This window comes from Seriola aureovittata, chromosome 24 (assembly GCF_021018895.1).
Source record: "Seriola aureovittata isolate HTS-2021-v1 ecotype China chromosome 24, ASM2101889v1, whole genome shotgun sequence".
NCBI lineage: Eukaryota > Metazoa > Chordata > Actinopteri > Carangiformes > Carangidae > Seriola > Seriola aureovittata.
This window is the reverse complement of record NC_079387.1, coordinates 7,058,170-7,202,348: the sequence shown is the minus strand read 5'-3', so window position 1 is coordinate 7,202,348 and position 144,179 is coordinate 7,058,170. Positions and strand designations below refer to the sequence as shown.

Here is a 144,179-nt window from a genome sequence, read left to right as displayed (position 1 = left end):
ACACACACACACACACGCACACACGCACACACGCACACACACACACGCACACACAGCCTCTTTACTTTGGTCACTACACCCTGTGGGCCAAATGATGACTCAGTGCTTTAATCGTATTTGCAGGGGATTGATGCCCAGAGAGGAGTTTCCTCACTGCAGACTGGGTGAGCGCAGGAAAGAGATAGAGTGGGTGTGATAGTGACAGAAGGAGAGAAAGAAAGGAAAAAAAGAGGGCCATCTGAATCAAAGGTGCAGCTATTGAACCACGACGACTGTTTCACAGCAAACTCATTATTGTTCTCGGCGGTGAAAAGAGACGGCCTTATTATTCTCCTGTGTATATCAGGAACTCATAACGGGAGATTGCTTGCAGCATTTATGGAGTAGGGATAATGCTTAGGTGTTTCTTGTCCTTACCTTTGGCACAGTCTTTTCTCACATAATCCAATCATTTAAGTATTCTAAAGCTTATTTTCCTTGTTAGTGCTTTTCATTCTCCTGGAGAGAGGTGAGGTAGGTGGGGAGGTGGGGGGTGGTTAACGATTGGGAGGGATTTGACAGTGAGGGGTGGTGGTGCAGGGAGAGAAAGTTTACTAGTGTAAAAAAAAAAATCTAATTGCACTTGGGTTTCTGGATTGGTATATTTTCCTTTTCATTCTCTAGTTCTGTTTCTAATCTGACAATTTGGCATGAATTAATAGCTGTGCTGTCATCGAAAGCACTAAAGCCTGTGCACTTAATGCTTCAGCGCAGTTTAATTTCTGACAACATCCTTTCATAAATGTAACTGTTACACGCTGTAGTTATACTTCTTCTAATCTCTTAGATTACCTGTTTAAGTTTTAAACCAGAAAACGGCCACCAGAGACACTCAATTATTACTTTTCGCACAAAAATGTACTGCACTAAGACAAAATTGGGGGGATTATGTACATACAGAGATAAAGTTCCTGAACTGTGAAGCCCCTCAAAGGCAGCTGTTTATGCTCGGCCATTATTACAGCCTGCAGTTGTGAATATGATCATATCCGGTGGTTTGTGTATCCTTTCCTTTAGCAGTAATTGATTACAATAAAATTGTAATAAATTAATAACACATTTCACAACTTGGACTAATGTTAATAACATGCTCTTCAGTGGTTGCTGTATATATGTAATTAAGTATATAACCAAAAGGATATAATGTCAAAATGCATCAGTAAGTGGAAGTTGCACAATGTTTTTAGATATTCCTAAGAGAAATATCCCTGTATTTGCTCACACCTTGCATTAGACCCATTTGGGACTGTCTCATCCACTGCATGGGAGGCAGTCTTGGAGGGTCCCATTGAAAACTCAAGAAAGTGGCTGTACGCTACACTAATGGAGGTAGGGCAGTTTACCAGACACACTGTACATTTTCCAAACCATCTGTTGTCATCCTTTTCTCTTGCAAAACCAAAAATTACTGGTTGAAAGCACTTTTGATTACCCCTTTGTGTCACTAGTCCAGGTAGGTTTGGTTTCTTTTTCACCTCATTGTGGTGCGAAAAACTTTACTGGGCTCACAATTGCCCCTGAGGCCAGAGGCCCACTAGTACATGTGGGCTGGTAAAAGCTTTCCCCACCAAATGGCCACAAAGGGCAATGAGTCCATATGACACTCAAAAACAAACCTCAGCAAGCAACACAAAGGTGAGATTGCTATTAGCAAAAGAGTTTTCAATCAGTATTTTTCAGCTTTGCAGCAGAAAAGACTTTTAGGATGTAGACTAACTGGTTGGTTTTTCAAATGTACATCTGGTTGATCAACCAGCACAATTACTTCCTGGAGCTTTTCTAGGGGACCTTCCAAAATCGCCTCTCTTGCAGTAGATCAGATAGTCCTGAATAGGCCTAGCGTTGCATACGAAATGTCATGTACTTTGATCAGGAGTAAAGTTTTTCCATGTCGGACAACACTTCGATGTACCCTCTTTTACACAAGGTTCTCTTCTTCTGCAATATTTCTGACAGAGTAGCTGCTGAAGGCGTGTTGTTTTGTCCCCAATGGTCATTTCCAAAGGAACTCTAAAAATTGATGGAAGAGATACTTGTACTTTCTTGTCTGTTTTACTTGTATAAGAACAAGCATATAGCGTGTACCAATGCATTCATAGCCAAAGCTAGTTTGCAATCACCATCCCTCGATGGGCCTTTAAAATACCCAAAACTCTGAATGAAACAAAAATTTACAAAAGGACCTTGTACAGTCTCCCATACATGCACCCCTGTTACCGATACAGAAACCTTAACAGGAACCACTAGGTCACCTTAAAACCTTCAGAGCCTGCTTATTGAGGCATTTATGGAGTTCCATATTTATTATAAAGATTTTCGCATCAATATGTCTGATGGAAGCATGGCTTCCATTATGTACCTGTTACATTTATATGTTAACTAATCAAAGTAAATTCATTGCCGTTGGTGTTGTATTACACAAAGATTACCTTTTAAGTTGCACAAGCTGACCTTAATCTGTCAAGATGTACTTGCACTTATATCTGCCCTTTATATCATGATGTCAGGCCCCACGTGTTCAAAAATGACCTTGTTTTATCCCGTGATTTAAAATTGTTCTTTGGAAAGTTTCTCTCCTCAAAGGAAATGGAGAAAACTGCAGTTACAGGCTTTGTGTGAATGGTTCCTGGCAAGAAGATGCTACTTGGTAATTACAGTAATAATGCTGTGAGAACTCCTTGACACAGTTGCTGTTTAGAGATGCTCAGAATGTTGCCACTTGTATCAGCACTGTAAAGGACATTGTGTACCAAAAGTACACATTAAGACTACATCCACACTACTATGTTTTAATTTTAAAACAAATGACTTTTTGCTACATTCACGCCAGGTGTCCACAGTACTCCGTTTTCGAGCCCCTTATACAAAGACTTTTGTAAACGCTGATGGCCCCGTGGACACTCACTTTAGCTTCCTGTCTTGGTCTTCAACACATCCTCCAACCTCCAGTCATAACATATCCTCTGCTAATTTGTCATGGTCCTTTCACATGATCCTTTTCCAGAAAAAAACAACATCAAACAAAAAAACAAAAACAACATCAGCCTCGACTGCCAGTGGTGAATGCAACATGGATAACAAATTACAAGCGTTGCTGACCTTGTTGTCTTTGCTAGCAGCTGTCGTGCAGATAAATTTTGCAAGTCTGTACATGAATGGTCATGTGATGTGCGTTAGTATGGACTGAGATTATTTCTGATATGGAGCTAAAACGCTCGTCTGGTTGAAGATTGTTTTTATTCTAAAACACCATTTATCAGTGATAGAGGCAGTGAGTGGGAAGTGCAGACACGTGTGCAAGACAAGGTAATTTGCTATTCTGTAATTCCGTATTGAAACCATGACAGGCTACTGATGTGTGACCACCAATAGTGTCGTTTGGTAGAATACAAGTTACAGCTGTCCACAGTTGCTTTAAACAAAAGCCTCTATGCAGAATTTTGCCTTTTTTCCAGGACGCCTCTGTAGCATTTATTAAAGCAATGGCTAGAAGGTTAATTTAACTGCAGCTAACATAACAGCTAACAAAAAAAAAAAAAAAAATTCATACAAACTTACTTCCTTGCTGTTCTTGTATATCTAAGTGGAAAACCGGTTATTTGTTGTACTTCTATAGACATTAGTGAGTTGTTGCTTGCCCCAAAGTATGGATAACTGGTAAATGAACGTGGTTGTCTCAAATGTGGCATGGTTTTAAAAAATGTTTTTACTCTACAAAAGTTTTTAAAAAATCAGCAAATTTTCAGTTTCCTCAGCACCACCTGTCCCCCATTTCTTTTTTTCTTGACATCGAATGAACTGATACCTCTCTACTAGTCAAGACAATTAATTACTTTAATTTTTTTTTAAACTAACCCTAAGCAAAAATTAGTGGACATAACAAATGGGCCTGTGATGTTTCACAGTGCACTGATTCTGTAATACATGGAGATTTTATTTTGTAAATGCATGCAGAGGCTGGGTACAGAAATTTAAGGCTTTGTCTATGAATAATTAGCTGCAAAGTTTGAAAAGCTTGATTTTTTTTTAGTTCATTGCTTTTGCAGTCTAAAACAACTCTAAGAGGGTTGACTTCAAAGACTTATGACTTTGGACTGTCTGTATCTGCATCTCATGATAGGCTGCTAAACCTGAGGTTGTGTGTAATCTCATATTTTTCAAGAAGATAATGGAAAACCAAAGCATACACTGCACCAGCACAAGGTATTGACTAAGTATTTGCCATGCAAAGAAAATGAATGTAGAGAGTTTATCTCTATTTTTCTGCTTCCACACACTGCTGCGGTTGAATTGGTGCGGGCCATTGCCATTAATACTGTGAGCACCACTTGCAGTGTTCACTCAAGTTAGGAAGCAGTCTGAAGGTTCCTATATCAGTGCTAGGACTGCTGTCACAAGTACTTTATGCCAAGTGGCTGTGTGCAAATATGGGAGGGGTTTTATAGAACCCCATTTTTGCTGATTTTAAGGAATGGGGATATTTTTTTAATCATTCATGTATTTATCGTTTTATTTTTCTGGAGTTTGCACACCACAGTGGCAGAACAAGGGAGAACATTAAACCTCCTGAATTCTCTTGAAAAAAATAATCAACCGAGCTGTGCAATAAAAGCAACAAAGGCACGTGTAATGAGCACAACGCTTTCACAGCACTATTATCAGCAAGTGCGGAGAGATGAGGACCCTCACACAATTACAAGTCCTGCACTTATCTTGTCGAAGCAGATTCTGCAGGGAAAGAGAAGCTTGTGTATGTGTGTGTTTGGGTGGGCAGTAGAGTGCCTGGCCAGGCCGATGAAAAAAAGAAAAAGCTCAATAAACTAACAATCTCTGATGGTTGAATATTCAAAAGAATCCCACAAACTCACCCGAGCATTTCTTTTTTGGCTGATTCCTATCATGTGATATGGGTATGTCATTATCTCAGACAGGGCATTATGTACATCGGGCCTTGTTAACCATTATAAAGTGCTGAAATGCCATGTAACTATGATGGATTGGGTCATATGGCATTTATTATGGCTGCAGCATCTGTGTTAAAGGGTAAACCCACACTGAATCACGCAGGACAGAAAACTGCTCCTGGCTGATTGTGCCATTGTGGGACATATCATGTCTGTAGGATATTTTTATAAGCCTATTTTCCCACAAAATACCACTGCTTGTTAAAACAGCTCGAAGGTATTAAAGGTATCCTGTAGGCCTTTTTAATATTATTTTCTTTTGGTTGACAAACAAAGTTAACTTTCATTTTTCCACCAAATAGCTTTGTGTGTCCTTGAGGCCCAATTAATGGGCTGAATGTATTTGAATTTGAAATCAACATTATTTAAATCTTCCTTGCTAGCAGTCGTCTTCTTCCCTTGCCTTTGTTGGTGGATTGCTACATTTCCAATTAACATGTAACCATCAGCATCACTGGTCTCTATGGATTGATATTTTCGAGCATATTTCCCTTCTGGTTACACCCCAATCATTGACTCACTGTGGATTAACTAACAAGATTTCCACACACAGACATATTGGTTCTTGCGCCCAATCCAGTCCCATGTTGCTTTATAAAACCAATGTGTTTCAATTGCCATGGAAGACTGTGAGGGTTTTCTTTACAACCAAACTGTACAGCAGCTGATTTCACTGATTAACACTTTCAACCAGAGGGGAGAGAACGAGTTAGTGGAATCAGCCTTTGCAAAATTTGCTTCGAGGAAAAACCTGCATACTCATACAAACAGGAACAATGGTGGGGTTCATTTGTTGGACTTGAGATGTAGTAGGTTGATCTGTCTCATCACTCTGTATCTTTGCCCTTATTTTCCCATGTTCTCTGTCACTCTCTTGTCGAGCAACGTTAATTATTTAATAGACTTGAGTGTGGTGACTTACGATACAAATGAGCAGCTCATTGTTCTTTATGTCCCCCGTGCGTGTGTGTGTTTGCATGATAATCAAGCCAATCTGAACTTGAGACTTTGTATCAACGTTGATTTATGTAAGAGGTTTCTGTAGAGAAGGGAAAAACGTTCAACGTCATTGAGGCATAAGTTCCAGTCTGAAATCAATGCTTTTATCTTTGGTGCTTCTCTTTTGTATGTATTTGTAGCGTACATACTGGCCTGGCATCAGTCACAAGCCATTAAGGAAGTTCATTATAAGGACATGCAGAGTTGCGGACTCACAATTGACACTTTGCGACTCTTTCCACCATCAAACTATCAGATTGATAGGAAACAGAGACAAAGGACCCCTCTTCCACAAACAGACCATGCTGTTAGCATGGCCGAACGACACAGAACCAGACCAAAGATCAAAGGGTCAGCTCCAGAGGATCAACCAATGGACACCAGATAACTGGAGAAGTGATATTTGATTGTTTCTTGTATAGGACAAGTAACAACAAAAAGGACTGATTAACACTAAGGTGTGAACCCTGGCCTGTCTGTGCCATGCATGAACACACACACACACACGCACACACACACACACACACCAACCTCTCTTCCTCTGTCCCTCTCTAGATCAGTGGTTCTCAACCTTTTTGAGTAGCGACCCCAATTTATCATGCACTGCTGTTCGCGACCCCCCCCCAAAAAAAATAAATAAATAAAAAATAAACCCACACCGTTATATTTACAAAAGAAGCACGTATGATCACATGACATGTAATAGTTTCCTTATTTTATTTTGAAACAATTTTGAATTTGATGAAAAACATCAATCAGCATCGATATCTTTTCAAACGAGATAACAGACAGATTTCGCCACATCCCATCATAGGCTACTGCTTATTATTAATTGTTAGTGTTATAGCCGCTTGAATGCAAACAAGTAACCTTTACTATTCTTTTTCTTAAAGAAAAACTATTAACATCGTAGGAAGTCGAAACAGAACAGCTTGGGGAGAAAAACAGCCCAAAACTCATTTCAAACGTTGTGTTGCTGTAACGTTAAACAGGAAAAAGAAGATAATAATTAATTAATTAATAATAATAATAATTAGGCCTAACAAACTCCAAGTTCCAAAAAAATCAAATTTATAGTTTCACCCTCACTTTTGTGCCAACTAGGCTTCTCTTTTAATGTGATGGCTGGGCTTGCTTCTTTGAACAGAGCAATTGCATACTTAGCTTTATTTTAGACACGGCCACACGCAGATCGCACTCAACTCTGAGGAGTCGTGATCTATATTTGTTTTTCATATATGTCAGCGCAGAAAATGTCTTCTCACACAGATACGTTGATGCAAATGGAAACAGTACATCCATTGCAGCTTTTGACAGTGCTGCGTATTCTGTTGCTACTGACAACCAGAACTCCTCCAGCGTGTATGCCGTGAAAGCGGTCTGTAGTGTCCGGTCAGAGGAGAGCTCCAGCAGGGCGTCCTGCAGCTCTGATGGGAGGTGGTGCGCGGTGGAGGTGACAAAAGGTTGGCGTATCCAGTCGTACTTCTCCGGAGTGTCATCACTTGGGAAGTACTTATTAAAGTTTTCAAGCAGGCTTCTGAAGTGAGAGGCAATTATTCCTTTCATCGCTTGAATGGTTATATCGTAACTGTCCATTTTTTTTTTTTTTTTTTTTTACAAATATATGCTAGCGAAACTGCTACTGTTGCTGCTGCTACCAAAACAATAACGCCGGCTTTGTTTATTTTTCCCGCTCTGTGTCACTGACCACTCTCACGCGCACAGTAGCTACAGATCATGCCGCTGATAGGCTACAATGAATTAGAGACAAACCATGAAGCAGTTATGAACTAAAAATAAATAAAAAAAACTCCCTGTTTGAAATGATGTAATTTAATATTGGTATACTTGAATTTATTAAATGATTAAAATGATTTGGCGACCCCTAGAAATCATCTCGCGACCCCAGTTGGGGTCGGGACCCCAAGGTTGAGAATAGCTGCTCTAGATAAGAGTCATAAACTACAACCCACATTCCAATCCTGGGTAGTGACAAGCAGAACACTCTTCACAGACACAGATCAAAGGATGAATGTAAAATTAAATATCCAACTGTTCTCTAACTCATGAGATGTTCCTATGTAATAGTTTAATCCCGAACTTCTATCCCATAGAATGTTTGAAATGTAACATGTAGATTTTAAGACAAGGTCCTTCCTGTGACCATACTGTCAGCATCCTTCACACAAGGTAACACACTACATGACATCCAGAATGTGCATATTATTATTATTACAGTCAAAGAACTGCTGTGTAATCCATATGTATAGATTATTAGCTTTGGGAAATGTTTATATTGTTGTTTGATCAATTAACCACTTGTATCATAATTAATATGAAATCAACACTCCTATTACTCCTCTCTGCTATTATTAGTGCAAGTAGTTTTATGTTATTTCATTTAATGTTTTCTTTGGTCATGGTGGAAGAAGGATGTGCAAGTTTATAAGTAAACTGTAGATTTAAACTATTCTAAAGTTCAGTGGAAAATTACTCTCTTCTCCAAGTTGAAACACAGGAGAAGATGGGTGACGCCCCTGAAACATGCGCCAGCCCCCAGGGGATAAAACAGTCGTGAACAATTCACACAGGCCCCCTTTTTTCTAAGCCTATTTTCTAAGCCTGTTCAGAAGCCAAAACCAGGCCTAAGCCTAAATCAGGACGACAAGAAGATGCGAGAAGCGAGAAACGATGCAGAAACTAGAAGCTGAGAACTTTGCTCAAAGCTCAGAGTCCCGGCTCAAAGCCCGGCTCTGTAGCCATGTAAACTCTTAGCTCTAAGCTGCTCGCCACAAACTCATGGCTCTTAGTCATTTTGCACTTTTCGCGTCTTTTATTTTTCTTTGCCACAAGCTACAAGTAAAATGATTTTTGTCTACATGCGCGATCTTTTATTTTTATAAGCCAAGTCAAGACCAACTGAACCAAAGCAACAGAAGTGCCTCAGAGTAATTTTGTAACTTTTAATCATCATCAAGTTTTCCTTTTTGAAGATTTTGACAACTTTAGAGTCATCTGGTCAACGCCAGTCTCCTCTAAAGTTATCCAACCAAAGTGAAGAGCATTAGAGTTTATTTCGCATCAACCCGCAAGAGACGCCAGCAGATAACATCTGCACGACCTCCTGCAGAGAAGCCGAGCAGAAATCAAGAGTTCCCGAGACAGAAAGTCTCCTGGCAAACTCTACCAGAGCTAAACCGCTGAGACACCGGCAGAATCCGTCATCGTGATAACGGGACACGGCCTCCAGGAGAATCCACCTAGACCCCGCGTCTCCAGGGTTACCACAGCAACCACAGCCACCTGGGTTCCAGCCGAGGGTCTTCAGCTACAGCGCAACTCACAGTAGGCCGGTCTTAACACTCTGCTCGTGACTGGGTTGATGTCGAAATATAGCAATATTTAATCATCAGACCTAATTCGTAGATGTAGCATCATTAGCTGTATAGTCATAGTGTATAGCCATAACATATTCTCTCCCACCATTGCCAACTCATCACACTGCTCATTCATTATTATTTTCATCTTTATGATTATTACACCTTGCATTTACTCTGTACATAGTAGTTTAGTTAAATAAACTCATTTATTTACACCCAGTTGTTGTCCTGTTGTATTCTTTTGACGTAGAGACTGGAGATCCATTGAATCGAGAAGTCATGGCTTCCGATATGAGATTGATAAATTTAGCAATGAAGTAATTCATTGTTGTCCTCCTAGAGGACTGGTGCCCCATTTCAACGAGAGTAAATCATTAAATATAGCGTTAACGCTACATATTTGTGCAAAATTATTATTACCAAGAAGTCGAAACTGAAGTAGTTTATTTTTTCTACATTTTTCCACAGTGCAGTTAAGAGACCACTTGTTTATGAAACTTGTATCTATGCAAGAGAGTGGATGCTGCCCACTTTATAAATATGGGTGGGCTGTAGTGTGTGTGTTAATGGGGGTAGTGATTTTTCAGTTTGTAGGAAAGTTCACTTTGGTTTGTTTGTGAGACTCTTCTTCAGTGTTCTTACAGCTTCCTCAACAGCAAGGGACTAAACATTTTGTGGTTTGGGTGGGTTAGATTGCCAGTGTTGCTTTAAGCCTTCCTCCCACACTGCTTCTTGTAAATCTTCTGTTCAGGTGGGAATTAGCAACAGTAGTGTAGTAGGCTTTGCACACTATCTAATCACAGGCCATGCAATACACCCTCTAGGCTACAGAAAAACAAAATAAAATGTCCATTCTGGATCTGCTTCATGTGATCTCTTCTCCGGCCTTGGAGGGGGAGGTTTTTGAAGAGCTTGAACTTACCGACTTTACCGTTTATCTTCCCAATGCCAACTTTCAGTTCTATTGTCTTGTCAGAAGAGACAGACTGTTGTTTGAACTCCACACCTTACATCGTCTGCAGGCTGATTCATTACAGTCCGTGAATTGGCTCATCACTTTGTTGTCATCTGCAAACTTTAAGCTGCGCTAGGCACAAGCAGTGCCTGCATTTGGTCGCATTGCTTCACAAAGCAAACATCACACCATTGATGATAGTGACAGTGGATGGAGAATCATAATATGCAGGACAATGAGGAAAAGCCAGTGCTTTAATAGAGCGGTTGAGCCCTCAAGCCAACAAATCACTCCTCTACAGTGACCTCTGACAATGTGTGATTTAGTAATTGACATTCCCCATCTCATGTTGATCCTGGCTTCTGGCTAGTCTTTCACTCAGCAGTATTCACACTATGCAATTCCTAAAAGATGTATTTAATCAGAAAGACTTTGGCACCCTCTGAAAGGCTGTGGCGATCAAATGGGGATGCGGGTAAGCTTGTCAAATTTGTGAACATAATCATTTGTTGATATAGCATTTTTTGAAGCTCACACATATCTTAAAGACGTATACTTTTCTCCACCACATCATGCACCCAGCTGTATTTTTTTCTTTTGTTGTCAATAAAAAAAACTGATTGTGGAAGTTTTGCGCCACGCCAAAGAAAAATAGTTTGAAGCAGTCACAATATTTTCTCGACCATCAACTTTGGAGAGTTTCTCAAATGCAGAGCTCCGTAGCCAATTAATTGGGATGGATGGGAAGATTCTTCCCTGCAACACCACAATCAAAAGATCCTTTAGATGTTCGGCGGTTCAGAAGAAGAAATGCTGCACAGTCAGTCACTGATCATCATGGAACAAATGCAGACTGTTATTGGAGATTACAGAACACTATACTTTTTTTTTTTTAGCTTAGCTTGAAGCCATCTAGCTTGTTTTTACTAGATAATATATTGTTCACTCCCATAAGAAAGAGATAAAAAATTAATTATCTTGTAGACATGGAATTTATATCATCATTGATAAAACTTTGAACTAGATGCAACACATGGCGTGTTTACTGTCGAGCAGAAATGTCGGGGAGGACATTGCCGCTCCTTGCTTGGCGCCCACAGACTGACACTTTTAATACTACTGCCAGAGAGGAAATATGGTAGGTGACCTAACACGGAGGCTTACTACTGATGGTCACAATGAGAAGGCTCAGTGTCAAAGCCATTATACAAGCCTCTGAGAAAACACACACACAAATCAACCTCTGCTGGCATGCCAAGATTCTTGACTCCACAGACAGCCTTCGGGGTGATTTCCCTTTTCATCAGCTTTTCTCTTCTTCTTCTTCTTCCAACCAGAACCAGTTAAAAGATTGGGATTTGATATGCTGTCACTCAATTCCTTGCCTGATTTGGATGACAGGCGGGTTCATGAGCTGCTGTGGAGTTGATGCGCACCAAGCAGGGAGGGAAATTTCGAAGCTTCGGAAGATTCCCCACTGAACAGAAAGGCAATCATTAGGAATTAGAGAGGGGAGGAGGAAGCAGGAAAATAGTTCAGGGGAAAGGGGAATAAATTTAATGGTGAGTCAATGGGTATTGATTTTTATGTAAATTTCTACACAGCAGAGGAGCGCCTGTTCAGTCATGGGCTATCAGGATCCAAAATAAGGTTAAAACAGATGAGGGGATATTATCCACTATTCACTCTGTCTACTATTTTCACTTTTCTGCATCTCTCTCAGCTACCTCTCCGGTCACTGACAGTTTCTGATTCACCAGTGCTCTTCCTTTCTCTGTCTTATTCTCCTTCCTTCTCATTCTCTCCCTCCCTTCTCCATCCCTTTTGTATTACTGCCAAGCAGTCAAATGGATGTTGGCATATTTTAGAGCCCTGTTGTCCAACTCTCTCTCATGCGCAGGCCAAGTCTGTGGCTCAGCAGAGTGCAACTTGGCAGCCGACGAGACAAGCACACTAAAGCAATTAGCGCGGCCACCAACAGTCGCTCGGTGAACTGAGCGTTGGTTCTGTTCACGAGTCAAATGGAGAGTATTATTTATATCCAAAGGTCAGCACCCTCCCTGTCAGAGGATTTCAGATCTGTTAATGTGGGACGTTTACACTGTGGATATGAAAAACAAAAGAAGTCTAAGCGGAGCGATGTTAAAAGGCCAGGGCTGGGACAATGCCACCTCCCCTTCACAAGCACAGCAGAGGTTAAAGCTGGGCAGTGTTAAAAGATCAGGATTTTAACAACCTTTCCTTTCACAAACACACACACACACACACACACACACACACACACACGTAGATATACAGTGCACTGGAACGCGAGCCTGAGCAAAGAGGTCAGTCAAAGCGGCGCACTGTTAAAGGCGGCGGAGTATGACAACCTCAGAGGGGCTGACCGCCCTTTCTGTCAGAAAAGATGACCCTCATCTCACAGTCTTTGTTCCGAACAAGAGAGGAAGCAAAGCAGACAAAAATGACAGCAGAGCCTAAGAATAGTATGTGCTGCTGGGATACCTGAGAGTAGCTGGCCTGATGTGACGTGCTTGGCATGAATGCATTGTAACGATGCCTGTGCAGGTCTGCAGTGCATCAGTTGGTGAATAATGTGGGACTGTGGGAAATTAAGGTGTGAAAAAGCTAAATTTTCTTAATAACCAGCTTTCCCCTTGTGTCCATGATGTAAATTCAGTGCTGTTTCATGACTTTCTGTCCACTTTCATTGGGTTATTTTATGGCCCAAAGCGTAAAAACTTTGAGCATCAACTTGATGATGAGCTCTCTGTGGGGAAGGACCACTACAACCACCAATTAAGAACATTCCCAGGTGGCCCATGACCTCTGCAGAGAATATATCATATCCTCTAATTTTCACTTTTTCAAACATACCCCTGAGCAATTCCTTTATATTCCAGAAATTCACCAACTCATACTTAAGTATCTAAATAGTGAAAAGAAAGCTTCTGCTTTCTTTTGTTACTGTTTGTTGATTTCTAGCCTGTTTTCTGGAAATTTTTTTTTCTTAAATGAATCCTGCTGCATAACTGAAGTAGCATGCAGGCATTGCATGTTGTAACTGGTGACTGATCTGAATTTGACTCCTTAGGCCCACGACGGCAAGGTGTGATCTTGACAGATCCTTTAGTATTACTGAATAAGACATTAAATGTGGTTTATATCTGGTTCCCTTGAGATTATTGCTTTACTAAAGGTGCCCCCTGTGGGATTTTCTACATTTCTAGTAGCAAATTTAAACATGAACAAGCATAACCCAGCCCTTTTATTTGGCTTCACCAATCAGATTTTGGGGTTTTGCGATATTGTTAAAATAATGTTAGGTTAAGATTTTAAGTCCCTGCGTCTCCATCTGGAGCATCAGTTGCTAATACAGGTTGTGATTGATGATGACCACTCTTTTTTTTAGTGAGTAGAGGGCCCGGGGCCGACGATGTCAGTCAATACCTGCAATATTGCCTCATTTACAGCAACTGTCAAAGTGACTTACACTCATGCACACGCACACATACACACACACAAACACACCTCCCCCACTGTCAAAGTAAATTGGGTGCATGTTCTCTAAACCCTATTTATGGGTCTCCCATTGTTTTTCTTGATGCAATGTCTGACACGGGGGAAGAAAGGGCAAAATTCATCCACCCATCATCCGGAAGAGAGGAAAAAGATATATATATATATATATATATATATATATATATATATATACGTATTTGAAACGGGGGGAGAGAGATAGAGATGGGCAGACAGGACAAAGAAGACAGAAAGGTTGAAACAGGCTGGCAGGCAAAAGAAAGATGAATGGATTGAGAGACAGAGCAGGAGAAGGTGAGACAAACACATAGACAGACAGAGGGATAGACTGCATGCCATGAACTCAGCTGTCACACACCCTAGCTCCCCCCACCCCAGCTTCCTGTCACTCACTGCTGATGACAGCCCCCATCCTGTCTGTGCCTCCGTCACCTCAATCACACAAGGGCCTGATACTGTCATCACACTCTGAGCGCCATATCAAACTAGTACACTGCTATGTGTGTGTATATATTTGTGTGTATCTGATAGGGTATATGACCCCTTGCTGGGGAAAGTGTGTGCGTGTGTATGTGTGTGCAAACGCCTGATTGTGTGTCTGCAATTTGACAAGCAAGCCTTCTTGAGAAAAGTCTGTCTGACTGTTAGTCTATCTGACAAGCTCCCATTCTGAGGAAAGCCTATGGATTAGGCCCGGCCAACAAATACACCCGGCGTAAATCTCAGTTGCTTACACCAGGACAGTGAACACTTCGATTTCAGGGCAGCATTGAATACAGATCAAAATCTGTGATCTTTGCAAAAACTGTCAACTCTAAAGCTGATGTTAAATCCAGGAAACATGTTTGGATGATTGATACTGATCCATCAGTCAGGTGTTTTTTGTTTCTTTTCTGAAGCAGAAGCCTTTTTTTCAGAAAGATATCCTATGCACCAAGAGTATATTTCCATGCTTTAACAGAAGGACAGCAATCAATATCCTCCACAAATTGCTTTAATGTAAGGCATATATAAATATAATGTATATTATTAAATAAAATGTGGCTGCTGCCCATCCTCCAGGTCTTCACCAATTAGTGGGACAGCAGGGTAACATGCGGACATGCACACAGACAGCTCCAGACACGTTATTCTACTTTCTAGTCTGTTTTAGGATGCATACGCAGTTAGTGCCCTTGTTGCATAGGTCACAACAAACCGGAGGTCCTCACAGAGCCTCGCATACACCCTCTGATGTACCTCTGATCACTCCGACCCGAGCAGACTCTCTTGGAAAGTATAACACTATATTTATAGAACTAGAGTCGCAGTGTGTAATATTACTTTTTCACAGTCACCTTCTATCGAGGTTTCACTGGCTCAGGGGGATAAACTCGATGGCTGCACCCCTGCAGTGACACTGACATGATGGCACTTCAGTCATTATGTAATATGTCAAGGTTCTGAAAAACATATGCTGGACACAACTTGATATAGAAAACCAATTTGACTGTAGAGGCTCTACATCTCTCACACAACCCCCGTGCTCCTCTATGTCTTGCCTGTCGCAAATGTCCTGACAGTGACTGTTATTCTGCTCAGGATGAACTATACTCCCGAATTTCAGTGTTTGGAGGCTGAATGGACATATACCATACACAAGTTAGTGACTATAATTAGAAGTGACCAAGTGAAACCCAATTAATCAAAGTTGTAAAAAAAACCTTGGTTTGGTCAGGTAGTTGCTTTTAGTGCCTTTTTCACCTGCTGAGCAGCTGTTTTCACTGTTGCTCACTTGCTCTGTGTTTTGCTTGCTCCCCTGAACCTTCCAGAGGCAGCGTTCATGCCCTATTGAAATCTATGCACATATTCAGAGAAATGTCCTCTCCTGCCAGCGCAGGGAGTCCCATTTTTATAATATAACTTATGGATTTATTCATTAACTTTCATTATGTCCACTCAGAGGACACGGGAGGAGACAAGGAGGACAGTGTGTGTCTCTGTGTGTGTGTGTGTGTGTGTGTGTGTGTGTGTGTTGTGTGTGTGTGTGTGTGTGTGTGTGTGTGTGTACACCAGTATGCTTGCATATGGACAATGATGTGGAGGATTATGGCTAACCTTTAGTTTTGGACATTTTAAGATGATTAATTTGCCACTGTGTTTTTAGCTGGAGGGCAGATGCAAGCAGAGAAAACTTATAATTGCCTCAGTACTCCATACCCTTCTCAATGTCAAGCCTATGATACTGAGCCCCTATTCAATAATGCCTAATCTAGAAGGGATTTAATCAGAAAACTGATATAGTTGAAAGTGTGAGGTCGTTAGAATCAAGTTATTCTCCTTCCACTGATATATTTTTTTGGTTTGAAAAGGCTTTGTTGCACCAACATACAATAGCTGTAAGTGAGAAACCTTGTGTAAACAGGCAAAACAGCTCCTAATATACTTGGCTTCAAATGGAAATATTCATTTTGAAATTATACAGGACATCACTCGCCTATAAGATTTTTGTAACGCTCACACAGTTCTGTATTATATAAAAACTGTGAGATCTTATTTTCAGACACTCTGTAAATGGAATTACACTAAATAAGAAAACAAACAGGACCATGTTTAGATAACATCATCTTTTCCGCTAAATTATAATAACAATTTCCTGCTGGATTATTACTTTTGGATACAAACTAGATACTGGTTTAATATGCTTTCCTTTCCTGCATGGTTCATTTTGCAGTATATTTTATTTCTCAAATTCTCTTCAAAAAAGTGTGGGTGTGTGTGTGTGTGTGTGTCCACAGTTGCTGGATCCTACACTTCCCTTAATACAACTTGATAGTTTTTTTTCCCCAGCTGAGTAAATGATTTTGTCTTTCTAACCAGTTTGGTAATGCAGACTTTTTGGTTACAAATTTGTATTCTCCAAGCCCAAGCTGAGATAACCCTGATTACATGACCATGACACCATCACTTGACACTGTTTACAACTGTTTTTACTGTCGGTCTTTGGAATGTAAACATCAGTTCTCCCCTCATAAATACTACATTTGGAATAACCAGGATGTATGTTTGAAACACAACTCATTGTTTTTGACGTAATGGGAAATCTCAAGGAAATTCACAGGTTATTCTGAAGTCTGAGGCCCTGACAGCAAAGGCCTCCCTTGGCCTCCTCCCCCAACTAGATATTGGAATTACAAGCAGCACATTACCAGAGGATCTCAGGCTGCATCCTGGCTCACAGGGGGATAAAAGCTCAGAAATATAGAGAGAGGCCAGTTCAAGTCTGGCCTTAAAAGCAATTAACAAGTTTTAAAGTCAGCCCTAAAATAAACAGGCAGCCACTGCAAAGATGCTAAAACAGGGGTGATATGAGCACATTTTTGGGCTGAGTTCGGAGCCAAGCTGCAGCATTTTGAACTAGCTGTAGGCGGTAGATTGATTTCTGACTGAGACAGGTATACAGGGAGTTGCAGTAGTTGAGGCGGGAGGAAATAAAAGCATGGATGAGTTTCTCCAGATCTAACCCTCTGAAATAAAAGAGTTAACCTTGGCTATATTTCTCAAATGATAAAAACATGACTGAACAAGGTTGAAAAGACAAGATTTTTGGCTGAGGAATAATTAACATAATTTTCTAGTTCACTCATGTTGGCTATGATTTGAGTTCTTTTTGTTGGGGTACAATGGCCTCAGATTTTTATGATTTAATTGGAGGAGGTTGTCTGACATCCAGTATTTTGTTTCAGCAAGTCATTGGTGGAGGGTTGCTGTATTAGACTGGTTACCAGGTCTCATGTGACGTAGAGTTTTGTGTTGAAACTGAACCAGCCATCCACACAGAGATATCCTATATCTATTTATCTATTTATCTATCTATCTATCTATCTATCTATCTATCTATCTATCTATCTATCTATCTATCTATCTATCTATCTATCTATCTATCTATCAGAATCTATGGAATATTGGTTAATATCTGTTAAATATTTTAGTAATTGTTTGAACACAACTTTTTCTAGGACCCTGGATAAAAAAGGTTTGAGACAGCTCTGTAGTTTTCCAGAGTGGTGGAATATAAGTTGGGTTTTTTAAGGAGAGTTTCAACTAGAGCCCTTTTTACAATAAGTGTTTTAAACTGTACTTTTGAATTATGGGCATTCAGAGATATCAAGGTGGAAAAGTAAGTTGCTCACACATCATTAGCTGCTACCTAAATCCTACCTGCAAAGCTGTGAAAACTCAAGCATTATGGAAAGAATTTGATTTGTAATTAATTTTTAGGTTTGCTGTTTTTCGTATTTTAATCCTTTAATGATGTATAATAAAAAATGTTTTCATTGGCTGAGTACACAAGTAAGATGACTTTTAAACTGACCATTTACACTTCTTACTGTTTAAATGTGTTCACACAGCTGGGATGAGTGCATTCAAACTGCACCTTAGTAAAACTGTAATCAGTAGCAGTCACAGTGTACCACCAGTCTTTGCATATCCCTCTGTTTCCTCTGGACTCCTTTGTTACAACAACCACTTTAATTGCCAGTATATTCATATTAAGAGAAATACATTTTAATGCCTGATATCTTAAGTCCTATTAATATAATACATGTTTCGATCTGCTTCAGCTAGTGTGACATCTCCAGAACAGCAGCAATTAAAACAGTAAAAATATAAATAATACTAGTACAGCACACATTGCATCCATCCTTACCCATGCTATTTTATCCTCGTCTTGTTGCATGCCTCTTGTGCAATCCTTGTCCTCATTTGCATTTTAATTCCTGTGCTTGTGCGGCTCGGCGTGGCTAATCCTGTGCTAACCTAAATGAGGCCTGTGTTCTCAGCTAAAGAGTGTGTGTTCCTGTCTCGGGCCTCGCCGCTTCACTCTGAAAACCCTTTTTCGTTCCTGTCAAAGATGCACACGAATTTCCCGTACACGTGAATACGCTCGCACACAGCCAGGCACTGCTAGAAACACACACACACACACACACTGCCAGCCATGTAAGCATGAACACAGATAGACAGGGAGACGCACACATTAATGAAAAACGCTGGAAATCTTTTGTTTTGCTCTCAAACACACCACATTTTTTTCCCTGCAGCAACATATCTTGGTGAGGAAGACAAGATAGCCAATTAAATCAATCCTCACACCTTGTGTACATGCTATGCAAATACTCCTGCAGCTGAGGGAAGGAAAGAGGTGACAAATTCTGGCTCTCAGCTCTCTCTCCCTCCTCTACCTACAGTAAAAAGGTGCTTAGATGGAAAGAGGATTACAGCTTTGCTACCCACCTGAGACGCCTGTTGGGGGCTTTATTGTGTTTGTGCGTGAAAAGCCCTTTTACTAAAGTGCTGACGGGCCATGGCGAAATGCCGAGACAGAGTGAGAGAGATGCAAATTGTGTTGTTGGTGAGTGCATCCTGATTGTGTTAAGATAATGCTAAACACAGCACCTGTTCATTTAGGTGTGACTGTGTGTGCATTTACATGCAATAAAGTGCACATATAGATGCACATAGGTAGGATTGTATGTGTGTGTGTGTGCATGTGCAGCCTGGTTTCAATGCATCGTCTTGTGCAAGGTTTGTATTTGTTCATATATGGGTGGTGCATTTGTCACCTATTCCTGCTTCCTTAGAAGCTCTCAGTTACCACTTTATTTCCCCAGGTCCCAGGCTATGCATTTTTAGCAGTGCACCCATTCATATTTAGTCCTCTTTTAAAAACATCTTAAATATATGTCTCACTTTTCTCTTTTTGTCAGCTGACACTGACTAATGAGGATTTTACTCAGTTGTTTGAGTAATAAATATGGATCCTGGTTCTGCTTGCACCATTGTGGATCCCCAATGGAGACACGTGGACTCAAAGTTTTCCTTTAAAGTAAAGACATGTATGTCAGTTCTGTCAAGTCTGAATGATAAAATGTGCTTTTTGTCAGAAAAGGATCTTTTGCTGTCATTTGCTACTGTTCATCTTTGTTCCTAAAGGCCTACTTGACACAAATGTGTTTGGAAGTCTGTACCGTTTCAAAGTTTTCACCGTACGAGCCACATAAGCCATGGCTGTCTGGTGTTCCTGACAGAAACCTGATGAGCCTGCTGACTCACCGGCCTTAACATCAGGTGTTTTCAAACCATTTTCTCGCCTCTGTTTGCTCTTTGATCAAGGTTGCTGCCTGCTGGGCCAATCATTTGCCTTTAAACGCTTGGACTGATGTGTGTCCAAGTGATGAAAAGAGGATCAGAGTTGTTTTTGAAAAAACATTGTGTGTTGCCACAGCCACTAATATTGCCATGATGCTTAATGTATAGTTTTGAGAAATTTCACTTGGTCCATAAAATAATATAAATAAGTAATAAATCATGATTGTATGTACTTTGACAACCAGTCAGCCTTTAGTTGTTGCTGACTATGACTTGCTATCTTTAACTAAAATGGGCACTGGATTTACAGAACTAGTCACAGGGAGGCTACATATCCTGTAATAAAGAAAAAAGGGGTTGGGTAATGTCTGGAGGATCTTCTGGGAAAGACCTTGGAAGCTGTAACATTTTAACAGAAATCTTGTGCTGCGAGCTGGGGCATGGAGTTTGAAAGATGTCCATCTTTGCCAGGCAATCAGGGTGTTATGAAAGATGCTACTGAGTTGCATTATGTACTGAGCTGGATTTTGAAGATTGACCCACATAAGGCACTAAAATAAGGATCTCAACTTCTGCTGCTACTGATAATCTGTTACTTTCATAAAGTTGGCCCCCAGCTTGTCCCAAGTTAGAAATCAGTATTTCATACTCTGTCTTGTGACTCAATTAGTTGATGGATGGAAAATTAATCTGCAGCTATTTTAAGTTAAACGTTTTAGGTATGTCATAAAACATTTGCTCATTCATACATCCTAACATATCACCATAGGTAGTAGAAAATTATAAGAGGCCTTTTTTCACTGCTTTCTGACATTTTATGGACAAAAACAATTGATTAATCAAGAAAAGAATCCACCGATTTATCAATAATCAAATTAATTGATAGTTGCAGCCCCTACTGTGACATACTTTTTCAGTTTAATAACTATTGCCCAGTAGAATTTTCTTGTGCACAAAGTTTCTGCTTGCATCCAGTGTTAGTCACCATACGCATTGTGTCATAGAGGCCTAACAGACACGTTGAATGTATTTCCTCCCTCATAAAACATTTGCAAAGCTGATTCTAAATTGTGCATGGATTACAGTCATGTTTGCCTGCTTGCAGTCCTTTTCTTTCTTGCCTTTGATGCATGATTTCAGCCGCTGAATGTCGATCAATGAAACAGTGTGAAACCTGCAGCAGAAATGTCTTGTGTTACCAGTGGGATCGCACACATCAATGAATATCCTCATGCACAATGCAAATAAAAGTGAAAAAAAAATTATAAAAACATTACTCCATAGCGCCACCATTGGTCAAAAACTCCACAGTGTGCCTTTAAGGCCCTGTACACACTTTAAAATCAGCTGTTCATCATCATAAAACACTTGTCTGTTCATCACAAAAACAGACAAGACTATGTTACATTTCATGAATTTCGACAGATATGTTGTTCTCCATTGAATCTCTTTATTGGATGGTTTCAATTTGGTGGTTTAGCCGATCAGACATGGAGCTGAGGTTGAAAGAAAATGTACTTAATTTTCATTCCACACAGAAAAATAAATTAAAGGAAACAGAAACTCTCTTCTCTGTAAATGAAATTTTAATTTCATTAAAGCTAATCTTTGCTATCACACACCTGTTTTTGTTTTGTTTTTGTTTTTTTGCCTGACAAAGTGGCAGCATGTCGGTGCACAGAGAGCAAAAAGATGATGGCAAATGCACTCATAATGAAATGGGCATTCTGCTAATATTCTGACTGACACACACATCAGTGAGGTGTGCAGTCACGACCCAGTGCCAGTCATAAAATGAAAGCTTGTCTGTTGAGTAAATGTGGACTAACTCTATTTTTACCCAAGTCATTCTGTTTTGCAGTATGAGTTAAATTCATAAATTTTTAATTTGGACATCCAGCTACAGATAAGGATTTACAGCAACAGGAAGTGAGGATAAAAACACCTTTTCTTTTTTTTTTTTTTTGCACTGTTTCTCTTTTTAGATACAGCTCAGTTGGACTCCTAGCACTCCTCACTCATCTTCATTAACATGGCTCACAGGAGAGACCAGGGCAATGCCTCATTTGCCAGCCCCTTTGTAACCCCATTTAGCTCCCCACCCACTGCCACACATGCCCCCATCCACTCTCACCCTCACTCTCTCAGTCTCTCTCTTGGACCCCCCACCCTCCCCACCCCTCCTTTTCACATCCGTTATTTTACTTCCACACACACCCGGCACGGGCACAGGTTGTGCATCAAACCATTTAGCATTCAGCTCAGCCTCTGCTCTCAGGACAGGGGGCTCTGCAGGGACATCACAGCGTTAGAGGCTTTTAAAATTCTATAGATGACTCTGCAGGGAGAGAGAGAGATAGAGAGAGAGAGAGAGAGAGAGAGAGAGAGAGAGAGAGAAAGGGAGAGCAAGGGTAAGAAATACAGAAATGGAGAACAATAGTAAAAGCAGATAGAAGGGTAAGAGGAAGGGTGGATGATTCTGAGGACAAGGGAAAGTGGAGGGGGGGGCAAAGAGACAGAGATGGCAGACAGTTTTTTGTTTGTGTTAAACACTGCGAAGCAAAGTGCTGTGTTCCTGTGCCCATCCTTGAGTCCTTTCCTGTGCAATTACAGTACATAGTAGATATTATAGTGTGAGAAAATAGTAGTGGAGTGTGTTGTGAATGCATGAGTAAACATGAAGAATGTGTTTTTCATCTTTATCCTGCCAGTGACATGTCTTGTTTTGAACCTGGTTAAGTGTCTGGAAAGACAGATTGCATCGTAGGGCGCGGATATATGAGACCATATTCAAATACATCTCCAACCAAGTCTGACACTCAAATATTCTGTGCACTCAAGATGAGTGCGGGGGCTGTGGAACTGCTGCAGGTGAACCCTGTGCCTGTGGTTGGAAGTCTAAACTTTGCAATTTTAGATCATTACTGAGCTATATCTAATCAATCAACAGTTTTTAGTCAAAATAGGCATCTAGAGAGTTGGGTATGGTGAACAGGCTGTGCTCTGGAAGTCGTCCTTGAATAGCCCATGTACACAACCCTATTTTACCTCTTAAGTAACATATAATGGTGAGAGCAAGACACTATCCTCTGCAAGGCTATGTTGAAGAGCAATCGTAAAGAATAAAAATTGAAACTCAGAAGTGTTTTTGTGCATATTTTACCATCTGTCTAGAATCCAGAGAGGGTGGTAAATCTGTCATGATTAAGGTTGCAAGATCCACAGGGAACCTTTTATTGTAAAAATACATACTGCTTTACCTGAAGTTCAAAACAAATGAAACTATCCATGACTTTGGGATATGTGACCAAATAATTCTTACTAGCATTTTTAGACATTTAGGCATTTTTAAAAAGTAAGAAAAAAAATGGAAGGGGAGAATTTGGACTCAGTATTTTCTGAAATCCTGGCAACTGCAGCAAAATGTTGACCTTGAATAGCATCAGAATGCAATTTGAAATAATAAAAAGTAGAATTGGATGGGCATATTCTAACATTAAGCTTTTTTCTCAAATGAATGACTTGACTAAATTAAACTAAATTAAATGTTGACAGTAGTCACCATCAAACCCAATAGTAGTCAAGTTTAGTAATACAATGATCTGCTGCCATGGCTAATCTTGTAAAGTGAAGAAAGAAAATCTGGTATTTGTGTAGCGCACTTCTCATTCCTGTCACTCAAACAATGTGGGTGGTACTGTGATACCTTGAACCTTCAATTATTTTTTTTCTTTTATTTCTTTTGTTGATGAAACTGGATACATTCTGTGTTTCTTCTACAAACTGCGTTCACCTCAGTTAACAATAAAAAATATTGCATCAAGGTGAATTTTCCGACCACATTTAGATCCACAAACATTCATTAGATACACATATGCAGGATCTTCACCATACTGTGACTTTACATTATACAGTCCAGCACACATACACAGTAGATAAATCCACTTCCAGACATCAGTTTCTATCAGCAGCAGTCACCTTTGTGTCCTACAGACTACATCCTGTTGGTATATTTCCATGAGTTGCTGGCCGAGGGAGCAGCAGCAGGCACTGAGAGCACTATATCAGTGTTTTGAATCATATTAAACGTCTAAATGTAGACTTATCTGCTAGCTAGAGGCTACAATAGCTCAGGCAAAGCTACTGTATACCGGCCTTTTACCAGTCCCAACTGGCTGATTAGCATTTCCCCAGGGCCATAGAGTTCAGCACTGGGGCCGGTGCCATATTCTAAGAGCTGGCTGTATATTTTCAAAGGTCAGAAATGCACTGGGTGAAGAAATCTACATTACAGGAGCCACTGTGCAACTTATTATACTTTGTATAAAATATAGAGAAATGAAGAAGTTCATGAGGTATGTCCTGGAAACTTAAGAGGCTTTTCAGCATGAATGAGAAACATGCATTTTTTTCTAAAATTACTTCTAACATTGTAGAAGACTCCTTTGTGTTTTTAAACTCTTAATTCCTAATGAGAAACTTTTTTATTTGGTTATTCAACCATGAGTGCTGTATTTGCAATCCTGCAGTTTAGTGAAGGAGAAACAGCTCATGATAACTAAAATCCTAGACATCAGTCTTACTCATCCCTCCTTGTCTGTCTATTCTGTCGCATTCCCGATGGTGAGGCAACACTGTTTTCTAACTACAAATAAGATCTCCCCCTCTTCCTCTTCCTTCCTGTTTATCTCCCAGCTGTCTCCTCCTATCAGCGAGTCTCTGATTTCCTCTTCTCGTTTCACCTTTCTCCCTGTGTCTCCCCTCTTCTTCTAAACAAAGTCAGCGTGGGTGTGATTGGGCCTAAATTTGCATTAACAAATCGCAGCTCGACGGCAGCGGCACTTTTCGCATGATTCAGCTTCGGATTGGGGTGTGTGTGTGTCTGTCTCTGTCACATCGACGCCAGTGTTGAGTGTTTGTGTGTCGACTTCCCTCTGCTGGCGTCCTACTTCCCAGCCACCAGTAAGACCCACGCACACACATTCTCACACATACCCAAATGCACTTGACGTATTAATGCGTTTGGAAATATTAGTGCGCTTGCTACCGTGCCTGCCAAGGATTACTCCATCTGCAACAGCCCCTTCCAACCCTAATGAGAATTCATGTTACATTTTAAACAGCCGAGAAGACGTCAGCTGCTTCACTATCATCTTTTCACTCCTTTCAGCCCTGTATTCCTATTTGACTCTGAGGTGCCAAATTCAAATTCATTTCAGCGAGAAGAAAGTACATTGTAAAATACCTGTGAAGCAAGAGAATGCACTTAATCCAGCAACTATGCGCACTGCGTTAGTTTTGCAGTTTAATGGAGCAACTGTATTATTCAGATACGCTGGTCTCAAGGTTTGTACAAATGAGAAATGGCAAATGAGCGTGAAGCTCAGGCAGAGTTACAACTCGCATGACGACTTAAAAGTACACCCGGCTTTCCAAAAGAGATCCAAGTGAGGCTCTGTTTATGAATATTAGTGTGGGAATATTGTCGAGTGTGTGAGCTGCATGCGTATGTGTCTGTTATAATGAACAATAAATACTCTTGAAATCCCTGAGAAGTTCTATGTATTAATAAGCCAGTGAGACAGGCCTCAATATGTGTTTGTGTGCATCAACATAGGTGTGTGTCAGCCGAGCGCCTTTGAGAAAATAAAAGACACATGGAGGCAAATCTTCACTATGTGTTGCTCTGCACTCGCTCTGTTAGTTTGATTCTCTTTTTTCAAAGCATGAACAATCAGCAGGACACCGGCGTATCATGATAACAGGCAGGAGAGGAAATGAAAATGAGAGCTGATGTGAAAGTAAACGTATGATTCCATCCTGCGCCTTTTGATTTTAGTTTTTTCCTTTTTCCATCAAAATCAATTCGAGTAAATGATTTTCCTACATTTTTGACATTTAGCCCGTGTCATACGAACTTATTTCTTTTCTTCTCTATGTAGCATACTTTGGCTTTGGCTACCAAGGGACTGAGGTAAAATGAATGTCATTTTCAGAAAAAATTGCTCACCAACATGCCTGAAATGACACCTTGTTTACCTGTCATAGCATTGTTTATTTTCTTTTTCAGCTGACAGATGTTTTGCCCTGTAAAGTCACCAAAGCACTACTATCTACTACATCACACCTTTCCATCTTCAGGCTAGTCCAGCAGCTGGGTGAAATTTGTAGAAGTGCCATACAAAATCAACACGATCTTGAACAACCACAGAATGCCTTTTTGGTTGCATTGGAAGGGAACATGATGGGAAATGGTTGCCTGTAGGCTGTGTCTCCCCATCTTCTCCTACAGCTTCAGACCTTTTTTCATCTTGGACCTTCTCAGTCCCTGCCGTTCCAACTCTCTCAACCAGCTTCTGAAAGAACATGGCAAAACCTTTTTACCATATGCTGTTAGGACCCATTTACACCTGGCATTGACCTTTGATCTGTACCCTCACTCTAACCCATGTCAATGAACTCTGACCTTCAAATTTGCACCGTTGGCCAGTATCAAGTCATCTCAGCCCTAAACAGTGCTGACCTTTGAGGGCACTGAGAACCAAAAGTAAAAAATAAAGGAAGCAACCAAAGCTTATTGGCTGCCTTGCACCACTCACTGTTATTCAACCTCCTGTCTAAGGAGTGTAAACTTCACTGCAGAAGTCAATGGTACAGATTCATCTTTTGAATAAAGTGTGCTAAGTGATTGTCCCATTGTCCCAAGCTAAGCTAATGACTGTCAGCTTGTTAGCTTGGAGAGCATTATTTTCCCCTTTTCAGTAACATTTTCAAAGTGAATGAAATGGTGAATAAAATAACAAGGGGAAGAGAATAGAACAAATTTATAGTATAAAAAAATTTCTGACAGTTACTTAGTTACTCAGTTAGTGACTGACTAGCTCTAGCCTGATCAGGCCAGCTTACAAAATAAATTAGCTTGCCAGCTACAGCAGTTCACTAACTAGTTCTGCGAGCAGTCACTATCACCAAGCTTCCAGCCCCATCACAACAATTACCTTGGGCATGCTGCTAAGACGAGGACAACAACTCCCCTTAATGTCCTTGAGTGCCTGAGCCGAAGTCTGAACTTGAACTCCACTGAAAATACTTGGAAAGACCTGGAAATTGCAGTGATGTTTAACCAGTGGACCCAGTTTTAAAGTCCCAAACACTGACCAAAGCACGTGTTTTGATTCTGTTTTTAAGAGCACCATAGGAGCCGAAACTCATTATACAGAATAAATGATATTCAATGATAATTTAACCATTTTCTTTTAAAGATCAGACAAACAAATATATCTGTCCTTGAAATCTCCCACAGTAATTTCCATATGAATCAACTCCTTGTGTGGCCCTGGCTCCAAGGTTGGCAAACTTTTTTTTTTTTTTTTGAGCTGAAATCCAACTTTGCTCCGCAGAAATAAATTAATGACAAAATCCCAGAGGGAGCTTCCTAAAATAAAAAAAATCAGGCGGAGGAGGGGAAAAAAAGAGACAAGGTTTTCAGCTTCACAAAGCAGGAGCTTTTGACAGCTAGAGATGAGACTGGTCTCCTCTTTCCTTTCACCTCTGCTATTCATTCCCCTTATTGGGCTCTTCTTTCTGATCTGTCTCTTTTCGCCATTTCTTTTCTTCTTGCTGCAGCGTAAATGACCCTGGAGGGTTGGCAGGCTGTGAGCAGAAGCTAGTCAATCAAGATCTGAGAAGAGAGGGAGAAGATCCAAGACATCATGCTGGATTTCAGACTGCATGCGGCTCCTGTGTGCGTGTGCACGCATGTGTGTGTATGCGTGCGCACTCCAGCAGGGGGTTGTCAGCACAGGTTGGCCTGACACAGGAGTCGGTTTCAGAGGTTGCCTAGGAAATGAGGCGGAAACGATTCCGCTAACTCTGTTCTTAAGACAGACAGGGAAAGTGACTTTGGGGAGTTAACAACCACTCACATAGGACAGGCTGAGCTGAAGTTAAAAAAAGGACACCTTATATATTTATTTATTTTATTTTTTCTGTTCTGAGAGTTTGGAGAAATGACCTAGACTTGGGTAGCGAATTTGTAATTACCTCTGGAGCGTGACGTTTATCTCATTTCGACACCTTGCCTGCGTTATACATCCTGGAGACAAAGCAAATTAAAAATGCATGGTGGTCTGGCACCTACCTACAGTTCAGGAAGATGTTACACAAAGCAGACGGTTGGCAGCAAGAGGAGAAATGCAGCCCGTGGAGGCAGTCTGGTTTATAGTTTGCAAGTGTTTTCATTCTGATGACTTGATTTCTCACCTGATGAATTAAGCTTACAGTCTGGTTTGTCAGGGTTTTTCGTGATCCTCTCGTCATTCCCCTTAGTGATCTAAATGAAAGGTTAGATTTACCTGAGGTCTGAAGGAAGTCATCGGAAATGATGGGGCATTCGTCTTTGAGCTAATGAACTCAGGGAGAAATCCAGGTTTACTTCGCAGACGTGAAAGATGCTGAATCAAAATATGATTAAAAGCTAATTAAACACACCATTAAATCGGCAATGAATGTGGTTGCCTGTAGTGTACAATGAGGTTCATGCATCACGGCAAGCTGTCCAGCTAAGCGTGGGCTGCTTCATTTGTCACCGCTGTGTGGCTTCAGTGTGGCGTCAGGATTCACAGAAATAGTTTCCCCTTGTTGATCCACTTTCTGCACATGTGCAGAACTCTGATATCTCATTGTCTGATGTACCACAAAGAACCAACAAAGCAGTTTAACTTATTCTGTAACTTCTCTGTGTGCGCTGAAGTATGTTCATATTGTGTTTGCCAGAGATTTCCTTTTAATCGGCTGCTTTTATAAAAGTATAACTCCATTCCTTTTGGAAAGGATCAAATAAAATGTGGTTTTATCATTTTAAAGCAAAATACATAACTAAACACTTTCTATTGGCAAAAGAACCTCTCTGTGTTCAAAGAAATGCCATATGGAGTAGAATTCCAATAGCCTCTAGCTATACACTTCAGATCTACACAGGGTGTTTTGGTAACTATCTTTGTAATATGTAGCACATAGCATGCTGTACTTTTTTAAAAAATTAATAAGATACAGCGGAAGCTATTGTACAACCCTCCCTTCATGCATGTAATCAGCATCTTTCCTGCACAAATCCCACAAGGGCTACAATAGACAGCTCCTTTGATGATGTAATAATCTGGCAAAGATGTATCTTTCATGTTGTCATACAGTACATTTATATTTAGGAATTAATGGAATCAAACTAGAGCAAAATAAAAGAGGTAATTCACGGATAACTACACATCTTACACCGCATTGCTGCATCATTGTCCTGAGAAAAACATATATCTCCGCCATAAATTTTCAGGATCCTAAGAAAAACCGCCTTATTTTCAGATTTGCAACAAGGCATTTTTCAAGTTATTCAATGGGTGTCAAATGGTGTAATTGCCTTAAAACCAAAATTTTCTCGATCCATAAAGAAGTAGTAGTTTATCTGAAAAGTGTTACATCACCAAATGTGTTTTTTTTTATGCTGGATAAACACAAACTAATCCTATTCACTGACCTTATATCAGGTCAAACGGAGAACATCAAGTTTGGATATCCCAGAACCTTGCCAGATAAAACTAAATCTATCTGTAAATAGAATAAATAAAATAATAAATTTTTTATGATTTAGGTGAACTAAGCTGTTTAATATTTTCCCTCTTGAAGTGCCTACACATTTTCTGTTGGTGCAGTCTACAGAGCTGTTTATTCCAGAAAATATATATACTGTACCTGTAAATGTTCTTTTAATGAGATGTCACTCAAACATGTGTGGGTGGTCAAACCCAGCAGTTAGTACTGACCATCTTCTAATCTTCACATCACCATGAAGTTTCCATCTATGTATACACAAAGCCATCCGTCACATTGCACCACTCAACGTGTTGAAAGGCAAGACTTGTCTTTTATGCCGCTAGACAATTCAGTGGAGTGAAGCAGACAAAGTAGTAAAAGGTAGACAGAGAAATTTTCCCTGATTATTGTCTGCCTCAAAAGTCATGTCCCGCAGACCCATTTCCCCCTAAAAATGACATATTTGTGTGCTAAATTGCTCATTGCTGTGCTCAGTAATCTAATTTTTTTCCTCACTTTGCTCAGTGCTTGCAAAGTAATGTCCTTGTTCCTGCGACATGCTATGAGTCGCTTAAAATTTTGTTTGTTTTGAAAATTAAAAATTTAAGAAAATAAAGGGAATAACCTGACTTTGGCTAAATCTATGCAGCACTCACATTCCTTTCATTCAACATAATCTACAGCTTAGCCCAGGTCTGTGCCAGCTCACCCTACCAACCTCAGAACCATGTCACTACAATAAGCCAATATTTGAAATTATATATCATGAGCTCTGTCCCAGTATGGCTGTTAAAATTCACTTCTCAGCACATTACTTGCAGTGATATGATGTTTACATCAAATTCAGAGCTGGCCATCCGTGACTGCAAACACATTTCTACATATCAGTCACCACTGATCTTATCGGTGGTGATGGAGGACCTGTGTAACATGACTACATGGCATGAAGGGAGATAAGATATTGCTCCATCCATCTCCTGCTCTATGTGAGCATTAGAGGAAGGCACCATTACAAGTATGCCAACATTGTTACCACAGCAACACATGCTAATTGGTTAATAAAGCCAAAATATGTTCATCCAACCTGATGAGATCTGGAAAATGCAAGACAAACTCTTTAATAGACGCTGCAGCCTTCATACAATATGTTTATCCAGACACCCACTGTATATTAACTAGATGCAATTAGAACAATGTTCTACAGTCATGCACTTGATCTTTCTTTGACTCTTTCCTTTGTGTGAAAGAGTTACAGCGATCCCTCAACTCATTAGTGTGCTGGAACATCCTTTGGTATGCATGATGTGCTTTGTCCAGTTGCTGTGCCCTGTCGTTTTGGTTGTCCCTGTGGGGGTAAAAAAAGTTCACACATATCATAATTTCAAAAGAAGAGCATACATACACACACACACGTTTCTAGTTACCCCTGTTAAGCATTTGGAGGAATATTTTTGAAACACCATCCACTCTTTTCTTCTGTTTTGGAAAAGATACATAATGTATAAGGCCAACTAAAGCTAATTAACTGTTATGATGGCCTTTTACAGAATGTATGAATAAAATCAATAGTAATGCTAAATCTTTACTTACATATTCTACTCATACACATTATGAATGTTATTAGCTGGTATTTTCTGTGTGTGGCTCAGAGGGATCTTTTAATTCACAGCAAAGCACTGAATAACAAGTAGTCCTGCTCTCTCTGATTGTATTGTAAGATCTTTTCTCTGCAGTTTTACCTTTGTGAAAGGAAATGGAGGAGGTGGAGGTAGAGAAAGGGAGGACATATTGCAAAACTACAAAGAACTATTTAGCTCCTCAAGCAAATAATGTTGGTGTCAGCATAATGCCAGAAACACGTCTTAAATCCATCTCAAAAGATAATGACCTGGACACACCCTCTGTCAAGCAAAATAAAAGTACTGCTTCATCAGCCTGTTCTTTTATTATCTGTTTTTGGCATCGAGGTGTGTTTACAAGACAGCTCCTTATTGTGTTTCCTGATCTTATCCTTTGCCCCTTTTCATTTCCGTCTGGCGCCTTTCATTTAGACGCCACGACACAGCACCTCTATTTGCCAAGCCTCGTCAAAGCCCAGTGCTAAATATGCAGTGGTATCAAAGGTGCTCTTTCCCTCCCTCACCATCTCTCTATCGCTACCTCCCTCTTTCTCACTCACTCGTTTCTCCCTATCTTTCCTTTCCCATCGCCTTTTCACTCAAAGCTCAAGAGCAACCGGTGCTCTCAGAGGAAATACAGACCCTGCCAAAGAATTCATTGAATTTGTTGTACAATTGATCCCTTGGAGGCAAGCTGGGGTTGAGAGTGGGGTGAGGGGGATGGAGGGCTGGAGGTATGGAAGGGGTCAGGAGAACAGGGAGGGAGGGTTAATGTGAAGGGCTGGCAACTGCATCAGGGGAGTCTGGTTGAAAATAACACGGCAAAGTCTCAATTGGAATGGATCCTGTTCAAATTTACTCCACCCTTACCTATCTCCCAATGCTGTGAAGTAGGCAAAATGGGAGACTGGAACAACAGAGACAGCTGGGGGTTTTTTCTTATTATTTATTTATTCCACTGGAGACCAAAAATTAAATCCTCCCCAATGACTGAAGACACAGTCGAGTAATTGATCTCAAAAATCAGATGATCAAGTATGCCTTCACCCTCTTTCTGTAATGTTGATTATTCCCTCAAAATAACTCAAATATGAAAAATACATGTGTTTTTGGTAATCTGAATGGTAATAATTCATAGGCTGAAATACATGTGGGCATTGGAAGCTGATGAATCATGATTGATGATCCTCCTGATCAACCAGGAAACCCCCCCAGAGTGGCAGTAATGATGGTCACATCAGGAGCAATAAGACTTGGATTTGTTTGGACACTTCAGGTGGAAAGGACAGAAACGAGCAGGAGACATGGGAAAGTAGTTTAGTGTAAATTGTTCAATTGTTATGTGTGTAGGATTACCTGGAAAGCAAGTACCTCCTATCACTGTGATGGATATACTCCATGACCCCCCTTGACATTTATCCACAGGCCTATCAAGGTTGTCAGAGAAAAATTGTGCCAAATATAAAGTCAAATGTAACAAGTTTTGGCATTTATAGCTGTCTTTTTTTAACTGTTTTTTCTTGAGACATATCTCAAGAAAGAAGTTTCACAATCTCTCTTGATTTTTCACAAAAACAGATGAGGTGTGTCTTCGTTATGCTCCCTCAGACACTTACACATTCACTTCCTTAGGTCCAGGTCCTCATTTTGAAGCTTTAGTCATTTTGCTTAGATGTTGTGCATTTCTTTGTGTGGTCATTATGAGTCTTTAAGTATTTTGTGCTAGTTTTGTACCTCTTTTTTCATTGTTTTGAGTGTCTTTGTGGTTGTTTTGCATCTCTTTGTGGTCATTGTGCGTGTTTCTGTAGTCATTTATTTGACTCCATTGCAGGGGCCCATTGACGATAGAAATTAAAAATTCTTGCCATGCTAAAGCGCTAAACTAAGATTGTGAGCACTCAAGAATACAGACTCACAGAGCCACTAGCATGGCTGTAGATTCCTAGTTATTTTTTTGCCCCCTGGTAGCTGGCTCCAGTATAGGTCATAAACCCTGCTCCCTTCATGTTAACAGATGGGACATCGGTCAAACTAAAAAAAAGTACACGTCTAATACATTTTTCCCGAAGATAGCGTCTGTCATTTTAGGTAGTTCATATCATACTGATGTGGTACCTCAACACTGCAGCTCCACTGGCCGATCATTACTGCGCAGACTCTGACTCCAAATGAAGTCACCAGCACAAGATGGCAGTGCTTGTATCTGGGATATTTTGGCTTAAGTTTTGTACAGCAGGAGAAGTGGAGATGTGTTGTCCATCAGTTCCTATTTTGCTTGTAAGAAAGAGAAAAAATAAGGTCTAATCACCCTTTAGTAAAATTAATATACACAGGTATGGTGGCATGCACTGTTTACTGACTCTTAGAAATGCCAGAAGAACATGGGAGTGTTATGTAGGAGTTTCCTTCTACTTTTCAAACCATACAGACTCTAAATTGTCCTCAGAGACTCTAAAAGTATTATTACTATTAGCATAGATACCTTAAAGATGATCACAAGCAATAAGGTAACTTTATAACTTTGTTATATTGGAAGACTTGGCGTGGCAACAACCTTCATGTATCTTATCTCTATCCGTTAGTTAAATACTGCACAGTTTTGTGATCGTAAGACCTTAAAAGTAGAATGTACATCCCGCCCATCATCCACCCACGCAGACGCACACACACAGATTCAGCATTATTACAATATTCAACACATCTAACCACAGTAATTGAAATCATAATATTCGGGTGGCACTGACAGGATTTTTGATGGAGTTTCAGTAGAATAGCAGGCTAATGGCTTCCACATAGATTTGATCATTAGAGAGAATGAAAGCTAGCTTTTGTAGGGTGGTGGTGATTATCCACCTGCTCCATTCTGAGCTGAAGAGAAATTGGACCTCCAATTTGAATCTGCATGGCTCGTATTCATTTTAAGGTCCACGATGGCATCAAAGGGGGTGGAGTGGTGCTTGTTCTCTTGTGATGAGACACAAAAAAGCCAATCATATTACTACACAAAGCATAATGATGGTAACTGATGGGAATTTATATAAACACAGGTTTTTCAATACACTGCCCATCTTTAGCATCAAAGTTCCAATTTTTAATGTTTTATCTGATTTCTTTAATGTTACTATCATACGGAGTGATGATTAACTATCATTATTATGAACATAATTCATATGTTGCAGAGCTTTTGGAAGGGTATTACTAAAGAAAAGCCTTGAAATAACACTCAGCCAGAATTTTCGCTACTTTTTACCTCCTCATTCCAAAGTACTTTCTGGGGAAAAAAGCTAATTTTTTTTTCTTCAGTTTTTCAATATCTTTCTAAGTCAGGTTTTAGGGTAAAAAAAAACCCTACATATTGGGAGATAGAAAAAGCAGGATAAATGATCTATCCCAACAAGAAGTGGATTCCAAAACTTAAGTTCTAAGGTTTCCAAACTCGCAGTGGTCTGTGTTTGGAGAATAACCAAGAGCAGCAGCTAACTGCCTGTCTTCAAAGGCACTGAGACAGGACAGGAGGTGTTGAATAAACCCAAATTTAGGCCACGTTCTTTTGCATATCAATTTTATTTTTTCCCCTTAATTGTCATATTCTCTGCTTATTGTGCTTCATGAGTAGTCTACAGGTAGCATACTCTGGCAGGTTTTACAAGCTGAAAGGTGTCCGTGAGGGGCTGAAATCCCTCTGTTTTTTTGGCTCTGTAGAGTGGAATATAGCAGGGATCATGAGCTGCGCCTTCCCATCCGCCGGGCTGATTGGAGTATTGGAGCTGATTCCCCCTGTTTCACTCTCAGCCTAACTAGTTCTCATAGCTCTTTGAAGTGCCTCACCCGGAGCTCTGGCAATCTGCAGGAGACAAATCTCCAGACATGCTGAAAGAGGAGGAGCCGAAGAGCTGAGACGCACGTTCGGCACGCTCTCACACATTTGGCATGCAAGCTGTCCGCACATGCTAACATATGTCGCCATGCATTTTTGTATGATTTCATACACTGGAACTCGGATCATAATGATGTTAATCATAATAGTGACAATTTCTTTGATAATATATTTTCAACTTGTTTAAGAAAGAAAGAAACTGGCCTGGTATTTTAAAGAAAAGTTCCTGAAATGTTGAAAGTGCTGCTGCACTGATTCTCTGGCTTGAGTTTCACTTCCAGTTGGCCCCACTGCAATTTAGCCTCATTTCCCCAGTAATAATATTACCATCATTACACAGATGACTATTCCTTCTACTTCTCAGCCTCAAATGCTCCTAAAATCCCTAAATCTCCACCTTGAAATGCACTTCCACAGTGCTGTGAGCTATACGCCCCGAGCTACAATCCATCCAGGCAATAATTCCATTACCATACAGAACATAGCATATAAGGACATCGCTTCTGCCTCAAAACACACTGACACTCACCAGACTCACATGTGCCGTACCACCACAGCACTGTCCAATAGGCTGGGCAGACACACATACATAGCTGTACACACCTAGAGGAAACTCTCATTTATTTATTATTTCTGCTCTAAAAAAAAAAAAAAAAAAACTCACATAGCCAAAGTGTACCACAGGAAATTAGATGAACTTCAGTTTGACACTTATGGCAGATTGATGTGCATGTGAGATGTGTCTTTTATTTACCATGACCTTGCTTATAAAGGCAGGTGTCTACCACTGTGATTCATCAGATCTTACAAGACAGGATCATTTGGTGTTAATTGCACTTTAGCGCTGTCAACAGGCATTGCTGTTGTCACAGTTGTTAGAAAAAGCAGCTGCATCTCAACTACGAATTTCTTTTTGTGAGCTATCTGATTCCCCAACTCGATCATAACAAAAGCCACTCACTTTGACCTCTGACTGGTAATTGCATTTTCCACACTCACAGAAACATAAGTGTGGTAAACAGAGTAGAGAATCAACTGATTGTGTCATTTTAAGGCACAACAAAATAATGAATTGTTAGTTTCATTAACACAATCTACTCATGACATATAGATCGAGAAATTGGTGCTGTAGATCTGTTAAGATTGTAAGTGCTTTCCAATGAGGGAAAACAATCATCTTGAAGCTGATTGAGAACAAAATATATATGTATTGCTGTGAATCTGGCATAAAATGAAAAGGCATCAAAGTAAACATGTTAGTGTGTGACCGACGTGAAACGGACCATTATGGCAGGAATGTTGTTATATCTGTTGACCAAGGTTATTTAAAAAAGTGTAAGTGCAGTGTAGGAGTTATTTTGCAGAACGAACATATTTAAGTAAGTGTAAGTGTTAGAGATTACATTCAGATGTTGTGGGTGTATTGGGCAGCAGAAGTGCCTTTTAAATCAAATTTTTGTATACCATTGGTGATCATGTTGCTAAAAAAATTTGTAAAATAAGGCCCTGCTCAGAATTCTGCTGTGTCATGCACAGAGATATAGCAAATCTAATCGCAGTTGGAAGCAATTATTCAAACTCACCAGTCAACTGTTCTGTGAAAATGAACTGGAAGACTTCTAACCTTGAGTATAGCACAGTCCATCTCGCCATGAGCTGCAATTCCACCTCGAAATTATACCATCACTACTGAGCTCTTTTACCTCCAAATACAATGTGACTCACCCAGCTGGAACTCCAGTGCACTTTTTTTTTTCCTGCACAGGTTTAATCCTGCATGGCATTATTTCAAAAGGTGCTGGACGGATAGTTTGTGTTAGAAAATACACTAACACATAAACACACACATGCCCATGCATACATACGTGAACCCAAAATGTTAGAGGATGCCCATGCAGCATTACTATTTAAGGTGTTCCCAGAGTATTTACGCCCCTTCCTCTGGTGTGCAGTTTTAAAATTACTAAGCCAAATGGATGTTTGACTCAAACAACACCCTTAGGATGTTTATTCTGCACTGCAAAACACATTCAGTTTCAAATCAACCCAGAGTAATTGCAGGGTTTTTGAAAAAAAAAAGTGATTTGCACTTACAAGCTTTAGCGTTAACATGCCTGATTTGGGGATGAGATATAAAGGTGCTTTGATTGTGGGATGATTTGGTTAAAGGATGGCTGGAAAGGGATCTGCGTGGTTACATAAATCCACACCTTGGGCGATGTCTTATGTTGGAGCTAGAAAGGGGTGGGTGGAGGAAGCAAGAGCTTTGCAAGCTGTTGCACACAGGGACAGGGAAAAGATCCCAGGCATCTTGTTTGCATTGTCTTGCGTGGCCATTGTTTGTGAATGTCAGGCAGCAGCTTCCAGCTCTCAGTGTGCTGGAGAGGGTTGAAGCTTAGTACTGTGACAGATACACACACATATGGGTGTGCACACATACACACTCACATACACACGCAGTTGCTCAAACACACTCGCACACAGTTTCAGCTTCTCTGAAGTGTTGCAGAGGGTAGGAGGATAGCTTACAGCTTTTCCCTAAAGCCGCAGTCTGGACAAGCTCCATTATAGTGTGTGTATCGCTCTCTGCTGGCCAACTGTATGAACTGCATTCACACAGCTGACCCATATTGCCCTCTTTTAATTTTTACTGTTTTTTTTCTCCTTCTCACAACAGACAATTGATGCCATTTCCAACAGTTCTTTTTGAACCATTAAATGTGTGACACAGATGAGACTATAAACAAAAAACAATTACGTATAAACTTTCATCAATAATCATCCTTGTGTCGACAGTAATTTATAGTATCAATCACACACTGAGGAAAAACAGGAAAACCCAACATCTACTCTCAACCACTTCCTGCAACATACAATGCTTTTACATGCCTTGCGTTACAGAACTGACGTAATGCAATTAGGGTGTCAGGGTCTCATATCATAATAACTATTAAGGGTTAATAGTTAATCAAATGTGTCAAAAGGATGAGTTAACAGAAAATCTAATTAAAAAGAAGTTGAGGATATAAAGTTCCTGCAAGAGGTGAAAGAAGAGTGTTGCTTGAAAATCAGTAATTCAGAACAGGTATCTGTGTAGTGCTAATCCTGGATCAGCTGTCCTGCTGTGCACTGGAATCACTGATTCTCTATGGGTCAATCAAGTAGTTCCAGGGGTCCTCTGCCAAATGAGGTATTTAAGGAATCAATAAGAAGGATAGGATAAGGAATTTCAGGGTCAGTTATCCTTGTAAAAAGATGTAGGCATTTCTAAACATTACCCATGTTTGTAAGAAGTAGTTCTCAAAATTCAAGCAGGTTCCAGCAAGTTTCATTTAACATAATAAAAGCCCATACTGTGGCACAGACCACACAATCACAGTGTAACTCTGTGCTAGTAAAACTACAAGGACCACTGAGTTTTGAGCTTATCCCTGTCACCCTTCATCTACTTCAGGCCCACCATGGTTCAATACATACGATGTGAAGAGAGGTATGTAATTGAATGTTACCTATACCTTTCACTGCGCACAGGTTCAGAGTGAGATTGAAACTCTATCAAACACCTTACTCGAAAACAGCCTCCTCGGGTCTAAATGCATCAATCAGTATGAAGTGAGCACTGTCTGCTTCATTCATATCAGCTGTGATTTCCTGGTTTTAGCTTTACCAACAGCATAAAATATGAAGAGATAATAGATATGAAAGATATAAAGATATTTCCCCTTCTGTAACGACATGAGAGCAGAATTACTTATTATCTAATTTAGATTTTTTGTCATGAAATACATTCAACTTAAAAACGTGGCCTTTTTTACCTGATTGCTTTGAGGTTGCTTACATTGTGTTTGACTGATGTGTCGATTCTGGAAAGATGTTTTTAGGACCATATCCTGAGGGGATTTCTACCAGAGTGCTTTGGCATTCATGCAACCATAAATACATTTGTTTATCACCCTCCATTTGTTGCAGAATTTACCCTCTCGTTCTGATTTTTAATGGTTACAGTGAGCCATGAAAGCCCTGGATTTCTCCTCAAAGTATATTCAAGAAAATGAGGGGTGGTGTTTAATACAATATGTGACCTCAGGGACAACCTCACTGAGGAATTACACATTGTCATTCACTTCCCTCGCTCACCTTGCTGCTAAGGTACATTTATTTAAGTCCAGTCAATTATAAGGAAGGTACTTGCAAGAGGACATATTTCACTATCAAATCAATAAATGTTCCAGCAAAAAGACCTCCACTTTCCACTTTCATACCAATTTGGATTATATATATATTTATATATTTAGTCATTATTGCAAAAATGTTTGAATCAGTGGAATGACCTCTACACTCTATGTATGGGGATATTGAAAGCACTCCCGGGGAGTAATCGTTGATAGCGGTTGCTGTCACTTTTTGAAATCTTAATTTGCTATCAATCCACAAACAAGTTTAGCGCCGACTACGAAAATAGCAAAAACCTTTTCTTTTATGTTTTGGACATCTTTTTTTTCCTATACCATAAACGACAGCTGTGATTGTGTGAGTGCAGAGAAGCTAAAAGTATGAGCTGGATTTGAGCCCTTGCTGTGATATTCAAATATCCATACATTGAGTGGTATTTCCTATGTAATGTGTGCGTGTTAAAGTTTTCTCCAGGCTTAGAGGGACTGCATCATTAAGAATTAATTCATTGCCCAAAGCAAACATCCATTTGTGGAGGAAAAGGAAGCCTAAAGCGAAAAAAGTAGGCTTATGAATGAGTTTGACTATTTTTCTTTTAACTAATAGAGTATACAGCTTAGCAATTCTCTGAGGAGTATTTCAGTCAGACAAAAACATTAGCAGCATGGACAAATATCATGGATTATATTGCATTATATCTCTCAGAACACTAGCATTTTATGCTATTCAGTATTTCACCAACTGTCTCAACACAAACAACGGCCATTGTTTTTTTTTTTTTATTGGTACATATAATAGCTCTATTGTGTATATTCATTAGCCAGGCAGACACACTTATTATTAGTAGGTGGACGTGACAAGAGTTTACTCTGACAGCCATGTAAACACTAACATCCTCACACTGTATTTTGTATTGCTTGAGCTAGAAATTCAGGGGCCTCTGACAACAACACAACAGTTCAGCCATCTTCGTAAGTCCCTGTACAGCATCATTCAGGGGTCGCCCCTCAAGATGCCCAAAAATTTGACGGTTTAGAGTTAAAAACTGCATTATGCAAACTGGTACATGTAGACTCTGAGCAAGAAAACGTCTGTGTCAGTGGAGTGGCAGAGAAGTGGTTCTAGTCTTAATGGAGTACACAAACACCTGGATATCCTGGATGTCAACACACTTAGCACCAAAATGTTCCAGTAATAAGTTTGTCAACTGTTGCCAAGTGGAATTGAGCTGAGTCACTGATGATGGATTTGGAAGAAGTATGTTTTTGTTGTGTGTTTGTTCGTGCACATGTGCGTGTGTGTGTGTGTGTGTGTGTGTGTGTGTGTGTGTGTGTGTGTGTGTGTGTGTGTGTGTGTGTGTGTGTGCACATGTGTGTGTGTGTGTGTATGTGTGTGTGTAATAAATAGCTGTGACGTCTTTTGAATTACTTATGTGCGAGTCAGTAAGATGAAAGAGACAACGTATCCCCTTGGATCTGCAAACACTCACACACAAGCACGTCCACCCACACACACACCCACACACATACATACAGGGACACTTACAAGGATACGCACACATCAAGCAAAGCAAAATCAAACTCTTGCTCAGACCGGATATGAACATGATTCAAGGAGTCACCTGGGAGTGTCATTTCTAAGTATTTCCAGTGGGACTCGCCTCAGGTAATCCATAAGCAATTATTCTGGGGAGACAACAGACAGGCCTGTCATATCCGTTCTCCTCCGTTCAAATGCACTCAGGCAAGAACAAATGCTTCTATGAGCATGCATGCACACACACACACATATACACATATACACACTTGCACACATTTGCACATCTGTATACAAATGTGCATCTTCGTCTCACCTGTTCTCCCTCCTCCTCTTTCTCCTTCACACACAAATACAGTTAATATCACACATACTCTCTTCTTGCTCACGCAAGCTCACCAAATTCACGTCTTCCCTTTTCTCACATTCTCATCCTCACCTTCTCACCGTCATGCACACTCACACAGGAATCGCATTGCAGTCCTAATGAGGTCTGTCCACTGGCCACTTTGATTCCTTCTTCATGAACTTAAAGGGGGATTTTAGACACAAGGTTGAGTTTACTTTTCACAAGGATTACTGCTCAAACTGCGGAAACAGCTGTAGCTTAGAAAGAAACTCTAAAAATATGACATTGTAGCCCCAGTGAGACAAGATGCTATCAAGTTGCATTATGGGAAATCTAGGATTCAGTGTTTATGATATTTCTGTGTTGTGAGTCCCCCATCTTATTGGAAGTAATTCAAGCCCTTACTCTAACTTTAATTTATCTAATTCCAACATGTGTTTGAAACAACTGGTATTAATCAGCATTATCTTGATTCTGTCCACAGTGGGCTGGGATTTCAATATGCAAATTATATTATATTATAATATATAGGGCTGTCACTCTTTCAAAAACATGATGTTCAAATGAAATTGAACTGGCATGTAACATATACAACACGGAATAGGTTAAGCAGACCCTGGGTTTTAAGAGGACCATCTGCCCTCACAATTTTAACAACTTCAAATGTTCTGATGTGATTATAGAGAGTGCATTGCACATTTTGAATATTTAATTTACTCCCGCAGTCAAACAGAAAAGTAATAACTCTAGTAGGTACATAGCACTAGTAGACTTGTCAAAAAATATAATGCGCCCCAGATCAAGGGAAACAATACTGATGGATGGGCTCCACTTTTCTTTTGTTTAAGACAGAGTTGTCTGTAAAGACGGAAGTCAGGTGGGCTGTCAACATTTTAAGCAGATTTATTTCTTTAAGAATGTACAGACTGTACAGATTGCATTTACACCTGGCTTAGGTCTTCATATTAAAGTTGTAATTTGTCTGTAACTCTGCTCCACACATTTATTGTGTTGGTTTTTCTGCTAATCTTACTTTTAATAGTGGGGACTTATATGTTGAAAATTGTAGTACTACTGTTGCAAAGTTGAAGGACTTGTTTGAGGGTTGCTATGCCATCAGTTGGAATTATCCACTTTTCCTCGGCTAGGGAAGTCACAGGTGGCTCGCTGTTTTTGGTTCCTAAGTGCAGACTTTATATAAATCAATGACTTATTTTTATTTAGTATATCTTTATTCGATCTGTTTGCTTCCTGCTTACCTTAACCTTTAAGCTCTGAGAACAACCTGTTGCATGGTTTTGCTGAAATGCTGATGTCAGCTCATTGAATGAAGTGTGTGCTGCATGCTATCAATGTGAACTTGCCCTGCTTTCTTTTTTTCTGCTTTCCTATTTGACACCTAAGTTTATCAAAGATGTCTTGAACATGCATACCTCTGCTGCATGTTGCATGTGAGCAACACAACAGACCAGCAGAGCCACCTCTCTGGATGATCAGATATTCTGATTTGTGCTCTGCATCTATTTACACAATGCCTGCATCTTTCTGTGTACAGATAAGATTTCCAGATACAGATGGCAGGTGTTAAGTAGGGTAATATTTTGAATTTCAACCCAACCTGAAGTTCTAATTGTTAAGGAAGGATTTGTTATATATGGGTGATGCTACAATAATGAAAAAGTGACAAATGGTGGAGTTTTCATTTTATCCTAAAGAAAACCAACTGCCCTAAACCAAATCTTAATTCTACTTAACTGTGGTATGAAATTTTAAACCCACACTGAGGATGAAACAAAATCTACAACGTTTAAAACACAATTTGTTTGTGACAAGTACAAAAGTACAACAACACACAAACACATGCACACAATGAAGTACACATTTGTTTGTTCTTCCACCTTCCCGGGTCAGAGACCCTCACTTGTACTTTCCTTACAAAAATGAAAGGCGATGTGTTGCTGATACAAGCGACACTCCCTTGAATTTTAAAAACAGAGATGAAACACACCCGAGTCCTTAGACGACCTGAGTTTAACACAACCCCACTGGCACTACTTTAGAAAAATGTCCGACTCTTAGTTTGGACTTAGTCAAGGGAGAAATGAGCAGAAGTGGCTCAAACACCTAGCTAACAATCTGCCCGTGTCTGCTACCCTTTAATTCATGCCTTTATCGTTTCTAGTCGCTTGGTTGCTCTCCTCTCTTGTCTCCCTTATATATTTTTTTCCAATTACTTGAGTGCACAAAGGCCCTCGCCCTTTTGGAGTGCAATAAATTATCGTCTCTTAATTAGGCAGCGAGGCGGTAAAAGCATGTCTGTCCAAGTTTGTTTCAACCTGAGTGAAGATTTTATGATTGAGAGGTGCAAACTAATTGGATTCTTGACTGGCTGTCTGGATAAAATTGTACGACTATCAAGGAGGGATTGAGTGAGTGATTGAGAAGGTGGGAAAAAATGCAAGGTGTGAGTCAGTTTTAACAAGAGAAACCCAGAAAAGGGAGAAGTGCTGAGCAAGATGGGTTGTCACAAAAGAAAGAGGATGAAGGGGAGTGGGAAGCAAGAAAGACAGTCAGAAATTCAGTCCACACAGATTGGGTTTCTATTGTGTTTAGTGATACATTTTGTAGTTCGAGGACTGGGAGTTCAACTTTCCACTTCCTAGCAAAAGTTTCCAAAAACCCTATCATTAGTAAAATCATCGTTCCTTCCTTTGGCCTTAACTGTGCCCCAGGCTTTGTCTGATCAATAGACTAAATTGTTCATCACAAAAGCCTTTGGTGCCTTGTGTGGTGCCACAGATTAGAATTCAGGGCTGGATACCATACATAACAAGTCTCTGATCAAGATCAAATGTAATAAAGAAGAAATTCAAAGTGGGTTTTGGCAAACTGGTACATTTGACCATTATTTGGGTGTCAGCAAGACGAAAGTGCAGTCCTGACAAGATGCTTTCAGGGGATGCTGAGCTTGACAATGAGACCTAAGCTATAGTGAGTGGGGAGTAAGCATAAGAGTTGGTACTCTTGCTATTAAGTCATTAGCTTCATGCTTGAAATTGAAAGACTTTTTGTTGTTGTAAGAATTTCATTAATTGGTAACAAGGCCTGGTGTTGCTGAATGCCAGGATGAACAGGCAACAGTGATTCCATTGTTGTACTACCAGATCCCCCAACAGCTGTCCTGCAATTAGTACAGACTGTAGAAAGGCTAATTGCAGGCTAAAGGAGTGGACTACCCTCTTTTTAGCTTTCTAACCTCAACATCTTGCCATGCAGTGAGCACTGGGCCTTCTTGGATGATTTTCTAGAGGTCAGCAATAGGTATGCCTGGCCAGACAGTTCTGCGGCTACTCCACTTCCTCACAGGTGGGGCCCAGCTAGCAGCCAGAAAGCTCACAGCATCCTCCCAGACGTACTTAAGCCAAGTGAGGAGGCCCACTCTAGACCCTGACCAAACCCTAAGGCACCAGTGCGAGCGCCAAACAACCTGGCCTTCACGGACATCAGCCAAGTTCCTGCTGGCAGCGAACTCCACAGCTCTGGTGGTTTTCAAGATGCTTGACCAGAAGGTGGAACAGTTTGGCAGCAGTGCATCAAAGGAGATGGTTGACTTCCCTAAGTATTATATCTCCGCTGAACGGCAGACACAAGACCATATCACCTTCATTCACTGTCAGAGAGACAATCAGAGCCCCATGGAGAGGCCTGCAGCGGCCTACACCCTTCTCCACCTCATTGCCAATGATTGACCTGAAAACTGTTAGCCACAATAGCTAATAACTTTCCCATAATAATGGTAATTTTACCATCACAGTAACAATTATTTTATCAGAGTGGGTGTTAGTTTTCTTAAGTAGTGGCTATTTAGTATGTAGTGTTTAATAATACTATGATAGTAAAATGATCCTCCTAGGATCAATGGCACAAACCACAGAGCAGCATTTCTGAAGGTGGCGTGGATTCAATGTAGCAGTTTTCTTGTTGAAAACGGGCATGAGTCTGAGTTTGCTTTTTTTCTGATCGAAGGACAGTCTTAGAAATGTTTCTTCAGATACTGGGTTTCATGTTGCTGGCAAATAATAATGAAATGAAAGAGTGAGTTAGACCTTAGTGTGATGAAGTTCTTCACTTCTCTGAGACAGTTATTGTGTTAGCTATGACTCAAGCACATGTTTGCAGTTTGCACTGGCACATTCTGTGTTCTGATAATTTAACATACAATAAGGAGCCAAAGATATCCAAGTTTCTCATATTTTCATGGACAAACAACACTGTAGATCTGTCATATATTGTACTGTCTTCCTCCACTTTGAGGCAGGTATTTTGTTTTCAGCCTCATAGTGTCCTTGACCTGTACAAGCAAAGCCACAGGCAGTTATTTAGACTGAAAAACTCATTTTTATTTTTGGCGGGGGAAAAAAAATTGACCCCAAAGAAACACTGCTCTGTTTCTGTATCACCAAGAGTTTTTCTGACACTTTCGCAATAAACCTATAGAGGTTTCTTTCTGGCAAGACCTTATTTTTATATATAGTCAGTGTTGAGGTTAATACAGACACACTAACACTCTCAGTCTAATAACTGAATCCCCTTTACGAATAAGGAAAATGACCAAGAAGCTCCTGATGGCATATTGATCTCTCCACAGCACTCATGGAACATTATGACTGCAGCCAAGCCATATGACTTATTCTAGCACATTTTTTCTGCCTGTGCCTTAAAATAGACACAACTATAGTCTCTAAAAGTGCAGTCACTTGTGAGTAACAGTCTCCCTAAAACCGACCAAATTGAGGATTTGATAGATAGTGACTTAGGGGAATCAGAGAATGCTTGATGGAGATGTGAGTGAGTTACTGACACTTGCGTTACTGACTACCCACATGTTATTTATGGATTTTCTCATGTAATTCTAATAAGGTTATATGAGGAGATGATAAAGCCAGAACAAAAGCCTTAATAGTCAATTACTGCATCCAATCCAATGATATTTCTGTATGGGGTTTGTTTGGTTATTTTCTTGAATCCTAACAGTGACATCTGCTGGACATTTAAAGAACTGATTTCTCTTTGCCATAAGACAGTATAGAGACCAAGGCTTTTTCATAGAAAGCCACAAATATTCTGGCAACGCTAGTAAGAAATAAACAAGTAAAACATTACTTATGCATATTATATTAACGCTAAAATACTAAAGTCATCTCATGCCACATCATTATACTTGCCATTTGTTTCCTACCCTATGGAGGCTTGGATGTGCTGTATAATGGCTGATCAGAATTTCACATTCACAGTTCTGATGTTTTGAGAGCACATATGCAGTATTCTCCATAAAACAGATGATTTAGTCCCAGTAACACAAGGGTCACACTCAGCTTCATTTTGTCTTTGTTGTTACTTTTCTGTACCAAATTCTGTCCCATTTTCCTGGGGGAGTTGGTATTATTGCTTCTCTGCTATTGTCTCAAAATACCACCTTTGCCTGTTTGCTAGATGTGGCCAATTGTCACCAGAAAGTAGTCACTACTACATGCCTGAGTTCACTTGCCACACACAAACACATGCATCAGAATGGCTCAATCCTATAGAGTACATCCACAGTTCCCCCAGGACAGCAGAGGAAGTGTCTCTTGGAGTCTTGTAAAAATCCTCTGGGGACTGCAGAGCCTCAAGACTGTCCATACAAGTACAGTTTCAGTGGTGGGAGCGCAAAGAGCACCACACTGAACCAACTCTGGCTTGATGATCTGTATAAAAGTGGGACAGTGTTTGCCTGAAGCAGAGTGAAGTGGTCTTGTGAAGGGAGGTCAGTGGTTCAAATCCCAAAGCCCATGGGGAAAAATTGAATGACTAACAGTTTCTGCTTCTTGCTAAAATATATCCAAGGTGCCCTTGAGGCAACAAAAAAGAAAATGGCCTGAGCTGTTTAAGCTGCAGGACTTTCACACCACTACTCAAGTGTGAATATGGTGGTATGTCACCATATGTGTAGAAAAACAACACACAAGCTCAGCAAATCCTTTCCTTGATAAAGGTTAATAAAATAGTTGGTCCTCTACCTTTGCGCTACATTTCAGCCGAGCAGCAAAACCCTGAGACACATTAAGTTACTGTATCGATCCTCTGAAATGTCACACAAAGTCTTGTATGAGAACACAAGAGGGTCAGTACACACATTTAACTGCTGAACTTAGCTGAAATTGTATTAGGCTGGAGGAAAAGGTCAAAATTTAAGGCCAGTAAATTTTATTTTACAAAAATGAAATGCAGACTTCTGAAAATCTCAAAGCGTAGCTCCAGTGCAATAAACTAAAACAGAATCACTTATTTCATATATTGTAGGGACCAAGTATCACCAAGGAATATATAATATGCAGAATACTCTCAGTGGCAGGATTTAAGCAGATAATTGCTCTCTATGGACAAAAACATTATAAGAACTGACACATTTTATGCACAGAAGCACAGATGGTCTCATATTGTGACTTGTGTTTTTAGACATTTAATATGCAATTGTGTCATTGATGTAACACTCTAAAACTGGTTGTCATGACACAATCTACTAATTATATCCAGTCAGTCACCCAGATTATTTAGCTGTGTTTGGATTCCTACACACAATCCAAAATCATTTAAGCAGAAATGCAGTGAAGGTCTGATTAAAGTCAAAATGTGTGATTTTTTTAAAGAAAATAACTGAACTTTACATTTCTTCAAGTGTTCAGCATCCATGTTTTATGTATGTGTAGTGTAAGAGTCTGTACTTTAAGGGACTGTAAAGTTGCAATATCTGACACTGGTGAGTCCTTACAAATTTCTCAAGAGCTGCTGATTAGGAGAAGGTTTATATTTCACACAAGCATATGCATCAATCTTACATGCATATTGTGTATTTCATAGACCAGCAATTCTAGAAAGTAGCACTAAATACTGGTATTAATGCATTTGACAACAACAGAGGGAAGTCTACCATAATCATGCTATCCTCAGCATATCCTCTGTATTACAGGTTGAATAACAGACAAGCACCTCCGTTATTTGTGGATGACGACCTTTAATTTGACTTTTTGCCCTTTTTATTGTCTGCTCAGTGGAGCGCTGGGTATGCTCATTTTTGCCTGCTCACACCAGTGAACCGTGTGAACGACACACAGAAAGATTCAGCTGATGCTACAGTAGCTGTTCAGCATCAAAAACCCCCCACTGAACCCTGGCGTCAGTAACAATTGCTCCTGGAAAACCAGGAAGAGCCCCTGATGTCCGCGGGAAGTTCACATCATAAACTCAACAACTTCCTCTTCCACAAGAAACTCAAGTGAACTTGAGTTTGCGTCTAAATTTAGAGTTTGACATTAGCATCTGCCTGGATGATTCATCATGGGGAAAGAAAAGTACAGATGCTGTGAAGAGCTTTGATGCCTTGTGCAACATCTTTTCCTGTGGTAGTTGAAGTTCCTAGTAATGTGGTTATAAAAAAGATAATTGCATTATTCTCTTATAGTGTAGTCAAGATGATTAGTGTCCACTTTGTTAAATAAATCTAGCTGAATCTAGCAACTGCTGATCCAAGGATAAACATCTAGGCAAAGTGGTTTTGTAACCAATCTGGACATGCATCTCTAAATATCAGGTAAGAGTGTAGCTTAGAGCAGTGGTTTCCAATCTAGGGTTCAGGAGCTCTCACAGGATTCCAAGATAAATCTCAGATACACAAAATTACAAAAAATTGTTTTTTGTAAATTACTGGTTAATTTTACCTTCTTGAGCTTATAAATACAAATTAAGAAAAAGTGCTCTTAGAGCACAGTGAAATAATCACTGTTTGATTAAACTTCTCTCAGTTGTATACACAGTGCAGCTGTAGTGAAGAGTTGAAAGTGTACATAGTCCCATTTTGCCAAAAACCGTAGGGTCGACAGAGGGCCATCGATATTCAGAGGTCTAAAGTTCATGTCTGGAATAAACATGGTCAATTTAGGCTAAAATTTGGATGAGGAAAAAATAAACAAAAAGATTCAGATATCTGACTCTTCAGCTGCTAAATGCTAAATTGTTCACTTTGTCTGTCTGCCGCTTGGTGCTGAGCAGGCAGTATACAGTGTGTTTTTAGAGCTGACAACAGATGCAGAGCAGTGAGAGTGAACCAAAACAGTAAAGGCGCGGGGCCAGAAAACCAAAACAGTCGGCTGAAAGATGCTACCAAAGCTCCATAGAGCTCAGAGGAACTGTAGAGTCGGATGATAATTATCTGTGGGTTTAACACAAAGCTAAAGCTTTTATGTACAGGTTGTCATGTTTTCTACTTGCTAATGTAAAAATGTTGGTTATAGCAGTTTTAAATGCTTGACAACTGACGGTCTGACCTGAATTTGGCTCTTTAACTGGGGAAGCTTGAGCAGAAGAACATATCCATGCTTATAGCAGTAAGTGCATTACCTTCCTGGAGGGCACCAGTAACTTTACACAGACCAAAATGCCATGGTCTATACTTATTGAATTTGGGGCTGCTTCAGTTTCCTCCTTTGTTTGTACGTCACCCAGAAAGAGCGAAATGGCTCCTGGCATTTCACCCAGTCCTGTTTTATGAGAACAGCTCTTGACATTCTCACACTGCAAGATTACTTGACTGGAGGAAAGAAAAAAAAAATCATACTTTAATGCGAAAAGGAACGTTTATTTTTTACCTTTTCATAGACATATCTCAGACGACAGTGAAGCAAGCACTCATATCCTGTTTTCCATAAAAATGTCCACAGAGACAAAACGTATAACACCATGGTAAAGTTCAAATGGAGACATTAAATTAAGCACTATATATTTGTATCCAATACAATGAAACATACAGTTCAATTTATTGCCAAGGAAACACAGAATTAAAGAATAGATTGTTATTTGTTCTCCATATTTTAAGTGTGGTGGATATTGAAAAGAAGCAACATTGAGAAATACAACCAATCATTGTATTTACACTGAGGAGATCCATTTTGTCACTTACATATAGAACAAAACATGATGTAGAATTGAAAATATGCTTCGGGGGTTATGCTGTAATGGTTTTGACCTATGAGTATCAGTGGCTGTAGATCATTTAGGCCTTTTTGTCCATTTTAAATAATTCAGTTCAGCCAATAAGATTCAGCCAGTGACTGAAGACTAAAGATGACTAAGTGACATGATGAAAGAGTGAGGGAACCTTACTGATATAACCATTATGCAGTAAGTCCAATGACATCCCCATGTCTATTGCTGTGTTATCTTAATAAAAAAAAAAGAAAGAGTAACTGAACTTTTATTTTTTCAAACAAACAGCTGCATCTGGATTTAATGAAATAAGACCTCAGTGTGAAAATGACATACAAAATTGAATATTTTTATGAGATAAAATGGGAAGACACTTTTTATGAAAAGCTAATTCATGGAGTATTGGCACACCAGAACAAATATCTCTCACTAAATAGCTTGTTTCAGAGAAAAGTGACAAAAATTACACCCAATTGTGCATTTTACAGCCTAGCTCAAATAATAACCTGCGGCTACAACTGTAGCACAACTCATATATTGTGTAACGCATGAAATCATAATGGCAGGACTTGTCTGGCTGCCAAATCAAGAAAAATTAACACAATAAGTCAAACAAAACACAACACTGCCAATATGAATGCATGTTAATTGCACCAAAATGAATGAGACTTTGAAGCTACAAAACCGTGAATAAAGTATGAACAATGTGCAAAAACAAGGTCTAGATTTAAAGGAATCCTTTGCTTTTAATATTAGCATAATGCTATTTCCTCTCTATGTCACTTTTTAAAAATAATTCAGCATTTATTAAGAGTAAAATTTTATGCAAAGACAAGTGAACAGACAGCAATGGCTACTTTGGTTCCTTTTTAATGAAGGAGGGAAAGATAAGGGGGGATGACTATGAATTTACAAAATATACACCTGCTCTTTCAGCAACTGTGATCGATTAAAGTAGGGGTTGCCTGTGTGTATGCACTCATGTTTGTGTGTGTGTGTGTGTGTGTGTGTTGTGTGTGTGTGTGTGTGTGTGTGTGTGTGTGTGTATGCAGTGTGTGTATGCAGTGTGTGTATTTGTGTGTAAGGGATTTTCAAAGTGCTATATCTGATAAAATGGTGTTAAACAAATGAAACAAAAAAACTGATTTGTGGCTTGTTTCCTAGTTGCCGTGGTACAAATATGCCCATCGTAGCCCAAAGTGCCTTAGAGAAGGAATTTCTGGTCCAACAAGGTCCATTTGTCCTGGTTTCCTCTGAGCTGACTCCAGCTTATTGCCCTCCATCTAGAATAGGTTTTCACTAAGTCTTTTTGAGTCAAATACAACATGAACCAGCATCATATTTGCTTTTATAAATCATAATAACCAATTGGAAATCACTAATGAGAAGACCTCAGGAAGTTCTCCTTTTTGTCTTAATTAAAACTGCACTAGGCAACTTTGCACTAATAGTAGCAAGTGTGAACTATTTTGATTGAGAAAGTTATGTCATTGGCTTACTCACATGCTCATTTTTACCAAAAATAGCTGGTCTATAGTGGTATGTACCAAAGAAAACCAAATGGGAAATGAAGAAATAATCAAGCAATTATGAATTCAGCTTTTTGGACAAAGTGCTTGTTAGCTTCTGGTTAGGAGGCAGTTTATATTTCACTCACTGTTTTGTAACTGCATCTGTGTGTGTAAATGTTCACATAAGCAGAATTTAATCACTATAATCTTAGTGAATTTAAGAGGATGGAACACTTTTCTGTTCTCTATGCAAGCATGAGTATTATCACAAATATGCCCAGTGCAGCTTTAAGATAATGAGGCCAGTTTATGCTGATTTATTCATGTCTGTCTGTAGCTTTCAGGTTACGGGTTCCAGTCCCTCTAGATGGTCTGGGATGGGTAGACCAGTGAGAACCGTCAAACACTTATTCCACACGTTAAACACAGGACACACGGGCTGGATAAAGGAGACGTGAAATGTATGCAGGTGCTGGGAGCCCACAGCATCATAGAAGGTCAGGTATCCGGCGTCGTAGTCCAACAGGATCCCAACGCGTCGCAGGTGGGGTGATGGCTCAATAGCCAGCTCCTTGCTGTTGTGGCGAACTACCCAAGAGTTGTTGCAGCGGCAAAGCACCCAGGAGGCCGAGTTCTTGCCAATCCACTCATGCTTGGGGGCTGATTTGTAGGCTATACCCACAGCGTACCTGAGGAGGATTGGAAGTTTCTGTTATCCACAAGTGAAAACCTCAAACTTTGAACTTTAAATAGATTCCCTAAATTATGATACTCACCATGTGCTACCTCCAATCAGAGCCTCCCAATAGTGACGCCCACTGTCAATATAGACATTTCCCACCACGCCATAGCTGCTCTGGCTGGAGAACCGATCCTGGCTATGGCCTTTCTTGGATGTGGTTTCATCCCGCTCCACTGTTAGGTTATCGTGAGACACTTTCAGCTTCTTGTGAGCTGATTTTGGGTCCAGCTTGAATGGCTGGCCTGAGAGAGGAGAGGGAAGAAAATGAAAAATTGATTTTGAAGTGGCAGTACAAAGAGACTCATACTCTGCAACATTCCTTACAGAACAGCTAATTTATTTTCAGTTAATTAAATTTCATATGTCCCGACAGAAGTTTTTCAAGCTCAGCAAGTGGAGCAAGTGACATAAGAAACCCAATAAGCTACCTCTGCGTGAATGTTTACTCATGAATTTTCCTGTAAAGGTCAATTCTATGTGTAGTGCTCAGTTTCAGTCATCAGTCGCTTACTGTTGGTCTTCAAAGTTCCTGGTTCACTGCTCCTACTTCCCGCTTGGTTAATGGCCTTGACAACAAAGATATACTTGGTGCCGCTCTGCAGGCCGTGCACCGTGTAGTGGTTCTGCTTGATGTTGGGAACAATCATCCAGCTCTCCAATGAGTTACAGAGACCTGGGAGGAGAGGGAGAGGAGGATGAGATAAGGAGAAAGAAGCACAGCAGAGAGAGAAGGGAGATACAGTGTGAAGTCAAATAATTCAAGGAGATGACATTTAAATTTTAGTTGTTTAAGGGTCCTAAAAAGGATGCATTTTAGCAATTTATAAAGTAAATACTGTGCTGTTTTAAAGGGAGAAGAAAAATTTAATTTTGACATCAGACAATTTCACCAAGCAAGAGAAAAACTATTTACTTAAAAGTCTCAGAGAGAGGAGTGATGTACAGCTGTGTGAAAGGATAGTGTACTAAATGGCTGGTTGTGTTCAAGCCTGTGGCAGTGGGAACAGGTGAGAGGGTGTGAAAAGGCACATGAGGAAAGCATTCACACCTAGTTGGCTTCATAGCTGCACCGTGCTCTCTCTGCTGTGTGTGCGTGTGTCTTTGGTGTGTGTTTTATTCAGTGGCACTTAAGCACTGCTGCACCACCTCCTAAGTTGGGTATGTGTGGGTACATTTTCCTCCCATGTCATGTCTTTGTTCGCCTGAGGAATTTACGCAGGAAGTTACTGCTATAGTGCTGCTCTTGTTGGCCACCCAGAAGTGAAAACCAGTAAAACAATCTTCTATAATGAGCATCTTAAATTCTCAGCAAAATATTATAATGTCACATAACAATATTGTGTTAACACCATATAACCTTCTCCTGAAGTCCTGCCTTTTGACCAAAAAATATGCATGTGAATAAACTGAAATACCTGATTCAACATTTTAATGTTAAAGTTAATAAGGTAAATACGAAACAGAACTAAAAGTATTTTTTTGCATCGGATAAACATCAAACTGCGCAGCTAAAACAAGAGTGCTATATCAAGTGAAAGCTAGCTAGTGAGTTAGCTAACATTAGCTAAAGCTAAAACTAAATATACCTATTGATTTTTCCTTAGCTGTTATCTGTAATTGAAAACAAACAATCAATTGATGAACTGACATCTTGGTAATTAGTTTAGTTTGTTATTACACATAAGCTAAATCCACTCATTATGGGGGAAAGAAAAAACAGATAAACTCCTGCTAAAGGTAGCTAGCTTTACAGAGCAGCAGTAGGCTATCAACATTTAACTCTGGTGGAATTGATGCCATAATAATTTCCATTCAGAGATCTTTAAATAATATTTTTAAATGGATTCTAACTTAATTTATTATATAAATGAATATCAAGAGTAGACACCTAGCAAAACAGAGATACATTTAATGTATCTTATTTGAACTGTAAATAATTTTCAACAAGTTACATTCAACAAGATAAGCTAAAACAATGAATTTTGTTGATAGATGCAGCTTTTTTTTCAACTTAACTGCAATTACCACTCTCTGCCTGTCTGTCAAGGACACATTCAAATACATTAGATATCTAGCCTATTTTTGGTCCACCCAACCCCAACAATGACCAAATTTAGGATTGACACAAATCCCATTGAGGACATTATGATTAGAACAATGTTAATTGTTAAAACGTAGCCTTCGAAGTGCTACTATTCCTGTCAGTACACTCTCAGACTTAAAGTAAATACATTCGTTAAAATTAAACACATTGCAACTTTATTTGATCAAGCTTGTAGTTCCAGACATATCAAACTGAAATGGCAGATAAGAATGTGAGTCACTATCATCTTGACACACATTTCCCCCAGGAAATCCAATCCAGAAGGCTGCACAGAACAATTACGCACAGGAGTTAAGTATGTTATTTTTGTGCTGTTATTACATTAACATTATGGGACTGTTTCCCTTCTTGCAGTGATTCGTCTGAATTGGGCCTGGGGGAATTTTCTGGCAAGTGATTTGGACGCCAACAGCAACACCTCTGACATTATTGGATGTGAAAACAGGAGGAGAGAAAAATCACACCATCTTTAGTGCACAGAGGGAGGCAGGGATGTGAAAACAAGAGGGGGACATAAAGAGGGAAATAAACTGTCAAATTAGTTTAATAGGCCAAGCTGTCAATTCTAAACATGCTTTAAACTGTAAAGTAATGAAGAGGCAAAGACAAATGTATAACCATGGGAAGTAGGAAATAGAAGAAGGAAGGAATCCCTTCCCAGATTGAGTTGAAAAAGGAGGAAGAACATGAAGTAGAAAAGGAAGGAGAAAAGAAAAAAAAGGAAGGCAGAGGACTTTTGTTGTGAGGTAGATCTATTTGAATCTATAAAAAAGAATAATTGAAAGACAGAGAACATGCAGTTTGATTGAAAGGAAGCAGGGGAGTTCGTCTTTAGATGCCCTGACCCCATTTTCTTCCTTGTAGTTTTTGCTCACTTGAGTGCGCTCATGATTTTCTGGGTCTTGTGTGTATGCGATTTAAGTGTGTGTGGATGTCAGCCTATACAGTATGTCTGTTGCTGTTAAACAAGACATTGTGTCACTAAGTGTGTGTCTGGGATGCTGATTCATCCTCAGCTGTCATCTCTCCTGATAGAACATCTCCCTCCTTCAGTGCCACTTAAACCTAAATGTCTTGCTTGTGCAGACACTGAAATATCTCTGCACATCCACTGAAGTCTCATCTGCTGAGTGCTCTGCACACAGTGTGGATTCTTTGCTGAACTATTGTTAAATCTTACTCACATCTTTCATTCTTCACAAGCTACAGTCATTTGATGTGCGACAACATCTGATAGTGATAGTAGCATAAAGGCTAGAGGGTTCTCTTCAGGAGATTCCACTTCTACTTCACCACCATATAAGCTTTTAGAAAAGCACTTCAACTCCCTGCTGCCTTAGGCGGGCTAGAGGCCACCAGTGAAGCAGCGTGATTGTATAGAGCAGCTCTGAGGTCTGTAAATAGTCTGTAAAGATTAAACAAAATGTGCATCTGCACAACAAATGCATTGGCAATGTTTACATGCGGGATGTGGGACAAAAGCCCAAGTCCACAACAGTGGTTATAGGCTCCCCCTAAATTCACAAATATTATACTGTATATGTATAGTGTTATATTAACAGATCTGACTACTTGATGTACTCATTAGATTACTGTGAATTCAGTGTGTCATGCTGTGGGCTGCAACTTGTGTCCAATTCTTTTAGCCTATGTTTACACTTTTTACAAATAGGCACAATTCAAAGTATGCTGAATAGCTACTGGGAGTTCCTCCTTGCAGTACACCCTTGGATGACTGATTACTTTGACTCTAAAGAAAACGGAAAAAGGTGATGATTCTCTGGTACGTTCTGGATTCTTAAGGAGCGTTTGTTTTTTTTTTCTACGACTTTTAAGGAGGTTTATTCATGTTTATTCACAATGAACGTCAGAGATAATGCTGTCCTCTAAAATTAAAAGTCCACTGAATGTAAAAATATGTGCATCATGTCTTTGTGTTCAGATTTGACATATTCAGTCAACTCGACTACACCCTCCATCATAGGGAGGTGCACTTCATTGTCTGGAAAACCCCTGGCTTATAAAATACGCACTGTTTGGAAGTATACTGTAATTGTAAATTACCCCCAGGATGATAAAACCCATGAGTCCCATGAGTAGATTGGACTTGTGATGGACTATGTTCTGTAGTTTGTATTTTACTGTCAGTCACATATACTGTACTTACTGGCAATGTTGGACTGTCCAGTGAAGATGGCATACTGGAGCTCATAGGACACCACTGTGAATTCATCATCAGATGTCCAGTGGACTGTGATAGTGTCGTAGGAAGCAGTGCACAACTCTTCCCTTATGGACGGAGCACTTGGAGCTGTGTGTGAGAAAAAAAAGTAACATCATCCAACAACATCTTAGGCTCCAATGTTTTCTTCTGTTTGAGTATTATTGCAAATTACATTAGTAATATTCTTAACTGATAACACTCTCAAAGGTTGTCAGTTTTTATAACAAACAGTTACCCAAAGTAATATTGTATGCATTCATTGGGTTGAATTTATGTGAAAAGGCTTCATTACACAGAGGAGTGAAGATGTTCTTTCCACTAGAGTGGTAGGTTGAGCATTTAAAGTAATGCAGTAGAGAAATGATAAAATAATCAGATAAAAAGCAGCTCAGATTAAAACAGTGAATATCCTTTAGTAGTAACAAATGTGACTTGTTACATAACCAGAGATCCTGAATTGGCTCTCTTACACGCATGTACTGATTCATGGGTAAACTTTATTATGTTTTATTATGTTAATACCTGCTTTTGTTCTTTGGAAAAGTAAATTAAATAAAACCCCTTTGTAATCAAGCCATGAAGCCTCTAGTAGAAATATGGACTGAGGTAAAGAAACAAAGATACAAAGCCACAGCTTGAATTGATTTTAAGGCCACTTCCTCTCTCTTTCTGTGTCACTCTCTCCTTCTCCCAAGCCTTCTGTCATGAGTGGATGCACATAGTGGAGTGATTCAGACTGATTCACTTAGTGAAAAGGCCCTCAAGCGAAGCCCTCATGCATCGCAGAGAATAAATTTGAGCCAGCCATTTTCACAGACCTTCAAATCCACTACACATGATGCCTTGTTTTTTGTCCCCAGTGTACTCATAATTCATAGGGTGACATTTTGATGGGTCCTCACAAATCAGAAATTAATGTTGAAAACTAATTTTGGAGTTAAAACGCCTGTTCCTTAAAATGCAGTGCCTGAAGACAGAGACTTCAAAAGAAGTAAAAAAAAATGGCAAAATTACAATTTGAAAGTGGAGTAAAATTGTAATTACAGGAGATTTTAGGGGTTGTATGGTCAGCGAGGAAGTGAATTAAAGGGCTAGATTCTAGATCCACCAAAAAGAGACATTTGATTTGCAATTGCAACCTTGAAGAAAGTAAACATCAAGTGATTATGGTGCACATGAATTGAAATTCCTGTTGATTTTAATTATATACTTGTCCTCAAGATTTAAAAAAATGAGCCTGGGACACTTCAATGAATGAATAGCTTTTAGTTGAATCAATAAAGTCCTTCAGAATGCAAAGACCTTGATGAAAACGCAAATGTTTACCAGTGAGGTAATCCAGAGTCTCCAGCAGCTTCTTCTCTCTGGTGAAGTCCAGGGCGAAGGTGTCGAAGGTGTCTGTTAGGTGTATCTCAGGGATCAGCACTTGGGTTGATGCGGTTGCCATGGACACCCTAGATGATTACCAATAAAAATTGAGCAGGTTTTTCATCCTCCATTTCTGCACTACAAGCGATTTTGATTAAAAGAACAACTAATAAAAATGGATTTGCCAGTTCAAAGGGATAAACAATTCCATGTGTGGGTTGTATTGTACTTTTTGAGGGATGAATTACGTCAAATAGGCTGCAAATGTACTTTAAAAGTACAAGTATGAGTTATGTGCATATCAGCAGCATAAGGCTTTGTTATTATCTCTAAAGAATTGAGGAGCATAAATGAGTGTTTAGAAGTTTCACTTCAAGATGTAGAAACATCAGCATTTTCATCAGATGAGATTAGCTGAAGGGGTACCACAGATATAAATTATTAAAAAACTTGCTCAACAACTGCTAAATTAAAAAATACTGAGTTTCAAATCTGAATAGAATCAGCCCCCTAATTAGAGAAGCTCTAAAGATTAGATTCTGATTGAAACACTTGTTTTGTTTGAAGGACTAAAGGATAATGGTTTTCTTTTATATCACTCTTTGTTTCTCCTGAGGATGCACATATTGGACATCGGGTTTTGTTCTTAATTGCCATATCAATTAGTCAGACAGCTTAAGCAGGGAGTAGAATAAGACTGGGCTGAATAAAAGTTCCCTTTCTACTTTTTTTCATCTTTGCTGTTGGGGTAGTCAAGGACATAAAGTTATCACATTGTTTCTCAACATCTATGTGTGCAGTCTTTAACCTCTCCCTTGACTTAGACATTATATGGCCAAGCATGTGTGGTCAGTGTGTGGGCTGTCTGACCTCTCGTTGATGCTCTTGGCGGTCTGCAGGAAGCGAGCATGATCGGTTTCTTTCAGCGTCTGATCGGCCTGTGTGATGAGGGCCGAGGACCTCTCGATGCACTGCTTGCAGTTGGAGATTTGTTGGGCGAGCTTCCGAAGCCTTTGTGTCTGAGAAAAACAGCAAATGCAGAGGTCTGAGAACAGTATTGTTAAGATGGATAAACTAATCAAATCAAGAGTGTTTTAAATGTCCTCATCCAGGTTAAGGTGTTGCAGATCATTAGAGATAAGAACATAATCAGAGCTGACGACAGGAAATGACCAAAAAACACAGTTTTGTGTGTACAAGGAGATAGATGTTAACTTTTCGAAGTCACTCACACACGAAAAGGTCAAATCCAAAGTTGATTAATGTAGGCAGTCATCAATTTGTTCATGTTTTCTTAATTGGTATGAACATCACAGAAGATAAATTGTAACAAAGGGCATGAACACATCCATCATGCTCAGCTAAAGTTACAGGGACTGAAAGCTGATTTGTTTTGGCCTCCTTACTTGTTTTTTGTTCTATGAGGTTTTGTTTGAAAGTAAATGAACTGGAAACTTCAAGGTTAACTTTTTCTCCATGTTGTAGACCAAATAAAACAGTATTGGGTGTGTATGGAAGGGATTTTTCAACTAAGCCTCAAAAGAAAGTGATTTCTAAATAACAGGAGAGAGTTACCAAGAAACATACAAAGATGTTCTGACTACATGAGTTAAGCTTCGCGCATATCCCTACTAACACTAGATTTGTTCCAGGCCAGTGTCAATGATTCTATTGCACACAAATCTGGGATTTCATTTCCCCTTGTTTGCCCCTCAGTTTCATTCCCTCTCCCTATGAGCAGAGATTTTAAGAGACAGATTGAGGTCAGTAGCTGGATTGAGGTCAAAGGACATTTCATCAGCAGTTTGCCTTATAAAGAACCCAAAACAGTGTAATCTCAGCCTAAATATACTGGCATATGCAAAATCATCATCATGTTAAAAAATAAAGACATAAGGTAGACTAAGAGGAGAAACTTTTTAGTGGTACTGATCATGAATTAGCACTCCACTAAAAGGCAATTTGTAGAAATGTGTTGGCCTAAAGATAAATATCTGCGCATGCATCTCTGTATCTTCTCTGATGCAATCCTAAAAGCTAAAAGCCTACATTACATGGTGAGAAAAAATCCCTCATGTGTTCAAAGTCTCATTAGACACAGCTTTAAAAAAAATCATCTGGGTTTAGTAAACAAGTAAATACGCCCTCCCATATGCTCTGGGATCTACTTTTGGCCAGTCGGACTGTTTTCACCGTCTGTTTAAAATGTGTTGAAGGGTTTGTGTTTCAGGCAGCTGAACAGTTTGCTGTCTGTTCTCAATGTTAGGATCAGGTGAAGTGGCTGTGATCTCGTATTGCATTTGACACAAAATGAGGTCTGGTGGTAGCTTAAAGTGTTTTCAGTGTGTTTAAATAGTGATGAATATAGGTGATGGCGTTAGCAGTCGATCAACTGTAGCAACCCAGCCCTTTGGATTGTGAATGCCTGTCAACCAGATATTAATATGTACCACATTTGCAAATTTCATTTCATACACTGAAGGAATAGTGTAGTTAACCCGCTTTTATTTTTATGCATATAACTGTGGAATATTAGATCTGCAGGCCATATTTGCCCCTTGATGATCATTATACCCGCTGGAATGGCTCACTGATGGAAGAAATCATCATTCTCAATGATTAAGAATTGTTGTAAATCAGTAGCTACAAAAGCATTAGTAAATTGTCAAATTAGGAATCAATAAGAATAAAAAAGCACATTATGCTGTTAGCAGTGGAATAACAAAATGACAAGTGGCTCCATGGATAGCTTTAAAATGAGCAACAAATTAGAAGTTATTCACTGTTTACCACGCTATAAATCAGCTAAGAAAAGTGAGCGGATATGAAGTGAAAGATGGATATAAAAAAGAATAAATCCTATCTGCTATCACACTCCATGGCCCTCTGAGTGTTCACCTCACCTTCCCCTCCTTGATCTTGCTGCCAATGATCTGCCTCCTCTGCTGAATAATGTCAATCAGGAGATCGCACTCCTCCATGAGCTTGCCCTCCTGGCGGGACGCGTTCACCTGTGAACCAATTCAAACACAGTATTAGATAAACAAAGAGAGTGATGGAGGTGGGGGCGGGCTGGTGATATAGAGGGATACATGGTGAGTGACTCCTCATCATGTCGACCAAGGGACAGGATGTCATTTTCATCCATCAGCCGGTGCTCTTGTGTGGAAGCAAACACTTCAGGGAGATGAGGCCTATTCGGCCATTTTGCCTTCTGCTGGCATGAGAGCTGAGTGACAAGTAAAATAAGCAGGAAGCCATGTGGTTATTAGAGGTAGACATGACACTCCAGACCAAAGGACTGTGTCCATAATCAGTCCCTATTTACTATATAGTGTACAATATTTTCCTCTGCCATTATATTCTCCAGATTCTGAGAGTGTCGTCCGTGCAGAATATTACATAGAGAATGGCGAACGAGTTAACAAGGGAGTGATTTCAAGGAGTAGCTCTCATTCCCTGAATGACAGACATTTTGAAGTTGGGGAATTGTTGGACAAGATGAGAATCAGACATTTGATATTGTTTTACATTTTAAGGTGATATATCACACATTAGCAGATAGAAACAATCTTATGAGCAGATACCAGGTTATGTGTACAGTAAGTAAGTAAGTAACTTCATTTGAGTGACAGTAGGACACTAGGAATGTCAGTGACTTTTTTTTTTTGTTTTTTTATCAGGGCCTCATGAGGTTTCCTGTAGAGGCCGAACAGGCCATGTTACACCAACACTACATGGAATAAAATGACAAGCTGTTGTGTCCAACACTCATTTTGTTTTCTGACACCTCGCGTAAGTCAAATCGGGCCGGATGTCATGTAGCCGGATCCCTGCTTGAGATGCTCTAAACGTCAAAGTTAAAACCAGGCAAGATTTGCTTTGAAAAGTTTGGATTTAGACATCCAGTTATACATATAAAACATATAACTGTTGCTTCGTCAGTGTTTCAATGACTATGTTTCAAGTTGAAGCAGGTTCAGACACTGACATGCATTTTGACATCTGAATCTACATGTCTTAATGTCATTTGACTTGCAAATGAAAACCGATTCTTCATAGTGTTTGTAGATGAACAAAAGAACATTGAAGCAAGGTCCGTGTCATTTTATGTGGGTACCTGCTGTCAGCATCATTATTATGTGTTATATTGTAGAGTTGAACTCTTGAGAGTATATTGTCCATATTGTGGAGTTACGGACTCCGAGAACATAAAGGCAAGTGTCGTCCTGGCTTTATATAAAATTATATTTATGTGGCTGTGGGTTCAAGGATCTGCTTCGCTCAAAACCCACTGATGGCAATTAAACTGAAGAAAAATGATTTAATTTAGTTGGAAGGTGTTTGGGAAACTGCAGTTGATGCTGTTGATTACATTAAGGTTGTTCTGCCATTAGGGTCTTTAGAAGAAAAATGGCATCCAGCTACATTCTCTGAGGTATGTGATTCACTTTGCTTTTGGAACTGTTGCAGTCTCAGCAGGCTGTAAAAGTTGTCCAATTCTAAGACTGTAGGTTTAACATTATGTGTAATTTCTCATTGTGGTGATTTCCTCACGGTCCTTTCAGCACCTTGTAAAGTGTTTTGTTGCTGCAGCAAAGCGATAGCATGGGGAGCAATGAACGGGAAGCCTGTGTTGCCAAGCCAACAAGAGATTGCAGAGTTATTCATACACACATACACTCCCTCTAACACACACACCCACACATGCTGACAGGTGTTTTAGTAATGACATCATGGGGAGTCATTTGCCTTTCCTCCACAGAGCCAAACAAAGCTGGACAGGACTTCCTCAATATCCTCAATGTCCCTTCCTAAAAAGCATTTATGTGATTTCTGGGATCACGTTGCCAAAAGAAACAATTTGCCACCTGGATTACATGTCGGAGCTTATGTGAGACACGCTGAGCTGAACACCTTAGCTGTGCTGTATAGGGTAGCTGCAGCAATGCTGGCATACCTGTCTTTTAAACACTGCTAATTGGTTTCTTTGACATCGCTGTGACAGCTGTGGGGAAGCTTAAGGTCTAAAACTGTTTACTCAGTGAAAAGCATGTATACTGTATGTTATCTCTTTGTGGCATTCTGTATACCAATTAGTATAGTTATGCACATCTAAAACAATGGGCTTTTTGGGTAGAGGCCTCTTTGAATCTACCCCAAAAAAGAGACACACAAGTTTATCTGCTCTTTAGGTCTCCTGCAGATTTTGCTTACTTTGCTGTTTAATGTGCCAGTGGGTCAGGAATGGTTTCCAACTACTGATAAACAACAATTAAACTTAAATGGATCTGTTATGAAGGTTTGGGTTTTGTCTTGGCAGAGATTTATGTTAAATTTCCACTGAAGCTCTGATTCACTTTCTCTAACATATCAGGACTCTTTATCTCAAGAATTCATTGTGAATAAAGATGACATGCTCATCTGTCTGGAACAGCCGCCCACAATCCTGCACATGTTGTCATATGTACACACACTGTGGTCAATCACTCTCCAAAGTCCAAAGCATTGCAGTAAGAAAAATGCATTGAAAATTAGGGAAGGAAGACTTTTATAATAGTAACGTGTCTAAGTAGTGTGTATGTAGTAAATGGCCGACATGATAAAATTGTAATAGACCAGACAGTGTACTGGCCACACTATCGCACACACACACACACACACACACACACAAACACATACAGAGAGAGAGAGAGAGAGGTCCAGAGGATGTGGAGCATCTAATGACTGTGGGCAGAGCCCTATGGAGCATGTGATCAGTATGACAGACTGAACCCTTACTCACATTAAGTGAGTCACTTAACCACAAACACACACACACACACACACACTCACTCACTCACTCACTCACTCACTCACTCACACACACACACACACACACACACACACACACACACACACACACACACACACACACACACACACACACACACACACAGAGACAAAAACGAATCAAACCCAGAGGATGTCCAAACTTTTAGAAGCCACATCAACCAAACATTCTGCAGGGGAGGTGTATTTAAACTTTACAGGCCGAATATATTCACTGACCCTCCAACACTACATTTGTGCAGCATGATGCCAAAGACATCAGAGATATTTATTCCACTGTGGCTTTTGCTAATAAGACTGAAATTAGATTTTCCAGGCAAAAGCTGTTAGCCTAGTACTTTGTTTTTTCGAGTGGTTTGGAATCCAAAGTTGTCGTTTTTTTAAAATTTAATGACACTTGGATTTAGACAAAAACATTTGAGTTCCCTATTATTCAAGTCCAAATATTGTGTGGCATATGACATATTGTGGTGCAGGATCGTTAAATTACACAGAGAATGATTCATTGGAACTGGGGGTGACAGATCAGTGAAGGAAGGTTGCCATGCATAATATTTTAAATTTGTTAAAAAAAAACAAAACCTAATAACTTATTGAACTTCCCTCTGCAGAAATACATTTAAGTTTTATCATCTAAGTATGCATGTACACGTACATGCAGTTTCTATACAACATCTAGATGTCAGGGAATCTCAGCAGAACATCTCCACAGAAGCTTTGGAATAGACGAATCTGATGTGAAATATTCAGAAAGCTGCCTTCACAGTGCTTTTCCTGTGTGACCCTCTTTTTTTTTTTAACCCTGTCAAACCCATCCCTCTCATGTGCAGCTTCATTTAGTCAGTTTCTATGAGTTTTTATGTATTTATTTCTGGCTCATGATCTCCAGTTAATTTAAATTTTTATTTCAATGTGTATTTCCATCTTCCTCTTGTGCAATATGACAATAAGACAACATGCAATCACTGTACACTACACAAGCTATTTTAGGGCTTTACAGTGTGTTTTGAAACACTGCTATATGTGTAGTTGTCACCCTAACATACTGGGGGGAAAAAATAGGTCAAGCATTTTTTTTGCCCTCCATATGTGCATCATTTATTCATTTCTGATTTTTAAAGTGAAGTGTTTGCTTTTTTTGGTCTTTTGTGATGATCGAAAGGATCAAACAGGGGCATTTTTAAAATTCCTACATCAGCAAAATTTGCCCTCCCGCTTAGCTCACCGACAACATCTTGCGCGATGGTGACATAAAAACATACTCACAAAATACACACTCAGCACTTCAAAAAAAAATCTTAAATCTCCTTAATAAATCACAATCCTCTTTCCTTGCAGTTTGTATAGGTCTTGCCAGGCAGAGATGGTGCTCTCCATTATTGCTAAACTAAGATGTTACTGCCTTTTAACCCTGTGGCATTGCTCTATTTAAAGCTTCATGTGCCAGCATAACATGAGCAGGCAGGCTAAGCACAGATTTGCCTTCTGTGGAGCTAAACACAGAGACATTCACATGCTTTGTTTTTATAATATAATAAGAATATTAGACAACCAGATGTTGAGTAATTTGCAAAAATACCACAATGGCTGCGCTGCTCATGTCATTTTCCTACTATTAAAACTGCTAGTGAAAATGTGAAAACAGGAGTTAAATGTTATGCCTGCACATTGTTTTAAAGATAGAATATACAGCATGATGCTAAATCTGGATCAACTGCTGCTTAAATCTGTTTCTGTACTGCAGATATAATTAAAACACATCACAGTGACTTGCATCTAGTCTTTTCTTTCCTCATAACAATTTTTAACATCTGAAGTTTGACAAAAAAAACAAACAATAGGGTGGAAAGTAACTATTCTCATTACCAACAGTCCAAACCCCAAAGACATTCAATTTACAATGAAATAAAACAAACAAAAAAATAAATGAATAATCAAATTCCAAATCCTCACATTTGAGAGGCCCGAATCAGGGATTGTTTTGCAACTTTTGCTTGACAAATCACTTAAATGATTATTCAGTTGTCAAAATTGTCACTTATTCCGACTGATTAATCAACAAATCCTTTTAGGTCTAAAATGCAATTTGTTTTTAAAAAGTACACTCATGTTATTCGGCCCTTTACAGTGAGCTACTAACCTTTGCTACATGCTAAGCTACAGAACACCGGTCTTTATCCTGAGTCATGATCTGGGTATGTAGAACAGTGACTGGAGAGTGTAAAACTACTGTGTTTTTGTAAATAAATGCATGAATCAAACTAAATTCATAAAATATTAGAATGGGTTTTTACAGACAATAAAATTACCAGTGCATAATTGTGCAAATGAAACAAATAAACATGTTAAAAAAGTGCTAATCCAGTAACATTACACACTTTCCAAAGCAGATCAATTGTGTAAAATCCACAATAAAATCTAAATGTATTAAACAATATAATAACCAGTCAAACAATGTGGGCCAGTTGTGACCTGAGAGGACCACAGGAACTCACCTCTACATGTTGACAAGTCTGGATCAGTTTCCCCATAAGTGACTCCAGCTCATTGTTCCTCTTGATCAAATTACTCAGGTTGGAGTCCAGGGCTTGCTGTAGCAAACACAACAAAGACAAAACAGAATGAACAAATGAAAAGAATAAATGTCTGGGACATAAAGGCAAAGAAACAGAAATGCAGGGCAGAGCAAAAAAAAAATACAACAAAAAGTCCCCCTTAGGTTTGTCTATTTACAGGAGCCAAAGACTTTGTAAGACAACCTCAGGTGCTGCATCAGAAAACAAAAAAGTTGCAAAGCAAGTGGAAAACAATTGCATTTTAGAAAATGCAAGACAAAGTGAGCAAAAATTCCTTGGTGCCGATTCACCAAAGAACAACAAAGAGTAGCAAATTTTCCCTTCATCTGCACAAATATCCCCAAGAATTACACGGTCTTCTCTCTTTTTTATTGTCCACGTACCTCTGAGCGCGGGTGATACCCCTCATCCCTGTACTGCCTCCTCATCCTGCCCTGTCTGAGCCTCCGATAGAGGAGCCTACACTAGGAGAGGATGTTACTGAAACAGCCACTCCACTGAGCACCAAGCCATGCGCAAACCCGGCCAAGCGGCAAATTAGGCATCAAAAGCTTTCCCTATGAGAGGACGCAGCAGCGCTCTTGGCTAACGAACCGGCAAACAGGTGACAGCACGTCAGCGCTGTCCCTTAACGCTCCTCCCTGTTTTTTTATCTTATTCCCTCCCCCTTTTCCATTTTTTCCCGTTTGCTGTTTTTTATCCGCTCGGGCACAAGCTGTCTCTTTTCCCACTAAGACCGTCATGTTATTGCCAAACCGAGCGTGCTTAAGCCGCTCTGATGCCACGTCTCCACTGTCCCGTTCAAAACTGTTTTCCAAATGACTTTAGGCTGAGACGTGGTGAATTTTGCGATTACCTGCAGGTCTCAAAAATGGTTGCATAGGTGCATTGGAGCAGCAAGGCCGGGACAGCAAAATGTCAAAAGATAGCTTCACTGGGACACAAGTATCTGAATACATTTTGCATTTGGATAAATCCTTTTTTGCTTCTTTTTAAAATGCAAATTCAAACTGTTGGGCTTTAAATTAAGAAATCCAACTAGCTAGATATGCTACATTATTATCTAAATGCGCTTAACCTTTAACCACTTTTGAGCGGCAGTGTAAACAAAGCCAGGTTCTGATGCTGTGTTGAGGATTAAAAAGGAGCTACCCCAGAGGGAATATTGAATAAGCAACAACAGTAAACACAGATAGAGATGGTGGGATTTGTGTGTTTCTGTGTGCACTGTAGTGACACTACAGTGCACACACTGTAGGGTGGGGTGAGGGCTAAATGGATGGCCTTAATACGCCGATGACACACAAAAGCAAAAGCAGTATAAAGGTCTACTCAGTGAGAGGAATGTGATGCTGTCGGCGTATTATCGTTCATAGAGATAAAAATAAACTAAACCTCTTAAGGAGGTCAAGAATCCCAACAGCATCTGCATCACGTGCAGGTCATGTATGCTGCAAAATGCATACATATATGCGTAATTATGTCTCCATACCAACTTACATCTCTGCATGCAAAGGTACAATCTTCAGTTCATGAAATACACTGTGACATATACACAAGGGAACAACATACAGCATGAAACAACATTTAAAAAATGAAACCTGTTGTCAATATCCATGCCTCTGTGTGTGGTTGTGAATCTATCCTTTGTGTGTGTGTGTGTGTGTGTGTGTGTGTGTGTGTGTGTGTGTGTGTGTGTGTGTGTGTTTTAGGGTAAGATTTGGACATGAAGGGGTTAACCCACATCTACTGCCCTGCTGTCAGGTTGATCACCTGTCAATCCTGCTTGTTTATCCACCCTATCTCTCTCTCCCTCTCTCTGTCTGCCTCGCTTTTCTGTTGTCAGTCTGGGCCGGATTTTCCCCCAAAAAAACTGCCTGTGGAAAGTTAATCTCTGCTTTGAACCCACTGAGCTAAGCCATGTTGATTTGATGAGTTTTTAGATATACAGTAAGCCAATGGGTTCAGATTATGATGGTTTTGAGCTGCATGGATGCAAAATCAATTTAACAGGAAACTATGTAACCTAAAATATGTTTTCACTTGCAAGTTGAAGCTCCTTGTTCAGTGTTGGTTGTATAATTGTAATTTACCCTTGAGATGGTGGCGTTTCTTGTTGGTGTTTATAAACTTGTTTTATCTTGGTCCAGAGAGAACTCTGGTTTCCCTGAGGAAATAATTTCTCCAATAAATAACAGGGTAATAGGATGAAATTTGGTCTCCACAGTAAGTGTGTACAGTTTCGAATATGTTCCACCTGAACCCAACTTTACTGTCATTACATTTTGCCATTCCAAAATAGTGCAACCTCATGCAAGTAAGTAACAAGTAATAATAAGTAAGTTATGTTCAACGTGAACACTGTTGTATACAGTGTAAACATAATGTACAAGCAGACATGGTCATAGTTGTTTTGACCCTTGATGTTCAGACTCGTTGATGTCTGTACTGAAAGCCTCCATTAAGGCAGAGTGGTGAACTGTTTGTATCCTGGTTGGGAGGGTCTCTGCTAATGTTGGCAGGTGTCATGAATGGAAGATAAGTGGGCACTGATGCCATGCTGTGCTACATGATATCCACAGTGCAGAGCTAATAGCAAGTCTGTTTTAAACTAAGAGCAGCTTCTGCATATGTTTCTAATATATGATGGACTGTTATATCTATCTATCTATCTAGGTAAAATTATTCTCCGTTTCGCGCTTATCAAACCAATATTACAACATGTATTATACAGAACACGCAATAAATATCAACGATACAGGAACAAAAACAACAAAGCAGAACCAATAAAAACAGTCGTAAAATAAGTTAATAAGTTGTACAGCGTATAAAAAATGAAGTCGTAACCTAAACACAGGAACAGCCAGCATGCTCTTATCTGAAAAACTGTTAAGGGGACAGCCATTTTAAAGTGGAATCTGGAGCCAGACTATAAACAGCCTTTAGAAGTAATCGATAAAACCTTAAAATCTGTTGTAAATTCAATGGATGGAGACTTGTAGTGGAGCTGAAAGTGGAATAATATAATCTCTTTTCCTGGGTTTAGTTTGAAGTCTGACAGCTGCCTTCTGCAAAAGTGTCAAAAATTAAAAAAGCCTATTTTTTTCATAGATGGGGTATCCCACATGCCCCACCTTTTCAAAAAATCTAAATAATGACAAGGTATTCAGTCTGTAATCCGCAGTGACTTACATGGCTGCTTGGCAATTGAGATGAGCAGTGTAGTCATATCACTTGAAATGTAAATACACTTCTAAAAATAAGTGGTCAGCTGAGGTTTTTTTTCTCAAAGGAAAACTGGTTCCTTACACAGCATCTGCTCTTAATCAGTGGGAAGCTGCAGCACACTCAGATCCTCCACAGCTTCTTCTTATATCACCCAACAAGAATCCGCTCTTTGAAAGCGCACTTTGCATACGTTTCTTAAACTAACGTCGTCCTCTCGGCTTAAAAGTAAAAGTTGTATGGCTCCATATTCCACACTGTATCACTATGATTTATTTTTTTTCCTTCTTGATATTTTCCAGCATTGGACTAAATCACACCCAAGAAGTGATGATAAGAAGGTATGCAAAGGGATCACACACAGACTCACACACTTAACCATAGATGGAGACAGGTAGGCAGCTGAACTTCAGAGGAGCTACATCTTTTTAAGATTTGCTGTGACACTGAGCAGGATTGTGCTCTGAGGAATCCTCACTGCACTGACAGAATTTCACTCCATTCTTTTCCTTGTTGCTCATATGTATATGAGTCTGTGAGTCAGAGATCAGAGAAACCTTAGTCACACAGATGAAGATGAAGAAGAAATTTGAGGCAAGTACAGAGGACAAAGGTGGGCATTTAAACAGCAAGATAGACATTAAAGCAGCAGTTGTGAGACAGGGACTGAGAGGATTCATCATTGCTGTGACTTATAGTGTCTTTACACACATCTACACCGTACTGTATTTACTGTATGTCTTAGTGCTAAATCATCGTATTGGGTGTTCTGTATTTGATGGAGGGCACTGGTGTCATTGCTCGACACCCACTTTACTACTAGTAAGCCCCTCTGTAAATTGAAAACCGTGTTTGTATGTGTGTGTTAGTATCAGTCCGAGAGACAATCAGATGATTTCTGCAGAAAAAAAGCAGCACTGACTCAAAAGCAAAACACAGCAGAGAAGAAAAGAAAAGACAGCAAGGGAAGGAACATTGTACTGGGGGAAATTGGGAAAGGATGGAGTGTGTGTGATCGTCTTTGACTGAGAGACAAGAAGGCCCCAAGCAAAGGGAACATTCAGTACAAAATGTAAAAAAAATTTGATGGCACAATGCACTGTAAATCTTCAGATAATGGCTTTCATTTACTTCAACTGAACAGAAAACCAGGCCTTTTTTGAGAAAGGCTTCTGTTACAGACAGGAGGGTGAAACTGGCAGGTCTTTTAGGAGGCCTACAGGAGGTGGTTTAGCCTCAGAGAAACTCTAACTGATGGTGTGATGTAGTAGTAGAAGTAGTGGTGCAGCTCCACCTCAATGTGTGCAGGAGACTTAATGGTATATATAACAACACATCTTGTAATGCTAACTCTCTCTCTAAGCTTTATTTAAAAGCAAACTTCCACGTCTTTGTATTGTTACTTAAGTTAGCATGCTAAACAGCCAGCACCAGCCCACCCGGTCTCGTAATACCACTCTGTACCTCCAGAGGCACTGAGTCACTCTAGTGTCCAGTCTGCCCTCAGTCCAACATGAGAGGATGAAGACGTAGTAACTGAAAGGAGTGATGCACTCTCTCGACCACATTCCTCTTGTCTTTCCTTGAGCTCAGCTTATTGATGCTGCTGCTGTAGCTGCTCTCGCTCTCCCTCACGCTCCCTGACTTCTCGTGGCTCGTCTTCTCCTCCTGCCACCCACTACATCTTCCCTCTCTATCTCTGACCGGGCAGACTGGTTGTGAAATTATCATCAGTGTAACAATAACCGAAGAAAACAGTGTACCAATCAGATTGCAAGGTAAAGCTATGAGGAAAACATTATTCCCAGATCCATAAATGTTTTGGAAACATATTAACAACTGCCCTATGATGAGGTTAGATTTATTCAGGCTAATGATAGCTCAACGTGAGGGTGAGGGTAGAAACTTGGTTGTGATTGACCATCTGCCGGCCCCACTGAACGGCTAGTCATCAGGGGGAAGGGGACAGGGTGCAAATCCTTGTTTCTTACATGGGTAGTCACCCCAACTTTCTGGTAATATGCTGCCGCCTATTTGTCTGGAAAAATCTTACACATTAATGTCATGTCTGGGTGAAAGTCTCAAGTGAGAACTGATGGATATGATGTCACAGTGCACTGACACACCCTAAAATACACTTTTACATCAATTCTGGAGGTCATAAAAGCTGATATTGCACTTTAATGATTCACTTTAAGAGTACTTTGATGAAGCCAAGGTTGAAATGTTTAATAACAATATTAAGGGAGGAAGTCAGGGAATAAGTGTATTCACAATATAAAAGATGAATGAGACAGCTGGAGGACATAAAGGTAAATATTGTGTTTATCAGAGAGGCTGTGAATTAAATGTAATGTTTTGTGTCTGCTCATGTTTTATTGTGCATGTTGGCACTTGAAAACCTAAAGTATGTTGTCTCAACACTGAAGGACAGCTGATTAAAGCAAATGGATTACTGCAGAAACACAACAAACCTGTGATTTGAAACCAGAGCTGGCACAGAAAGAACCACACACACACACACACAGAACAGCAGCACCCATCTTTTATCCTCAAGGTTCTTTCTCCTCAGACCCAGAGCCAAGGACTTTAAAAGCTATTTCCAGCTGCCTTCTTCGTCAATTTCCTGTGACAGGGGTAATTTTATCTCTGAAAAAGGATGGGTGTTCCCACAATAACCTCCACGGCTCTTATCATACACACCACCACTGAAAAAAGGAAAGTATTCCAATCATCTGATATTCTTATTTTTTTTCCTGTGCTGAGTGGAGATATCTCAAAATCCAGCAGATCAGAGCAAAAAGTGATATGCATGAAATGGTATGGAAAATATGATAGTTTCAACTTGTCAGACTCCAAAGTGAAAGAAAAACATCATCTCTGAGTGAAAGCGGGAAAAGGGACTGCCTGTAACATCTTAAGTATTTCAAGTTTAACCACTGGGCTACCTGCCACTGAGGCATCAGTGCCTTTGCTGTGCTTCCTCTTTTAAGTTTGTTTTCTGTCCTTATGAATTAGAAATCGAATGTGTTGTTCTACATAAATATTACATGACTGTTGGGCTGTTTCCTGTGGTATTAGCTGAGATCAAGACCCCAATTCATCTCCTTGGTCACAATGTTTTGCCTCTCAAAAGCTTCAACTCAATACAAAATCACTCGCAAAAAAAATCATATACAATTAATCAAGCTGAAGAATTACTTGAATTAAAACTGACCCATTTGTCTTGGTCTAAAGGTTATAAAAGTTTACATTAATTTATTAACATTACTTGTGTTATATAATTATAATTGAAGATGACTGTTGTCAAGATTTGTTTGCATACGCAGTGTGTGGGTTCACTGCATGCCTCTGCTTAATGCCTGCCACAAAATGCTGCCACACACATATTTAAAGAAAATTTGTTTACTGGAATAAATTAAAGTTAAGTGAACTGACATGTACAGAACTCGGCTTTCTACTTGGAAACAGAATTTAGCCCAAGGCTGAGATACATTTGAGGCTTTGCTGTAATTGAAGATGCAGCAAAACAAGTCAGTCTTTTGAAAAAAAGTAGTAATGTTGTTAGGTATAATGTGCCTTTAACGAAATTGTTGATGTATAATGTATCTTTCAAAATAAACCTTTAGTCCTGAACTTGAGATCATTTTTGTAAAATCCACAGCTTATTTGTGGCTTTAACCAGATAAATACAATCATTTATTTTGATAATTGATTAACTATTTTTAAGGAAAGAATGCCATATAATCAAAGTTCCAGTATCTGACTTGTGAGGATTTGCTGCTTTTCTTAGTCTTATGAGAAAATAAATATAATATCTTTAGTCTTGAAGTGTTGGTCAGATAAAAAAAAGCTATCTGATAGAATCATCTTGAGCATTTGTCACTATTTTCTTACATTTTATGGACCAATTGATTATTCAATTAATCCACAAGAAAAGTGATTCTTACAAATTTTATGTGTCATTTATGTTTTATTCACAACTCAGACTCAGAATCATTTGCAGTCTTGGTTTGCAAATATCAGAGAAAATGTAAGTGTGCTGTGCCTTGAGTCTGTGGAGGTCATCAGGGCTAACGGGGTGTAAACTCGTGGTTTGTATCAAACTCACGTCATGTGCCAGCTGGCTGGTTAGAGGGTTTTGAGGGCTAAACAGGTGGTCAAGTCCCCTCCAACTTTTGGCAGAAAAGCCACATTTGTTTTCTGTGTGGGAGACAGGAGGTCCTGCCTGTGTTTTTTCAGATTAGTGCGAGGCTACAGGGCAGATGGGGGGGTCTCTTGTGTATGTGTGTGCAGACATGCAAGCCTCATGCGCGTGGCTGTGTCTCTGTGAGTGTGTGTGTGTGAGGGGAACAGAGCACAAAAGTCAATGAAGCAGTCATACATCCTTTGTTTACCCATCTGTTCTAAATGTCCTCACAAAATATTGTGACTTGTGTCAAATGGCAGCACATGATTTATTTATTTTGCGGATTACATATAAAGCAGAGTGGTGTACCAATAATTTCACACTGATAAATCCATCAAGGCCTGTGATACAATACATTGTTTGTCACTGTCTCTCTGAAAAACTCATGTCTTCTGACTTTGACATTGTTAGTCAGAGCCTTAGAGCATGCATATTTATAACCATTACAAAAATCATTCCTTTTGCTGTTATAGTCAGTCAAGGTTAAAAGAAACCAAAGTTGACTGTTGGAAGGAAAGGAAATATAATATTTAGCTGTCTCTGAGGCTTGTAAGTGCAACAGTAAATCATCTTTTTCAATATTGCTGAATGATAAACATATTTTTTTGGACATTCTCCGAAAAACTGTTAACTACCGGCTTCTTTATGTCTAAGTCCTGCTCTATGTTCAGCAGCTCAGCCTGTAAGGCAGGAAGCACCAGGGATGAGCAGTGCTCGCATAAAGTCCTCAGGCAATTCATTTAAATTCAAACGTATAGAGCTACACAAAATGTAAATGACATGCTACTTGCACCTGTACTTCACATATGAATCCTTTCATGCAAACGTTAAGTATTTCTTCTGGGGTGGGAATACACATGTATTTCATGTGGGATACCGTGTGACATGTCACGCTTGTTATAATGCAGTTGGACTTGATGACTTACGGTTGTTCATTTTCTTTGCAACCCAGGTAACCCAGGTAACACAGGTAACATTTGGCAGTCTGTGAGTATGTTAGACTGAGGAGAAGTCTGCCATTGCTTTGTTTCTTTTTGTTTTTTGTGTTACATCACATAATTAGCCTATATGATATCTGCTGGGTGCACTGACCTGTGCTATGCTACGCTATCTCTCTGGATGAATGGAGGGAGAGAGCGGGGGGCATAATAATTAGAAACAGAGGCATGATAATTCGATGATGCACTGACCTGTAGCTTTACTGCTAATTATTCTCCTCTGCTCAGATTTGCTGAAACACGCAAGATGAAACGGTGTAAACACACGCAGCAAATCTGATGGCAAAGGACGTCAAGCACATTATCTGAGGCAGAATGGCTTGAACAATAAATAGTGCCAACCAGCAGAGGGCCCATAATATTAGATGAGATGGTGCATTAGCGGCTACATGCAGATTTAAGATGACCCCAGGGAAATAAGCGGGATGTGGTTTTTTTTTTGTTTGTTTTTTGTTTTTTGTTTTTTATTTCTTGAGAAAGAAAGAGAACAGTGAAAATTCATGGTTATAGTCACTCATTTTGGTTTGGTTAAATGTTAAAAAGGCATTTTACTACTCAGTATTACACTATTGCAGTAACAACAGTACCAGCACCTTTTCTTCTCTTGAAATCTGTTTGTGTGATTCAGTTTCTTCCATTATATCACTGAAGTCATGCCCCACTCTGCGGACAAATTACAAACTACTTCACACTTGAACATGTGTTTCAAACCTCTGGTAAAGGGAAAAACCTGTTTCTCATAGGAGTCACACGATGACATTTCATTTAGCAAGGCAAAACCACTCTCTGAGTGAGCATGCAGTAGGGTTATTGCTGGAAATGTTCCCAGGGTAAATGACGCTTTGGAAAAGTTAGATGTAATTCTTCACTCATTGTTCTGTGAGAAAATCTGTGTAACTAATGTGTGAGATAATCAGTTTGGTTAAAAAATGTTTTTGTTGGATGGATTAATCAACAGGCAAGAATTTGTTCTGACTCAAAAGGTCAAGTCGTACCTATTTTGTGTAACCAACTGAACTCCAAAACCTGAATTCAATTTACAGGGATACAGTGTGAAACAGAGAAAATCCACACATTTACTGAAATTACTCCTTTTGTTTTGCGTTGTTGCTTAAAAATGATTGAAACAATTAAATGCCAATCAAAAGTGCTGCACACCATTTTTCTGTCTGCAAATCATTCAAACTTTGGAAACTCCACCACTTTTATACATTAAGGTCAATTTACTTGTCACGGGCAGCTTTGAAAACAGTCGTATGTCAGGTTTGGGAAAATAACCCTGATGATGTCATCGAGGTCATTTCAGCTTGGACATGGAGATCATAATAAGTCTGCGTAACAAACTGGAGGTATCCGTCTCACAAGTTCATCCAACTTTATCAAAGGACAAAGCTAAATCAGTGGAGTAGCGCTTTAAGAAGAGTTTTATATTATTAGAGGACAGATTAGGAGATTATTAGCAGCATCTGGTGGACATTTTCCTCCTTGTGTGTGCTCTGGTGTAACACACACATATATACTGCCTCTATGGCCATTACCAGCGTACTCTAATAGCCATGCTCAATTAAGCACACCTACACCCAGCAGGCAATTGTCGCTTGTTAACCTGCAACCTCATTGAAGACACCATGCCTCGTCACTAATGACACTCCCCATATTCAGTGTGTGTGCATGAATCTGAATACCCTCCTGGCACACTGGCATGGTGCAGTGATTATGCTAATTGCTTAATTATTCAGGAGAGATAATAAGTCAGTGTGAGGTGATAACATCTCATTTGATAATCGAGTTAGATACCTGGGTAAGGATATTAGGAAATTTCATACTGCAGAGCGGAATAAAATTAAAGTTTAAAATTCATTATGAGTTAGATAAGGAATGGGACTAATCTACAACCTTATCTGTCATTAAAATTAATCTGTTAAAAATGGCATCGGGTTTTAATGAGAGCACCATGAAAAGAAACTGGGCATATTTGCAAAATTTATGTGAAATCACCCAATCACCCAACCAAAAACAACTTGTGTGCTTACCCTGAGTTTTTCATAGCGGTCACTCAGTGCTGCCACCTGGTGGTCCCTGTGCCTTCCAACCAGTTTGCACAGCGAGCAGATCAGCTGATCATCAGTGACACAGTACATGTTTACCTTCTCCTCGTCGTGCTCCAGACACTGGAGCCCTCTAAGGTGGGAGTCAGGCATGGGCTCAATGAGCCGGTGGCCGGTAAACGGCTTCTTGTTAGGGTGTGTCGCTCTAAGGCATTCCTCGCAGTAAGACACCTCGCATGTCACGCATGTCTTGACAGCATCCTGTGGGGGGTCCTGCTCACAGAACTGGCACTGGACCGGTTCAGGAGGTGTGCCTGGGCTAGACATGGCGGCGCTAACAGGGACCAGCGCCAACCGGTTGCTCCCTTCCTCGCTGGGAGAGTTGGGCCCACTGTGGGGCGCAGGCAGCGGCAGTGGTAGAGGGAGCCCAGCTGAAGATGAGGCCCGCTGAACTCTATCGATAATGTTCTGCAAGGTCACGTTTCTCTTAAGTCCTTCTAATCCACGCTCTGGACTCAGAGAAATGACATATCTACAGGTGGGGCACTGAAAGGCGCTGATGCTCTGAATAGATTCGTTGGTGGTGCAGTGGGAGACAAGGATGCGGTGGGCGCAGCCGAAGCAAAGGCTGTGGGCACAGGGGAGCAGAAGTGGGTCTTCAAAGAGCTCCAGGCAGATTGGGCAGGTCAGCTCTGACTCCAGAGTGTCCATCCTGCTCAGAAAAGGCCAGGCGGGACCAGGCGCAGTGTCAGCGAAATCCAGAAGAGCCGCTCAGCTGTCTGTAGGCCAGAGACAGAGAGAGAGATGGAGGAAAGCAGAGAAAGGGAGAGAGAAAAGGGGAAAAGAAAGCACAGGGATTTGTGATTAAATGGTGTGAAACGGCTTACTCCTCACTGCTTTCTTGGGAGGGCTTATATCTCAGTGGAGCAGACCACTGAGTGGACTTAAAGAATGCCAGTGTTAAGTGCTGGATTTTTTTGGTGTGTGTCGAAACAGAGAATGGAGGAAAACGGATATCTTTATAGAGTACACAAACAGAAGCAGTTCAGTATGCTTCATCAGCAGACATTTAGATCTGACAATAGTCTGGCTGTGAAACTTCCACTTGTGTCCACAGATGCATGTGGCATTTATATTCTCCTCAGACAAAGCTGCTGATAGAAGAGAATATTAAATAATAAAGGGAGGGTGTGACTGTGCTGCAGCAGACAGGAGATGCAGACCCTCTTCTTATTGGCCTTGTCAGAATAACAGTCGAACCAGGATGACAATCCGATAACTGGTGACATGATGGAATAATTATGTGTAGAACAGAAAGAAACACACCACAAAAGAACCATCAACAACTCACTCACAATGAACAGTGCCAAACTTGATATGAAGATTCAAGAGAGTCATAGTGTGTTTGGTTTATTGTCTATAGAAAAACCAAACACACACCCAGTTACACACACACACACACACACACACACCATCACTACTCTCTGTGTCTATTCGTTCGGCAATTAGTGCATCACCAGAGGAAGGTAATACATTTCATTTTCCAACTGACGCTGACTCATGATGTATAAAATCACTAGAGGTCCATGCCTACAGTTGTATAACAAATTCCATTTAAGTAACTCTGCACTAACACTCTCTGTAATGGATTTGCAGTGTCACTGAAAATGAATGAAAATAAAACCAGTGGTAGTGAGGAACTTATTTTGGGGGTTGGAGTAGAATCGTTTTAATGACAGTTTTTAACACTCAGCATAATGTGGCAGTGTGGGTGTGGTTTTGATGGCGGGTGCAGCAGTGGCAGCTGCAGCCACAGCTGTAGTCAGGTGGTAATTAGTGCACACGTCCCCCTGCACAGTAACTGATTTCCATCCAACCCTGAATGCTGTCTGTGTCTCTAGGTTAAAAGAGGACAGTTACCTGTGTCTATTATCATGTTTGAATACTTTGTGTGTGCAGTAGAAACACATCTAAACGCTTTTGAGAAAAGTGTCTCTCCACTTTGACACAGGTGACTTCAGTCTCCCTGTAACCTGTAAGATGAAACAGTTTCCAGGTGAAAACAGCCGTGGATGTTAACTGGAAGCTGAAGGGGAGTTTTTTGTTAATATTTCTGGATAATATTAATTTTAAGATTTCGACTGATAAGCATATTAGTAAGGTATTAGTAATGGTGGTCAAAACCTGACTGATAAAACACATTGGAAATAAAGTAATCAAAAGTTAAAATTGAGCCTCTAACTTAAAGTTAAAAATTGAATGCTGCGTGCAAGTTGTGTTTTATTTTACTCCTTCTTTATTTATGAATTTAGCCAACGGGCTGTAAATAAAGCAACTGTCAGTTTGTGGCAGCTAATGAGGATTTTGTAACTGCGGAAAAAACCTTGAAGATTAGATAAAACCTAAACAAACCCCATAGAGAAATGGAATCATTGCATAAGCAAATGTATTTAAGACTGGCACAAATGGAATCTACTGAAGATAATACAACACAGAATAAGAATGAAATATCACAGTTTTTTTCAGTGAATGTATTGAAGGGAAAGCAACAAAGAAAATGAAGACTATCTGATGCAGGAGAGACGTCCACTCTTCTTCCCACAGTGTGGTATTTTCAGCAGATGTCACTGTTTACTGAGCTTGAGGCTTGTGTGCGTCTGAGTGGACTAGAATATCCCTCCTATTCATTCTCTAACCATCTTAACGCATGGTTTCCTTTCTTCCTCTGAAAGAAAAAAAACAAAAAACAAGTGCTGCAGATAAACTATCCTCACTTGAGCTCTCTGCAGTCTAAGCACTTTAGTTGTCCGTAATTTTTGAGGCCTGCTAACATTCATTAGCACTGCAGTGGATGGGAGAAAAAATACTGCGTACAAAGAACATTGTTTGTTATATGAGTCTATTTTGATCTGTTATTTCCAAATAAGAGAAGGACAGCCTACCATTGAAACTGTGGGAAGACCTACTGTAGAGGACAGATACTGAGTGGGGAAGATGGAGGTGATTCAGCAATCCCACACTTCAAATGAAATTAAATGTGTTTGGAGGGGCTGTAAACACAACAAATCCTTAGAGAGAGACACACACACTCACATTTACACTTCCAAGTCCCTACATGTCCATACACATCGATACACACTCACATTCCCACAGACACTGCAGCACCAGAGAGCCTCCCTCAGGTGTTTATATTTCCAGAGATATTTTGTCGGTGAAGACTGAAGCTTGTTGACAGTCCAGTAAAACTTGGAGAGGTGTTAGGAATGCAGTACATCGTGTTATTTTTGGCCTGTTGGTCAGTTTGCCTTGTATCCCCAGACTAGCATGTCTAGCATGAAGTGGAAGTGGAGAAAAACTAGCAGCTCTGCAGCTAAATAATCAGTTGTGTTGTGAAATGAGGAACTAAAGTTTGTGTAGGAGGGTGAACACTGAAAGTTGGAGAATTTTCATGTGTGTTATCATTTAACCTCATTTAATCCACAAGCATTTGACAGTATTGCACTAATGGGACTTTTCCACTGGTCAACATTTTGCTAAAGCTGTTTTTAGCAAAACTAAACATTTTTGTTACACAGCCTGCTCAGCCCCAAACAGCACAGCAACACAGTTATCACTTAGCTGGGGAACACAGTGGAGAAATTAGCAGCATTTTTGTTAAAGAAGCTGGTAAATATGCTAATGATACTTTGTGTGTAAAAAGGGATTTGATTGCAAACAGAATCACCAGACGTTAAAGAAGCTGTGGTTCTAAGTTTGATGCTGCGTAATACAGATTTTAGTTGTAAAATCAACAATGAAGTTATTATTAATATGTTGGAGGCAATAGCACTTTATGTCACTTCATTAGCAGCCTTGTTTTTGCATTCCTGCACACAGCTGTCCCACAAAGTAACATAAACAGCAGACAGCATTTTAAAGATGCACAGAAAGTAGAGCAAAAAAAGTCCCTGACAAAGCTGGAAAAGTTGGACATTGATGGAGCTCTGACAGGTAACCGCTTTACAGGAGGGAAACCTGGAGGCGCTAAAGGATAAAGAAAATAAATCCACTACAATCTGTCAAAGACAAACACACACTAACTGAAATCTGTGCCTGACATACATAGTCGCACAAACCCAGACAGGCAGGTGAGACAGGGTGAAATGCCTCTCAGCATACCATAGGTGACACTGTTGAACCATGCACGGAGGTGACAGAGCACAGAGCAGAACACAGTGTGTGTCATCTGAGGTAGAGGAGGAGAGAGGAGCATAGAAATGGGGGAAAGGTAGAGGGGAAGAATGGAAGAGGAAATAGGAACGGTGTGGGGTGGGGGGGGGGTTGAGATTGGTGGAGGAGGAAATTGATAAAATCCAGGCAAAGTTGTTTATTTTTCCACCATCACTCTGTGATCCTCATGACTGTCAGAGCTGCCACTGTGTGTGAAAGACTTATCTCCCGTGCTGACACCACTGAAACGTCAGTACCAATACTTTTCAGTGGGGGGCAATACAAAGCTGAATGAGTAGTGGAAAAGTCCTGCACTGTGCAGCCTCTGCATGTGAGCAATAAATGATGTTTCTTACCAATAGTCATATACTGCCACATATGGTTTATATACAGCCTTTATAATATGAAATCTGTATGAAATGTTCAAGTATTTCTTCTTCCCTCCTCATTTCCTTTTAAATAGTTGACACTTTGCTCTTTGCAAAGAAGAAAAAATAGATAGAAAAATATGAGAACCTTTCATGGCCACAGTTTCTTTTATTCCACTTTCACTCTCTGCTCAAAATCAAAAACACAAGAGCAAAACTGTGAGGAATGTATTAAACGGTGCATCTGTCTGCTCTAACATAAGCTGCTTGTAACATTAAAAATGAAAAGAAGAAAGAAGAAAATCCCAGCAATGCAAATAAAGTAAACAGTCTGGTCTCACATTTTTCGTACTTACAATATTCACACTAAATAGCAGCACACACAGTCATAAAGTGGTGAGGATGCCTCACCCATCTCTACTTGTCAACAGACAACAATATAGGCTAATATAAGAGAGATACTGTATATTTAAGTGTGTGTTGGTGCTCATCCCTTCAAAATAAGAATCAGATTGACATTCCTATATCTTCCTGTGTTTCTATTGCTGACAGTTTCCATTTCTCTACCTCAGATGCTACTGTCAAATGCTACATTTCTTATTACCAGGGTTACAAATGCCATTGCCCCAATGCCCTCAAATTTCTGGTGATTTTATATTGAAAGAAAACTTCTATAAGGTCTCTGATCCATAAATGTCAGCGAATAACCTTTTGCGACTGAACATTATTTAGTGTTACGTCAGCATAAAATCCAACCTCACTTTAATATTTTAAAGGATGCTCACTGGCTCCTTGGAAAACAAATAAGCATGTCGATGAGAAACACTAATAAAGCCCATTAAATCGTTCAACTTTTGATCTCTCTTTCTGTTTATATTTGGGCAGACTCCCCCATTTGTCTGTGCTCTACATCTAAATCTTTCATTAACTTTGGGTCCAGGGAGGTTGCTGCTTTCTATTCCACTCATAGTTTAAGCTGTTAAAATTTTCATAGGAGCTCTTTCTATCCATTTTCTAAAAACCGATTCGACAAGACCACAATGCGGACAAAAAAACAACAACAAAAAGATATAAGAGTCTTAGATAGTTTTTGAAATGGGAAAAGAATGTGAATGTTTCCTGGCGTTCAACATAATACATAGAGCTGAACATTATACTGATGTTCTGTTCATAATTGCTAATAATTGTGGTTCTACTCAGTCTTTTGTCCCAATGTTTTAACACAAAAACTTTTGACTTTCTTCTCTTTAAACCCTGCTTCAGGGGAATTTTATTTCACTTCTGTTTTAGCAAAATTAATATTTCAATTACAGCATCGCTCAACAAATTGAACCGAAAAAGTCTTATTTTCTCTATGGCAATTCTAGCACACTCCCAGAAAATGACACAAAATCACTCAGAAATAATCACAGTGAGCAGCCGAAAGCTTTTTAACCACCCCCCGAAACAACATTTGGCTGGGTGTAGGGGCGAATTTGGTGAGTTGACGTGAGCGGCTGTGGCAGTCCGCGGAGTAGAAGCGAGAAGTAGGTCATCCCCATTGACCTGGCTCACATAATCACCATACACTGTGTGTGTGTACGTGTGTGTGTGTGTGTGTGTGTGTGTGTGTGTGTGTGTGTGTGTGTTACTGTATGATTGTGCTGTTTCAGTTCTTTAACTCACAGGCAGAAAATAGCAAACTGTGAAATGCTGGAAACAGGCAAAAGAAGGCAAAGCATCTGAAGCTGAGCATAAACATGATGACGTCTGACTATCAGCTGTGGCAATGGCACATTTTTGGAACAACAATCAGTGTCTGGTCGAATTGAAATATGAGCCACAACAGATTTAACAAGGGTGATCGTGAGTTCTGTCTTTAGTCATGTTTTGCTAAATAATATTTGTACATTTACCAGTAAAATGTACAGCTAATTGCGAGTACAACAACATGTTTAGTGTCAAATTTTCAGACCTGTATCATCTACATCACCTACTTTCACAGTAGGTAGAAAGAACCAGTGCTCCATTTTTCTAATTTTTATTAAAACTAAATAAATTATGGACATTTTTGTTAATTATGCAACAAGATTTCTAATTTGCTCATGTGTAGTTAAACTCCCCTTTCTGTTTCTCCAACATCTAAACCTTTTGACACTGTGTTTACCCCGAGTCTGTCGCAGAATTTTTTAAAGAACCCTCAACTGCTTATGAGATTTGCAATTCACAAAAACTGTAATCTGCTTACACAGCAGCAGCGGATAGCGCACTATGACAGATTAACCCTCGACCTCGCAGAATCGTTGAGAACAAGTTGTCTTTTCAGGGTCATGCTTTCCATGCCAAGGTCGTAGTAAATTTCCTCTGCAAATTGTTTTTTTTTTTTCCTTTCGTTCTTGCTTTCTCAAAAAGGGATTTTATTTATCTTTCATACAGTATATAGAAGCAGCCATGCGGAAACAGTGCTGATATGCTCCCCTGCCATGTGAAGCAGAGGAAAAATATTATGCTACAGCATAACAGCATTTCCTAGTAAAATATTTGTCTTGGCCACTGCTTGTAGGAAGTAAGTGATAAATCTTGTAATGCTTGTTCTGGAAGAAATTCATTCATTTCATCTCGTCCACACCACACTGGCTAGCAGGTGTAGGGTCCAATTAGGACAGAAAAAGAAAAAGTATACTTGATCGTGCCCAGAGCTCAAGCTAAAGAAGTCCAAATTCCACTTTTATGGTAGTGATAAAAGGCTGGGAGCTTTAGATGTCAAATTCAAAAGAGAATAAGATTTCCAAATCTCTCTCATCTCTTCACATCCCTCCTTTTCCTCTTGTCTCCTCTCCTCCACCACCTCCTCAGCTTCCCTACCTCTCCCTGTACAGTATGAATCTGCATTCTCTGGATCGTCAACACACGCGCATAATGTCATTATCTGATTCCAGACGCCATGTCATGTTGATCTCTAATCCGCTTCCTACCACACCAGCCGTGACCAATCGCAGCCTTTCATGTTCTAAAGCGGTCAGTCACACCTAACAGGATTGGCTGGTTGTAGTCTGGGATGCCGAGGCTATTAGTGATTATGATAAAGGGTGACATTTGTGATTGTGGGTTGTTTGTTTGTGTGTGTGTGGGTGTCTGTGTGTGTGTGTGTGTGTGTGTGTGTGTGTGTGTGTGTGTGTGTGTGTGTGGCGGGGGTCCGTCTGGGACCTTGCTTGTGTGACCCAGATTGGGAACAGTGCTGCATGTGAAATTAGATGTGATGTTTTGGGGGCTGGAGATTATAGGGGACAAAAACAAGTCTGGTGTTGTCAAGGACATATTTCATCAGGGTGAATGATCTTCACACCCATAACAGACATGCCCACACACAAATGCACACAGTGGCGAGGATGTTAGGTGAAAAAATTTTCTAGGGACTGAACTAAAATTATTGTGGTGATGATGGAGGAGGAGGATGCCAAAACTAAAGAAGGGAAAAAACAAACCTAGTGAAACTGAATACAGTGACAGAACTGTCATCTGCATTTTTAAGAATCATGGAGCAATATAACTATATTGCAAATGAAGGCTGAAATTAAAACTTTTGCTTTCCTTTCTTTCCCAAAAGACTCAGACTACCCTAACTTTATCAACAAGGAATATCACAATACCCCCCCCCCCCTTTCCAACCTCCTCTTCCTCCCTAATAATTTGTGTGTAGTCCCTTAATGCTCACTGTAGCTTTAATAATGCATCACACTGTTTGAATTCAGTTGTTGTCAGTTTTTGTATCAGAAAGGGAAAGCTGATGCATGATGCACTTTTAGACTTCACTTCTACCTCACTTCTCTGCCTTCTCCTTCGTGGAATCCCACTCATGGCATCCAATTTAGCACTTAATCTTGTGTGTTCCTTTAATCTTATTGGTGTGGTAAGAAAATAGAAACCTTGGAAATGTCATGGGATGATGGAACATTCACAGTTGAACCCATGTGTGCTCTATTTCCTTCAAGGGCTCGACACATTTAGTTAATGCTTCCTTCCATTATCAGTTACTCCATAATGCATTGATGTTGCCTCAAAATATGTGCTTAGGATCCCCTAGTGGAGATGAAAGTGATTAAATAGTGGTTATTCCCCAAAGTGTTGAATTATCATTGCAACTTTGATTGGATAATGAAATGTTTTCAATATGAAGGCAGCCTCAGAGAGCTGATGTTAGCTTGTGTATGCATGTATGAACATAGCACTAGAGCGATAAAGCCAAAGCATGCAGCATCTGCATGGCTTATGCAGGGCAGCTGCAGGGGAGTCATGTGACAGAGCCAGATTGTCTCTTTTGAAGCGAACTTTCCTGGGCATTCATGTGTAACTGGAAACATATCCTCCTCATCAAGTGATTTTCTCACTGATATTTGAATCTTTAAAACAAGTGAAATATGCTGCTGCAACAAGAATATTTAAACGTGTGTCCAGAATTCATGACTTCATGTTACATTTGTAACAAATTATTGAGACAGTATTATTTTTATTTGAAACAGGTTGGGCAGGTGGCAGGTGGAGATTTTTTTTTTTTACACAGTTAGCTTGGAGTTATGTGTCTGCACCTTCTCAAGAAACCTGCTTCTTTGCACATGTGACCACAGTTTAACCTGAGCATGCCTTAGATGACCCTGCTGACCTACATCACAGAGGACATAGTATATCATAATACGTAACATATGGACATCTTGGGAATGTGTTTACAATTACACATGATTTTGAGCCCTCTGCATATTTTGAGAATGAACGATGACATTACAAGGCAAAGTGAGGCTTTAGGTGATGTGTTTACATTGAATGAGGGGGGGGGGGCGGTAAAAAAACATGATATTGGATTTTCAAGAGCTGTCTCTCATGGCAAGTACTCCAAAATGAGGTGACCTGACTTTTAACATCTGTCGGTCTGCAGCAGATTATCCAAAATCCCTCGATACATATCAAATGGCCAGGACATATCTTCAGACTCGCAATTTGAGGAGGAAAAATAACTGACACCAAGCAGTGGCTGAGCTGACACCTGTGAAGGTTGTTTATCAGGCAGCACTCGAACTGCTTATTTTGCTTTTGTATGGAAACACTGTAAAAGATTTCAAAGGGAGTGAGGTTTACTTTAGAGAGGAGCAAAATCTGGTGTTTCACTGTGTTTATGTCTGAAATTCCATTATAAGAAGTGTAGCAAGCTATGATGATATATTTATAGTTCAAATGCTAAAACTTTTGGGTAATACCACACTTAGGATTTGTAAAATATCCCACTGCAGAGGCTCCTGACAACTGTAAAAAAAAAAAAAAAAAGTTTGAGGAACCACTTATCCTCTCCACAGGACTGCACAAGCTGCCAAGTCTCACTGAACCGATTCTGCTCATTGTCACAATTTCTGAAGTTTCCATGGCAACGTTGCACTCTCATCTTATTCGGTTGGTGATTAAAGAACGCACTGGGGTGAATAAAATGAACTGAACTGGAGTGGAAATAAGGGGAGGATGTAAGCAGGAAAAGTATTCCAGTCTGTCTTTGTCCTTTATTGAAGGATGTTTAGATAGCAATTAGTAGTTTGGCCCTCAAGCGTCTGAAGTGGGCGACTGCTGACGCTTTGAAGATCAAATTAACCAATTATGGAAAGATAAGACTCTCACGAGTTATACCTCCCCATTTATTATCTAAGTCACACACTGCTGAGATAACAGGATGTTTTGGGGGCAATGTAGGTGGCTAATGCTATCAGCAACAGGCAACAAAGTTTTCCTGAAAAGATTTTGTGATTAAATACAACAACACTGAAAGTAACTGCTTAAATTTTTAACAAGATCAAGAGAACACCTTTACCTCCTACCAAGTTTTAACTAACTGACAGACGTGTCCCAGGAAGAGACATAGCAACACTGCCATTGCTATATTTGTCAGCACAGTTCCCACAGTCAATCTTCAGGTTGTGGCTGGGAGGAGTGCAGAAGGATCTGAGAGCTAACATGCTTTTCTCAAACTCGCCTCTGCTGACAATACCACTGAAATGTGTCAAGGGAAACAGGAAAAGAAACAGCAACAATACTATTGTTGCTATATTGGTCGGCATCGTGACAGCTACAAACCAACCTTCAGACAAAGCGTTTTTGTACTTCCTAGTCTCCATTTGTCAAAGCAAATGGGGGATATGGCAAGCTACAAGCTTATATGCATCAAAAGTATTAAAATGTTAACGCTTTTTTTAGAACAGATCTCTATGTATGATTTTCACCATCACTGTAAGTCAAATCTGACACTTTTTTACAAACATTTAAAGTCTTTTAAAAAATGTTCACTTCCTAAATGTAGAATTTCAGCATTAAAATCTAGGGAAGCTGCCACAAAAGTCACACATGTTTCTATTTAATTCAAAGTTACAGTCATTCCTTTAACTAGCACTATAATCTGCAGTTACAGTAGCCTCCCTTCCTTGAGCTCCCATTGTCTTGTAGATCAAACACTGACCCTGGATTTTCTTGATCCCTGTGACCCATGGCAGGTGAGAAGGATCAGTAGTAGCACTGAGCCTGTGGCAGCCAGCTGTCACCCACATGCTCCAGCACACAGGCGACACATGCACACTTGCGCACACATGTACAGATACATGCCTCAGCACACAGGAGATTCTGTGAAATTGAATAACCTGACCTCTGGGAGGCTCTGAAAACAGACGATGACAGAGTTGTACCGGCGTGAACAGAAGAAAAACATGTAGAGCGTACACTGCCTTGACCTGCATGTGGCTGTATCGTAGCTGAATGTGTTACATTTACAAATACACACCAAAATTTGGGAAAAAATGTCATCTAGCTAGACATGTCCTCTCCCCTGTAGCGCTTAAATTAACACTGTCAAACTTGCTCCCTCCTAAGTGCAAAAAGGACCAAACATTCTGGACCTTTTAAAGCGACTCACCCTCACTCACATACTCAAACGCACTTCCAGCACTCAAGTACACATACATTTTAAGCATCCCTCAAGGCACTGTCTCCTGTCTTTATGTGTCTTGGGCTTCAAGCAACCACCAAAACACACAGTGGCTCTTTGAAATTGGGTCACACAAAACAGACTCTCACACGCAGCATAACCCCACCCACGCACACACATGCGCACGTACACACACACACACGATTTAATGTTTAATGTTTTTCTGGTCAATACTCAAAAATGTCAGCGTCAATACCTGTGAACCTGTTAAATATAAGACCCAAAAAAAAGAAGAAAAAAAAAGACATGCCATCAAATTCACCACAGACTCTACTCTTGAAGCAATTCTGCATTTGTCAAAGTTGACCGCATATTTTATGAGACTAGAACATATAATTAAACTTTTTGTAAAGCAGAATTTGCTCAGAGCTCAAAGACTGACACATTTAAACCAATCAGGAATAAACAACTCATTCATAATTATATAGACCATATAATAAAAACAGACTCCTTGTTGTAAACATAAAGTTTCTCCTTGACCGTCATACAGATGGCTCCACAACTCTCATTGGCTGAGTCCCGAAGCCACTGCTCTATCATTATCATTCCAGTAATGCTGGCACTCAACTCTTCCACTCCTCATTTCCACTGAGAATAGTGTCTGAGCTGAGATAGAGGGTGAAAGCATGCGGGAATCCCCTAGAGACTCTCATAGATGTAAGTAAACTAAGAGGAACACAAAGTGAGACAGACCCATTTTACAATATGCATAAGAAAACAAAACAAGCTCCCTTCTCCTCCTCCTCTTTTCCTCTTACCTTCCACATGATTAAAATCCCATCATCCACAAACAAAGTGAAAAAGAGAGGAAGAGAGAGAGGTGGGGAGAGAGAATGGAGGCTATCTTTGGCTCCCTCTCTCCTCTGTGGGATGCAGCAACAGCAGCAGCAGCGGTAGAAGCAGCAGCGGGCAGCGAAGTTGGGAGTCAGTGAGGATGTGGATACGTCTCTGTGGCTGTGTCATCACCTCTCATGACATGTTTCCTCCCCTGCCTGTGTAAGCCTTTCCATCCTGACCCGGCACACAGAGAGAGAGAGACAGAGACAGAGAGAGAGAGAGAGAGAGAGAGAGAGAGAGAGAGAGCAGGGAAAACTAGTGCACCGCCCCCCTCTCTATCTCCCCGCCCCTCCTCCTCCTCCTCTTTGTCCATCCCTCCCCCTCTGTTTCCCTGTATTCAAATCTGCCAGTGGGCTGCCCCGCCTCTAAGTAGGCCAATCACTGAACCAGTGGGGGTGGAGTCTGGGCTGTCTGTGTGCAAGTGTGAGTTTGCAGTCAAATCTGTCATACATACGTATGTGTGTGTGTGTGTGTGTGTGTGTGTGTGTGTGTGTGTGTCTATTTGTCTTTGCTCATATGCTTGCTTACATGCAAACTTGAATGTGGATGTGTGTCCAAAGCCAGGTTCCATTTTGCTTTGAGTAAGAAGACCTTAATGTGATCTGGTTGCCTTTTCACTATCCATTAAGTGTAATAATATAATTATTAATTTTATTCACTCTTGTACAGTCATGGCTACAGACTCTCTCGCCACCTCCTGCTCGCATTTGAGTCTAATTAATTTTTCAAAAATGTTTTATAGATACCGCAATAATATCATTTCTGTGAATTCTTTTGGCCACAATAATCGTGTTGTGAAAATCAGACAAATAAGGGCTAGCGCTCAAATATATGCTAAGATTACACTCCTGTCTTATGAATATTTACTCATCCTCCCAGCTGAAGCAGAGTAACTAACAAATTCAAGCATACATTTCTTGTTTCAGTGCTAAATCTCAACCATCATGGCTGGCCTCACAGTTCACTTTCAGTAATGGGCTAAGTCAGGAAATGGAAGTCCGTATTCCAGGTACAGAATGTGCCAACACTTTGTTTTTACACACCGTCCAACTCAAAACCTGTGGAGTTTTTGAACCTTCAGTACTTAGTATTATTGGGATCAGCAACAGTAAATGCCGAGTTTCAGCATCACTGCACACTGTTTACAGTTTGTCATCGCTTTGCTCCCTATCTATTCATTAGTTTAGCTGAGTGGAACACTAATGTTGAAGACTAAAAACAAATGGGTGAAAGCCATTCAAGCCAGTGACATTACCCTTACTGTAATGACTCACATCAAGAGAACAACAAAGACATGTTTTACTCACCTCTGTGTTCCTCTCAGTTTCTCTTTTTAAAGTTTCATCCACTAATTAATCCAAATCGTTTCTACTTTGTTGTTCTTTTGATCTCAATGTAGACGTTTGACATTAAAAGCCTTTAAAGACAGGGAGGGATTATGCCCTTTTAGCTGCTGGAAGGCTTTTAATTTGAAACATCTGTGCTAGAAATGTTCAGATCATTGACAGTAGCTGAAGCCACATTGATGTCATATTGTAGTGAGAATAATTACAATTTTCCGACTTGTAAGTAGATGTCAACACCAACAGGAGGAAGAGTTGGGTTTGTGTGAACAGCACACACAATCAAGAGCAATTAAAAATGTGAAAACATCAGGAAGTATGATAAAAATATATACTTCTAATAAAGCAGAAAAGTCTCTGTCATAAGGCTCTTTGTGAATTTACTGTATATTAACATTTTATCTGTCTCCACATTTGCATCCATGACACATCCTCAGCAGCAACTCACCCCTTGTAGTTTTTTTTAATTTGTATGTCTCCCTGCTGTCTCCCTGTCTCTTTCTCCACCTTGAAACTTCAGCTGTTTTGGCCGCTACTCATAAAAACAACCCCCTTTTTTTATGTGGCCCACAAGGAAAGCAGCTTAAATTAATCTCCAAGATGCAAGTCAGTCATTTACCCTCCCACACAAGGCACGCCGTCCTGCCATAACTGCAATCTTTGATCAACAATCCTCAGCATTCATCAGCTGTCTCATTGGAAACTGTACCTCCTGTCATGTCTGATACGCTGTCAACAGTGCTCTCCGTCTTGGCTATTGAAAATAACAAAAGGCAGAATAAAACCAAAAAATGGAAAGCTATCAGCCCAAACCATTAGTTAGATCTTCTCGGTCTATGCAATGTGAAAGCTTTGAGAGCTTGCTGCTCATTGGTAGCTATACACACCAAATAATCCCTAACATTTTGCCTTAGGGCAATGAATCCTTTAGTGTAGAACATGGTTCTTACTCTGAAAAGGGTTGTGGGTTTAATTCCATCCTGTTTGAGATGCCAGAAATAGTATTTTGGCCAAAAAATTAGGTTTTATGCATCAAATGAAACTGTTTGTTTGGGTCTGATAGGTTCCAGAAAGCGAGTCCAAAACTGAATGCACGACTGAAACGCCAAGCACTGACAGAGATTACAATTAGATAAAGTGTTTTGGAATTTCTCTTAGGTCCCTTAAAATGTGCTTTTTACAGCTTTGGCTCAACGATCTCAAATGGAGGTTATTTGGTGGATTCAGTGAAGAGTTTCCACACCAAAACTTTTCTTGAAATTTAACACATTTACAAATTCCAGTGATCATGGAGATAAAGTAGCGAGTAGCTAAAGTATACGAGAAAATTATAGAATGTGTTGCATGGCTATTAGCATAGGTGTTATGGGTGATGGCCTTTTCCATTAAACAGCTTTTTCATATGATAGGCCTTCAGTATAATAATGTAAAATGGTTGGATTTGGATATCTGTCGGTGTGTGTGTGTGTGTACTCTGGTGGGGATTTTGGCTGTGTGTTTCGAGTGGTTGGAGTGGGATCAGTCGAGGTGAGGCGGCTGCTAAAGAATGTTCTTCTGGAAAAGGACGAGGAAAGAGTTTCCATCTTGGGTCAGTTCTCAGCCACAGCAGGACCACAAACTTTTCGAATACTCTACTGTGTTCCCAAAGCACAGCAAGAGGGAAAACATAGGCACATACACAGTTAGAATTATGATTCAAAAAAGAGGAAAATATATACCTCTACAGTGAGGTTGTATACTTTCCAGCTCCCTTATTTTATAGAATCACACATCACAGAAAATAGTTGCTACACAGTGACTCAGCTTCTAAGTCATGAGCTTAACGATTAAGTTCTAGGCAGCTTCAAACCTTGCTTACTGATCTCTACATAGATTTCATCAATCTATGTGTGAGTGTCGGATTGTTGCCCTATTTTAATGTGTTACAAACCTGCCTGTCCGCCATATAATTGAAAGCATGACAACCATAAATAGAGTTACAAACTCACTTGAGTACTGTGTGCCAAAGTTAACCAGTTTTAACCAGTGCAAGTAGTGACTACCTGAAACATGTTTTGAGACCATTTGGCACTATTAACCAGTACAAACCTGTATACTTGACTCAGCCCGACTCGGCTGCTGCTGATACGAGCTCACGTACACGCTCACTTCCATCGACACATCCTGTACATACTTAACTGCAGCCCATACACTGAATCATGTCGAAGGGGCTCTCCAGATTTGTTCATGTACCACAATCAGGCTGTATACTCAGTGCTTGTTAGCCTGTTAGCCTGTGGATATTACTCCTGATTCCTGCTGCCTGCTGAGTTTGAAGAGACTCACTGCTGCGGTTTGCTTAAGTTACACAATTTTTAGTACCAGTTAATAATTTTTTTGCATTTTTATCTTAAATACTTGCTAATACTCTGCTGTTGTCATAAGACAGCATATATATAAGTTGGTAAAGTTTTGTTTGTGTACTTATCATAAATCAATTTTCAGCACTGCAGTGAACATTAGTGCATTTCTGTATTTGGTTGTGTTGTTTGTTTACAAGACATTTTGTGCAGCATTGTATCCCTAAGTGCTGCACATATTGGAGATGGTTTTTTCATTTGAATGATTTTTACCTAATTACATGTTTTCTCAAGTTGCAGTGTGTCGATCTCTCAGGACCACCTTAAAAAAATTCCAGTTTGGTTCGTTTTTAATTACCTGCAGGAACACTGAATTTCTATTATTGCACTGATGCAAAGTGTTGACAGAGATGCTGTACAGTCATTGCATCACATACAGTGATTTAGCCATGGGGGGTTATGCAACAGCATTTTTAATAAAATTTAAATAAAGCACACCCACAAGGACTCTTCTTACATTCAAGTCTCCCAGCAGACACAGTAACTAAGGCTTTGTGAAGTGTCCTCTGCCACAATGCTGCAAAGTCGAGTGGTAGTTTTTCACCTTGAACTATATGTTCCCATCTTGCCCCTGGTGGTATTCCACAGCTTCTAATGATAATGTGCAAATAGAAATGGAGAGTATTGAGTTCAGAATCATAATGACTTGATTTGCCAGGCGCAATGGACATGTAAGATCTGCAAGAGACAGTGACTCACATTCTGTACCAGGGACAAAATAGAAGGAAACACAGAGCATACAAAACTGTTGGGAAACTTGAACAAAGCAAACTCAAAAGAAATCTCAATTATAAAGAATAGAAAGAAACCCCTCAGTTCTTCATGTACTGCTGTTAAGCCAAAAAGTCAGTGAGAAATTGTTGAGCTGTTTTGTGTCAGTTTTTTAGTATTCTACAAGGACTTGGTTTTGTGCTCTTAAAAAACTATCCTGGAGCATTTTGTGTATCTAATGTAGTCATTTGGCATGATTTGTCAGGATATTATTCCTGTCACTTGTTAGAAATCAAGCAAACAAGAAATGAAAGAGGTTGTGACAATTAAAGCTCTGCTATGGAAAACAAAATCAATATATTTAAACTAGTGTTTTTATTGTTTGCTTTATGTTAGCTGCTGCCGTTTCTGTGAAATGTAAAGGGAAAAAACAAACCTTTGACTCTATTGTTGCCCTCCATTTCCAGCCCTCTCATGACAACTCTCCTACTTTAGGAAAGCTGGCCTCTACTTTGCGTTTAGAGAGGTTTTATTTTTAACAACCAAGAATGAGTGGAATGCGGCGGAGTCCGTCTCTGCTCTCAGGGTGAGACCATTATGGGGGATAAAGTCTGACAGGGTTATGACCAAGACCTTTTGTAGAGGGCACCGTCGCTGTGGGTAGCCTGGGGTTTGTAGGATTTACACCACACATATGTGCACATAGACACGTGACCACAACACTTTGATATTTTAAATGGCTCTTAGTCAACCTCCCAGGTAAAATGAATGCAAAAAGACACTTTTTGTAGGCTATCCGACAATGCAAGTCAGCATCCTTTCATGCAAGCACACACATATACATTAAAATATCCATACACACATGAGCTTCATCAGCATATTATCTTCCAGATGCATCAACTCAGATATACAGTGTCTTAAAACCTCCCCAGTCAGTGATCATACGTTAGATATGCATTCATATTGCATGACTCATGGGAGGGTCTTTTGTAGAGCTGTTCATACATACGTTTACTTATTTAAGTGCAACCATGTCTTGCATGTGCCCCCCAAAAAAATGTGTTTGTGACCTTTTGAGCACCTTCATAGTCACAGCTAAGGCACTTCGGGAAAATGTCAAACACATTTCTCCTCAAACTGACCTCTGGCTTTCAAAAGCAAGTTCACATGCGGGTAGTAAAGGACTGGTTTCAATTAGTGAGGGGAAGATGTACAGCTGGTATCAGCCGAGCAGAGACACAGCAGCTGCTTTGAAGCTCAGTTTGGGATTAGAAGAGAAAGGAAGTAGGAACTCTGTGGCTGTATTCAGTATTTCAGAGTGTTTTGTTATGGAGATTCTGCTGTAGTGTCTACGAGCTATCTGTCTCTGTCAAGTGACCTCAGTTGATAAAATGATTGAATCAGGGAGAAACTAATACACAGAAAAATGCTCTGAAAACAGATTTTAAGAGAGAAGGGGGGGGGGCAAAACAGACAGATTAAGAGATGTGGAGGGAGGGGGGTGGGGAGTGGAAGAGATAAAGAAGTCGAGGTGATAAACGTTAAAATGTAGCTGCAGTATTTTTGGTATGCAGAGTAGTCGGAAAATCAAGAGGGGAAAGGGAGATGAAAAATGAAGCAGTCTGGATGGATACAGATGCAGCTAGGGGTAAGGGTAGCTTTTTTCACTTTAGTCTGGGTGAAGTGACCCTTTCAATGTGCCCACTAAGAATAGTTGCAACTATTGTGAGTCATTATCACTGGAAATCACACATTTACCACATGAATCAGCAAGTTAAAACACAGATGATGGATGGTGTGTGTGTGTGTGTGTGTGTGTGTGTGTGTGTGTGTGTGTGTGTGTGCAGTCAGGTCTGTCTGTGTGATCTGACATAAACATTCCCTGAGGTGCTTCAGGGGAGTACAGGCCATGAGATTCTCTAAGAAAACAGGACAGGGAACACGGCTCACGATGCTTTCAGTCGTTGTGAGTCAGAGAATCAAAGACAGGTCAGTTGATAAACAGAAATATTTTGATTCACTGCTGTTTGGGAATATCTAATAGGAAGCACAAGGCAACTGAGGTCAGAGTGAGTAATAATAAACTCTGAATCAACAGTAGTTGTGAACATCTTTACCCTGCTGGCTCCTGTCAAGCATGACATCAGATTGGATGCAATAAAAACAACATCATCCAGGACAATGGAGAAAGAATATGTATTCCTTGTCAGATTTCAGGATTTAGATGAAGATAAGAGCATCCAGTAGTGGCTTTGTACATTATGCATGCACACCACACACACGCAGATCTAGATCTATTGCTGGAATCTGACACATTCACCAGCAGCTACAGCTCAAGGTCATTCTCTGTCACAGTAAAGGAATTCACTGCAACATCATCCAGGCTAATGCAAATGTGCCCATACACACACAAACACATACATGCCCAAAAGCATGCACACAAGTCCACGAGGATGGACACACACACAGATGCTGATAAACCTAAACACATACACACAGATGTACTCACATACACACAGATGTACTCGCACACACGCATTAACACACGTACATATACGGGTGTCAGGCGGCATCATCATTAGCTGTCAGCGGGCCCAGTGTGTCCTCAAACTGTCACAAAGGGAGTCGCATCCCCGGCTGGTCGCCCTCAACCCAAACCAACACCAGCTGGTTCACTGCGACAACAACACATTATCCCACTGAAAACTGACTCAATCAGTCAGAGAAGAAACATTAGCATTAGCATAAAAGTCAGAGTTTATGATGAAATTATATATTTTTTTCTTATTCAGTTTCAAGTCTGTTAATTTCTAAGATAAATAATCTTTTTAGAGTTAACAAATGCCTATAAATCAGTTTTAATTGGCAGCCCTTTAACATTTTTGCAAAGCAAAGTCTTTGAGAAAAGCCATAGAAAAAACTCTAAGTCACTAATCCAGGAATCTCAGTGCTGAATCTTCAAAGTTCTTTAGTGTCTGCTTCTTGCCAGACAGCTTGTAAATATCCTTTTAACATAGCCTCTCATCTGTGCTGTTTCTAGGCACAGCAGGAAACTGTTGTTAGTGAAAAAGCCCTGGTGTGTGACAGTGAAAGACAGACAATACTATCAACTAGTGGCCAAGAAATGGATAAATACAGTTTCAAGTGAATGGAAGTGGCTCCGATGTTATGTAAGGTTTTGTATCGTTAATCATTTTGGTTAACGTGCCAAAAGTAAAATATTGTGTTTATTTCAAATAAGAGTTAAGTTTACGGTTTATAGAGACTCAAACCAATGTCAAAGCTCACTATCAAGGCCAACAAAGCCAGAAGATTTTCTGCCAGATCATCCTATTGTCAAGAGAGAAATGCACATTGATTATAGGTCAATGAATATCATGGACACTTGGTGAGCATCAGCTGCCTCTCAGGCGTTCACTGTCTCACACAGATATGTGTTTCTTTAGGCTAATGTGCTATTTCAGGCGTCACTACATTATATATTAAAGTTCTCCTACAGAGGAGATTACAGTATATCTGCCATTTAGTGTTGAGTGAAATAAGGGTGTTATGAGGCATAAAAACATTCTCTTCACTTCTCTTCCTTTGAGCCTAGAGTAAAAGCACATCTAATTCAAACTATAAATTTGGAGTCCATGGTAGGAAGGAAGATCATTATGTTGTCCTCTTTATTCTCCTGTGAACTACAGTCCTATATCACACAGCTTTTCAAAGTGTTCCATACTAATCATCTCAAATATATGACCCTGCAGTTAGTGCATCAACGTGTGGTACCGCTCCACAATGCCTAACCTGTATTTGTATTCGCACTCCTAATAAATTCAATCTGAAGTGCTCTAATCTCAACTGCAATAAAAACTAGTCATATGTGCAGGGAGATGAAATACCTTAATAGACAGCCCGACCTGAACCCTAACCCTTGTGACCTTTTAGGATGAATTTCACCAACCCTGCCCAAAATGGCTCCAGCAGGGACACTGATTCATACTGTGGGCCCAGAAATGCAGTGACAATACCATACAGCAGCTTGGCTACAGAATAAAGTCCAACTCTGTCATTTGAAAACTTGAAGAAGGAGGTAATAGGAAATTCTATGTGAAGACATTTGAGGAGCAAGTTGTTATTTTAAAGTCATATACCGCTGCTTTATATGAGCCTCCCCACTGTGAGAGAAATCGACTTTTTCCCAGGTGTGCCAAATGACGGCGTGAAGCATGAATAAGTTATAAGTGAAAGTCAGGCTCTCCGACCTCCCCTGCTCTTGTCCCTGCAGCGTAGTTCACCCCGGTGTGTGTATATGTATAGTGCAGGTTAATGTAATGCAATGGTTTATGCAGTGAGAAAAATATTCTGTTTTATGGGCCTGCCATCACCTGAGACAGTGAGTGCACACACATGCTGTACACATACACACTAAGCAGGAAGTGGGAACATCTCACTTTGTTCCTGGTGAATATAGAAACTTATGTATCTCCTATGGCCATAAAAAGATGCTAGCTGGGGATGCAGATGACGACTGAGAGGAGTGCAGTCAGTGAAAGCTGGAGCATTAATCAAAGAACATGCATTTTGTATGAAGGTGGGGAGGGGTCTTCACACAGTGTGATGGCAGTGTGACTACAGTATAGGACAGCGATGAATTATAAATGGAATAAATGGTGGTCTCAGTTGGATCATTAATGTTTTGAATTATTAATAAACTCTATTGGGCTGAGGTTTGATTTTTAATAATCGTAAATTATGATGTTTAGGGCTTCTTCAAGGCACAACTTGTTATTCATAGGAACATACAAAATATTTCCCTCTGTGTCTTTAACTCCTCAGTTATGTATGTTTGTTCAAGTTGTTCAAAGGGAGTACATATTGTGTATAGTCAAGCATTTTTAAGATGAGTTTAATGACCTTTATTTTTATCATATCCTGTCATATGAACTTCTGAATGACAGAAATCGGGAGAGTAGCAATAATTGCACCTTTTGATGATGATGATTGATGCAATTGAAAGACAGTGAAAGCTGCGGCTGGATCTAAATCAAAATGACCATAGGAATATGTGCATATGCAATTGAATTATGTCTTCTGGTAACACTTTTTTTGCAGAGACATCCTAAGCACAGCAGGTGGTTAGGTTTAGGCAACAAAAACACTGAAGTTAAAGTTGGCAAAAGATCACGTTTCAATTAAATTTTATTAAAGTAAACATGTTCCTTCTTGTGCATCCTGTTACTTTAGACAGTTTCAGTATTAAACCAACCACTAAGCTCAGTCAACATGTTTCTAATATGTTCAGTATTGATGTTATGTGACTTTGTGGATACATTTATTTAAAGTTCCTTCATTATGTTTATAGAAGATTCAATCAAACATTTGCTGTTGCAAAGTAGTAGTATATAAATGTAATTTCTAGGAGACGGGGTTGGCGTATGTCCAGACTACAACCACTCGTGTTCTAAATGGCAAAAAACATGTTTTTATTTAGACATGTGTCTTTCTTTTTTATATTAACATGTACTACTTTTCATCCATCGATCCATGATCTATTCCTGCTTACCCTGTGCAGGTCATTGGAGACTGGTCCCTATACCAGCTCACATGTGAGGCATAGCACACCCAGTCTCCCACACCCAATCTCAAAGCTAACACATAGACATAGGCAGCTGTTCACAGTCAACACTTATGTACAAATCTGAGTCTTTGAACAGTGGGAAGAAACCAGAGCTCTCAAAATAAATGATGGAGATACAAGTAGAATATAGATTTGAACCCAGGACCTTCTTGTTTTGAGCTGACAGTGCTAACTACTCAACCACACTGGATTTTCAGTTGTTCAGAATTTATCTGTATAATAATTCAGTTCAGCTCACACTCCATGGCAAGTCTGGGTACTTGAGAAAGTTGCTCACTAATAAAAAATGAAGGAGGTTCTCAAAGCAGAACAAACATCTGAGTCACTTCTAATGCAGTATTTAGACAGACAGGCAGGCGGGCAGACAGACAGGTAGTTTTGCTGGCGCACAGAGGTGCATCCCAGGGGACAAAGCTTCTTAAAGTGAATGGCATTTGCTTCCAACATGGCTACTTGCCCTCTCTGCGTGTCCTGTTTCTCTATCAAGCTGGAGTTATGCCCTCAGGCCGAGCCAACACCTCGTCTCTATTCTTCAAACATCAGCACAGATAAATACTGCCAGCTTCAGACACACAGGGCCACTCTGCAACACACACACACACACACACACACACACACACACACACACACACACACACACACACGTAAACACTCTGACCTCAGAGGTTCAATCAATAAACCACCCACGGCCCTTTTCCAAAGCTTAGAGAGAGACATTGTGGGACTGTCTGTCTTTGTGTGTGTGTGTGTGTCTGTGTGTCTGTGTGTCTGTGAGTGTCTGTGTGTGTGTCTGTTTTGGTACCGCTCTCCAAAACAAACAAAAAAATCTATAAGACCATTAGTGATATTGCATTACTCTGCCTCGGAATGCACAGCTTTATACATCTCAGCACACGTTATCTATTTGCTCAAAGGGATCCATTCTCAGAGAAAACTCTGGTCCTTCCTTGGGGAATGTATCACCTCCTATTTAACAAACATCCAGTTGCAGATGCAGAACCGTGTGCAGATACCAATAGTGGATGCATAAATCAAACAGAGCAGGTGGTGGGAGATAAGCATTGTTTGAACCACGAGTTGACTAGTTCATTACACCATTGGAGATTTTATAGAGAAGATCATCTTTTGGGAAGGTTAAAGTTTCCTGGAATAAAAGATAAATAAAGAAAAGGTTGTATTCTCCTTCCCTTCTCTGGCCTCAAGTTTCACTGCAGTAAACCAGCAGAAATGGGGAAACACACTGCATTCATTCCAGTCTTAATATAAGAAATATCCCATTTGATGCATCCTGACCCCTGACACTGATCAATATGGTATGTGTGAGCGACCTATACTTTATGTTAACTTTAGAATAATATAGACATAGAAAATATGCATAGAATGATACTGAACATCTCTCCTTGGAATAGTTCTGTCTATCTTCACAGTAACTCAAAAGTCAAAATAATTATCTACACCCTTAAGGAAATACATATTGATCAAGTTGCACCCAGATTTGGGCGATGCAACATGATCTGTGATGCTCTTACAGGTCAAGTTCAAGTTAGAGATATGAACTTTCCCCTCAGCACTGCACTGAGAGTGGTTTTCCAGGACAGTCTGGTGACTGTGATCTAGTTTACTAGACACATTCCTTTTGTGGTTTTTCCGTCAAGGATAATGTGAACCCAAAGTGATCAGATCCCCAGTAAGAATCTAGCAGACTGTCATGCTTTGTTTGGACATCACGCAAATCGAATTGTTTTTTAAGTGATATTAAAGGCCGACTTGTCCACTCTGTCATTCACAAGCTTGCACAATGGATTTGTGTTTAGACAATCTTTTATTGTCATTAGTCGTCGTAGTAACAGTGCATGTGAACATGATGACTAGGATTATGTTTTCTGACAGGAAAGGCTGAATGTGCCACAATGTTTGGATGTTTTTGGATTTATTTGGGGCAGCACTGTGAGACGTGGCATGAAACATCTTAACTCTGTCTCCATTGTCTGCTGGCCAGCCTAGTTTGTTGTCCTGTGGTTGTTTTAGTTAAATCAGAGTCTTCTTTATTTTCTTTCTGAGCTGAACGTGTTGGAGCATAGCTTGAATTTTTGTTGTCATCCTACAATGTATATTTTTAATGAATGAGAGTGCACTGGAATGCTTTGAGGTTTTGCTTAGAAATCACAACGCTGCACATAGGAAACCTGCTCCCATAATTAGTTGGCATCGTTTCCTGGAATCACATGGGGTGGGGTGTGGGGGGGGCATGATGTAATATCATGATACAGTGATAAAACTGAAGTAGATTCTACCAGCTTTGGGACCGGCTCTCCCTACACTGCTTTCCCATTTTATGAAGTCTCCACGAGGACACATCGATCCACTTCTGCTTGTAGGCCAGACACTGACTCTGAGCTGCAGCTAATCAAAGAGCCAATTAATGCAGGCAGCAGTATGCAGACCGAGCTGTAGTGTTAATCAATGGCATACTAAGCTGCACAGACACAAAGACTTTGTAAACGAGATGAGACAGTGTCAGCTATTATGATTGGAGAAAGATCTTGTTTGAATTAGCTTCTGTCTGTATTCAGGAGGTTTTTTTCTGTTGCATCTTATTCTGACAGTCACACATCAGCTTCTGTTGATTCTAACTGTGAAAAATATCAGGAGTCTGATCAATCTTTGTCCTTCTATGGCAATACTCCACACATCACTGACCATTCATTCATGATGACCTGGGGCTGCAACCTTGCATGACTAAGCAATGAGCAACTGTAAATTGGTAGTGTTTTTTTTTAACACTGGTTCGCAGAGTAATTATTTTTTGTCTAGTGTACTTAGTGAGTGTCCATAAGACACATTTTGCATCTTTTTAGCTGATAGGTCTACTTTGTTATCATGTCATTAGGTTAAGTTTACACCATCCATCCATTAGCTTAACCTGCTTATGCTTGAGCATTGCTATGTAGTATATTTCAAACCTTGAAAACATTTCTTTGTTATTGGGAACATTTTTTAACCTAGATGCTGACCATTGCTGTTGTTACACCACTCATTACTATCAGCTGATCTTGGTAATACCCAATTGACCTGGCAATTTAATTAGTAATTGCATTAATCTGGTTTCAAAAAGTAAATATACCTGTAGCTTAATTTCAGTGCAACTCAGTTGTATGAAACTTTTCAATCACAAGGTAACATCATGTCCAGTCTTTACACATTAGCATTTGTAAGTTGCTCTATTGTGTTCCATTGAAGATTATTTTCACCCTGAGTGTGAGTTCTCATATAGGTAGTGCTGTCTGTACAAGGTTCCCATCACATTTAACCATAGTAAGACCTCACTATTGTCCTGTAGAGGCTGGCACAAATACACAATGTATTGAAAGAAGTTGGATCTCCAACATGGCTAAATCTGCTGTCGAGCCAAAGCTGTGTGTGTTCAGCGGAGACTGAACAGAACAGGGCACTTGACTAGTTCACGGTCCATCTCATCACCAAGTGTCTTTGGCTCTCTCAAGCTTTGTCATTGTGCAGATAAACATTCAAGTGCCATGTTTGGTCACCCGTGGAACAAACCAGCCCATTCATACAGTCCAATACCCACAGGGTGGATGAAAGGGGGCCATTGCAAATAAAATGCCTCAACTTTCATTTAAACCTCCTACCACCCACCTTCTTCTCTCCAACCCCCCCCCCCCCCCCCCCTTTTTTTTTTTTTTTTTTTTTCTTGAGCTTTGGTACAAGACAAGGAGGCGGCAAAGAGCCAGATTTTGTCTGTTTGGGAGCTGAGACTTGAATGCCAAGCTCTTGAGTCCTCAGCAGAGAGATGGGATTTTATAGCTGGAAAGTAGTGGGGTTTTGGCTAGGCATTAGAAAGATTGGACACACTGGCAGTCGATGATGCCAAGGCCTCCAAGCTTGAGACCCTGCTGGGCTCCAAATATGGCAAAGAGGGTGTTAAAAGTGAAAATAATTTGAGCATAGTGCAAATAGTTGGGACATCAAAAGGAGAGGACATGTTTCGATGTGTATTACCACATTATAATCTTATAGTTAAATCAACAAATCTTCTTTTTTCATAGCAAAAATGTTTTATGTTTCTGGCAGAAGGAATGGCTGCTTGTGCGGAATAAAGAAGAGTGATACCTCCCACTCAAATTTCTCTACTTTTAATTCACTCTCTAGCCATTTTTTTGCTTTCTCCAACACCTTTACCCTGCACTCTGACTAGCCAGGAATTCACATGTATGCTCCAGGTAAGCATCAAGTATCTAAGCCTTCCTCCACATACCATTTTCACTTCATTTTAACTCAGCGCCAGTAGCTCCAGCTATGCAACTGTCACACTAATGCATTCACTAGTACCTCCCTCTCCACATGTCAGCACTGATAAGGGAATCGAGTGTGTGGCATCCATAATGGGGAAGGGGATGGATTGGGAATGTTATGAATTGCATGACCACTGTAGTAATGGCAACCTCACCACGTTTGTTGGCTCGGGTAGAAGTGAATAATGAAACATTTCATCCATGTTGAAAAAAAAAAAGGTCAACACATGACCAGCAATCCTAAAAACCTCATCTAGAAAAGATAAGCATAATTTAAAGTGCATCGGGCCTCATGAATAAAGTAAAAGAATGTCTTAAAAAGTCAGTATTGCTGCTGTTGTGGGGAAATCTCCTTAGAAAGTCAAACATTGTCACATTTTCAGAGATTTCCAACTCATAAACCATGTCAGAGTTGCACAAACTGAAACATGAATTGCCATCAGTCGACAAAACAAGGTTGTTTTTCTGAGTCTTTTGAAAAAAATGTTTCATATATAGTTTTTAGTCGAAAGCAAAGATAAGTTTCATTTATCTTGCACTTAGTAAGTTGTAGATTCCAGCTACTCAGTCAGCCATGGAGAGGTCCCTCTGACTGCACCAGCAGCTAAATGCATTTACATTGATATTCAATATTTAGAGCTATGTGTGTTTGTATGTGAGCCTTCAACAAACCAAACACTCTGCAGAAAGCATCCTCATTGTGTCAGCAGTTGAAAAACAAGTCCACACTGACATTTAACGAGGACAATCACAAATATAACCATGAAAGAGTAGTGTAGGTAAACGCACCTGTTCGTACATCTCTATATTCAGCATTCAGCTTAGCAAAATTGTCTATAATTGATAACAACATATATACACCATTTGTATTATTCATTGGCCATGTCAGCTGCAATTCTTTTCAGACACATTGCTTTGCAGTGAACCATGGGAGGGAGTTTGATGCTGGAACCTCACAGAATTTCATATAGAACAGAAGGAATAAGCAAACTACTTATCATATGAAATTGAAGTGCATTGTTTAATCTGTGCAGAAGAGTGAGTGCACATTTGCATTAAAACCAAGTAGAGGTAGAATTGTAATGAAGAATGCTCGGTTTGGAGGCGAGAGCACAAACAAAGTTAAATCTGAATAATTCTGCAGAAATCATCATTATAGTAAAATATAATGAGAAAATACCTCTCTGTCAGTCAAAGTTGTTTTTTCTAGAAGTTAGGAATTTGCTTGTTCATTCAAATCATTGCACACATTATTTAGCATCAGCAAGTTTTTGACAGCTCGTGGGAGAAGCTAGTAGACTCATTGGGCTTGTATTTAAAGTATCCTAATTAATTTTTCCAGATTTGAAGACTTAAATTAAAGTGTATGTACCATTTTCTTTTTTATCTTGCATGATGTGTTCTCATAATTGAAATATTCTGAAGTCTCCATAGCGACTAACAGACCCAACAAACAAGGCCTATTATACTGACTAGCAGAAGATTGGGCTTTATGATATATTCAGTTTAAATGTGGAACATTGCCTTCCTTAATATGGACATGAGTCCAAACAAGCAATTTGTCCATTGGATCATGTACGTAGAGAACAAAGAATAAATTGGATGATATTTTAAATAAACAAAGGTCTTCTGGGTACTTGCAGTGTACCGCTAACAAGCCAGTGGTAAAACACAAACATAACATTCAGAACAGATAGTTGTAGTCCTCTGTTTCTTTGGTTAAACTATATTTTAGACAAGTGTAAAATACACAAACATACACCTTGAATTAATCAGCTATGACCATCATCACTGAAATTGGTACAAATGTATTGCAGATTGTAGAGTTGATATACATTCATTGGATGAATTGCCTTTATATATAAAGGAATAAATGGTTGGAAATAATTTTCAATTTTGAAAATTGAACTTAATTTAAGATGTGTATAACCACCATTAAGTAATAGCAATAAGCCACTCAAGTCCTTAATATGTAGCTTTTTTGATATATTTAAATAACAGACTGTTGTGTTTCTATTGTTCATGTATGAAAAATAGTTGTTTTTGTGTTCTGCTTCTGTTGCTCATTTCAGAAATCCAGTACACTGTCTACTTACAGTCAAACTAAGGATTGTGTAGATCTATAATCAAGCATTTTGAGTTCACCAAATACAAACAATACAGAGCCAAACAAAAGTCAATGAGCAACACATGCAGAAAATCAAGTTAAAAACTAAAGACAAAGCAGCACAAAAGCTACCCTGAGACAATGACAGTAGCATACACGTGCATTTAGCTCCCACGCTTGGACCACATGGAGTAGGCAAGCCCCCTAAACACCCCCACCTCATCCCGACCCACTCCACCCCTCTGATGTATGACATCCCATTGTGCATGTGCTACGAGGAAAAAAAAAAGACAACCCTAAACCTATTGCCTCTAAAGGACTGGTCCCAATGAAAGTGAATTAAGCAACAAAGGAGCCACTTACATTCAAGAGCTTCACATGGTCCTCCGACAGAAAAGAAGAGAAGCGTGCAATGATTCCAGTCTGGAAAAACAATAGTGAGTAACCTTGAAGAGTGAGAGAGAGACAGACAGAGAGAAAGTGAGGGAAAGAGAGAGAGAGAGAGAGAGAGAGAGAGTGAGTTAGAGAGATGGAAAAGAAAGGTGAGAGAGAGAGATCACAGATTCACGCATCCATACACCCTGCGTACAAGCAAATCAAAACACTTAGGATCTTTTCTTGCATCTCCCCTCCTCCCCCTCCTGTTCAGCCACCCCCCACCCCAGTGCCTTCGGGTTTTACTTGTCATGTGTTCAGGCTCAGGCGAGCGTGAAGTGGGCTGAGGAAACCAGCACTCCAAGTGCTTTGTCCAGCGGTTGGGAAACTCATGCTTCCATTACGTGGAACATTGAGCTTCTTGGCTCCTTCTGTGTGTTTGATCCAGAGCAGATGGATCGAGAGGCAGGAGATGATATCCAGCACCTTGGCTCCTCTATCACACCTCACTGGGATCTCAACCTAAAAATAAAATAATAATAAATAATTTGTCTTGTGGAAAATGTAGAAAATGGAAAAGCCACTTATTCTGATTGTGGACACACACTCAATTTAATTAAATGGATGCCTTCTGCTGTGCAACTAATTGCTGATTACACAAGATATTATGGTGCTTATATATTTTTTTTTTTCTCACTGAAAGAGCTGATGCAAACTGTCTCAATTTTTTGTAATGATTGCAATTATTCCCAGCTTTGAGTTGCTTTTAACTTTTGGTGGTTGTCACCCAAGGGAACAGAAGCACAGTGCAGCATATATATTTAGATTCAAACTCCAACACCACAGTTTCAATTTGAATGCTCTATGCTGAAACTAGCTTTTTTGACTTATAGACTAAGTATTTGTTTTGCCAATAGCTGATACTTATCTGCATTCTCATGCTGGGAAAATACTAAACTATTATTTTATTACAATAAATTTGGTCTTGGTTGGAATAAAAAGTATTGGAATAAGTATGTAGGACACATATGGGAACATAGGTCTGTGCAAAATTTCATTTCGATCTATCCAACAGTTGTATACACATTTCATTCCAAACCATAAATATCGTCCACATGGTTGAGATATTTCAGTCAGAACCAGTACTGCTGGACCAACAGACTTATGAACGTACCTTCCATTGAGTCATGTCTCTAGCATGAAAATGAAAGATGGGAAAAGAATTGCCTATTTTAGAAGAGGTTTGTGTATCTTAATTGTTGTATTTAAAGTACATTGCAAATTTTTACATCCTTGATACTGTGAGCATGGAACTCATTACTCTTGGGATCAGAATAGGTAACAAAATAATTTCAACTAAAAAGAGTTTTTATGGGAGGGGGTTTGTGACGCCTGTCTCTCTTCTAAGATAGTCTGCTTTGGCATTGGATGTGAATTGCACCCATGATCTTTCTCTGGCGTCCATGGACTCCTGGTCAAGGACTTCAACCTCATCCCAGTCAATAATGATGCTGTGGTTTTGGTCTGGTGTTCACAGGTGTTGTCTGTTTGCGATGTTAATCACTGCTCCTGTCCATGGTCCATACCGTTTTACCAAAGTAATGTCCTCTGCAGTTGTTGCACATGATATCATACACCAGCTCAGTCCAGTGTACCAGCGGGGGATTGATCTTAAGGTGGCAACCACCATGGCTGAATGTTGAAGCCACTGCAAATCACAATTCTAACCATAATGAAGTCACGACTTATATCTGAAAATATGACGTCTAATTATAAACAGATTAGTATTCAGTAACTAATGTCACTTCTTGTCACATAGCTAATAGAACAGTAATTTCTAAGAAGTGATGTGGGGGCATGTTTGCATGATTGACAGGTGTCTCAGACTATCACACTCAGCTGAGTTGTTTACCCCCAACCGCAGCTTCAGCCAGTATTTGGATTATTTTGGTAGCCCCAGCATCTGACAATGATAGTGAGAACAGACGAACCCAAATCCAACCTTCAAAACATTTAAACCTCAAAAATGTCAAAACTTCAAAACATTTCTCTACTGTCTGTGGCCGAAACCTTTTTTTTTTTTTTTTTTTTGGCACTCTCTGCCCTCCGTCTGATGTCTCTGATGACAAGAGACCTAAGGCTGGAGATCAGGCGGCAGGTCAGTATACAGATTTATCCACACAAACCAAGCCCATGGCATGAAATGAAACTCAACACAAATGCTTGAATGAGAATACTTTCCTTCTGGTCAGCATCATTTTACGGTCATTATACAGCCAGTACAACCGTGTCTGGAGAGGAATTCACTCGACTAAATCATACAGATTAACCCATTTGGCCATATTCTGCTTAAGGAAAGCAATTTGCACCCCCCCTTGCTGACAGTGGGTAGGAATTGAATGACCTAAGCTGTTCCATCAGCAGTAACAACATGATCAGCAGCTAAGTTGAGCTCCACCAGGGAGCATAAAACCTGCTGATGAGGCCATAGGGCCTAATCATCTGTTTCAGTGCAGGAGAAAACTGATTACAGTGAATATTGAATGTGCCATGCTTTTGAATGAGGACTATTTCATAGTATATAAAGATTACAGAGGATGTAGAGTTGATTTTCATGTCTGTATCTTCTCTCCCTCATGCCCATGGACACGTAGGGAGATAATCTTGAGATGTGTTGGCTTGCCAGCAAAGTGGTAGGATAATCTTACAAGCCACCCAGGAGAAGGCCTTAGGTTTTTCATGTGTATTATCCGAGTCAGATTACGCAAGCGCATCTATTTTTGTGTTTCTGCTGAAAGGGTAACTAACTGAAATGGTTCTTCTGCTGCACATTGCTTTAAAAGGGGCATGTGTTATGTGCTCTAAACAATGCTACAGGAGCGTGAGTGATCATTGGGTAGACAATGTACAGTGTATCTCCCATGAGACATTTCAAAGCTGTATTGCTTTTGTGTTTGTGCAGGTTGCAGCTGTCTCAATACCTTCCCAGAGCTCAAACATCAGTCCTAATGTGTTCCACACAAACCTCTGGTACTTTTTTATTGCTTTCATCCTTTCTTAGCTGCAGTGGAACGTATTGTGAAAGACCTGTTGTGTTTTACATTACTTAAACACAGAGGCGAGTGGGACATTTTATTACCAGTGTACCAACTGTGGCAAGCTTGTCATATGTCAAGTTCTGGATAAAGATGGAAATGGATAACATTTAATTGCAATGTCATAGTGAGATTAAGGTAAGGTTATTAGTGTGAAGTCCTCTCTGATTCCAGAGAACAGAGAAGATGATAAAACCAGAGGATGTTAAATACAAGGTGTAGAAATTGACTAAAAGCGCAGTGCATCTGCTTTGTCAGACATGAATGGGATGGATGACTGTTTACTGGTCTAGACGAGGCTTTATTGTGTTGGAAGGCAGCCAAACTCACAATTTAATTTGGAGGGTTACATATATTTGGATCAAATTTGTTTCAAATCACGTGGGAAGGAGCATAAATGTCTCCACCAAATTCATGGCAGTCCTTCCAAAAGTCATTCAGCTACTTCAATACAAAACCTCATGCTGGAGCTGGAGGAAAAGTCATTAGAGTTCATCATTAGAATAATGAAAGCGAAATTTATCATTTTTCAAATAAAAATGATTGGCTCCACTCAGAGATGAACCTTTACCACATTAACTGCCACCAGCAACTAATTAGAAATGTGGAAGGAGAATAAAAGGAAACTGCAGTTCAATTACTCGATAAGTTCAGTGACTTCTGGGTACTGAAGTTTCACAGTTCACTACCTTGCTCCCTAAAGGTACAAACCTGCCCTTAAATAGAGGGAGTTTGGTTTATAACCTCCAAAGTACATCAAAGAGGGTAATTAATGGGATCAATATGTGCCAAAGTGAGATGTTAGTTTATTTCAGTACTGTGCACACAGATCCCAGCTGTGTACTGCATACAGTTTGAAAGTGAAACAAACAGGTCAGGGCTGCTTTCAGAGGAGCCTCAGCAGCTTTTTCTCTGCTGAATCTCCACAGGCAGGAGGTCAGCTCTGCACCAGGAGGGAATCACTGACATATATCCACCGTCTGTTGACCCATTTAGCCCATCTGTACAGCACAAAAAGGCAAAAAAAAGTACGTCATACTACTGGTATTTGGAGGTGATATAACAGGTCAACAGGTCACAGTTATCAATATAACAGTATGTCCTAGTTACTGTTTCTACTCCCGAGTGGAATTTACTATTTGGACATCATTAAAAAAAGTTGTTCACATATCATCACACTTCAGATCACGCTTGAGCTAAATTTTGGGTCAAATGCCAATGACACCAAAGAGAGATCATGGACGTTTTGGATGGCAACACACCGTTTCGATAGTTTTTAATATATTTTTGCAGCCTGATAATGTTACTGTTATATGAATCTGGTTTTAAAGAGAAGATTTATGAAACCAATAAATATTTACATTATTTATATGATATTTATATGAGACCATTTCTTACAACAAAAACAAAAAACATTCTGTGAATATTACACAAACATCAAATACTGCATTAAATACAAATGAGCAGGAAATATGTCGCTCTTTCTCTTTTCATGGAATGAAGACAATAGATACCAAATTGTTATCACATACATTTACAGTAAAATATGGCTTTCCCACTGAGTCATCACATAGATATTTCACATAGAGTATCAGCTGAACCAATAACAACAAATATTCTTTAATATTTGAAGAGCCAAGACATGAAGCTGACTGGACAGCCATTGAAGCATCATGGCCAGAGGGATGCTCATTTTAACAACAAAGGGAGTATAAGTGGAAATTACATAGTTGCTAATACATAAGAATTGTGGGGAAAAAGTGTTACATAATATGTTCTAACAAGCTAGATGGACCATGGTCAACAAGCAATCCCCCTGTATCCTCACGCTTCCCCACATGAGCTCTCCTCATATATGTCAAAGAAATCAGCATTAGTTAAAAGAGTATGGTAGCTCAGGGATGACGCAAAGCACAGATGTCCCTATGTCCTCCGGGACTAATCTTAGTAAGTATATTGTCATAGATAAATGAGTGGAATTTGAAGATATTTAAGTGACTGTATTGCCTTTAGCCCAGATAACAGCGCATGGGTGACCTACTTGCTCTTGGTAGTGCAATAAGTCTAAGTTTATTCGCTTTCACTGAAGGTTCTTTCATTCAAAGGAATTTTATTTTTACACTTTTGACCTATAAATACCCAATCTGACTCCACTACTAAAACAAAAGGGCAGTATTTCTAAAAAGAGGTCAAATCATGCAAAAATGAATGAGCCAGTCAGAAGGTCAAAAAGGTTTTAAACAAATTTGACAAAATTTGCACTAAGTTGAACCTTGTCATCTTCTCCAGGTCGCACTGTTGGGAAACTTTTCAGTTTGACTTGTCTAGCACAGGGCTGCAGCGGGCAACAGCCACTTGCAGCATGTCTGTGTGAATGGGTAAAAGTTACATTGATATGACGGCCAAAACTACAAAAGGTGAACCAAGTTGTCATGAACCAAAGCTATCCCTTACCCTGGTAACACACAGTTTTGGCTCCATTTTTGAACATGACTGAACATTTCCCATTTCACCAAATGTAAATATCCTAGACATGATTGCATCATTATATACTGATGTCCCAAAAATTCACACTACTCTTGTAGTAGACCACACTTGATCTATGTTTCTCATCAGCACTGGGTGATTGAGGTCTTTTCTTTATTTTTTCATCTTTTTGCAGTTGTTGTTCATGGATGATTAAATCGAACATTGAAATCCAGCTTGATATATTTGGTGTATTTGGAAATCTCATCAATTTAAGATCTGTTGGTTTTAACAATGTTGGCTGCACAGAATGAGATTATAATGGCTGGCCCTCTGGCAGATCAGTGAGATTTAAGTTAATACAGAGTTTCAGGATTTCAGGCTTCATAAATGCCGTCATAGAGCACGTTGTGTGCACTGCTTATTCAAACAGAGGTTGTGCTGTGTTGTGTGCTGACCTCTCCAAGTCCTAGATGTATTGGCAGTGTTGCTTTCTTCTCATATTCCTGTTTTTCCTGTTTTATTTTTCTTCCCTTCCACTGCATTGCAACACCACAACAGGAACTGGCATTTACACTTTGACTGTTCGTGCCCAGTCGTCTTGGCTTTTCTACTTGCCATATTAGTCAGTATGCATCTGCCCCTTCACTAAGCCTTCATAACCTCAGGCAATGCCTCTGGGCTTTGGAACATGTGTAGGGGGAAGGGCAAGCATGTCATGACCGCTTACTCTTCATGCCAACTTCTCCTGCTCAACTCCCTCAACCGTTGGTCCGCCTTTAATTATCCTATATGTTCTGTGGTAACAGTAGGCAGTGAGACTCAGCTGTGAGAAGTAAACACATGAGCTGACCTGGAAAAAGAATGCCTTTACTCCAAGGGGCCTGGAGGGTTTTATGGGCACTATATAGGAGAGTGGCTGGCAGGGCTGAAAGCATTGGCAATATCGCACCCATCAGCCCCAGATGTGTTGTTCACCATGAACTGCTGTTTTGAAACTGTGTGCAGAAAATGGGATGCTAGCATTCACATATGAGACAGTAGCTGTGCTGTAGTTTTGCTGTTTGCCAAAGACTTTGCTTTTCTTTTTACTAAATCCAGATATTACAGTACTAAGTGAAGGACTCAGAGGACGCTTAAAGACCTTTGAGCATCCCCATGGTTCTCATTCTCATTAGAGAAGGGATTGAACATTCGCAAGGCTCTGCTTTACAGGGTTATTTCCTACTGCTTCCTCCTCCGAGCGTGCATGGTAATTTAATTAAGTCCACTGACTTTTCTAAAGGGCAACTGCTAGAACCAACACAATTAATAAAATGGGTGACTCCTCTGCTCTTTGTTGCTCTTTGTTCCCCTTTCCTCATTTGAGTGGCTCAGCACAATCCCCTCACAGTCCCTGACTTGATTTGCATTTAGAAAAGTCAAATCTGGCCTCTCTTGTAATTATTCATAAACATTTAATACAAAGTAAATAGCACATGAAGAATTCAGCAAATGGGGTTTTGACAAAAAATCTTTTTTAGGAATTTATACATGTGCAAGTCTAATTTCCATTCACGAGGCAGAACATGGAAGATACACAATTTACGCTTCATAGTTGTTATATTTTTGACAATATATGCAATAAAAATCAGTTTTATGTGCTATTTCCTGTGATTGCTCAGCTCTACAGCACAACCTACATTTTTTGGCTCAATCACAAGTGATGGTGTAAATGATAGTGTGTCAGATTGTGGCTTCAGCACATCCGCAGTCCTCAGGGAGTCTACGTATCCTTCTCAAATGTCAGTGTTCAACTGATGATGTTGCTTCCAAAATGGTTGCTTCTCTTTGGGATTTCTCTCTGAACCAGAGTGTTATTAGCAGACTGGCTGTGGCTCATAGATGGCTCAGGGGTCCCATAGGACAGTTCAAAGTGTAACGAGGTTAATTAGCAAGAATCACGACCTAGACTAAAGAAAAAATTTATACTTTATATCATGAGCAGTTGTGGGTAATTTATAACTTGTTAATTGAAGACTTTAGACAAAGAACTATATAAGTCAAGCAATATACTTTTACCAGTCTAAAGTGGGGTTGACTGAAATTGGTTTTTCAAAGCCAGTGTTGCTGTATCTTCCAATTTTACCATGTGAAATTTTCCAATCAAGCCCAGATCTGAACCAAATTACAAGCCATTCTTACTGACAAATGTGTATTTGCATTCATCATTTATACAATGAATATGCAATTCATCTGTATGATATCCATCATATCCAACATCAGTTATTGCAGGCATTTTCTTTAAACTGGAACAATATGTGAAGGCACATTTGGGATCAACCCATGGCACACAAGGAGAAACTCAAACTGTGATGTACGAGGCCACACTTCAAACTGGACACATGTATGACACTAAAGGCATGGTATAGCTCTTATATGACTCTCTGCCAACACTGAACAGGGGTCCAACTTGCCTGTTATACCAAAAGACATCATTAATACCGTGTAAAGTTAAATTGAGAGCACGACCTGCAAAGGGAAAAAAAAAGATGAAAATCATGGAAATTCCATGAAAATGGATTCAGTTTTTGGCCCAAGATCATTCTGAACGCCAATGTGTATGTGAATCTGTGGTAATAACGAAAAAAGATTTAAATAAGTCCTGCAGACAGTCAGACAGATAAATCAACAACCGCAAAAAATCTGGCCTGCTCATTTATTCAGCATAATCCAGCCAGAAATCCCTGCCCACATGCCACACACACATGCACAAACACACATTTGGTTGAGTCCATAAGGGTGGTTTGAGGATACATTGGTCATGCGGCCACAAGCAGAAGGTCAGCGTGTAGAGGACAGTTCCCCACGGCGGTAAAGAGAAAGGTTTAAAGGTCAAACACAGAAACAAGCTCCCACACAGAGAGAGAGAAAGAAAATAATTGGTGTGTGTGTGGGTGGCTGGATGCTTGTGATCAGTTATTAACACAAATTCAAATGATTTCATCTGTGGTCTTGTGGCTTTGTCAGCATACTTATCCCCCTACTTTTTCTGCCTGCCTGAGTTTATGCACTGCACATGTGTGGCACTGTTGACACATGCGAGACATGTTGAGAGGATTATTGGTCTCTCAGCCTCACAGTATACCAACATCTGTTTTCCATTGCATGTCTTGAATTATGTATCTCCTTACCTGCTTTTAGCATACAGTCAAATGCCCCGCCTCACAGACTTACAGTACATATGGTGCTTTCATGTATTTCTGTACATCATTGTTTTTTTAATGTCGTAGTGCATGGGGAGGTCACTTGAATTTTGAATTTCAATTCATTATTTAAAATTACAGCAGTCATCAGCCGGCTTGTATGAGGTTAATTTTAAATCTACAGGGTTAGTTGAAAAAATTCCTGTTAATAAATGAGAATATTCAACCTAATGATTATTTTTATAATTATGTAATTGTGATTTATTGTACAACAGCCCTTCTTCATTTTCAAATGCACTGAGCAGTCGACCATTTGTTTCTGTAGTAAGTCAAAGAACCCAAGGTGCTCTGTTATACCATGGCATAAAATAGCATTTCTATATTTGTTTTATCACTCTCCTCTAAATTCCCAATTGAGATCATGTTGAGAGCTTTTCAAATAAAAAGGAAACCACAGCATCCACTTCCCTACATGTATATTTCATGCTCTCTGATTCTTGTACTGTATTTCTACATCTGTATAAGTCTATATTTTTACTTTTACCAAGCAGGTCCTCAGAACAATGCAGCCTTTGGCTCTTAGGAAGCATTAAGGTCTGTCAGATGAATCGGAAAAATCACGCTTCGAGAGGGAATGAAAGGCTCTCAAAAGCCACATGAAATCTTAAACACTTCAGCACTTTTTTTCTCTCTCTCTTTTTATTTGGCGAGCGGTGCTAGCACTGTACAAACTTAAAGGTTTCTCTCAGTGGGTGCTTGACTTGTTTTCTGATCAGGCAAGAAGTGTTGACTGTCAACAAGGAGTAACCCAGATGTGTGAACAGAATTTATAAAGTGAGGGTTTGTCTTCTTTTTGTTGAGCTTGAAAGGGGTTTGGTCTTGCTTTTATCACTGAGAAAGTGTGAACCCAGTAAGTCCTTGGTTTCATGAATAAAACAGATATCAAAGCACATTCAGTCACATTGATTCCTTAAAGAAATATAATTTGAAGTTTTTTTTTCTTTTAAAAGGTACTTTAAGTAGATTCAGGGATAAGTCTACTCATGTGCAAACCTTGCACTTACAGAGATAAAAATCTAATTTCAGTGTCATACTATTCTCTAACCCAAATTTCTGCCAAACCTCACTCCTGTGCTTGAAAATATGAAGTTGGGTTGGTCAATGTCTTTATTTCATACTTTATTTCAAGATGGTTAATTTTCTTTGATTCTGACCTCATTGTTTAAGCTTAGTGCATTGCAATTTGGTTCATAAGAACATGTTGCTGAAAAGAGTTGCCCCAAGTGGATTTTGTAAAAAAGATTAGCAAAAGCAGAATTTGGTGTTGACACCTTTCAAATTACACAGTCATCTGATCCATCGTTAATATAAGAATACTGATTAGTGCACCTTTTAAAGCTAGTTTGATGTTTTCTTTTCCAACACGGTTAACTGCTTTCACCTGCTTTGTTCTCAGCAAAATAAACTTACACCTTAAGAGTTGCACAGTGACACTGTTGCAAACATGCTTTTCTTAAACTCTGGATTTACAACATCAGCTTTAAACAGCTGAATTCTAAATCCTTCGAAATACCTAAAATATCTTTAAAATACGACCGACAGGTCGTTCAAAGGGCAATTTATGCAAACCTGTCCTAAAATGAGTTCCACTGCAAAGTTTTCTGAAAATTGTTTTGCAAGTGTTGATTTAATGAGCTTATATCTTGTACCGTTGCCCTCAATATGGAAAGTCCTGTCAGATTGTGCACCGTGAACATGTTACATTTTCTCCAGGGATGAAAGGTGTGTGCAGTAGTACGATAGTCTGCCACACAAATACAAGGGCATGTTTGGATGTGTACATGCCACAGGACAGAGGCGGGCAGATGTGGCCTGTTTGAAGTAAAATGCACAACTGAAGTAAATGTGGATTTGATGTTGAGATCTGTTTGTAAAGAGGCAAAACATCTGTTTGCTACACTAACCAGCAAAATAGCATGAGCCTCTGCTTCTCTGAAGCATGTGGACCCACAGCACAAAGAATGTCTTGCAATTTTTTTTCTGAAACACTGGAAACCAGTATTTGAACAACTGAAAGGTCAAATCTTTCAGTGAAGTCTTCTCTCACATCAGATTTTTATCCTTGTGAGGTCTTAATCCTCTCTTTGGGAGTGATCCTAATATAGGATTGAGATTTTTGGTTCTTTGGGCTAGACCTGAACACACACACACACACCACCTTTAGTCACTTTTTCCACTGTATTTCCAGGAGCCTGTGGCTATCTTAGGCAATGTCGAAAGCCAAAAAATCTTCATGTGCTCCAACTTTCCAGTAGTCGTCTTCTTCTTCTTCATATGGAGAGTCTTAAACCTTCAGATGTCAGTTTTTGACATCAGATGTCTTTTATTACAGTATCTCTTACTCATAAAGCTCATGAATCCAGAGGACACATTGACTGGTACATTTTGAAGAGGTGGCATGAAAATTGACATTGTGGCATGGCCAGTGTATGAAGGAAATGGCTTTAAATTTGAAGACATGACGGTCTTTCCATGTAGCATCATCATCAGGTCAGAAATGTTATTTGTCTAGTGCTTTGTTTTATGGCCAACTATCAAAAAAAGCTAATGACATTTGGACTTTGTCTTTAGTGTTAATTACTAAGTGTTAGCATGCTAACACACTAAACCTACACGGTTAAATAGGTGAACATAATTCCTGTTTAACATCAGCACATTAACTTGTTTGCTCTGTTGGCATGCAGATATGCCACCTTCTATTACAAGAAGAAAGGGACGGGCGCCCCCCTAACATGCTAGCATGGCTGTAGATGCTTTGTCTTGTTTCTTCAAGCCTGACAAAATGTTGATACTGCAAAATTGTTGTCATGCATACAGTACTGTCACTTAACTGTGTTCTGATATGTTGTATCAGAGCTCAGCATAAGCAGCAAAATATGTTGTGTAGTCAGCTTCATGAAGCATGATTTAGAAAAGAGGAAAACTTTCACTGTAATTCTATCTGAGGTGTTTTTTTTCAGCATGTATAATTTTGTTAAGTAAAAGCTTGAACTATCACAGAAATGTGCACAAAATTGTAGACTCTGTGGGAGTCCACAAATACAGTTTCTCATTTTTTGTTACTACTTTAATGTGATGCAGAATGACACAGCAAACTGAGGTCTTGGGAAAAAAGCACATTGGACTGAAATTGATGGCAGATGTGATTTGAATTCGGTGGGTTTACCCTCTAGGACTCCAACCATAATGATCACTTCAGATTTCCATCAGCAATTGACAAACTGAATGTTTGACATATTCAAAGCTACAGCATCATATCATCGTGGTCACGGTGAAAACAATAAGACGGTTGCTCTCTGTCAGGGATATGGAAAGGACAGGATGCTGATGCAGTCGTTTCTGACTTGGTGAAAGACCACAGATGTGGACCGACACACCCTGCTCAAACCACACACTGGATATTTCCACTCACTGCAGACATGAAGAATTTTAACTGGACTACTTCTGGCAAAATAGAGAAACTAGGGGAGTATGATTTTTATTTAACATTGATCTTACAAATTTTGCTTTGATGTATATGGGGAATAAATAATGCAGCAGTGTTCGAGTATTGCTCTTCAAGTATTACAAGCTGGCTTTTTCTGAAAGCAACTTGCTGTAGCAAACGTCTGTGCTAGAGCAAGACAACATATTTCAATCAGCTCTGCTTTCCTGCCATCCATTCAAGGATGAAATGTTGTGTTAGGGAATGGCAAAGAACTGTTTAAAACTCCCGTGTGACTATAAACACGTCGTTCTCCATCAGCCTTGAACACACCTTTTAACTCCTTTTTGGCTGCTTAATTCAGGTACAATTACAGTCAACAACCTTTTAGATCTTCTATCATAAGCCACACAGTTTTCTTCTTTTAAGCTGTGAAAAAGAAAATGAGGTGTAACATTAGGTTTTTCTTGAAAATGAAGGTTAGATCAAGCCACATGTTGTATTGGATCATGACTTTAAAGCCCTTTGACCTGAATTTATAGGATATACTGTATATTCTGCCTCTGTGCTGCTGAAATGCACAAGTCCTCTGGCCCCTCTGCTCACTCCGACTACAGTCTTGTCTTGATTAAGAGAAAGCTGTCCACATAAATTGTAATTTTAATGGGGCTCTGCAAAGCATTTTAATGTCAAGACATTAATTCTAAGACATTTATAAAATTGCTGTAAAAAATAACAACCTCGTTTAGGAGATCAGCAGTGATTAGTCTTCTAGCTGAAACTGTCTGGGTTCAATTATTGCCTAAAAGAAGATTGTTATTTTACAACAGAGATGAAAGACAACTTGATTTCAGTTGCACTGCTCTAACAGTAAGCAGTAAAGTTTGACCAGAAGGTGGCACCAGAGAAAACTGCATGTTTTACCCTAAATCCCATAGGTTTATTCTCTGTACAGTGGCCAATTTAGGACATCTCTGATCAAATCTGCCTTCTCAGACCTCAGACTTCACTCACCTTTGTCAAAGTTTTAATTGTCAGATTGTGACAGGATACTAAGGAACCCTGACCTGCATAGAAGCACAACTTTCACTTTTGCTACATGTTGGGCACACCTCCCGCATTGGCACCAAAGGCTGTCATTGGATGGAAACTAGACCTAATAATTGTGACCTGTTGTTGGCGCTAGTTTCAAAGTCAACGGATCATCGAAGTGTTTAGGGTTCATCCTCTGAGGAAAATGTGGCAAACTGCATGGCACGGCATCCATTATATGTAGTATATTAAATTTCAGCGTGGACCAAAGGGTTGGCCTGACCGACTGACTGACTTTGCTGTCTCTATAGCCACACCACTGTCATGACTAAAAATAACACAGCAAAGGATCATGTAAGGAGTCACATCCCAGAGGAGGAAACCCAATATAAAGTTAGACTTGCCATAACCAAGAAGCTCTACAGTAGAATACAAGCTTCTGTGGCTTCCATTTACTAATTCATGAGGGATCCTTTTCTTTTTTCCAGTGAAAAAGTAAAGAGAAAGAGAAAGGGAAAAGGAGAAGGAAAAGTGAGGTTGGAAAAGATGGAGAAAAGAAGATGGAAAAAGTAGAGAACAGGCGACACATAGCTTAGAACTGAAACATTGATATGTCCGCTGTTTATGGCACAGACATCTCTGCACTTTTCTGTCGGACTCATTTCCTGTTGTAAAAAATGAAACTATGCTTATACTACACTGTATGTATGAATAAGTTCAATACACTCTCACAAAAAACCCAAGGTTTTATAGCAGGCATGTACATTTTTGTAAGATTTCCTCAGGCTTCATAAACACAAGGCCGGTTGGCTGTGGGACAATGAAAATGTCAGTAAGTTTCCCCTCCAAAGAAAAGCAAAAGCAGACACTTCCCCCCTGGAAACCAGCAGTGAATTCAGCAGCCATTGCTGGAATGTGAAATGTTTTGTGGCGCTTGATTTTTCTGATATGCTGGGCACAGAGAGTGGGAGGAATTGGCAGAAGTGGATGAGGATGCTATGGAGGAGGATGGTACTGAGCAGAAATAGAAGGCATACAGCGAAGATAAGCACAAGGCATATTATTTGATGGGTACAGCTAACTTGGCTTTGATATCAGTGGCTCTTTATGCTTGTTAGCAGCATTAAAGAAACTATTTCTGAACATTTTAAGGTCTGATAACAGCAGAATATATTAACGTTTTGGTCATTGTAGACTCAGAGAATTAAGGGGAAGGAGCAGGAGAAGAGAAACAGAAGAAAGAGAAGTATAGGCATCATTTTCCTGAAAAAACTGCAAATTAAGAAAACAAATGTCTTTTGATGCTGTAGAGAGCCAGTCCAGGGTATTTAAAATCATCCAAAAAGAGGAGAACAAGCTGTGGAGGAGGAGTGAGGAGGTGTAGCAGAGTAGAGTAGCTCCATGCTGAAAGAGGAGCAGAAAAGACAGCCAGGTTCTCAAATCCTATAATTACTGCTCTGCCATCACTGCTGCTCTTCACCTCCTGCCCTGTCATTCCTCCATTTTAACCCCCAACCTCTCACTTCCTCTTGGCAGTCGCCTCCTCCCCCTCCCCTCACACGTATTCTACCCCCATCCCTCCTCTCTTGCCCATGTCATCTGTCATTTCCATACCACTCTTCCGTTTGCCTTGCCATGCTCCTCCTGGAAAGATCTGGGCCACTTGACGTTTGTGCTCACGCATGGGAAAGACTCGCGTGTTAGCTCACCCAGCAGGGCAAGTCCGTCTTCAGACTGCAAGATGACCGTTGTTTTGTCACAGACAACTGCTCTAGCAAGGCAAATATCGAAATAAATTCAGGATGAGAGGGTGGGTAACTCAGGGCTTGCTTTGACATTTAGTTTTGTAGTTTAAAGGTGCTGTGTGTCATTTTAATACAAATATGTTACCAACCATTATTATAACAGCATAGTCAGGGCAATTTAAATAAAAACAAAAAGATATTGCAGTGTAATAAAAATACTATGAAATACGCTCTGCATCCCAAAAAAGTAATATACTTTTACCAAAATGTTTACCTTTTTAACCTTTTACCTTTTTTTACCTGTTCTTTGCATTCTCAAGTAATTCTTCTAAGTAGTCACATACCCACACATACTGTATATACATATACTGGTGTACTTTCTGTTGCCAGTTTATTAGTTACACTGAGCTAAAACTAATGCAGTTTAATAAAACTGATGTTTCAAAGGTCAACAAAAAATACATTTATTATGTACTTATTAGTACATGTTATGTACAATCATCTATTTCCCACTAACCTCAAATATTTCCCCCATGTGCTGCAGAAGAGTTTTCTTGTATCCTGCCCCTCATTCAGTGCCTACTAATATTCTGCCAAGTTCTGGAAACCACTCTTGAAATAAAGACCCCCCTTGTGACTCTGCTGTTTCTCCATGATAATATCCAATCTAATGCAGCAGTCTGGGCCGCCTCCTTAGAGTCCTCAAGTATGTGCAACTTGAGACAGAAAACAAACTGATAAAACTTGGATAAAGTCATGAATCCACTGCCAGCAATTCTGAAGCACTGGGTACCTCCACTTTATATGTGTGAAAGTATTTAAAGAATGTTTAGCAGAAACTCAATATATTTAACACTTTTTTGTAAAATGATAAGGTATTAGATCTGTTCAGTAGCTGTTCTTGAGCTTTCCATCATATTACATTATCTTCATCAGCAGATAGAATTTTCCCAATTGTCAATTTGGGTGTTGTTAGCTGAATTTTTTTCAACTATTTCCATTACTTTAAGGCTTTTGTGCCATTACACACTTCCACAAAATCTGGCCAAGTTTAAATTCAGGACAGACTGAGGGAGGCTGAACGTCAGCTAGCAGTTTCGTTTCATCTGTAACATTTAACGTTTCCAATGTCTCAGTCCATTTGGATTATGTTTTGTTTTGAAGTCTTGATAAACCTTTGGTGAAACACGTGGCTGAAATCAGATCTGAAGCTTGCTCAAATAACCTGAAGACTATCTTTTATGTTTTTGTGGATCATCGGTAAAACCAAGGAAACCAAGGGAAAACCAGGGAAAATCTCCATTCACATCCTCGGAGCCAGGCAGCATCCACACAACAACTTTTAAGTGGTGAATCAATATTTCACAAAGTCTCCTGTGCTGCACCCTGGGCTGCAGAGGGCCTTCACCAAACAATAGGCTCCTGACCTGCATTATTCATCCCTCACTCATTCACTCCTCTGACTCAGACACAGAACACACAGGGGATTCAACTTTCCCAAACTAAACTTCAGATAAGAAAACCTTTCAAATCTGCCTCTCCATCCCTGACTCTCTGTGGTATTTTGAGTCACTTCGTACCATCCCTAATAATGTTAACCACGTTGAATAATGCATCGCTGATTTATATCTCACCGTTGGGCCACGCCAGAAGCCCTTCAGTTTGACCGAATGTCAATGAGGAAAGCAAACAAAAATTTATTGGGAATTTTTACAATGTAGAGTTATTTTATTTCCAGATGGTGAAAAAACCAAACACCTCATGAACCCTGGTGCATCACAAGCATTTAATTGTGTCAGAAATGTGTAAAAATCAACCATCTAATATCAGTGGTAGATACAGATCTATGTTTGGAAGTACTCCAATCACCATCAAATCTAACTTTGGGTATCTAATAAGCGTTACTCAGTTATTACAAAATGACTCAAATATTGGCTGCGTTTTAATGAACTTGACATTTAGTGCTTCATGGCTTTTAGTAGGTTTCCCCTAATGTCTTTTCATAACTTGTAATTAGACACAGACTTTAAATGATGTGTGCGTGCAAAGGTTTCTAACAGAGGAGATGAGGATCACTCAGCCTCAATCAGTGTATTATCTCTGCACCAGACCGTTACTGAAGCTGGCTACTTAATAGTCCCTGAATTAGATGTGGATCTGATTGCACATTGACTATAAGTGAATGAGGGAAGTGGATGTCAATCGTAACATTCAATGTGACTTTAAAGAGCACAGAGGGAGACACAGAGAGGATTTTGTAAATATACAGATGTGTCAGGATTAATTTTACCCCTCACGCCAGTCACTAAACTTGGTTCAGTCAAAGATCACATCACACCTTGTGAGTGCTGAAATCTTTCCACTGATCACCTTTTTCTAAAATAGCACCCTAAATATGTCAAGTTAATTAACAATGTTATGAATGAGACAGAACAACTAGATGCACTGAATATGAAAGTTGGCATTTTAGACATTTTAGTATCAAGTGCACTGAGGCTGTCCTCAATAGAAAACAATGCTCAATGCAAGAAGAATGCTAATTAGCAAAAGTCATTAGGTCCGTCCATCCATCCATCCATCCATCTGTCCGTCCAAGAAAGTAGGAAAGGAAGAAAGGTGGAGGAACCATTTCACTGCTATGCCTGCTGTGTCTAGCTCACACACATTCAAACACATTCTTGTTACATTAGAACTTACTCAGAGATTACTACACATTACCATGCAGATAACATTACATAATTTCATAAATGTATTTATTTAATTACATCTAGAGCAACACTAGAAATATAACTTGATGGCTGGTGAATATTGCCTGGGGCTATGAAGAGGTACCATTCGTGAGAGAACAAACTCCTCCAGTCCCAAGGAATCAAAGGGAAACCATGATACAGCTCCACCAACATGGCACTGGTCTCTGCAGCCTCTCTGTATCACTGTATCCAGCTTCACAAGCCAGCCGACGAAAGAGAGGTGAAGTGACTTCAGCAGAGCTTTTTCTGGACCGCGGTATCGCATAGAAGCCAAATGGTCAGCTATGATGATGTGCCAGACACTGACTACACACAGGATCTTCTCACTATCACAGCTCTGCACACACCACAGCACTGAGGAAGATGCTGCACAAATCTGCACTTAGAAACTCATCCATTTAAAGAACACTTGGATGTTTAGTTCAACAAGATTTTCTGAAGTTCTTTTTGGAGATTGTGTACGCAAAAGAGATGCCTGACAAGGAAACATTTTCGCACCAGACCAAAAGAGGCTAAAAGAAATGTAGGAGAAGATGTGATCACATGCACACACCTCTTATCATCTATTTGGTCACACTATAAATAGCATCACTGTGAGGAGAGTCAGTTTTGCTAACATCAACATACAGCAGCATAATGTTGTAATGCTGTATGCTGTGGGACTGAGCTTACCCTTAAATTGTGTTTGGTGGCGTTTTGAGCTGGTGTTTGTAGAAATGCACCTCCTTAAAAACATGCACACAGTGTCTGGAGCTGGAATCCTTTAAAAGTAAAAATTTAAGCCTCATAAATGATGATGATCCTTTCATTTACACTACTACGCATGTAAAGTGTGCTGACTTAGCTGACTAATTTAACAGCCCCAAAAGTGAACTCTTCATCTGCAATTTATGATTCAAATGTTTTATTCAGCTACAATAATTTATTCAAGTAAATTTACGAATGACTAACAAAGATCCCTCATTTCTCTCTCCCACACACATACCTACAGTATGAATCACCAGGCACGCAGATTTACGGGATATGGAGTGAAATTACAGTTTTCAAGGACTGAAGAGTTTCAGTATGATGTCCTGGCTTAAAGTGGTCCCTGCATATGTGCTGTATAGAGGTAGTGCAAATTCTGTATCTACAGTTTCAGATGATAATTTCGGCAATATAGTTACATAATCTGATTTAAATCATATTAGATTTGCCATAAGCACAAAACCTAACTGCATTGTACATACAGATAGCATATACTGAAGGAAGAGAGGACTTTTAAAACAATAACTTTGAATGTAGGGTTTTGAAGAAACATGAAATGTACAGTCTGACACAGAATGCAGTGTGCACAGGCTGTAATCTGAGTTTTTAGATAGAATTATTTTTGATTTAATCTAATAATTATCTGACCCATCTTTGTCACCTTTTTCAGTTCTTAAGTCTTCTTTGCTCATGGAACATATGAAACAGTTTTCGACTTGTTTTATCCACTCAGTTCTATTCACATGCAGCGTTTTCTGATGCGATCACTCTCTGTACAAGCGAGACCACAGCTTGCCTGCTCAGAAGACAATGGAGCATCACTGTTAGCAATTCATTTGAATGGAAATAACAAACGGACTGTGGCAATTTATCTGTCAGGGTTCCCTTATAGAACTGGGCCACACGGTCAATGAATTGAACCATTACTTTCTATGATTGTAAGCTGCTGAGAAGGGCTGTGTGTTGATGTGTGTGTGAACATGTGTACAGCACGCCTATGTGTTTCCGCCTCTGAGGGCAGATCAGTATATGTCATGGTTGGCTGGATAGTGCCCCATAGTCACAGGGCTGCAGAAGTTACACTCAGGAATGAATATAAGCCAGTGACGATAAAGCATCCTCTGGCTCCATAAAGCAGCTTGTCTACAGTTACTTGAGGCCTAAAAACACATATACAAGCCATGTGTGATCACATTTTGTTGTCTGTTTTTATTTTCCCATCAGTTTCCAAGTTGTGACATTTGTGTAACATTTGTCATCCCAGCCATCTTGAGTCATCTGCACTTTGGAAAAACATGATGTTGTCATCATTAAATCATAGTTTTATGGCTTTTGGAGCCTTCTCCATCTGCAGCAGCACTTTGCTGTCAATGGACACGTGGAGTCTAACCAGGAATTTTTCATTAATGGCAGAATTTTGGGACAGTTCGTCTGATTTCTCAGTTATCCTGCATCCAAACAGAAGCAAAGGATGAGTGAAATCTTTTGTTGACACAAATTATGTCAACCAATGAAGATAAGGGTCCGTAAAATAGTAGGACATTTCAAAAACTACAGTAGATTACAGATTTCCATGAAATTAGGTTGAAAGTTAGGCTGCAGGCCAAGGACAAAAGGGATGCCTTTTTGTGCAGACCCAAGAATTTAAATGGTTTAAATGGATTCTTCAAGGCTGGCACCATCTCATGTTTTCTTCTTATCAACAAATCCCATGGAAATCCCAAAACCAACAGTGAATTAGCCTGCATTTGACACAGAGCTACGAAAAACATCCAGTTATTCAGAACTTTTTAAAAAATCTTTTTACAAGGCTGTGCAGTAGTGGTGGAGGTATGCAAACTTTTAAGGTGAAATGTGATTGAGAATGGAAAAACCTAAACCTATAGTCATCAATCTATGTATGAGAGACAAGGTGCTGTAGTTGGGTGTAGTGGATAGTAGTGAATATGTGATGATTTTTGTGTTTTGTTTTCTCAGGCAGTGATGTGATTTATTCAACAATGAATTGCAGATGTGTTAATTCAGGTCTGAACCTTTTCTGTTTCTTAACATTTCTATCTTCAGGCCAGTTTTTGTACCGTTAGAGTCAACACATGAGAATGAACCAACTGTGCTTGCTAATGAGAACCTTGTGGGTACGAATTCCTTTCAGAGTGTGTGTGTGTGTGTGTGTGTGTGTGTGTGTGTTAGAGAGAGAGATGGAGAGAGAGAGAGAGAGAGACCATGTGTTTCTGCATGTGTAGGAAAAAGGAAAAATATTGTGCATGCACTGTTCAAAATGTTGTGCTCATAAAACATGCACTGCCTCACATTCGAAATGTGATAAAACAAACTGAAATCCACATTTTGTTTACTGCCATGCATGAATTCTTAACTCCCTCCAGGAGTGGGGCTGAACTCTTGTACTGGCAATTACAAGTGTCTCTGTGTAGATGAGTTCATGCATACCTATTTGTGCATGTGTATTTTTCTGGCAAATTGTCTTTTAGCTTGGCCAACTGGATAACATTACTCTGGGCCAAGTCATTAGCCACTGAAATAAAGCAGCTTTGTTTTGTTGTCATGGTTCACAAAATTCTATTTAAAATCAGGCTCGCTTCCAGTAACCAACAAAAAGACAAAAGAAAATAGAAGAAGCGCACTCAGTGTACAGTGAAACAAACTGCCTCTATGCATTCACTGATCACAATTAATCAGAACCTCCTTGAGCAGAACATGACATACTCATTTCAAACATCACTGGCACACAGTTCATGGCAAAAGCTTTAATTGGTGTTGTGAGGGATGGACGATGGAATAGGAGTGCATGTCCTTAGTTAAATAGTGTGAAAGCTAAGTGAATAGAGGTAGCTGATAAAAAGAGAAAAAGAAGAAAAATGTCACTAATGAGAAGATCTTAGGTTTCATCTCATTGATCAAATAAGTGTGTTTATCTTATTATGAGATGCAAAAAAAGATTCTAATTACTTTCCAATGTTTCCAGAGTTGATCAGAACTTTCAAATAGCTGCTAGTGAAAGACAGGTTCAATTGACTGAAGTCCATTATGAGGAATCAGAGAAAGCAAGAGGTCATGTTGCAGATTGTGTCTATTTCTAATTATTAGTTCACTCCCATCGTCGCTCAGTGCCACTCTCCCAAATGCTCATCCATTACCTTTTTCCATACGTCTAATAGTCTGCTGGCAGTTAATTCCATTTCTGTGGAGGTCTGTAAGGTGATTTAATATGCTATCAGGCAGGGCTGAGGAGAATTGAAACCAAAAGCTATGAAATCTTTTTAATCTCTTTTTTTGGTCATTCCCTTTTCCTCCTCTCCATCACAAAACTATTAAACAATTAGTCTCACAGTTGCTCCTTTTTTTTTTTTTTTTCTCCATTACTTATCTCCATTTGTCACCTTCAAAAACTAGTTTTGTTCATCATCAGTTGCAATTTGGGAGATGTACAGTGAAGAAGGAGAAGAATTTATTCAATTGGCTTTGAGAGATACAGAATCTCAATATTGTGTATGGGCTTCAAAAAGTTATTCAAGGCTCTTTACTGGCCTCTAGGGGCGTAACTGGAACATTACATCACATACAAAACATCTTTTTTGTGCTGTTAACATTCCAGATGAATTTTTACAGCATCGCAGACTAATTTAATTAAGGACAGTTGCTCAAGGAATTAAAATGATACTCCAAAAAAACAACAAAAAAAACCAACAAAAAGCACAAACATTAATTGAGTTAATAGCATATAAGGCAATCATGGACCACCAAAACAATTACAGGAGGCCTCGGATTGCTGTTTCTGCTGTTCCCCTGCAGGACTCTGACATCATTTATCCACAAGTAGCTTTATTATGTAGTGTTTCTGTGACAGTCATGGAAAATGCACCTCAGGCACATCTAGGTAATTTCCCATGAATGCTGAGCTGACTTCAGATCTGCTGACTTATTTGCATCAGCTTCACACTTCAAATCATTCGGTGGTCCAGTAAATAGTGGTGTTTCCATCCTGGACAACACATGAATACCACAATAACTTATTAGCCCGCTCCTTTCCTCTTCAGTTGTTAACAGAACAGTTAGACATCATCTCCATGGGAAATAACCGCCCAGACTCATTGACTCACTTTGGCCAGAGCCCTGCATATACTTTTCTGCCTTTTCGAGAGATGACTCATCTGACCGTCTGACATTTTTCCATTGCTCACTAGATCGCTGCCTCTATTCTTTCCACCAGTACGTTTGCAGACATGTATTTTTCAGGTGTAATAAGGGGTTTATGCACAATAGCCCAACTACTGTATCTCGCTCCATCAAGTTTTTGAAATTGCCTGCTCATGCCTCACTTTGACATTTACAGTCGAGTGGCTCAGAGTTGCTTTTTTTTTCTTTGTCCTTGGATCTAAAGGCAGAAACACTGTCGTCAGGGTTAAAGGGTGTGAGGATGACATCTTTCTGGCTCATGCTGTTTTAGTCACTGTTGTGCTGACTGGTTGAGGAGCTGTCATTGCTGATTCTTAACCCTCTATCTCCTACCTATGTTTTACTTTGACGCACATACAGAAATTCTGTGCTTTGTGTCCATGAGTGCAGCTCAGATAGTCAGCCCTGAACAGTTCTTTGAAATATACAAGTTTGTGTTTCTCCTCAGTGTGAAATGGAAAATGGAGTTTGACTGCAAAAAAGCTTTAAATTTTTCAAAATGAAGAATACCTCTTCAGTGCATAATGAAAAATACAGTGAAAAGTAATGTTCAATTTATCTTTTATGAAAGCAAAACCTGATTAGTTAACGTTCCCTGTGTGGATGAGAGAGAAAGTGAGAGAGCTGTGTGAATCCTTGAGTGGACCACTAAAGGGGAAAAATTACACTGCAGTAACCACACACCACACAAACAATAATGGTAAGCCACCCACCAGCAAAAAATGTCTCAGCTCTCCCAAAAGCTAGTTTGCAGGAGCTTTGCACTGCAGGCAGACACACCCAGGACTTGTGGTAATTTGGGGCTCTTTGGAGATCTTAAAAAAGTACCTAACATGTGACCTTTCGACTTAAAAAGCAATGGTGTTCTGTGGCCTTACATAAATATAACAGTGAGGCTACACATCTACATACTGTGTTTTCACTGTAAAGTCTGGAACAACCAGGACTCTTTCTGGCCAAACTGAGCAATCTGGGTAGAAGGGCGTTGGTAAGAGAGATGGTCACTGCAGAGCTCCAGAGATTGTGTGTGGAGACGGGAGAAATGGCTAAAAACAACTATAAATTATTTGTTTTTTAAACATAAATTAAATTAATAATCACTTTAATTTGACATTTTATGGCACACTGCCATCATCATAAAGCACTGACTCCAACAGCAGGTGTAAACTTTATCATATTTAATTCCACAGTAGCATATTGATGATGACACGCAGTACAAAAGCAATTACCAGATATTCCATTACAACTTGGACCCAGTGAACCCCACCAAAATATCAACAAAAAAACACCATAGCACTAAGTTTCTCTTAGTTGACGTCAGTAAGACAAACACGGTCTTGGTTTGGGGAAACAGAGCTAGGACCATTAGGATTATTTGCTCCTTTTTTTTTTTTTTTTTCTTGTTCATATGAATAAAAATTGTTATATTGTATTTATATATTACAACACTCAATGAAAAAAACAACGTAATACAAAAAAATTCACAATATGAACCTTGAGTAATGCATGGAGTCCTATGGCACGTTTATTTCCTCACACAGATTTTTACATTTTCACAGAAGGTGCTTATAATCAGAAGCTTTGATTCTACATTGAGCGCAGTTGGATGCCATGGAGACACTGAACTGTGGGAAGCAGCAGCATGCCAATGCACATGATCTGACAATAGATGGCGCCATAACTCTTACCAGAGTCTGTCCACTTCTTGCACTTGTGAGTCTTTTCCATTTTCTCCTCAACGTAATTTACAAGTGCCAAGCAAATGACAGACATGTCGAATCAAATACAGTGTGTTTCCAGATTTAATGCTGAAGTAGCTTCAAATGAGCAAATATTACACCATAACTTGAGAAAATTTGAAATATTTGCCAGCAAATACCCACCTGACTGTGACATTTGAGAGGATTTTGACAGGTTGGTTGTTGGCATATTCAGAAATATATTTCCATGTGGATTTGCAACACTGCATTTGAAGTGATGAGGACACTTTTTGTTTTTTCAAGCACCTCAGTTTGACCACTGCTGGAGCATTCAATTTTTTATGAATTTTAATGACAACTAGAAAAATCCATCAAGCCTTTTAGACAGGTAATGAATCTAAACCAAGCTGGAATATTCAGTCTAGCATGAGAGGTATAAGAAAATGAATGTCATGTCATTCACATAAATTAATTACTGTTGAGTTAGTCATTTTATAAATAGATGGAAATATGATCCTCACACCAACCTGATGATGAAATCTTTGTGTGTCTTAAAATGAGCCCCCTTACTCCTATACTGCGGCAATGACATTCCTGACAATGTCACAAGCTATTGAGTGTCCTTCGAAATGAACAACTGGATGAAATGAACACAATTGTAAGATAAATATCCTGAAGTTAAAACATAAAAAAAAAAAAAAAAAAACAGACTTTGGCACATTGATCCTGCAGTGCAGCAGGTGGCAGGAGCACATAGAAGCAAACTTACAGTCGAGTGCTTTATAAGTAGGTCTAAGCATCTTCCATAAGTGAAGCATTTTACATTCAATATTAACAACAGAAAACAGCAGTCTGACAAACACCAACATTTAGACTGCCTGTTAAAGGGCTGACTTACTTTTAGGTAGATTGGCAAATTATATACTTTACATGTCAATTTACATATATATTGTATAAGTATGTTTGTCAACAGGTTGTATATATACAGTCAAACATCATCTGACAACGAAAAATTATTCAACATTTGATCTTTTTAGACAGATGTGGCTGAACTACATCAAGAGTACGCACACAAAAAGTCTACATTTAGCAGCAATTACTAATGCGTACATCTTAGTGTCTTATGGTTGAAATTTTAAAGAAAGTAAAAATAATCAAATAAAAATATAATAAACTAAAGAAATGGTGCTTTCCTATTGTTCTCAAATGAGATATGAAGATTTAACTCTCAGAATAGAAAATGTGTTTTTTGAGGTATTTCTGGTGGGCATGTTTTACTATGCTCACAACTCATTAGTCATTATGGACAAAACATATGGGCTTGCAACAGAAGCAACTCTTAAACATCCATACAAAACAAAAAATACTAGTGGCTCTTGGATGTAAAAGTCCGTATAAGGCAGCAGCTGCACACGTAAACAACAACACCACGGCGCTAAGATGCAGGAGAAGCACAGAAGGTTAGCGAAAGGATCAGAGGTGATTGTCAATAGGAGGAGTTGACTGTGCCATTGGTTGGCCAGCAGATCAGAATCTCTACAGAGATTAAGCTGGAGTTCACGGACTGAGATCAGACCAGTGTTTCAGGCAGTGTGTCGGCATTGTCCGAGGACAGCAGTTGCCAGATCTGCCACCGGTCCCTCTGCCAGTCCTGCCACTCCGGGCTCTGCGGCACCATTTGGGCCTCTGTTGTTGAGGCTGAGTTACTCTGCGTTGCACTGGACCTCCCATGCTGCAGAGGGGGCAGCTGAGCCGCTGCGAGCTGAGGCGAACTTTGAGAACTAGCCAGTCGATGGTGGGCGTTATAAGGGGGTGGAAAGCGGCTGTCATTAAGCGTAGCAGGGCCACCATCAGCAATGTTCACCCCGCCTTGAGGTCTGGAGCTCGGATTAATTCCGTGTCCACTTGCTCGCTGGAGGCCTTGCGTGCTGTTGAGGTGCGATGTCACCGAGGGGTTGATGTTTAGCTGCAGCCGTGGTCGTCCCGTCCCTACATGAGGGCTGGTGCACACTCTGCTGACCGGGGGGTGGGATCTGCACTCAGTGATGCCTGGTGCTGTCTGAGTCCGTTGTAGCGTTGCCTGATGCCTACCATCGGCATGGAGTCCATCGAGACCTTCCTGTGAGCTGCGGGAGCTTCCTTCTGACATGTTGCCATGGGAACCTAGAAGCAGAACATCAACTTCATCAGTGGCATTAATTAGTGATTAGAGTTTAATGAATAACAAGGGGCACACACCACTAGTAGGTGCTTGGCATAAGAATATACAAGGAAATGCTGAAACACAAGTTTCATTAACAACACTTTTAGCAGGTCTTATTGTATCGTAAATATAAAGACAAATAAAAACATAACTCTTCATTTTTTAAAAATTTTTCTACACAAGGTAAACTTAACTACAATTTTCTGCAGAATTGGTTACTTTTGCAGACATCAAATCATTTTAAAAATGAATAAAAACCAACAGGACAGGAGGTTTTTCTGTCCTCCCAATGAGTTAATGAGTTGAATGCATTCACCTGGCACCACAGGTGTAAATTAGAAACAAAATTAAGTGACTACATATAAATAAAAACCAGCAGGACCCTGGTCTCTGATGACCAGAAATCACAGACAAAACTGTGAAGGTTAAGGTGCTTCATTTTTCTTCCTGTCTGATGGTTAACAACCAGCGCCAGGTGTCAGGCACATACTGCTCTGCCTCATTAACTGCTAGGACCTGAAATGAGGGAAAACAGTTTACCTGTGTATGGTTGGTCCTTGAGTGCTGGTTTTAGAGTGCTGTGCCACGTTCCCCATATGTTAGCATGCTCCTCTGATATAGTGTCTGAAGGAAGACTCAGACTCAGTCTCACAGTAAAGAAAAGAACATGGAGTCCATATTTCTTTTACATACAACCCAGAAAAAATACAGACACCGAAAACCAAAAAACAGATCCGAGAAAATGTACGTTCTTAGTATGAATTCACATCCTCAGAGTAGAATCTATAAAATGAATCGCTGAGTGTCACCTTTGGTACCCCAAGTGTCAGCTGATCCAGGCTCTCTGCTCCAGCCAGCCACCTGCCCCACCAGAGTGTACTGCTCTGGGACACGGAAGAGCTGCTCGCTGCCTGGGCTCCCTGGTTCTCCTCTCCGCTCACTCAGGACCGGGGAGTTGTTGTCATAAGGAGAGACCTCGCCACTGGACACCTTGTTGGAATCACTGGAGGAGCGGCGCTCGCTCAGGGTGAAGGGCTCCTCTGACGGCAACAAGTCAGGACTCCTGTGGGCGAAAACAAATGTAGATGAAAAAGAGAGAAAAGGAAAAGAGAGACGCAAGACCACATGAAATGTGATCGTGTAGACTCACTGTGATGCCTTTCTCCTCAGAAGGTAGTCCACCACATCTGGATCTGTCTCCAACAGACTCATCAACACCTCATTTTGCAGATCAGGAGGAACCTACAACAACAACAACAACAGCTTGATGGATCTCATTCAGTGTTTCATTCTCATTTATCCTGATTTTATTTAAAGATCTCACTTTTTTACCTACTCATTCCTTTTAAAAACTAGAAATGAGGACTTTCCTGCTTGTGCACGGACCAATGTGTCAATGCAAACAGTGAGAGAACTGAATGTCTCTTATCCGTCTTGTCTTGTCTGTCTGATCTTGAGGTAATTATCTGAAATTTATGCTTATCAAACATGTGGATTATAATGAAGAACACTGTCCAAGCTGTCCACGAATTATTCTGATCCTCAAATGCTTTGAAAGTACAAGTTGCCAGGTCCCTAATAAATTCAGACATAAGCAGGTTATGAAACAACTTTCATATGTCATTCACAGAACCTGAGCTGCCTACAAATCTGTTTTTACTCACCGAGACTGAGCAACTCAGTCCCAATTCACTATACGCGATTAATAGCTCTTCATTAGCTTACTGCAGGAATGTAAGCCTCAGGGGAACGGTGGTGGCAGATTACAAAACATTACGGTTTAAGATGTCGGACCTGAAATGACCTGAAGTGCCTGTCTGCACTGTTTTTGAGAACCCCGGGAACAGAAAGGAACAAAAGCAACTGATGAGGCGGTAATCCGTGCAAAATGGTGACGGCTTCTGACACCACACGGAGGATTTCATGCCTGAATTTTCAGCTTTTATTTTGGAAAGAAAAAGTTCAAGTATCTGGATGAAAGATTTTTGGTGTTACTGTCAGTTAACTGGCAAGATTTTTACTTTCTTGTTATAGTACCAAGAATTCAGGCATGATTTTGACCAAAAACACTCCTCATTTAATCTGTTATGTTTCACTCTCTTTGTTTTTTTTCTCCTCTTCCTTCTTACTTTCCTATGTTTGTTTCTGTCTTCTTCTTTCTCTCTGTTCACTAAACCAGGCAGAGCTCTGTTTTTATTAACTAAGACACAACCATTGTGTGTTAAGCCAGGAGGGATTGTCTTACTTTAAGTCGACACAGGAATGTAAGAGAGAAAGTGAGCAAGTGAATGTGAGACTGTGTATATGTGTGTTTCCTTGAGGGGCAAAAGAATCAAAGGAGGAAGTGAGGTGAGGTGAGGTGAGATGAAAGTTAGAAACACACAAGCTCAGGGACTGACCATGAAGAGGGTTTGGTAGCTGGCGATCATTCTCTGCAGCACGGCGATGACGGCTGTGCTTTCCTCGGCTCTGGCCGAGCTCTGGACGCTGAACTCTTTGTCTGAGTTCTTCTGCTTGTGGAGCAGGTTAGGGCCAAAGATGGTGGCCAGATTCAAAGATGTCATCTTGTTCCCTGTGAGCTACAGTAAAGGAAACAAGCAGTTTGGATTCAGACACACAAAAGTACAGCCATGTTAATGCTAGATCATCAGGTGCCTCATCTGTAATCCAACTGAATCCTCCACCAATGAGGATTAATTCATTTTCAACATAAAAGCATGTTTATGCAAAGAAGCTTGTACTTGCTGTTTTTAAATTAACTTGAACAGCATGTGACCATTACATCATCATGATGCATGCTGTTTATCACAATATTTCATAAGTGAGTAGACTACACAGACTACAGGCAGAAGGCTGAAATGAGAATATTGGGAGGAGAGTAAAACTGACCAGATGATGGTGCTAGAAGTGAGCAGTCCCAGTGAGGGGCCCACTCCCTCACAAAAATTGGGTGACTACCTATTGTTTGAGGTCAGTTTACAAGCAGTTTTGTGACTCTGGGGCATCTTTTTTCACCTTTGCCTGCATTGTTGGGAATATCAGGACCTGTTCTCCTCCCTTATCAGGAGAAATTTATTAAAACATTTAAAGTGCTGCTGAAATGACATCACTGCGTTTTGCTGTGTAATTACACAGTCTTTGGAAACACTTCCTCTCATCCCTCCTGACTTCTCTTCTCTCCCCTTTCTCCTCCAGTTCCCACGTACATCTCCGTCCTCATCCAATCTTTCATGTTGATTTTCCCGTCTGTGCTGTCCTCTGTCTGTATCTCGTCAGACCCCCCTCTGTGTTTTTGTCACCGAGCAATAGATGGATAACAGGTGGCATCATGGGGTTTGTTAATACTGAAAGTGTTGGAGTGTGCAACAGCAACCTCTGTTTCCACTAGGGTTGGGTGATGATGTGCATCCTGTGACAAAATTAGCAGCTTGGACAGCTCTTTTGGTGATAAATTTATTTTTCTGCGTCTTTCCAACCTTCCTCCCTTCCCACTCCCAGTCCCAAAGGAGAGACAGGAGCCACAAGCAGCCAAAAGTATTGATGTGTTGTTCCAGGCTGAGTGTGAAACGCTCCTACTTCCTGTCACGATCTCAGATACAGATACTGGAGCCATGAAGTCGTGAAGGGAAAAAACACACACATCAGTGTGTGAGCCCCCTTTTATGTGTATACACACAGAGATAGCAGAACACACTTCCATCTGCGCACACACATGCTGAAACACACTCTATGCTCCTCTTTCACACGTACAGTACGCACAGAGCCTTATACCCACGCACATGCAGAGACACTAAAACATGCGCACATGTCCACAGTTGGGGAATTAATGAAGGCTAAAGGGCTTGTGGGAGTGGGAGAGAAGAGATCATTTAAACCACGAACAGTCTTGATAACGGATCATGATGTCACTTCCTGTATCCCCACATCACCTCCCCTCATTGCTGCTATCACAGGATCAAAATCCAGTTTTCTAGTTTAGCCTGTGCTGGTTTCGCCATTCATTGAGACATTTTAATTTCTTCAGCGGACTGAAGAAAGCTTTTTTGCTTTCCCTCAGATTTACAGTGCATGTCTAAAAGTATGTAGACAGAGGAGCACAGTATGTCGACACCTGAATTTTATGGCCTTCTGTGATTTGTTGAAGACCATCACTGTGCTGTTATAACAGCCTCCCACTTCTGGGAAGGCTTGGATTAAATTTTGAAACCTGGCTGCAGGTATTCACTCCCATTCAGCCAGAAGAACATCAGTTAGATTGTGTACTCATTTTGTGCGATACGGCCTGGCTCGCAGTCAGCGTTCCAGTTCAGAAAAGGTGTTGGATGCAGTTGAGGTCAGGACTCCGCAAGTTCTTCTAAACTCAGAGAAGCATTTTTTATGAACCTCGCTTTGTGCATGAGAACATTGTCCTGTTGAAAAAGGAAAGGTCGTTCCTCCTTTCAAACCATGAAAAACCGCCCCCAACCAAAAGTATGTGGATTTTTGGCCATATAGTGTATCTTGCAAACTCCTGGCCCTCATCATGGGGACCACAGTCTTGGGGAATCCTTAGTAACATCAAATGTATTACATTCAAGTTTTGACCAACAGTTTCACTGTGATTATATCCTTCCAAAATTTGTTTTAGATTACAATCAACAGTTCTGAGTTAAATACCTTCATCCAAGCTTCTCCTGTTGCTTAAGGAAGGTACAGAAATATTTACTTTGACAAGAGTTCCCCAAGTTAAGGTGGAACTTTAGACTAGTTCTTTCCTTGTACATTTTACAGCCACTAAGAGCCGAAAAGCTGAGGTGTCACCCCAGTTTACCAGAGGGCAGATGTGGAATAAATACAGCCATTCACATCATGATGGGTGTGATAATCAAGGAAAGGCTATGGAGCAATCTTACATCAACCCTCGTTCTGTTTCAGGCCTGAAAGGCAAAGATAAATATGTGTACATACCGACCACACGAGCTGATTCTTATCACTTCTTTGGTAATTTCCTCCCAATGAGGTGGAAACAGAAGGTTACCCATAAGCACATGTTGCACACGACTAAAAGCAACTACAGTTGGATGTTTCAGACTCATGTTTGTATTTTTTGCTACTTAATTTGTGGATTTGCTGAAGGACTTTTTAGTAGTTTAATTTCTTGTTTATAAAAACTGGTGCTCACCTCTTGTCCGTCTTTGTCCTGTCGGTCGTGCGCGTGATCGGCCACAGTGGACAGAAACTCCAGAAGGCGATGGAGCGTGTCACTGTTGCATGCTGGGAGCAGGTAGACCAGGAGCTGAGCAACATTCTGCTGCTCATCTGGGTCCAACACTGCAACACAGATTAGGATGGATTGGGTGAGAAAGAAAAAAATGCAGAAAAGAGAAAAGGAGGAAGAAAGGTATGGTGAAGCTTACATGTGGTGTTGATGAAGGCCGTGTAGAGCTCCTTGGTTAGGAGAGGGTCGGGCATATCCCTGAGGAACTCCTTCAGCAGAGCAGCCACATCATGAACACTGTGCTCCTCATCCAGCTGGACGTCAATGCCACGATCAAACTCCTCACGCAGCTGAAGGAGGGACAGAAAGAAAAGAGAGGGCAAATGAGAAAGAAAGGAAGAAGGGGGGTTCAGAAACATCCTCTGCTCATAACAATAGACATTATATTCTAGGTAGTGCACACACCCACACACGCTCGTTTCCTGTTGGTCCTCCAAGTGACCTGGTAGTCTCTCAGTTCAAACTAGTTTTACCAGACAGGATCCTAATCTCATCCGACCTTTGGATGACTTCCAGAAAAATAGAGAGTCTATTGTCGGCCATGATGATGGTTACACATGGGACATCTGGGTGCAGCGAATACCACAGTAACTTAAGCTAATAAATTGTTATAAGTCACAATGAGCTGACAATGGTGTCAAATGCATAAATGTTGACATTGGATTGTATCAACACAGACCAGCAGAGAATGCATTTCATTTGTCACACATAATATACAGATGTGTGAATACAAACTGTTTCATTTAATGAGTTTATAATAAAGAAGAGGTGTTATAAACACACACAGAGGTATAGTGGTCCATCTAACTACAGTAAAAACATTACTATTGCTATATTTATAGGAACCAAATCTTAGACTGTAAATGGTTAAAAAACAAAACTTAACTTTTAACAAGAAATCACTTTGCTCCCTATTTATTTTAAAACACATTTTCTTTAAGACACAAGACCAAAACGCATTTCAGTGACAAACTACAACAAGTGCATGTAAGAAAAACCTCTTCAGAGAAATAAAAACAAACAAAACACTATAACATTGCATTTATAACCATAATAACCTATCGTGAATGCTGCTGCTGCTGCTGATCGAGTGGCAGTTGAGTTGAACTTCAAATGTAAAAAGTAAAGAAATGTAAAATGAGCTTTTTTCTACCTCTTCTATAATACAGGAAACCGTGGACATATACATGAAGGTCAAACAAGTGTGCTTGTGCCGGCTGGTGAATGAATTATGTCTCTAATACTCTGTATCTGCTCCATGTGGAAGTCAGTGCAGCAGAAAAGATGATGTTGAAGTGGATGCTGCCCACACTGATTGACACTCAAAGCTTAACCCTGACCTATGTATTCGTCTACTGTTTTTTCCACTGGAGTCATAGTTAACAGGTAATGAAAGCTGTGGGAGTTTGTAGAATAATGTATTGTGATATTGTGTGTATAGAATATATTTGTTTGAATAACAAATGATCTGCTCTGTTGGTTTAGTGTGTGTGTATATTTCACAAGTATATTCAAGAAGTGTGTCCTTGTCCATGTGAGTTAGGCTGTTGAAATAAGTTTGTTGTTTACATGAAAGAAACGCAACAGATGAAGCTTCAGTAGCATGACCGGCACATTTTGGTGCAATGTGTTATTATGACACAATTTTTTTCTCAGAGAGGAGGTTTTGTTTGTTGTTGGAAAATGTGTGAAGAGTGTTTCACTTTCACTGGCCTATGAATTGGTGTTGTGCGGCTTGTCTGTGAGCACAAATGATACTTAGCAACATGATGCTCCCAAAGAGGATACAAGTATCCAAATGATGTGAGGCGTGCGCTTTGGCCCTGCAGTCACTAGAACTCAACCCAATGGGAAATTTTTGACAGTGCTCTTTATATTATCATCAAAACAGCAAATGGAGGAATAACCAAGAAGACTCACCTGTCGGACTCTCTTCTTGGAGCTGCCCACTCTAAAGATCCCCACAGTCTGCAAACCTGAGTGGAGAAGGAGGAAAAAAAGTATCTAGCACCTGTGTTATGACAGATAAAAGGCTGGATGTACATATATGATGGCTACAGGAGTAAAGTCACTCACCATATTTCTCGATGTGCTGACAGCAGCTGTCAACCACCCTGGGCACCTGACGGTAGATGGGATTGAGGCTCAGCCTTTTGTCCCGGTGCTTCTCCTTTTTACTGGGAGTTTCGGTGGGCAGAGAGAGCTGCAGCGCCTCGAGCAGGCGCGACTGGTTGTCGTCCAGGTCGGTGATGGAGTCCACTGACATGCCTCCCTGAAGGACAATTTGTGCGTTTGATTCAGACAAACTGAACTCAGGTAATAAAACATAAAAACCTAGTCCTTGCCTTGTAGTTCAGACTACAATCAGTTTTATTATCTCATCTCACCCTCCTGCGTGCGCGTGGTGCAGCTTCTGGGGTGTTGGGTGACGTCGACTCGTTGGCTGTCTCTGATGTAGAACTCAGTGAAGAGTTACTGCTGGATAACTCCTTATTGGACGGCCGCTTGGTGGCAAACTGCAGGACACATGACCCAAGAGTTGCATTTGTTTTTTCATACAAAACAAATGGGATAATTTGATGAAGAAATGATATTTGTCCCTAAAAAATCCTGTGACAAACAGAATTGTCTCAAGAGAGGAACAAGGGAAAAGATGAATACAGTTGAATCCACAGACCTGTAAAATGGATGAGACGAGGTCAGAGGAGTCCTTGTGCTCCTCACGCTGTGGAGGGTCCTGACGATAGCTGTCCTGACGCTGCCTGTGCGTTCTGTCATTAGCGATGACCTGGGAGAGGGGTATACTGAAGGCCTGGGGTATGCATTCTGTAAGAGAAGAAGATTAAAAAGATGAGGAAATAGAGATGGGAGGAGAAGAAAACCAAGGCAGAAAGATGGAGCATGAAGAGATGAAGAGGAAATGAGAAAGATGATTAAAACATTATTCCAGGTGAAAACTGAACCAACAAAAGCACACAGGTGGCTGCAAGAAGAAGAGAAGTAAAACAAAAAGAAAGCTCTATTAGAAGCTTCCAAAAATAGCTGTGAACTTGAAACAAGAACATCACACACTTCTCCAATTAAACTTTTTATTACTTCTATTGGAGCTTGCTTTTTACATGCGATAAAAGTGTTACCACACGTTTACTATGTCAGTTAAAACTCTTATAGCACTCCTGCAGTACTACAGCTGTTTTCCAAAATAAGACATCACAAGAAAACTGGAAAAAAATTCTAGCTACAACAAACCAGTAATTCTAATGCCTTTGACCAAAATAACACAACTTTGATTACGCTCACCCACAAGCAATGTCGTGTTCTCTGTGTAGGTAATTTTTAGAAGCTGCTCAGCACTGACACATATGTTAATTACAGCTAGCATAGCATGTTATCAAGCTTATGCCTTTGTTCCATTTTCCCTAATTTTAAAGTATGACGAGAGGCAGAGTGGAGTTTGTTTTGGCAAAAGGTTGCAAGAGATGTGGAGTTTGTACAATGATTAAGTGAAGCAAAAACATAGCAATTAACTAGGGACTTGTTTCTGTTGCCAATTTGTGTTGAACTGCTGAAATGCAAGCACTTGAAGATATGCACAGGGCTCACTAGAGAGAGAAATGATGTCATGCAGGGCCATCACAGGCTATATATTCCATTATACAGAATCCCAAAGCCTGAGCCAACAGCTGGGAAAGAAACAGTCCAGCTGTTCAGTGCATGTGTGTATATCTGTGTGTGTGAGTGTAGAAAAGAGGCAAGGAAAACAGAGAGAGGGAGAAAGCAAAATGCATTCCACAACCACAAGTGGAGGACTGTGGTTCATGAACAACATGACCACTAACACTGTGACACAACAAATTTACTCTGCAGCCTCACAGAGTTAACAGAGCTTATGTAACTTGCACAGACACACATGTGCACACAAACACAATCTGGATCGCATAATGTACAGTCTTTGCTGACGTAATGCGCAACAGTGTGTCTACAGCCAGACCACATTTATCAAGCCATGTCAGATTTTCATGAATCTACATTTTCCAGGCCTACAGCATCTTAGGAACAACAATGTAGGTTTTCAGTACACTTCTTTTCTGGCTATTCCTTATTCATGTCCATGTAGTGTGTTTATATTAGCTGGATATGTTTTCAGAAAGTATCTCAGAGCCTCAGGAAAGTCATAAATAACATGAAACGTTTGCTTTCACGTGCACAGATGGGTGCAGTTTACCTCTCAAGACAACACACTGAAAATGCCAAAAAAAAAAGTATTTGAAAGACTAATTGGTGAATCTTTGCTTTGACTGAACTTGATTGAATCTATCTGAGGTATAAACTCACCCTTAAAGCAGACTGCATCAGCTATTAAACCTTGTTTGCAGATATAGTTTGACTGAGGTGTGGTTACAGCACATGCAGCACACATTACTGTGGCTGCATCAAAGGAGGCAGTATTTTCCTTCTCCCTCTGTTGTGCAGAGAAACGGCTGAGCCCGCTTTAGAGGGAAATGCAGGGCTGGTATTCAGGGACCCCAGGAGAGAATTAAACTTGGAATCCATTTGGAAGTTTAGACAACAGGTACATCTGAGCCCTCTGGGATCTGGAGAGGTAGAGCCAGGCGTGTAGTGGAGGGAAAACCCACCTAGACTCAGTTTATATTCACAGTTTAACCCTGACATAAACTTACATAACATATATGACTCTTTTTATGTGTCCTCAAATTGATTTTTCATCCCTTCAACTGGAGGTCATAGACAACCGGCCAGTGCTTTTCCACAGCTGTCACCAGCAATACTTGGTTATGATTGGCCAAAGTATGCATAATATTTTCAGACCACACAGTTGTGACATAGCATCACCACTCAATATAAAACTCAGAGCTTGACAGCTGTTTCCTCCACTTGTTGGAGCAATAAAATAAAGACTCACATAGCTCTGGTTGGAATGGTATAAATTAACAATAAAGCAAAATTCATGTTCTATGATATTTTTCCTACTTGGCACAGTCAGCTCATGTAGTTTTGGGTTGGTGTTTTTTATGGATTTATTTTATGGGTATTTATTTATGCAGCTGATTAAGACGGGTGCACAGTGATTTCTATGTTTTTATGGATGAATGAGTTGAACCTTGAACCTCAGCTTATTTTAGATTAGCTCAATTATGAAAGTCTACAGGATTCAAGTGGCGGCTCTCCAAAGAAAAATCCTGAAAAATCATTACATGTAACAGTTGGAATGTGTAACAGTAGTTAACAGTAGAACTTGTTATCCAGTGGTTCAGTTTGTCATTTTCATAACGTTGGGAGGCTTCTGATTAAGTTTGTGCATATTATGTTTGTATTAAACATTGCAGGCTATGCATAATTTGTTTAAGCATGGTAGGCTATTAGAAAGGAGGGATGTGTGTGTATTTGTGGTAAATGAAACCAGGGTTTAGCTCCCAAACTCTCACAAATTTAACAAGAGAGGCCTATTTATTTTATCTCCATCTGCACTTCTTTGATGAAGATCCTTTTCACTTTCTGCCAAATATGCTGCTTCTCAGAGCCCGGTCCCCTTCAAGGACAAATTACAGTTGTGACAAAGAGAGAGTAAAAGAGATATTGAGAGAGAAAACCCTGTGAACCGCCAACATGTCAGAGTTCATGTTGAAAGATCTTGGCGTACCTTTGTCTTTACTCTTCTCTTTTGCAAGAGAGTCCAACTTCCTCCTCAGCGACTTTTTCCTCTTCTGTCCATCTAAAAGAAAACAAGAGAATAAATCATCTGAAACAAACAGTCTCCATAACAGCTGTATCTTATCTCGCTTATTATATCTAATAAGCTTATGTCAGGAATGCAGACATAAATTAGCCACGGGGGGGGGGGGGGGCTGTCTATGAACCTAAATCCATTTAACTGAAATGTCAGACAGGGTTGCCCACGGTAGTCAGCAGAAAAAATGTCTATCAAAACATAAAATCACTGATATTTGTTATCTACTCTGACCTATATGTGTTAAGGACTTTTTTACTGTGAACACTGGGAAATGATGTACTCTGCAATGCCATACATGGGCATC

At 39.9% G+C, this 144,179-nt stretch overlaps 2 protein-coding genes across 6 annotated transcripts in view; both read right to left on the bottom strand.

The window, feature by feature from the left end:
* Window positions 1–50,421: 50,421 nt before the first annotated feature.
* Window positions 50,422–106,470, bottom strand: LOC130165547 (E3 ubiquitin-protein ligase Midline-1-like). 3 transcript variants are annotated; one of them, XM_056370894.1, is made up of 10 exons: window positions 106,254–106,470; window positions 76,972–77,765; window positions 66,446–66,541; window positions 61,022–61,129; window positions 58,989–59,137; window positions 58,077–58,204; window positions 56,694–56,837; window positions 52,934–53,095; window positions 52,457–52,664; window positions 50,422–52,369 (listed from the first exon to the last, which is right to left on the bottom strand). In XM_056370894.1, exons 2-10 carry the CDS (start codon window positions 77,695–77,697, stop codon window positions 52,021–52,023), a joined length of 2,070 nt encoding a protein of 689 aa, XP_056226869.1. In that variant the 5' UTR covers window positions 77,698–77,765; window positions 106,254–106,470; the 3' UTR covers window positions 50,422–52,020. The 3 variants fall into 3 exon arrangements, with proteins under 3 accessions (XP_056226869.1, XP_056226868.1, XP_056226870.1); XM_056370893.1 differs by lacking the exon at window positions 106,254–106,470 and adding an exon at window positions 89,313–89,577; XM_056370895.1 differs by lacking the exons at window positions 50,422–52,369; window positions 106,254–106,470 and adding an exon at window positions 89,313–89,577 and having other exon boundaries at window positions 52,453–52,664.
* Window positions 106,471–130,126: 23,656 nt separating this feature from the next.
* LOC130165345 (rho GTPase-activating protein 6-like) overlaps window positions 130,127–144,179 on the bottom strand; it is a 69,913-nt gene continuing 55,860 nt past the window's right edge. For 2 of the 3 annotated variants that reach the window (XM_056370545.1, XM_056370547.1), the window contains exons 3-14: window positions 143,786–143,857; window positions 140,801–140,949; window positions 140,511–140,639; window positions 140,200–140,395; window positions 140,044–140,099; window positions 138,263–138,413; window positions 138,028–138,176; window positions 135,266–135,445; window positions 134,017–134,108; window positions 133,676–133,929; window positions 133,407–133,490; window positions 130,127–132,826 (exon numbers count right to left, since the gene is read on the bottom strand). In XM_056370545.1, the coding sequence (XP_056226520.1) occupies window positions 132,234–132,826; window positions 133,407–133,490; window positions 133,676–133,929; window positions 134,017–134,108; window positions 135,266–135,445; window positions 138,028–138,176; window positions 138,263–138,413; window positions 140,044–140,099; window positions 140,200–140,395; window positions 140,511–140,639; window positions 140,801–140,949; window positions 143,786–143,857 (2,105 nt within the window). In that variant the 3' untranslated portion in view covers window positions 130,127–132,233. The remainder of the gene's footprint in view (window positions 132,827–133,406; window positions 133,491–133,675; window positions 133,930–134,016; window positions 134,109–135,265; window positions 135,446–138,027; window positions 138,177–138,262; window positions 138,414–140,043; window positions 140,100–140,199; window positions 140,396–140,510; window positions 140,640–140,800; window positions 140,950–143,785; window positions 143,858–144,179) is intronic. The other variant, XM_056370546.1, reaches the window with a different exon arrangement.

Coding starts and splice junctions, on each gene's coding strand:
- LOC130165547 (XM_056370894.1), bottom strand. CDS start 77,697: ATGGACACTCTGGAGTCAGAGCTGACCTGCCCAATCTGCCTGGAGCTC. Junction 52,665..52,933: donor AGGAACTTTGAAGACCAACA/GTAAGCGACTGA, acceptor CTCCTCTCTCAG/GCCAGCCATTCAAGCTGGAC. Junction 52,370..52,456: donor CTGATTGGAGGTAGCACATG/GTGAGTATCATA, acceptor AATCCTCCTCAG/GTACGCTGTGGGTATAGCCT.